The following is a 102,564-nucleotide window of genomic DNA, read 5'->3' on the forward strand; positions in this document are numbered from 1 at the left end:
CATAAACAAGAAATAAATAATGCAGGAACTATTTATTACGGAATAGTTCCAGTATAATAGTTTGATGATGATACAAAGCTAGGTGGCAGTATGCTCTGTGCAGACGACGTCAAAGGATAGAGGCTTGGTGACTGGGTGAGGACATGGCAGATGGAATATAATGTGGAAAACTGTGAGGCATCCACACTGGTGGGGAAGATAATCCAGTGCAATCATTTTACCTGATGAAAGACTGAAGTGTTTTAAAGAGCATGGGTGTCCTAGTGAACCTATCAGTGAAAGTTAATGTAAAGGTACAGCAAGTATTTAAAAGTTGGGCATTATTACAAGAGGACTCGGGTACTAAGAATTGAGATGTTTTTCTGGAGTTACAGAGTGCCTGGTGAGATTATGACTGAAATATTACACAGTGAGGAACTGTGCTGCAGCAGTTTTCCTACTGCCTGACGGTTCCAGGCATCCCTGTGGGCTTGTACTGGATGCTTCTGGTCTCGCCACGTAAGGAAGGACATAATAGCAATGGGGTGCAGTGATTGGCAAGATTGTCCTATGAGGAGAGATTAAATAGACTGGTCCTGAATTCCATGGCGTCCTGAATAACAAGTAATACCATCGAAACACAGTTTAAAGTTCTTATGAGATTTGACAGGATAGGTGTGGGAATGATGTTTCCCCTGGATAGATTGTCCAGAATGAAGTCACAGGATCTTTGGAATTCGGTGACTCTTTGACTGTTGCTTCTGCTGTTTACTCCCCTCCACCAGCCCTCGACAAAACTTAAAATATGCTTGTTTCCTCACTTTTTTTCCATTTCTGAAGTTGTCATCCTGAAGCATTTGTATTTGATCCTCCACAGTATTCAGAGTGGGAATTTAAACTGGAGGTGGCAGAGTTTTTTTTTTAACGAGGTCGAGTTGCGAGCTCGACATCAACTCAGCACGGATGGAGAGCGCGCTCGGAGCAGTCTGTCACTGGATCGAACTTGGGAACCTCCATTCTCGAGCCCGGCGCTGATCTCACTGTGTCACCAGCCAACCATTGCCTCTGCTTCTCTCTGGAGCAATGCTGCCCGACCTGCTGAGTGTCCTTGATTCTGTGATTGAGTACATTTGGGGTGAAGTCTGTTAGCTTTTTGAATGAGATAATCAGTTTGGTCTTATTGTCATGTGCACAAGTCCAATGAAAAATTTGCTTGAATCAGAATCACAGGGATCAGACTACATAAACTTCAACTAAAATATGAGGGGTATTGTGTTGGTGCAGTGAGGTAATAGATCACCTATGGTCTGTACAGGCAAGAAGGCCCGAATAGTATATCTCCAACTTAAAAGAAAATTAAAAACCACTAAGAAAAGAGAAAAACGCAAACAACAGGAATTCTGCAGATAACAACAGGAATTCTGCAGATGCTGGAAATTCAAGCAACACACAAAGAAGTTGCTGGTGAACGCAGCAGGCCAGGCAGCATCTCTATGAAGAGATCCCTTGTCCATTCGTCCCCCCATCCCTCCCCATTGATCTCCCTCCCGGCACTTATCCGTGTAAGTGGAACAAGTGCTACACATGCCCTTACACTTCCTCCCTTACCACCATTCAGGGCCCCAAACAGTCCTTCCAGGTGAGGCAACACTTCACCTGTGAGTCGGCTGGGGTGATATACTGCGTCCGGTGCTCCCGATGTGGCCTTTTATATATTGGTGAGACCCGACGCAGACTGGGAGACCGCTTTGCTGAACATCTACGTTCTGTCTGCCAGAGAAAGCAGAATCTCCTAGTGGCCACACATTTTAATTCCACATCGCATTCCCATTCTGACATGTCTATCCACGGCCTCCTCTACTGTAAAGATGAAGCCACACTCAGGTTGGAGAAACAACACCTTATATTCTGTCTGGGTAGCCTCCAACCTGATTGGATGAACATTGACTTCTCTAACTTCTGCTAATGCCCCACTTCCCCCTCATACCCCATCTGTTACTTATTTTTATACACACATTCTTTCTCTCACTCTCCTTTTTCTCCCTCTGTCCCTCTGAATATACCCCTTGCCCATCCTCTGGGTCCCCCCCCCACCTCCTTGTCTTTCTTCCCGGACCTCCTGTCCCATGATCCTCTCGTATCCCTTTTGCCTATCACCTGTCCAGCTCTTGGCTCCATCCCTCCCCCTCCTGTCTTCTCCTTTCGTTTTGGATCTCCCCCTCCCCCTCCAACTTTCAAATCCCTTACTCACTCTTCCTTCAGTTAGTCCTGACAAAGGGTCTCGGCCTGAAACGTTGACTGCACCTCTTCCTAGAGATGCTGGCTGGCCTGCTGCGTTCACCAGCAACTTTTATGGGAATTCTGCAGATGCTGGAAATTCAAGCAACCCACATCAAAGTTGCTGGTGAACGCAGCAGGCCAGGCAGCATCTCTAGGAAGAGGTACAGTCGACGTTTCAGGCCAAGACCCTTCGTCAGAACTGTTAAGATCTTGAATAATACACCTAAAATGGTGGAGAAACTCAGCAGGTCAGGTAGCATCTATGGAGAGGAATGAACAGTCAATGTTTTGGGCCCAGACTGGAAAGGAAGCAGAAGTCAGAAACAATTTTCCAATTTCCAGCACGTTTTCTTCACTTAAAAACCTCAGATGTTGGAAATCGGATTTTTTTCCCTCTTTTCCAGTTCTGAAAGGGCGTCCAGCAGAAACATTCATCCTATTTCTCTCACAACAATTGTTCAACTTGCTGGGTGTACCTTCCAGTATTTTACCCCTATCTGTCTGTCTGTATCTTGTTTTACGGCGGTTGGCATCCAGCTTAATGGTGCATTACCGCCACCCTCTGCTCCAGAATGTGCACTAGACATACATTCTAAATCCCTTCACCCAATCTCTCACACACACACACTTCACCCTCCCATCTTTGACCAACCTAGTATCCTATTCCTGTTTATTCGTCATATTCTATAAAAAAACCCTGTACCCCTTAAAAACGCTAAAAGTACCCGGACTTGTGCTCTCTCACCCATGCCCAGCAACCCTTTTAATGTGAATTCCTGCATCCCCAACTCCCTTAATTTATTTCTCATCATCTCTCTCTGTATCCCATACTTCCTGCAACAGTATTTTACCCCTCTCCAGCGTCCACCTTATATATAGGAGGGTAAGGGTAAGGGGGTGGGTTCAGTTTCTGTTACTACCCAGGGTGGGATTTACAATTACTCTTACTGTGTTTGGGCTTGGGTAGCACGTTTATAGCGAGCCGCCGGCAATATTTTGTTAACCCGCCGCTGTTGGTTCGCAGAATCACTGAGCAAGCCGAGAACTTCAGTCTTCCGCGGTAAACAGTAGGGAGAGGGCGGCCCTCGCGGTGCAGAGCCGACAGAAGCTCTGCCCTCGGGGGCGGAGCGGCTCCGCTCGGCACAGCCAGCTCCATACAAGGTGAGGCCGAGTGCTGACGCGAGCTGGCCGCACAATAAAATACCCCCACCCTAGCACAGCCCTGCCCGCCGTGCGGATCGAGTCCATCTGAAACAGAGGCGAGCCGCAGCCGGCATCGTCCCCGCTCAGGATGTCCCAACTCCGGATCAGTCTGCGCGGCCCGGCGCCCTGGGGCTTCAGGCTGGTCGGGGGCAAGGACTTCGAGCAGCCGCTCACCATCTCCAGGGTAAATATTCAGAGGGTAGCCGCGGCGATCGCAGCTCGTCCGGTCCAGCGGGGATGGGGAGGAGGGTTGGATAAGGGGCAGGGAGGTGAGAGAGGAGAGGAGACTGGGGCAGGGAGGACGGGACAAGAAGGGAGAAGGGCATGGGACAGTTTCCGCAACATCTTCGGGTGAGATGGAGAAGGGTGAGTGGACCCTGAGAGCTTAGGGAGGGTTTGCTCCTAGAGGGTGTTCCTCTATCTCCCTTAAGGTGGGGCATCTCTTTTCTTTTGGTCGATTCCCAACTCTCCTGGACTGAGAACTCTGAGGGTGAGGAAAGGTCCTGGAGCTGCTGGTAAGGTGGTGGTAGAGGATCATGGGGGTTGACAGGGGGATGTGGAGCATGCACTGGGAAAAGGGTCTATACTCCAAACTTTAATTGTGGGTGAGTGGATGGAGAAGTTCGTTAATTGTTGAGAATTAGAATGTTGCTGTGAGGGTGACACCCATTGCTTGCAGTCGGTTACTTCCTTCATTTGCTGTGGGGAAGGGGATAATGGTACTCTCACTGAAAGGTTCTGTCCCAGCACTAAATGGGCCCTTTTACACACTGGGTTAACTCGGTGGTGTGGGGTGAGTAGTTTGTGGTTGAGGATTGATACTGGATGTAAATGATGCTTGGAGTGGGTAGTGGAGTCTGTACGCTGGGCTATATGGTAGTTGGAGTTATTTATCAGCTCAGATGCACTGTTAACTGATTCTAATGTGGGTTTGAAATAGAGCTCATAGCTGCTATTGTCTGATACACTGGACCTGGGTTTGTACTGGTAGGTACAGGCTCACCTTTGAGTATAAATGACTGAGTAAACAGGTTACTTTATCCCTCATTGTAAGTGCTGAGTTTTGGTGCTATGTGTGATTTTTTTTCAGTGATCACTTTTCCCCCCATGGGTGTTGAACTGACAGCTCCCGAGATGGTAATGAAGTTAAAAAGAACACACCTTCATAAAAGAACCAGATGTACACTCAGTGGCCACTTTATTAGGTACATCTGTACACCTGCTGGTTCATGTAAATATCTAACCAGCTAATCATGTGGTAGCAACCCAATGCATTAAAAGCATACAGACATGGTCAATTGGTCCAGACCAAACATCAGAATGGGGAGGGAATGTGATCCTAAGTGACTCTGACTGTGGAATGATTGCTGGTGCCAGGCGGGGTGGTTCAAGTATCTCAGAAACAGCTGAACACTTGAATTTTCACACATAACAGTCTCTAGAGGTTGCGGGGAATGGTGCAAAAAACAGTGAGTGACAATTCTGTGGGTGAGAGGTCTGAGGTGAATCGCCAGACTGGTTCAAGCTGACAGGAAGGTGACAGTAACTCAAATAGTCACAACAGCGGCGTGCAAAACACCTCTGAATGTATGACACATGGAACCTTGAAATAGATGGGCTAAGCAGCAGAAAACCATGAACATGCGCTCAGATGCCATGTTATTAGATGCAGGAGGTACCTGATAAAGTGGCTGCTGAGGTAATATCCAGGTGGAAAGTGATTACATTTCATTGCAGAAAGACTGAGCAGTGTGGCTAATTGTAAGTGGGACTGAGTAGGGGGCTCCCATTAGGAGAGGATAAAGGCCCAATGGATTGACTACTCGGGCTGTGGTTCTTGGACAAACTGAACTCTCTGATGATGCGCTCTGCTTCTGAGGAGGGTATTGAAACCAGGTGCTTCTCAGCAATAGGAGGAAGGATGCCTGATGTGACTAAGCATTAGGTCATAAGACTAGCTTGGGGATTTTTTGCGTGCCTGTTCCTGACCTCATCTTGGATGTGCAAAGATCCAAAATGTTCAGACTGGCTGGATCAGGAAAGCAGAATGTGTGAATTTAACTCATATTTGTATAACACTTCTCACAATCATACAGCAGCCAAAATGCTTTGCAGCCAATGTAAGCTCTTGAAATCATGATCATAATGTAATGATTATAATTATTTTGAAAGCTGGGCTGGCTGCAACAATAAAGTTAGGATAACTTTCTAGTTTCTTCAGGAATAGTAGAGCATTTGACTTAACTGCATAAATTTGTCATACAGTTGTTACAATACAAAATGAGGTTACTTGACCCATTCAACATATGATGGCTTTGTGTACAACAATTCAGTGTGTTTCATTCACTGACTGTGCCCCATGGCCCTGTGAACTCTCTCCAGTACTGCCCCAGTTTCTTTCGGGGTCTTCAGTATCCTGCATGGTAGAGAGCACAAGCTCATTACCACTCACCCTGTAGGAAAAGTTCTTCCTTGCATTCTCTCTTATAAAACTATATAGTGCCATCATCAACTTTCTCTCGTTACTTCAACAAAATAGTCATTGGTGGCAGCGGGGAGGGGTGGTTAGTTAAACTGATCTCCGTTTTACAAATACCTGCTGGATCTCCTTAATTAAGTCATTTAGACCTGGTTACTACTTAGGAACAATAATAGAATTATTCTGCATGGAAACATACCCTTTAGTCCAACTCGATCATGCCAAGCAAGGTGCCTACCTGTGCTAGCACCATCTGCCTGCATTTGGCCCATATCTCTAAGCCTTTCCTATCCCTGAACCGGTCCAAGATTCTTTTCAACTTTTAATTGTGCCTGTCTCTACCACCACCTTTGGCAGCTTCATCTATATACTCACTATTCCCTGTCTGCAAAATATTGCCCCTGAGATTCCCTTTAAACCTTTCCCCTCTCACCTTTAATAAATGCCCTCTAGTTTTAGATTCCCTTATCCTGGGAGTGGGGGAAGGAGATGACGGTGACCATCCATCTTCTCTAGTCTTCCCAGTGTTTTATAAACCACTACAAGGTCACCCCTCAGCCTCATTGTTCCAGGCTAAACAGTTCCAGTTGTCTGTCTTCCTGTTATAATTCTGGACCTCCAGCCTTGGCAATGTCCATTTGAATTTTTTCTGCACCATCTCTAGCATAATCGTGTGCTTCCAGATCTGCATGCAACTTACTAGGTGTATTCTCTTCAACATCAAGGCATCTTACGCCTTCTACTTATTGCCCTGACTAATGAAGGCAAGTATGCAATGTCTTCTTCACTACCTTGTCTTAACTGTGTCATGACTTTCACAACATGTACTTGTAATTACTAGGTCTCCCTAACCTACAACACTCATCAGGGTCCTGCTATTTGCTATGTATGCCGTGTCCTGGATTATTCACCCAGAATGCATCAGATGCCAAAGGGACTGGCCTGTAGTTACTTAGGAATGTCCTGCCATCTTTGCTAAAACAATGGTATCGCATTCACCACCTCCCAACATAATAAGGCATCTTCCCTGTGCCTAGTAAAGATTGGAAAGTCCTTCAATTGTCTTCACTCCTACTTCTCTTAAATCTGGGATGTAAGCCACCCAGATCTGGGATTTATCCAGTATACTTATCGCCAGTCTTCTTTGTACCTCCTACCTGTCCAATTTCATTCTAATTATTAGATCTACCATTTCTGCTTCTATTATTTTGTCAGAATCCTTTTCCTTAGTGAATACTGAGACAAAGTACTTGTTGATTGTTTTAGCTTTGCTTGACTTCTGAGCATCTGTCATGTCAGCTTCTAGTCCTTTGCAGGGCCTATCCTGCTTAATACTACCCTCGTACTGTTAACACGCTAATGGATTGTTGGCTTCTCTTTTATATTAACTACCATTCTTTGCTTAAAGTTCCTGCCGTAAGATTGTTCTTTCTCTGTGAACAAAGCAGCAGAGATATCCACACCTGCGAATGCAAACATAACCCACCCCCATGATAGTATAAACTGCAGCCACTGATTTATTGCAGGGTGAACTTGCTCTTAGCCCTGACCTCATCAGTTTCCTCCCTGAAGCTTTCTTTCTAGCCACTCCTTGAAATCAGTCTGTGTGACTAAATTTTGATCATCTATCCTAAAAGTTCGTTATAAACTCTGTCTAGTATTGAATAAGTAGTAATACAACTCTCAGTGTGAGGAGGCCATTCAGCCCTCATTATGCCTTTGTGGCTATTCATCCAGTCCCACCTCTTTTACCTGTATCCATCCCACCTTCCCTTGGCTCTAAGCCTGCTCACTTATGGCCGCTGGTTGATGTTGGACTCTGGCCCTTTAAAGCCGCAAGTTTAAAATTCTGATCCTTGAGTTGAAATCCCCCTGTGGTTTCCTCTTGCCTGTCTCTGTAAACTCCCCCAGCACTACCACTCTCTCTAATCCAGTCCCAGTTTCTTGGAAAGCTAGTTTTTATCATTCCGTCTTTGGCAATTAGACCCCAGGCTCTGTAATACTTAACCTAAATCCCACTTTTTATATAAAAAAAATCTTGTAATAAGATTGAAAACTAGATTCAGCAAAAGTGATCACAGCACTGAATCTCTTAACCATGTATGTGTAAATGCATTGAGTTGCTGTCACATGGCTGATTAGATATTAGATATTTGCATTAACGAGCAGGTATACAGGTGTACCTAAAAGTAAAGTGGCCACTGTGTGCATTTCACTTCAAGATGTTGACCTATTTAAATTTCTTACATCTGTCAGTAATTTATTTTGCTTAATTCCATCCTACTTTTTCAGTTTTCTCTTACTTTTCTGTCTTGCTTTAACTTTAACTCATTTTCTCATTCCAATGATCAGCTTTTCCTTTTATCAATTTTGGTAGTGTTTCCTTCTCACTACATCTCCTGTTTGTTGGATTGAAAGGAAAAACGTTTGTTGATGCTGGGCATTTGGGCAAATTCCAGCTTTCAACTAATTGTTTTTTCTTGTGGGACATCATTATGCTTTTATAATTGGCTCCAACAAGAGAAATCCTTGGTATGATACAGGATGTGGTTTCAGTGTTTGGAATGTTGAGTCTTTGGAGCTTTTTTTAGTTTACAGTGTCTCAAGGTAATGCTTGACATTGTGTAGGTTTGTGGATGCAGAACATTCTTCTACACCATAAGAGGCCTTCATCCCATTGCACTCATTCTGGTCAAAAATGTTACCCACCCTCCCTACACTGTGTCTATAGCCCAGTAGTTCATGACTTTTTGAGTAGGCATGCAAGTGCTTGTTCAATACGCTGAGGTTTCCGCCAGACCCTACCACCCTCTGCGTAAAAATCTACCTCTTCACCTTAACTTAACTTTTTTTATTTACCACTTTTAATCTGTGGTTCCTGATTTTTCTCCTCTCGATTGAGGTCTATCCAATTTTATACACCTCTATTAAATCTCTCCGTGTCCTTTCCTGTTCCACATAAAACAACCCCAGCCAAGATAATATTTACTTAGAGTTACCTCATAACTTTGCAGTCTCACCGATATCCATCTTGGTGTGCTGTCCCTGCAGTGACATATATCTTGTAATGTGATTCTGACGAATGGTCATACAGTCACCATAGATATACAGCAAGGCAACATGCCTTTCAGCCCAGTTCACATATGTCTTGCTGAAGCCCACACATGTCACATCTACAGTACTACCTGGTCCTCATCAGTTTTATTAGTTACCACCTCAAACTACTGAAGCTTGACATTATCCAAAACATTATCCTTGACGTTTGCACCTTGCCCTTAAATTCTCCTGGCTTTCATTCCTCAGGCCTCTCTGCAATATGTACACAGGTGCTGTAGCTGCACTTCAATTTCAACATTCTCTAACAGTTTTAATATTTTCTTCCTGTTTAGTTATGTAGTCAGGAATTCTCTTGCCCTTGTCATGGAAGTGAGTCTCTGTCTGTGCATGAGGAATGGTCAAACATGTTCATGCTTTGTTTTGACTTTGTTTTTATCAGTCTTGCTTCACTCGTTATCTCCCCGAAACACTCCTTTTCCTGTTGAAATTACTTGTCCATTCTTAGACTTGTCTGCTCAGGGTCTAATTATGTGAGTGAGCCAGAATGTTTTTCTTTGCAATACTGAGTTAAAGGCACGAGACAGCACTGCATGTGTATGGAAGGCAAGGTAAAGGGAGAAGTGACGACAAAGGTAGGTTGAATTCAGAATCAGGTTTATTATCACTCACATATATTGTGAAATTTGTTTTTTTGGTAGAGGTACAGTGCAAGATATGAAATTATTGTTACAATAAAAATATAATATAAATAGTGCTAAAGAGGAATAGCAAGGTAGCGGTCATGGGTTCATGTCCATTTCTATTGGCAGAGAGGAAGAGGCTGTTCCTAAAACGTTGAGTATGTACCACCCCTTTGATGGTCGTAGTGAGAAGAGAACATGTTGGAGGTAGTGAGGGTCCTTAATGATGGATGCTGCCTTCTTGAGGCACTGCCTTTTGAAGATGTCCTTGATGGTGGGGAAGTCTACAACCCTTGGAAACCTCTTTTGATCCTATGCATTAGAGGTCTTGATGCAACTAGTCAGAATGATCTCCACCATACATCCATAGTGTGTCGGCTCGCCCACGCGTCAAGCGAACCAGCTCCAAGCAGTCGCGGGCGAGTCCGCAGCCAGCAGCAACCGAGGGGGCAGGGCAGACCTCGGCCCGGAAGCCAACGCCACTTCTGCCCCGCAAAGAGCGGGGGATGCTGGGAGCGGACACTTAAGCGCGCGCAGATAGAAACAGTAAACAGTTCAACCAGACCCTGCTTGACTCAGTGTGTTGCTTTCACTCGTTGCGTATCAGCGCGACCATGATAGAAATTTTCTAGAGTCGTTGATGACAGACCCAATCTCCTCAAACTTCTGTTGAAATATAGCCACTGGTGTGCCTTCTCCTGATTGCATCAATATGTTGGGTCCAAGATAGATCCTCTGAGATGCTGATGCCCAGAAACTGCTCACGCTTTCCACTGCTGACCCTTCAATGAGGACTGCTGTGTGTTCTGTCTCTGACTTCCTGAAGTCCACAGTCAATTCTTGGTCTTGCCGATGTGGAGTGCAAGGGTGTTGTTGCGACACAACTGAACCAGCAAATCTGTTTTACTTCTCATCATCATCATCTGAGATTCTACTAACATCAGTTGTGTTGTCGATGACCTTATAGATGGCATTCGAGCTGTGACTAGCCACAAAGTTATGTGTAGAGAGCGTAGAGCAGTGGGCTAAGCATACATCCTTGAGGTGCATCTGTGTTAGTTCTCAGTGCAGAGGATATGTTATTACTGATCCACACTGACTGGTCTCCTGAGGAAGTGAGGGCTCCAGCTGTAGAGGGAGGTACAGAGGTCGATGTGTTGAAGCTTGCTGATTTGTACTGAGGGGACGCAGAGCTGTAATCAATAAACAGCAGTCTGACATGGGTATTGCAGTTGTCCAGGTGGTCTGTGTGGAACAAAAGACTTGCATTTATTTCACAAACAAGAGAAAATCTGCAGATGCTGGAAATCCAAGCAACACACACAAAAATGCTAGAGGAACTCAGCAGACCAGGCAACATCTATGGGGAAAAAAAGTACAGTCGATATTTCGGACTGAAACCCTTCAGCAGGACTTGCGTTTATTTGATGCCTTCCATAACTGATGCTGGATGCTTTAGTTAATTTATAAACTACTCACTTCCATAAATGGCAGCAGACAAGTGCTTTGATGAACTATTCCAGGTACTGTTTGAAGGAGAAATATTGGCTAAAGAAATGCTCTTCTCTGAACAGACTCAAGATAATTTTAAACATCTTATAGGGTCTGTGCTTCAGTGACTTGTCCAACACTTGGTGCTTCTAGAAGTGCAGCTCCCACTCAGTACCGCAGTAGAGTGCGCAGACTATTGTATTGGGAGGGCCATCTTTGTTTTTGACCAACCAGTGTTGCAGCTCTGTGTGAGTAACATTAGTTCATGGAGGCAATTAGGTCAGTACAATGCTCTGATATCTCCTGTACATAAATAAGGGTCCCATTAGAGCACTAAACACATGCTGACCAGAGCGAAGTGTGATGTTTTGGTGTTAGTTAAAGGCTCCATCTTACAAGTGGGTTGTTGCCAGAGAGCCCAAATTAACTTTTCCCATCCAGGTAGGTATTGGATAAATTCCCAGAAAGCCAAGTACTGCAGATGGTGGAATTTTGAAATAAAATGTGGGTCCAGCAGCATCTGTGCAAATTTGAGAAACCGAGTTGACATATCAATATAACGAAGCGAGTTGTGATAGAATATCACTGACCTGGCACATTGACTCTTTTCCTGTCTCTATAGATGCTGCCTGACTTGCTGAGTATTTCTGGTGTTTCCTGCTTTTACGTTCTCATCTCATTGCCTGCCCTCCCTCTCAGAACCTTCTCCCTGACAGTGACCTGAGCTTTCCAGGTGGGATCTGTTCCTGCCTGTGTGTTGCCCTGGGACATGTGCACAGGAAGATGGAACTGTCTCTTCAGGGCAATGTATTTTCACGGTCAAGAGTTGCCAGAGACTACATTACAGATTTGTAATTGCTGATCGTTCTGAAAATCCACAAGCTGCTGACTCAAGGATGGGAGTGTGATGATAAAGCCACAAGTGTTTGGAAGAAAGTGAATGTTGAGTTAGTCAGAATTTGGCAGAAAGTGGAATGATATAGAAAGCCTCAAGTTCTAACTGTGGTCGCATTCCAACATGTTTGAACAGACAATGTGCCCATCCTGCCTCTGCCTCTGGTAGTAATGCTGCATTATCCAGGATATAAACTGTGTCTTCACGTGTCCCTATGTGGCAGCGACACTGGGATTTGTTGCTCTCCTAACTCATCAGTTGGTCTCTCGTTACCCATAGTTTGGTGTCCTTGTCATTTGAATCTGAACTTACAGTTACAACTAAGGATCAAATCTGAAAGGGAACAAAAGCCTGTAGAGGGAAGATATGCATTGTGGGCAGGCATTTCCCAGAGGGAGATGAAATCATAGGCTGACGCAATTGTCTAATCCTTTGAATTCCCTTCAGGGTAATAACTTGCTTTTATAAAAGAGCCTTGTTGTGCTATTTCAGCCCCCTGTGGGTGTAATCCACTGTTATTTCTGTTATCTTCCATTGTTATTTCTGAAAGATGTATGACCCCCTGAACACTAACTTATTCCTATTTTTGTGCTGCTTATTTATTTTCGTAACTTGTAGTAAATTCTTACATCTTGCATTGTAATACTGCCACCAAACAACAAATTTCACGACATCTGTCAGTGATCAGCTTCCAGGGTAATTAGGTCTTTACTCAGCCTTTGATAGAATCATAAAATCACGGATAGATACCACATGGGAATGGGCTACCTCATCCCATTTTATTTTTCCCACATTCCCCTCTGTTCCACTTTATATTCTACCATTAGTCCTATGCTGGAAAGAAGCCATTTTGTTCATTTGTTATGTGGTGTGTCATATTACGTAGGCGATCATAGCCTTTCCAAGACCATGATTGTTCTGAGCAAATTTTTGTGCAGGAGCAGTTTGCCGTTGCCTTCGTCTGGGCAGTGTCTTTACAAGACAGGTGACCTCGCCATTATCAATACTCTTAAGAGATTGTCTGCCAGGCGTCAGTTTTGCATAACCAGGACTTGTGATATCACCACTTGCTCCCATGGCTTCACATGACCCTGATCGAGAGGCTAAGCAGGTGCTACACCTTGCTTGAGGGTGACCTGCAGGCTAATGGGGGGGAAGGACCACTTTAGACCTCCTTTGGTAGAGACGTATCTTTAACCCGCTATCCCAGAAGCTATTTACAATGACCAATTAACTTACCAACCTGTGCATCTTCAGGATGTGGAAGAAAACTGCAGGACCCAGAGAAAACTTGCATTGTCACATGCAAACTCCACATGGACGGTGACTGGAGTCAGCTTTGAACGTAGGTCATTGGAGCTGCAACTTCACTGTGCCACACTGGCATCCCACCAAATCCTCCATTCTGGAGACTGACCCATCAAACTCCCTCTACAGATTTTTCAGAGGTATGGTAAAATGAACTTGGAATTTCTAGGCCACGGTAGGCTGGGATCCAATATGGGTCAATAGGGTGCAGGATGTTGGGGTAATGTGACTTCCTGTGAGATGTGAAGTAGACAGTGCAGTTTTATTTATTTTTTAAAAAAGGCATTGATGCTGGTCAAGTGCAATCAAGTACTCCAAAGGCAGGGTTAGTCACACTGTGATGCCACGTTGTTACCACAGGGCAGATGAAGATTACGTTACACTCCTTCCCGTGTTATCACGCTAATAAACCTTAACCATGTCTCTTAGAGACATTTGCTTTTACATCTACCTGTCCATTCTAGCCACTATCTAACCCGTGGTCTTTTGAGATAGAAAATTGTATTTTGTATTTAATTTCTTCTCATCATTCTGTTTGTGAAGTACTCAGTGTTCCAGAATGAACAAATTGTGTCTCAATTAGTCTGAACCTCTGAGGAATGTCCCATTTTTGGAGATCGTGACTATACATTTGATATGTTTGAGGCCTTTGATGTAAGGAGCAAGCTGAAATTAAACTAGTGAATTTATTTTTTCTGTCAAAGGGTTATGGGACTCAGATGAAATCTGAACTCTAATGACTATGTTCAAACGAGAATTGAGGATTTTGAAATTGTTTGAAGCTGCCTGGGGAAAGTCTGTAGATGAAAAGGAAGGATGAACTGAAGCTAAAATGATGTAATGGGAAAATGCCCGGGAGGAGCTTTCTCCCCAGGGACTAACTAGGTCAGCTATACTCTTTCTAGTGAGTCCTTGTGTGTGAGTTCAAAATATTTCTTTATTTAAAGTTGCCAGTAATTGCAGTTTCTAACCTGTTTGCTGATTTGGAGCAGAGAAAGTGAAGATGAAGAGAAGCACAAGGAGAAGCTTGGCTTAGGTGATCTTTTTGTGGGCAAAGACTGAAACTCTAATGCAGGTTCAATGATGAAGCAGTTCAGAGTACATTAAAAGAATTGTACTCAACTGGACTTACTGCTGCTTAACTCTTCAAGTGTGGGAATTCAGGGCATGTGAGGATATGTCAGCGGTGGGAGAAGAGCTATAACTTGTCTCAACTTGCTTATTGAAGACTCAGTGCAATGTGTGCAAGAAAGTGCAAGAAGTTGGTCTTGGCATTTCCCGAGTATCAATGTTGCTGGATAATGCAGTAGGCAGATGTATATACTTGTTATAGAGCTGAGATGCTCTTCTCTCCGCCCTGGGGGAGCAGATGAAAAGCAGCATTCTCAGTTCTTTTGAGCATCTGGGGACAACTTGAGTTATAGAGTCAGGTTGCATAGATGAGAACATCATTCCCTGGACTCCAGAATCAAGGGATATCTTACAAAGGTGTGCAGATAGGTGAATGCATAAAGGCTCCCCCCCCCCCCCCACCCCAGGTTGGGTGAAACTAGAACTAGAGGTAATAGGTTGAGGGTGAAAGGTGAAATATTTGAGGGGAACCTGTGAAGAAACTTCACAGAATGGGTGGTGTGGAACGAATTGTCCATGGAGGTGGTAGTTGTGTGTTCAATTGTAACACTTCAGGGAAGTTTGGATAGGTACATGGATGAAAGGGTTATGGAGGGCTGTCATCCATCTGCTGGTAGTTGGGAATAGGTCGATAATCAGGTCGGCATGGACTAAATGTGTCAACGGGCCAGTTACTGTGCTGTAGTACTCTATGACTATGAGAAATACAACTCTGTCTCTGCAGTGGGATTTTTGTTAGCACAGCATTGTCCTAGTGCCGAACTCTACTAAATGATGTCAACAGTACAACACTTTACATATCTGCAGCACTCGCTGGTCCAAATACCAATTCTTTTTTTACTGATGGACAGCAGCTATTGAGACTCAATCCTTTGCAAATGTGCTGTTTAAGCTAGATGGACTCTTTACTGACAACAGCCCTGCTCCTTCCTTAAACATTGCTCACACTAAATAGAGAGTTTTCCTTGCATCTTTAATTACCTTTATATACTCAAAATTGACCTGGAAGGATGGGCCTACACCTGACGACACTTCTACTGACTGAGCGGGAGATAAACCACTAGAGATCACAGAAATTGTGGGACCCAGCTGGGACTAGGCAAAGGAGTACATCACCTCCAGCTTACATGAACAAAAAGCTAAAAAGCATCTGTGAGAGGCAATGTCCACACAGACACAGCTTTTTAAGACGCCTCATTGAGTGACCTCAAGTACAGGATTTCATGTGTACTTGGAATATTTATTGGCAGAGAATGGGGTGATGAACTTTCTTTGCTTCGTAGTCTCAGATCATTTCAGGGTGCTGCTGACCTCTGCCACATTTCAGTTTTCTGCTCACTGCTGTGTTAAGGAGGTCCCACAAGCTCCAACGTCACTGAGAGGAGATTTCATCTACATCATTTCGTAGGGGTCACTCTGGGGATTCAATTTGGCTGCATTGCCCCTGCAATGCAGACACTCAGATGACACTTTGCAGGGACTTCCTGCCAGGAATGTGACAGTAGCTCTGCCCATGGCAGGGGTTTTAGCACTGTAGGTGCCTTGCTTCTCACGCACCTTTGTGCTTTGTGAATGTTCTGTACACCATAGTCCCGAAGCTGCTGAATTCTCAATAATTGCACATGACACTATTCACATTGTGAGCAGGTGTATCTGCTGTGCATGCTTTAGAAAGTCCACCATTCGAGCTTGGGAGAAGACATCTGAAGGATAAGTTCTAGGAGTTTCTGAGATGATTAAGTGGAGGGGAGGAGTCCACATAATTAGCACCTTATCTGCTGAGAAAAAGCCTTTGGGAAGTGAAGAATTAGCAAAGCATAGCACCATTTCCTTTGCAGAATGAGCAACATGCTTAATTGTTTGGTCGGGTAAAACAGACTTGGATTTTTTTTTTCCCTCCCAGAAACTGTTGAATGGTGAAATTAGAGAAGTTTAGGAGCTTTCTGTGTGTATGGGGTGGGATGTTGAGTGGTGTTTCTCCTCTGTAATGTTTTCTGTTGTATAATAGACTGACATGGGTTTTAGAAAAAACAGAAATATTCCCATGGAGAGCCACAGCCTCCGGAGAGCTGTTGATCAGCACCATGGAGGGTACATCTCCTTTATGATGGGTATAATCTGCATCAGACAGGTTAACCAAGGTTAAGGGCAATGTCTTGGTTGTTGTACTATCAGGACACTAGACCCACCCCAAGCTCCTTTCAGCAGGTCGGACATGGTGTCTCCCTCAAATGGTGTTTGAGTTGTGGTGGAGGGATACAGTATAACCAAGCAGATGGCATACGCAATACCCTATATCCAATTTGTATCACCAACATTAGCTGGTAATTGGGTGGTTGCTGCTGAATTGCCATTCAGTAATGTGTAACATGAGGCAGAAGATGACTGTGGTGTGCCTTGTATAATGTATGGCTCGGGTGAGGTGATGATCGTGTAGTTAGAGAATGCAGAATTTTGAAAATAAAACAGCATAGTGGAAAATGCTGTATATAGACCATAGAAATCTACAGCACATTACAGGCCCTTCAGCCCACAATGTTGTGCCGACCATGTAACCTACCCTGGAAACTGCCTAGAATAAGTTCAGATGGAAAATATGGAGAGAAAACTGTCATTGATCTGGAATAGTAACTTTCTCCACAGGTGCTGCCTGGGCTGAGTATATACCCTCGCCACCCCCCGCCATCTTTCCAGCCCTGATGAAGGGTGACGGCCTGAAATGTCAACTTTTCATTTTCCTTCATGAATACTGCCTAAATTGATGAGTTCTTCCAGTATTTTGTGGGTGTTGCTCAAGATTTCCAGTGCCTGCAGTCTCTCTTGTGTCTATATCCAGCATTTTCTGCTTTTACTTGGGCTGAGAAACAGGTTTCTGAGTAAAGTTCCCAACTGTATTGGGTTTTCTAAATAAAATTAACAAATAAAAGAAATGTAAAGTACAGACTGACAGCAGGTGTGTGTTGTTTTAAAGTGGTTTTGATGAATCCCCAAGTGGTGTATGTGTGTGTGTGGTGGGGCAGAGTGGGTGGGATTGCTTTTAAAAACTGGGGGGGGGTGTGGGGGATAAACACTTTTGCGGTTTTAAGGTGTGGGACAAATCTGGTAGAAGAGCAGCTCCCAGTCCACCGTCAAATTGAAGTACATACCAATAACAATGCAGTTCAACTCTGTGAATTTGTGTCCTGTCATGGTTAAAGGTATTGTAGGTCCTGGCAATGCATTTGAATCTTGGAAGCAGTTTTGAAAACTGGAGTTATGGTCAGAATATTTCAGGCAGAAATAAAGTCTGCCCCACGTGCTTTAAACATTTCAAAGGTCAATGTGCATCAGTGATTTCCTGTTTGGGCTGTGTTTGATGTTATAAAAAGGTAAAGCCAAGTCATTTTGTTTTGTTTATTGTTGCCTGTGAGGGGGAATTAGGATTATGTTTCATAGAACTGGCCAAAAGCAAGCAATCATAGTATCAAAGTACTCAGTCTGTTAGCCATGTCACATCTGCACCAGATCGGAGGAATTTGCTCATTTAGGTCACTTCCTTACCCATCCTTTACAGTCCAGCCAGTTGCTCTTCTTCTGCTACACCAACACTGAAAGTTTCTCTAAAGAGTAGCATACTTTCTTTTGCTGCTAACTTAACCAACAATATTTATTAGTGAGTATATTGTCATTGTTTACTCACCCAATGAAATACAAAAGTAGATTGTGAAGCAGTGACATGTGAGAACATATCCTTGGGAAAAGTTGAACGCAATAGGAAAGGCTGTGGGGTGTTGAGGAATGTTAGTAAATAACAAAATTCTGGCCGTAATCTTTCAGACATATGGAACTTGGCCAGGAGCTGGTGTTGCCAATGTAACATATGTTCAAGAAGATAACTTGAGTAATGCATTGCCTTCAGTAAAGCTCTCTCTGCCCAAGGTTGCTCATACATAAGTTTCCCTGATTTTCCATACATGAGGGGTATCATCCTGGCTGACCACTACCTTATCTTTTAGATCTTCTCCATCTCTTTGCAGTTGGTCTGATTGTTTAACACCTAGCAATGGTGAAGCTGCAGTTACCTTTTATCTAACAGTTGGGAGAGACTAAAGCTAGAGAATCAATATAGCAGAGACAGACCATTCTACCCATTGACACCTTTCTGGCTGCTTGTCAAGGATTCTGTTCATTTTTGTTTCCAGTCCTCTTGCCCCTCAGTTCTTTAAATTATCTTCCTTTATGTTCTTACCTAACTCCCTTTTTAAAGCCACCATTTCTCTTGCCCACCCTCCATGACTTTGTCACATAGAATGGTTTTTAATAATTTCATTTCCTTCTTGCTCACTTATTCCCTACCCCTCAAACCATCATTCCCACTCCCTTGTCTTAGAGTACTACAGCACAGAAACGACCTGTTGGCACACCTAGTCGGTGCTGAGCTGCCTATTCCAATTCTCCTGCACCTGGACCCTGGACCCTCCATGCCCTTCCCATCTATGTACATATCCAAACTTCTCTTAAGTGTTGAAATCAAACCCGTATTCACCTCCACTGGCAGCTCATTACACATTCTCATCACCCTCTGAATGAAGAATTTCTTCTGTTCCCCTTAAACATTTTACCTTTCACCCTTAACCCATGACCTCTATTTCTAATCTCACCCAACCTCAGTGGAAAAAATCCTTACATATACCCTACTTATACCCTTCATAATTTTGTATACCTCTTATCAAATTTCCCTCCATTTTCCAAACTTCATGGAATAAAGACCTCACTTATTCAACCTTTCCCTATAACTTAGGTCCTCAACACCTGGCAATATCCTTATAAATTTTTTCTATACTCTCTCAATCTTATTGACATCTTTCCTGTAGGTAAGTAACTAGAACTGTACACAATATTCCAAATTAAGCCTTACCAATTTTAGCATAACATCCCAATTACTGTACAAAGTACTTTGATTTATGAAGTCCAGTGTTCCAAGAGCTCTTTTTACTACCCCATCTACCTGAGATGCCACTTTCGAGGAATTATGGATCTCTATTTCCAGGTCCCTCTGACTACCTCAGTGTCCTCAATGCCCTACTGTTCAGTGTGTGAGCCATATCCTGGTTTGTTCCCTCTAAGTGCAATATCTTACACTTGTTTGCATTAAACTGCATTTGCCATTTTGCAGCCAATTTTTCCAGCTGGTCCAGATCACACTGCAAGCTTTGATAGCATTCCTCGCTGTCCACTACACCCTCAATCTTGGTGTCATCTGCAAATTTGTTGATCCGGTTTACCATATTATCATCCAGATTATTGATATAGATGACAAACAATGGGCCCAGCACCAACGCCTGCAGCACACCACTAGTCACAGGCCTCCATCTACTTCCACTCTGATTTTTCTCACAAAGCCTATGTCGAATATAATTTACTGCCTCATCTGAGTGCCAAGTGACTAAGCCTTTTTGACGAAACTCCCACTGGGATCCTGTCAAAGGTCTTGCTGAAGTCCACGTAGACAACAGACTCTGCCTTTCCATCATCAACTTGCATGGTAACCTCCTCGAAAAACTGTGACAGAGATTTGACACGATCTACCTTGCACAAAGCCATGTTGACTGTCCCTAATCAGTCTCTGTCTAACCAAATACTTGTATGTCCAGTCCCTTAGAATACCTTTCAATAACTTACCCACTACTGATATCAGACACCCTGTCCTATAATTTCCCAGCTTGTTCTTAAGCCTTTTTAAACAACAGAACAACATCAGCTACTCACCAATCCTCTGGAACCTTGTCTTCTGCTGGAGCCCTCGCAACTTCTGTGCCAGCCTCTCACAAGCTCTGAGGGAATACCTTTATAGACCCCGTGGATTTATCCACACTAATTTGCCTCAAGACAGCAAACACTTCCTCTTCTATAATTAATATACAGTTCATGGACCTCTCACTGTCATTCCACTGTGGCACCTTGTACATTTTCCACCTTCCTTCACTCCATCTCTAGGATTTTCTTCTGAAACCTCTTCATGGTTTTTATATTCCTTCTCTCCTTTAAAGAATCCACCCTCCCCATCTTTTTGGAGAAGAGATGTGCCGTGTGTATTGAAAACTGAAGAGTGAGGGGACTGGAGGAGCCTTTACCTCAATTTAACGAGTCGTTAACAATTCAGTGATCACCAATTTAGTACCCGTGCACTAAAGAACAAGGGCTAGAGGGAGGGGATGTAAGTAGCAAAATATATCCTTTGTGGAACATTGACTTCCTAACCAGGCTTAGTTGTGAATCAACTGCCAGGATATCTTGTAAATGGCAAACACATATTTGAAAGAAGAAAGTTTAAAAGAGGAGAGAGAGCAGAGGACAGAAGTGCCGGACCTTATATGGGCCTCTGAATTTTTTAGAGCAACCACTGTCTTAATCTTGCAAAAAAACTTGTGTTTTTTTTTTTTTAGTGCTTTTCAGAGCAGTTATCTTAGTTGTACTGTTAGGACATATCTGATCAGATTGTTTTCATCTTGTTCCAGTAAGTGCTTAACACTGTTTGAGAAATCTTTTATGTGATCATCTCTTGATACAGGCCACATCGACAGTGCCAGTCCTTTGGAACTTGGCTCTGTATCGTTGTCATGTGAGCTTGGTTCTTTTACGTGGCAAGGCTGTGATCAGAAGTAGTGGGGCCTGCTGGTGTGAGACTCTCAACTGCTCCTCACTGAGTATTCCTCCAGATTCCAGTTTGGTTGCATTAAGGAACATTTCTGGGATCATTAATAAAGCCAACATTAAGGTGGTGCCCTTAAGGTGGTCACATCTCCTTGAATGTTGCACCTTGTAGTGAATACACTCAAAATTCAAAGTACATTTATTATCAAGGTATGTACACAGTATACAACCTTGAGGTTCTTCTTTTTGCAGGCAGCCACAAAACAAAGAAACCCTCTAGAACCTATTTAAAAAAAAAAGACGGTTAAACACTGAATGTGCAGAGAGAAAAAAACAAATAGTACAAACATAAAAGCAAGCAAACAGTGTTCATGACTAAAGTCCGTAAAAGAGAGTCCATACACAGACACCCTCACAGCCTCACTTCAGCACAGAGACAAGTGAATGTTGTGGAGCAGCAAGCTGAACTGTCCCATTCTTCACCTCAGGTCCCAACACCCTGACCTTTTTAATCTGGCCTGGCACTTAAATTGTTGTCCAAACATCAGGTTTGGTCACATTGGTATGCTCTGGGGCCTGGATGCCACCACCTTGATTTGGCCTGTACCCAATCTTTCCAATTTGGCCCAACACTTAGATCATCGTCCAAACATCGGGTTCTGACACTTCGATCCGCTCTGAAGCCTGGGCACCACCACCTTGATTCAGTTTGTTCCTGACCTTTCCAATTCAGCCCACTGCTTAAATTGATTGAAGCGGCTTTTTCCTCGCTTTTGGCAATGGGCCCGTTGCTTTGCTCCTGCCCTATCGAATCAAGTCCAAAGTGAAGTTACAAGTGATGGTTTGTGGTGATCGTTTACCAGAAAAAGTGTGATTAACAAACTATTTAGTTGTTTCCTTTGCATCGTTGGCCAGCAGCAAGTATTTGCTGAGCTTCACCAGCACCGCCTTAAACTCCCACAGTGCTGTGGGTAGGGTTTTTGTGATTATATTAGTTATGTTTTTGCTTCAAGTCATGGACCCAAGGCATTCCACAAAGAAGCAAGCAGGGTCTTAGAGTAAACACCAGCTAAATTTAGCCAGAATGTACATTAACTTTATCGATTGTCAAATTAATCATTTACTTTCATTTCACAAAGAAGAGAAAATTTGCAGATGCTGGAAGTCCAAGCAACACACACAAAATGCTGGAGCTCAGCAGCCCAGGCAGCATCTGTGGAAAAGGGTACTTTCATTTATTCATTTATCTCATCAAATAAAACGATTAAAGTTCTCCACTTCTGGGCCATTGTGGGTTAATGCATCCATTGATATAAGAAATAATTTAAATTATTTTGTGTACACTGGATTCGGGGATGGAAGTGAGGTGATGAAACTATCTCTCTCCATGTCGTTGAGAATGAGGTGGTCCTTCTGACTCCAACAATGAATCCAGCTGTTGTGGTTAGAATTGGGTCTGTGTCTGATTTTCCTGTAATGAAGTGCTTCCTGTAATGATGGGAGGAAACGTTCTTGCTCGACGGTTGTGCATTGTATGCCAGAAGTTTAATTGTGACTAACATGACAGAGTCGAAGCACTCCGTTAATGCCATGGATGCTACCTTAGCTAACAGTGGCCTTTCTGGCACCACTTTCAACAAAGATTACTGATCCATGTGTGAATTGTGTTCTAGTTCCTCCAGTGGGATCTTCTGTGTTGTGCTGAACACAGACCCACTTGGTGATGGACTCACTCGGCTCTGTCTTGCCCCAAGCAGCATTCAAATTTGAGTGTTTCAGAGCTGGATGAGTTGACTGGATTCCATTGCAGAACGTTGGTGGCCAAGTTGTTAAATCTCCATAATTCAAGATCAAGTTTTACGTCTGCCAAGTGTCTTGTGTTCTTGCCCGGAGTCCAAGTGCACATTCCTCGTAAATCCAAAATATGCCGCACAGATCGCTTGAAAGAAGTTTATCTCCCACTTTTACTGTGTAGCTCTGCACATGAAGTTAGGAGCTGGAGTTGTAGTTGCACTCTAGGGTTCTCAGATGTATCAGTTTAGCAATTTGTTTCAGGCCATGGGCATTTTGATGTTGCACAACCACTCTTCCATATTCCAACCGGTTTACTTCAAACAAACTTCTGAGGGTCATAGCCTTGAAACATCCTCTCATCTCAAACAAATGCTACTCCCTCTTCTGTTGCTACATCTTTGTGTCTATAGCCTTACAGAATACAGTGTCACATTTTTAAAGCTTAGCTGGCTGGAGAGTCAAAAGCTTGTGTAAATATCCAAACTGTTGTCAAAGCAGGCTTTAAAAAATCGTGACAATTAAACTGAGCTGTAAATCTGCAGCAGATTCTGCTTGCACCTGATTTACAAAGAATCTGTGTGCATTTGAGGCAATGTTGGCGTACAGGAACTAATACAAAGATCGTTGGGTGGGATTGAGTCCTCATTCCATTCTGTATCCCAGCATTCCACAGCACCATCCTTGGCACTTGTGGACATTGCCTTCCTGAGTATCTCAGCCTTTCTAACAGGAACTTTGTGTCTGGAAGTAGCCCATGTTGGGGCCAAACAAATGTATAATTGTTCTTTGAGCAAAAATTTGGAAATTCTTTTGCATAGAGTAGCATTTCAGTGCACTGTGTTGTGAATTTATTTATTTATTTATTTATTTGAGCTAGAGTGTGGAATAGGCCCTTCAAGCCATGTTGCCCAGCAACCAATGTTCCCTCTAAGGTGTGTGCATATGCTCATGCGCAAAGCAATTTAACTGCTCACAAAAGGTTGTCTCCCTCTACCTCGATGGCATGTTAAGTATATTTCACAACTTTACACAATCACATTTCCTTTTCTGGTTTCTGATGTGGACGGTGTGACAATGTAGTGTTTGCAATGATTTGCTTACAGATTTGAAAATTGGTTTATTCATACTGTTTTAATTGAAAATATTGATTCACTGTGTCGAATTATAAAGAAGCAAAGGGTGTCAATTGCAAAAGAACTGCTAGTTCACTTAAAGTGAAATGGCTTCATGAACCAGCAGAAGCTGCTACACTGAAAGCTCATGAGGTCAGGAACGTGCAACCATGAGAAATATTTATGTACAGTAGAGAAACTGGTATTACCTGCATGTGCTGTCATGATGCAGAAGTTGCAGAGAATTTGCAAATGGGACGAAGTGGACTGATATTTGGAGACTTTTGAAAGCGTCATTTAGCAAGCAAATCACATATAGGTGGTGTGCAAAAGCTTCAGCGAGAAATCTTTCATCACCCACTACAGGCTTGCTACGTATGTTTTGTGAGTGCAGATGAATGAGAGCGAAACAATCAAACTCAGAGGAGATTAAAATTCTTATTGTCAGTGTTTTGCTCGCTGTTAAAATGAATAACTCCATATATAAAATTCAGTCTGCACTTGTTGTCATTGGGCAAAAAAAATTGCACAGCAGAAGATTTTTGTGCACACTGGTCTTTACAAATTAGAGGGAACATTGCCAGCAACCTCTGATTTAACCCTTGTCTAGCATGGGACAATTTACAATGACCAATTAACTTACAGTACATCTTTGGACTGTGGGAGGAAACCGAAGCACCTGGAGGAAACCCACATGGTCACAGGGAGAGCGTACAAACTCCTTACAGGCAGCGGCAGGAATTAAACCCAGATCACCTGAATTGTAAAACGTTGTGCTCACCACTACACTACCTTGCCACTCCACAATATTTTGTTTTCAAAAATTTTGTGTTTGAAAAATCTGATTGTTAAACACTCTTCTGGATTTCCCTGTAACTCTAGTTTTGATGTATCTTTCTTGAAATTGTACAGTCTTCATGTGAGCCTCCGTCACAGAAATGATGCTTTGCGCACACAAACCTCGGCGCTGAAATTTTACTGGGTCAAAACTGGAGACGAGTGCTGAAACTCGTATTCTCTTACCTTCACTGCTAATGGCTTCAGGTCTCCTGTCTTCTTGATTGGTAATATGTAAAACTGACATCTCCTGTGATCACCTTTGCTGCTGACTTTTGCAGCCTGTCCATCAGCCGTCTGCTGTCTTTATCCCCACCCCCCACTCTAAAACAAATATTAGTATGAGATTAAGGAGCGACCTTGGTGGGAGTTTGATAGGATTGTATAGAACGTAAGTGAAGAAACAGCTAGTCCATGTTAAATGTGTGTATTCTTCTTGGGACTCCTCAAATCCTGAAAGCAATCTGTCTGGATGCATAATGGCCTGGCATGGCAACTGCTCTGCATGTGACTGCAAGAAACTGCAGGCAGTTGTGGACACAGCTCAGTATATCAGAGAAACCTGTCTGCTCTCAGTGGTCTTTGTCTATGCCTCAGTAAAAGAACCAGCATAATCAAAGGCCCCACCTACCCTGAACTTCTGTCCTTCTCCACTCCCATCAGGCAGAAGATACAAAAGCCTGAAAGCACATACCACCAGGCTTGGACATCTTCTATCCCACTATTATCAGAGTTTTGAATGGACCTCTTTTATGATCATTTGGATTCTTGGCTTCACAGTCGAACTGATCATGATCTTGTACCTTACTGTTCACCCACATGGCATTTTCTGGGAGCTTTTATACTTTCTATTGCATTATTATTGCTTTACTTTGTTCTAGCCCCATGCACTGTATATTAATTTGATCTGTATGAACACTATGCACGATGAGCTTTTCGCTGCATTCTGGTACCTGTGACAATAATAAACCAAGCCAATATAGTCTATCATCACAGCCCTTTGTGTGCCCCCCCCCACCCCATCTCCAGTACTCATTCTCCTACCTCTGTCTCTGAACTTAACCTCACCTGGCTTCATTGGCCCATAATCCTTTACCCCTCCTCATTTGACCAATCAATAGCTCCTCATTATGCAGGCCATCTTCTTTCTCCACTCTCAAACGTTGAGGCTTCCTTTAGACCACACAGATGCTGCTCAACCTGCTGGGTTCTTGAAGCATATTTTTTTTTTTTGCTCCAGGTCCCAGCGCCTGCAGTCTCTTGTGCCCCACTCCTAAACATTTCCAGGCTCTCTTAAATGCATCTACTCTGTATTGTTAACTTTTGAGCCATCCCAGTCAGAACCATTTCCATCTTTCCACTTGCACCTTGGGTAAAGAGGTTACTGTTAAAACCCTTGGGGTGAGTTCCTGTAATTGATGGCATCTGGTGTTGCTCTTCCCCATCAATGGAAACTCTTTCTACATCCAATCCAGCAACCTAAGTCATCCCTTTACCACCTCTTCTCAAGGAGTTACTGTCTGTTCATCTTTTCCTGATTTGTACAGCCTTGTTTTTCAAGTATCTTCTTTATGAATCCTCTCTGCATCCCCATCAGGTCCTCTATGTCCCTTTTATAATCTGGTGACCTGAACCATATGCATTTTTTGAGTGCAGCATACAACGTTCACTGCAGATTTAATGGATCTTTCTGTACTTGTCAAACTCTATCCCATTAAGCTTGCTCGGCTCTGGTTATGACATTGCTGAGCTGAGGTCCAGTTGCTAGTGATTGAGAGCCCATCTTTCTGAAACTCCACCTTGGCTTGCACCTTTCCAATAATTTGACCTACGTTTTTTATCTTGATTTCATCCATCCAATATACAAGGTCTTCAGCTTTGTGCATGACACGAAATTCAAACCAGGTGACCTCACAGAAACTTGGCACTCCCCATTCCCTTACCAGTACTGTGCTATAGCTGTTAAGTATTTACTTTTTAAAGTATATTATGATTTCTAGCTGCATGTTTCCCAACTGCCTGCGAGATGTAAAACCACATCCCACAGTTGGGTCAATTTAAAAACCATGTTGTTAGCCAAACTGCTTTGCTTAGTCCCCTGGAATTACTTGTTTTGGAATGATTGCTTGTCTTTGTGCAAAAACAGCACATAAACTGTTTAATCAAATGCTGCTGTTTGTGTTCTGACATTGAGCACATCGGCATATCCTCCTACAGTATTCCTTTCTCCCTCATTCAGGCAGGATTCTGTTCATAACCTAAACTGTTGATAAGTCAAAAGTGAACCCAGCCCATCATGGGTAAAGTCCTCCCCACCATCGAGCACATCGCCACGAAATGCTATCGCAGGAAAGCAGCATCCATCATCAGGGACACTCACCACCCAGGGCATGCTCTCTTCTCGCTGCTGCCATCTGGAAGAAGGTACAGGAGCCTCAGGACTCACACCACCAGGTTCAGGAATAGTTATTACCCTTCAACCATCAGGCTCTTGAATCAAAAGGGATAACTTCACTCAGCTTCCCTTGCTCCATCATTGAAGTGTTCCCACAGTCAATGGACTCACTTTCCAGGACTGTTCATCTCATGTTCTCAATACTTATTCTTTTTTTGTTTATTATTTGTACAGTTTGTAGTCTTTTGTATGCTAGTTGAATGCACGAGTTGGCGCGGTCTTTCACTGATTCTGTTAGGGTTATTATTTTATGAATTTATTTAGTATGCTTGCAAGATAATGAATGTTAGTGTTGTATATGGTGACATAGAAGTACTTTGAGAATAAACTTACTGTGAACTTTGAATAGCAATGGTGTGTGGGAGAGGATCACAGAAACAGTGGTGATGGGAGAACTAGCAGGCGCTGGAAGAACAGCTACCAGCTGACCTCAGTGAGTGAATCAGCTCAGCTCTGCACGCCTATTTGACCCAGCCCCTGACTCTTTCAGATCAGTGGTGCGGAGTGGGGGGGGGGAGTGAGAGAAGGCATGTAGAAATGTCTCATTCCCAACTGGGAGCAGATGCCTGTAACCCCCCCCCCCCAATCCAGCTGGTTCCTGCAATATGTTGAACATTCATAAACAGGTGAAGACCTGTATCCATGACATCAGCCAGAGCAAGGAATTGATGGCAGACTTGAGGAAGGGGGAGCTGGGAGAACACACACCAGTTCTCATTGAGGGGTCTGAGGTGGAAGGATAAGCAGCTTCAAGTTACTGGGCATCAACATCTCAGAGGATCTGTCCTGGGTCCGACAAATTGATGCAATCATGAAGAAGACACACCAGCAGCTATACTTTGTTAGGAATTTGAAGAAGTTGGGTATGCCACCAAAGACGTTTGCGATGTTTTATAGATGTACAGTGGAGAGCATTCTGAGAGGTTGCATCACAGCCTAGTATAGAGGCTCCGGTGCAAAGGATCACAAGAGGCTGCAGAGGGTTATACAGTCAGCCAGTTCCATCATGGGCACAACTGGCCCTAGCATTGAGGACATCTTCAAGAGGCAGCGTCCATCGTTAAGGATACTCACTGTCCGGGATAGCACTTTGTTTGTTATTACCGTTAGGGAAGAGGTACAGGAGCATGAAGACCTACACTCAATTATTCAGAAACAGCTTTATCCCCTCTGTCATTAGATTTCTGAGCAATGCATGAGTACTACATCGTTATTGCTTTTTCTTTGGAATACTTCTTTAATAATTTATAGTTATTTTATGTCTTTGCACTGTACTGCTGTCACAAAACAACAAATTTCACTTTGTATAAGATAGTGGTAATAAATCTGATTCTAAAACAATTTAATGACATCCTAATGTTCTTTTATTATCTTTTTAAACCAGTACATTCTGATCTTAATGGTTGTAACGTGGATGTGCCCTAGTACATCAGTGCAGACTATTCAAGATTAAGACACATCCGAGAGTGCTTCAGATGTGTGATATCCACAAGTTTTGATAGACCTCATGAATTATAGACAGGTTTTAAGGGCCATGTAGAGTGGAAGGCAAATATGGTGAAACAGCAGTTATGGATGTTTTATGGAGGTGGAAAGCATTGATGGGCCAAGTGGCCTAATTCTGCTCCTATGTTTTATGGTTTATGGTCTATGGTCTAAGAATGATTACTGTAAAGTCTAAGTTAGAATGGTACACTGACTTGGTAGGCACTGCTGCTTCACCACTCCAGTGACCAGTGTGCAATCCTGACCTCGTATGCTGTTGAAGTTGTTATGTACCCCGTAACTGGGTTGCCAAACCAGCAGAAATGGACCACTTAGTTGGAGTCTGGATTACTGGAACTAAGAAAGTTTTATTAAAGAAATAAGTAACACAGTACTCTAATAGTAAGGATATAAATGCAACAGGTTAGCAATGATAAAACACACATGTACACAGAACTAGGATAATAGGAATCAATCAAGCTCTATCACAGTCTAGGGGTAAAATGATCAGTCTCAAGTGACGCAGAGTTCAGTTCAATTTAGTTCAGTTCGCAGTAATCGCTGTTGTGCCATTGGAGAGAGAGAGAGCGAATGATGATATTCAAATCGGATTCAAACAGACCTTTGATATTCCTCGCAGTTAGCTTTCGGGCGAGCCCTTTGTAATGTCTTCAGAGGTCACCGACTGTGACCCCTCTGTTCCTGATACGATCGTCCTTCTGCGGTGAACCCGGCACCCAGGCAAGGGCGGACACACACACCAGGTTCCCGCTGATCGTACCTTTCCACCCTGTGCGTCTATGGTCGGTCCTGCGACCAGACCTCCAAAACTTCCACCCACTTGTGCGGGGGGGGGGGGGGGGGTGGGGGAGGGTGCACAACGCACTTCCAGGGTCTCGTTAACTGGTGATCTCGTGGTGTCTGTCTTGCCTTAGTGAACCTGTTCCTTTTATCCCCCTGCTGGGGTATCGCCTGTCCATCAAACTTCAAACAGTTCAGATTCAAAGCAACCGGTCTGACAATACTCGGAGCTATGTCTCTTTTCGTTAATCTCTCTCGTCTCTCTCTTATTAGCATTTTGAATGTTTCCCCCATTTGTCTCTCTCTTATCTCTCTTATCGGCATCAATCTTCTGATAACTTTGTCGTTTGGTCACAAAGTAAAGTTTGCACATTCTCCCTGTGACTGTATGGGCTTCGTTTGGGTGCTTTGGTTTTCTCCTGCATCCTAAAGATGTGGAAGTTGATAGGGTTGATGCCTCAATTGTGTAGGTGAGAGGTAGAATTTGAGGGGACTTGGAAAGAATAAAATGGGGTTAGTGTAATTTGGTGTTTGGTAGTCAACACAGATGGGCCCATGGGTCTATTTATCTGGTGTGTGACTCCGTGAAGGATGTAAATGAAGCTTTCATAGCTAAAGAGCTTTTGGGGGGGGCAGGAGGGGCATAGTTTAATGAGGGATCTGGGGGTTCCTGTCCATAGATCTTAAAAGTTGCCACACAAGTTGATGGGATGTTTAAGACAGTGTTTGGTGTGTTGGCCTTCATTATTATGGGGATTGAGTTCAAGAACTGTGAGGTAACGTTGTAGCTTTATAAAGTGGGGGGGGGGAATGTTCCCCCTTTATAAAATTTGGGTTGGACCATGCTTGGAATATTGTGTTCGGTTCCAGTTGCCTCATGTGGAGAGGTGGAGGCTTTAGAGAGGGTGCAAAAAGGAGATTTACCAGACATACTGCCTGGATTAGAGAGCATATCTTATGACGAAAAGTTGAGCAAGAGAGAACTTTCCTCTTTGGAGTAAAGGAGGTTGAGAGGATAGAGATGTATAGGGTGATGAGGCGTAGTTCAAGTATCTTTTCCCCGGAGTGGAAATGGATAATACAAAAGGGGGTAATTTTATGGTGATTGGAAGAAAGCATAGAAACATAGATACTACACAATACAGGTCCTTCAGCCACAATGCTGTTCCAATCATGTGGGGTTACCCATAGCCCTCTACTTTTCTAAGCTCCATGTATCTATCCAGGAGTCTCTTAAAAGACCCTATTGTATCTGCCTCCACCACTGTTGCCGGCAGCCCCTTCCATGCACTCACCACTCTCTGCTTTTAAAAAAAAAACTTGCCCCTGACATCTCTGTAGCTACTTCCAAGCACCTTAAAACTGTGCCCTCTCGTGTTAATAGGGGGGATGTCAGAGATAATTTTTTTTACACAGAGTGGTGAGTACATGGAATTCACTGGCGCGGGTGATGGTAGAGACAGATACATTAGGGACATTTAAGAGACTTTTAGATAGGCATATGGATGAAAGAGAAATGGAGGGTAATTGGCTATGTAGGAGGGAACGGTTAAATTGGTTTTGAAGTAGGTCAAAAGGTGGGCACAACATGGTGGGCCAAAGGGCCTGTACTGTTCTGTACTATTCTGGGTGAGTGAACAGTAGAACTCGATACTGTTGTTTTCCACAGATGCACAACCCTTTTACACTCAGTGATACAGAGGAGACTATTTAGCCCACTGTGGCCATGCCAAGCTTCCAGGGTAACCGTGTCAGTCTCATTTACCCTCTTATTTGCCTTTATTCCTGAAATGATTTTTCTCTCACTTATCAATCGACTCCCCTTTGATTCTTTTGCCAATTACCTTTCTGGTAATCTTTAACCCACTGGCATATTGTTGGGAATAAAGCAGAATCCATTGGCTCACAGAGAGAGAGCATGGGAATGTTTGGGACCACACTCAACTCTATGCAGTTGTTTCATAGGAATAGAAGCTGAACTGGAAAAAAGTTATGGGAGTTCTTAGACCATGTGGCATTAGTGGAACTACATGATTAATGTTTTCACTGGATGACAGAAAAGCTTTCTTTTGTATGAAGCATATCGACTTGAAACATTAAATCTGTTCATCTCTCCACAGATGCTGCCCGAACTGCCCTTTGCTTTATTTTGGATATACAGAATTTGCAGTATTTTGCTTTTTATTTTGATGGAGGGATGTTTGGTATGAACCTCCTCCTGTGATCATAAACCCCACTAGAATTGTTTGTGGTTTAGTTTTAGTCAGTCAGCAGAGGAAGCTTGGAGGCTGTTATTATGGATAGGTGTTACAGGTATGGAGGATAGTGTCCTCTGCCTTTTTGAGTACCTAGTTGGTGGAAATTTTCCCAGAACTGTGTATTAGAAAACTCAGATGGTAGACAAGGGAGTGTTTTGTGAGCGGAATTGGTGTAATGTCAACCTACCCATGGTATCTTGCTCTGCACGAGGAAGTTGATGACACAGTGTGTAGGTGACGGGTGCAAATATAGATCTTTGAGAGACCCCATTGAAATGTTGCAGGAGTGAAGGCATGAGTTATTGGAGGTCATGTCAGCAACTTGCCAGTTGTTGGAGGTTGTTGACACTGGATAGATGAGTATAGGATTGGATGAGAGCAGATGCATATGGCTGGCCAGTGGAGTAGATGGTGTGATCAATCATGTCATGGCAAGAATGTAATGCTGAGGTTTTATAAGGTGTTCATTAGACTACATTTTGAATATTGTGAGCAGTTTTGTGCCCCATATTGAAGGAAGAATGATCCAGTATTGGGCAGGGTCCAGAGGAGGTTTACACGAACAATCTCTGGAATGAAATATCAATGTATGAGGAGTGTTTGATGGCTCCCAACCTGTATTTACTAATGTTTAGAAGGATGAGAGGAGAATTTCAATAAAACCTACTGATCTTGAAAAGCCTGGATAGAGTGGATGTGGAGAGCATGTTTCCAAATGTGGAGAGCATGTTTCCAGTAGTGGAGAAGTTCTTGATTAGTAAGGGTGTCAAAGGTTTCTGGGAGAAGGTGGGAAAATGGGGTTGAAAGGAATAATAAATCAGCCATGATGAAATGGATGAGAAGACTCAATGGGCTGAATGGCCTAATTTTGCTCCTATGACTTGTGATCTAAGATGCTCCAAGTAACGTCAACACATGGGAGTTGAAATGTGCTGTTTTTAGCCACTGTTGGGCACTATTCTGTGGGGCATTTGATTACTGGCCAGAACTGGATCCATTGCTGTGTCAACAATGGCAGAATTTTACCCTGACAAGCAGCCCCATTCAAGGAGCTGCCTGGGTTTCTGCTGCCCTTTTGCTTTATCTACTATTTCAATTGGAAGAGAAAATGGAGTTAATTCAGCAAACATTTGAGGAAAATATGTAGTGAGGGTTTGTGAAGAATTTCATCGAGAGAATGAGCTTGTATCTTTTGATTGCTAAATAACTTCGCCTTGGATCTCCTCTAGCAGAAGGCTTGTCATGATTGATAAGTAAATTTGATTATTTTCCCAACTTTACGCACAAAATTTGAAGTTTACATACTTAACTCTATGCTAATACTTGGCTGTTGGAATTATGTCCTCTTTGGTGAAGTGTTGAATTAGCAGCCATTGATGATTCTCCATTTGTACCACCTTCTTAACTCCTGAGTTGTCATTGTAAATATCTGCTGTATAATGACACTACCTGTGTGAATGGCCATGCTGTGTTCTAGCATTCTGCCCTTAGGGGATAGGTCAGCAAATGCAGAATTGGGAGAGTCCTTTTCTCAAATGAAATTACGAACAGAATGTGGGCCACACATATAAATGCCATCGAGAACAGTACACACTTACTTCATCACCCCTCCCCCACCCAGACTTTATATTTTGGTAATTAAAATCTCAACTTTCTGTTGTCAGATAACTCCAGGGAGTAAAGCGGAGGCTGCCAAGCTGTGTGTTGGGGATGTAATCTTGGACATTGATGGAGAAAAAACTGATGGAATGACCCACTTGGATGCTCAGAACAAGATCAAAGGATATGGAGATGAGCTGACGTTCCTGATTTCCAGGTAAAACAGCATTGTATGAATAAAATACTAAGCACAAGAGATGCTGCTGATGCTGGAATTGCAGAGCAACACACACAAAATGGTGGAGAGACTAAACAGGTCAGGCAGCATCTATGGAAACAAATAGACAGTTGACGTTTTGGGCTGAGACCCTTCATCAAGACTGGAAAGGAAGGGGTAAGAAGCCAGAATAGGAAGGTGAGGAGAGGGGAAGGATTACAAGCTAGCAGGTGATAGGTGAAGTCAGCTGTCTGCGGGAAGGGGAAATGAGGTAAGAAGCTCGGAGCTGATAGGTGGAAAAAGTAAAGGGCTGGAGAAGATGGGATCTGATTGGAGAGGAGAGTGGACCATGTGAGAAAGGGAAGTAGAAGGGTTACCAAGCAGAGGTGATAGGCAAGTGAGGAAAAGAGAATAGTTAAGAGGGGAGCCAGAATGGGGAATGTAAGCAGAGGGAAGGAGGAGGGGAAAAATATTGGAAGGTAGAAAAATTGAAGTTCGTACCATCAGGTTGGAGGCTACCCAGTTGGAATATGAGACATTGCTCCTCCAGTCTGGGAGTGGGCTCATTGTGACAGTAGAGGAGGCTGTAGACTGACAGGTCGGATTAGGAATGGGGATTGAAATTAAAATGGTTGATCACCGGGAAATCCTGATTCTTGCAGGTAGAGTGAGGTTCTCAACAAAGTGATTTCCCACTGTTTAAGTCAGGACTCACCAATATAGAGGAGGCTACATTGGGAGCATCAGACACAGGAGACAACCCCAACAAATTAACAAGTGAAGTGTGCCTCACCTGGAAGGACTGTTTTGAGCCTGAATGAGGGTGAGGGAGGAGGTGAATATGAAGGTGTATCACTTTGGCCACTTTCAGGGATAAGTCCTGGGAGGGATAAATGGACAAGTGAAATAGAGGGCAGCAGTCTGCAGAAAACAGGGTGGTGGGGAGGTAAAGATATGTTTGATAGGATCCCTTTGGAGATGGTGGAAGTTGTGGAGAATGTTCTGGTGGATATGGAAGCTCATGGGATGGTACGTGAAGTCAAGAGGAAATCTATCCCAGTTAAGGTGCCAGAAAGATGGGTGAAGGCAGCATCAATGGTAGAGGAAAGGAAATCCCTTTCTTTGAAGAAGATGGACATCTCTGATATCCTGGAAAGGAAAACCTCATCCAGGGAACAGATGCAGCAGAGACAAAGGAACTGAGAAAAGAGAATGGCATTTTTACAGGAGACAGGGTAGAAAGAAGTAGTCAAGACAGCTGTGAGAGTTGATAGGTTTATGGAAGGTATTTGTAGGCCGTTTGTCTCCAGAGATGGAGACCGAGAGATCAAGAAAAGGAATAGAGGTGTCAGAAATAGACCAAGTTATTTAAGGGCAGGGTGGAAGTTGGGGGTAAAGCTGATGCCATTGACGAACTTAGCAGCACTAAAGCTGTTGTCGATGTAGCGCCAAAAAAGTTGGGCTGCATTACTAGGGAGGGGTTGGAAGATGGACTGTTGTGTTTAATAAAATACTTCTCACTTTTCTCTTCTGAATGGTGAGTAATCCCAGGGTCTGACAATGGCAACTTTACAAATGGACTAAAGCATTTCTTAGCCACCAAGTGTGCCTTGGTTGTAGGTCACATCCCCCTATTGGTGTGATCAAGTCCCACTCCAGAGACATGACCACTTAAGCTAGGGTGTTACTCCTTGTACAGAACTGACAAATTGCCTACCTTCAGTTATGTGAAGATTTGCATGATGTAAAGGAATGTTGTGACCAATATTTACTCTTTAAATAATATCCTAAAGAATATGTTAGCTGGTTATTTACTTAATTGCCTCTTGTATTGGCTTCCTTTGTTGCCACTTCAACTTAAGAAAACGCCTGTGATGTCTTTTGGTGAACAAAGGCCCAAGTCCATTTTAATTAAACAATGCATGATTTTTTGTTTCCTTTAGTCTGTAATTAAACTATGTGGGTGTAGAAAGATCCCAGATTATTGAAACTGGCACTTGGCCTGTTTGGCTTCTTCATAATTGGGGGCACGATGTAGTAATGTAGCTACCAATGACTAAGTTGGATTGGTTTCTGTAACCAGGTACTCCGAGCCTATTAGCTCAGCAGTAGAAGTGTTCAAAGTACATTTAGTATCAAAGTATGTATGAAGTATACAGCCCTGAAGTTTGTCTTCCCACAGAAAACAAAGATGAACCATGGAAACAACCCGTTCAAAGAAAAACATCAGGACCTCCCTTGACCCTCTCCCCCCACCCCCCATGCGCAGAACAAAAATGTGAAAATGGCAAAAAAGAAATAAGAGAGAAAATCCAGAATATAAAACACAAAATCAAAAGGCATACAGTATTTCAGTATAGTTCAGCACAGTTTTAAACCAGCATATGCATTTCTACAAGATGGAGCTTCCTACAGGAAATTTTCCATTAGTTTTGCCGTTGTAGTCCCAACATTGATCGCACATAAAAATTTCACTCACAAGACTTGGCGTGTTTCTGTGGTAAGATTGCGTGACTGTCAGTATAGCACAGGGGAAAAAAATGCCTGAGCTCCAGTGCCCTGCGATGGAGACAAAGTAAAAATGAGAGATGCTCAGACAAACAATTTTCATCCTGTAATCAATAACAGAGGAGAAGGAGATTCTTGGGAAGGAAAGGGATGGGGAAGCTGTGTGACAAAGGAGAGAGAACATCAGAGGAATTGGCAAAAATAACACTAAAACTCTGATGTATAATGATTGTGATTGAATATTCTTCACAGAAATAGTAGAAACATGCAGTCCAGATGAAGATGAATGTGACCTGAAACATAGACTGTCCATCTCACCCCATAGGTGCTCCCTGACCTGCTGAGCGTCTCCTGCTCTTGGCGTGTTGAAACATTGAGCAGGTCAGGAAATGTCCTATCCATCCCTCCCCACCCTCTGTATAACTTCAGCATAACCTGTTTTCTCTCTTAGTCCTTCCACACATGCTGTCTGGTCTCCCATCATTTTCTGTTTTTGTTTCATACTTCCAGCATCTGGATTTCTTTGATTTTCATAAATAACCATTTTTCACATTGTTTTCGATGGTGAATCCTGTTTGTTGTCTGTGAATCTGCTTTGTGTTTAGGTGTGTGGGTGAATTGGAACCCAGTTTAAATCTTTTCATGTCTCGCCGACAAGGAACCACAGTAACTGCAGACAGGGAACAGTAGACTGAATCTTTTTTCTTTCCAGTCTTTGGGAGTGTGTCATAACTTCAGTATATTGGGTTCAATGTTCTCACAGGATGGAGAATGAGATTGTATTTCTGCTGCAGATTGAGAACCTGGGATGTGTGGGGCTTCCCCTTGGCGGAGCTGAATGATGATGAGCTGGGATTATTTGCTGTTTCTCTACTCGCTGTGTGGGCTGCGAGCAGCTTGGGCAGCAGTAACATGAGTACCTTCAAAAAGCAGCAGATCGGAATCTGGGAATTATTTTCACGCATCAAGATGGAATTTTTATTTGCTCTTAATTTCTTACAAGTGCTGCAGACAATTAGTCTTCAGGGCACAGACTGCAGGTTTTTTTTTTAGGTGCCAACATTTCCCGCCCTTCCCTTTTAATAATAGTGTTCAGAGGCTTCAGATTTCGGTTGGTTTCAAAACATTGTTTTCTTGTCTAGAGTATGGCAGGTCATTTATGATCACTTATTGCTTTATTTTAATAGCAACTCTTCCAGTTTCCACACATCTCCCATGTGGCCACCATTAACCGCAAACTTCCCCACTAATACTTCATTACAGCTGCGTTTTCCACAGGGAGTCCATCATCTCCACCTCACGGTTCCCAGTTACTCTGTCTGTCTCGATTGCTCTTTTCTCCACCAGAGCCTCTCGTCAGGATTTTCTGTTACATTATATTTGTCAAGAGTGTTCTGCCTTGACTGCCATTTCTCATACCTTCTTTATTTCAGCTCCTTTCTCCTTATAATTGTCAGCTCACTTTCTGTTTCAATCAGAGGGTCATGGTTTCGATTTCTAATGGAAGTTCATCACCCATTTATCTGTGCTGATGAACCTGTACAGTAGTGAGTAAATGCGTCACTGACACAAGCTCTGATTGTTGAACTGTCTTGATCTGCCCTTTCTGGGTGCAAAACCCATGGTCCTTGCACCTTACTGTCTTGCTTTCTCTGTCAATGTGACACTATATGCTGCATTCTGTTATTGTTTCCCCTTGTATTATCTCAAGGTACTTTGTTTTGAAATGATCTGTATGGATGGCTTGCAAGACTAAGTTTCTCTCCATATCTCAGTATGTGACAATAATAAACCAATACCAATTTGTATCATGTCGAACAATAATAGCATAAGCCATGTGTCTTAAATTCTGGTCGTCGTTGTGTTGATTGTTTATGAGACTGTGAATTTAGTTTCTAGTGGATTGGAAATGTGGTAAGATTCCTCAAGACAGAGGAGGAAGATAACTGGGGAGTAACAGGATGGTTAGCTTCCCATTAGGGGGAAAAATTGCTGGAATGTTTTATTAAGGAAAGGCTAGAGACTGAGAGCTTAAGACAACATTGGTTCTGCCTAATTATGTTATGAAAGGGAATACAGAAAACTACTAGAGTTCTTTAGGGAACACACAGAATTCTGGAGGAGCTCAGCAGGCCAGGCAGCATCTATGGAAAAAAGTCCAGTCAACGTTTCGGGCAGAGACCCTTCCGCAGGGCTAAGTCCGAGCTGCTGCCTGGCCTGCCGAGTTCCTCCAGCATTTTGCGTGTATTGCTCGGATTTCCAGCACCTGAAGATTTTCTCTTGTTTGAGAGTTCTTTAAGGGCTGTAATTGGCATAGAAGACAAAGGGAACCCAGTGCATATAGTATATTTGGACTTCATGAGGTATTCTGGTAAAGTGACATATAACTGCACAAAATAGGGGATATAGGTTTGAAGGTACCTGGTATAGGAAATCAGTTCACAGACCTAAAGTGAATAGTTGAAATAAATAGCTAGAACAGGAACCACTGGTGAGGAAGGATGAATTTTGACATTATCTACCATACTTGGAAGAATAGAAGGATACAACATTACAGTGTTATCCTTTGTTACAGAGAAGCTGTGTTTATAGAAAGCCTTTGCCAATATTTGCCAAGAGTTCATGTTACAGAAAAATCCCAATACCAAAGTTTGTTGTTTCTTTTACACTTTGTTCTCCTAAGTATTCCAGAAGAGCAGATTTTTATTCCATATCTCAAATTTCTTTGGTAGTGGATTCCATAAGGTCGTATTTCCATTATGTGAACTGCTGAAATGTTGGGGTTATCTGTACTTAGATGTTGTGAAGATAATGAATGAGAATTAACATATCTTAGAGGGTAGAAGCGACACTCAGCTGAGTTCCTTCAGCGTGTTGTGACTGTTGCTTTGACCCCAGCACCTGCAGAGTATTTTGTGTCTTAGAGGGTAGATTCCTCCCTGGAGAAGTCTATAATTGAGAGGCATAGCTTCAAGTTGGGTGGTCTGTTCAAGCTGGAGATGTGGAGGAATTTCTTCCAAAGTTTGTAATTAGTTCTCATTCTCTGCTCCAGAGAGCTGGGGGTGAATTGAGAAGCAGGGAGGCTGGGGGGTGGGGGGCAAAGGGGTGGTGGATCACTTCATCTGCCCTCCCCTACCCACCCACCTTCTCCCTAACCTGGTTTCACATATCATTTTCCAGCTTGTACTCCTTTGCCTCTCGCCACCTTCTTATTCTGGCCTCTTCCCCTTTCCTTTCAAACCTTGATGAAGGATCTCAGCCTGAGACGTCAACTCTTTATTCCTCTCCATAGATGCTGTCTGACGTGCTGTGTTCCTCCAGCATTTTGTGTGTTGCTCTGAATTTCCAGCATCCACAGAATTTCTCGTGTTTATGATTTATCCTAAAGTGCAACACTTGAACAGATTTTCCTGGTCATTATCACTTCACAGTGTGCTCTGCCCAAGTGGCCTGTCTTGGTTCCCTATGCAAACAGTGACTGCACAAAGTGCTTCTTTGGCTGTATTGGGCTTTGGGAAATAGTGAGACTGTGATAGTGGCAACAGAAACATAGGTCAGTTTCCTTTACTGCCCTTTCTGCATATTGAATGAAGTTGACCCAGAGGTGGCCATTGATGCCAAATCAACCTAAAGTCACCTAGACTAGCCCCTGCCTCATGTACGCGTCTGCAGCAGCAGTGATCTGGGCTCTTTCATTGAGACATAGTCACACAGCACAGAACTGTTCATCTTGTCCCATCATTGCCGTGTCTTAGTGTTTGATCCACTGTGTTCTATATGTTAGTTATTTAAGTGATGGCCCAGAGGCTTAAATATCATGAGAGTCCCTGCCACCACCATCACACTCTCAGCAGTGTGTTCCAAATCGTAACCACCTTCTGGGTGGAAAAAAATCTTTTCTTTTAATTCCCTCTGAATCTCTTGTTTCTCATCATCCTGAGGCCCTCTGTTGGTCAGGGTCAACCATGGATGTTGTAGAGTGGGAGCTAGCTGTCTACGTGACATGCAAGCCAGGGCAGTGCAAGATGGAAAGCAAGCTGTTGCCCATGCATAGTTCAGCACCAGCGGCGTCACAGGAGTTGCCAGTCGGCATTGAACTCAATATAGGTTGGCCTTAGGGAGTCCAGCTCTGGATTTTTCCTCAGGCTTTACTCCTGAAGCCTTCCCCCATGAGTGCATATAGCTGCAAGGCAGCATAGGTGCCTTGTGACTCATCATGGGTACCTTGTAAATGGAGAAATTTTGTTTTTTACTATCTGCTATGTCTCTCATATTTTTTTGCTTATCTCCTGAGAGCTCTCCTCTGCTCACAGGAAGACAAGCCCAGGCTATCCAGTAAAGCAAGAAGAACATGCTGGAAAAGCTCAGCAGGTCCAACAGTATCAGTGAAAAGTGAAATGGTTAATGTTTTAAGTCTGAGGCTTTTTGTAAAATCTGAGAATTATCTGGAGTATTGATGCTGCCCTTTGTCTAGTTGCTTGTGGCAATCAAAATTTAAATATCAGCGTGAGGTTCTTGCAGATGCTGGATATCTTCAGCACACACAAAATGCTGGCAGAACTCTGCAAGTTAGGCAGCATCTATGCAGAATAAACGGTTGACATTTCAGGCCAAGACCCTTCATCAGGTCTGGAATGGAAGGAGCAAAAGTCAGAAAGAAGCTGCTAATTTCAAGCATTTGTGTTCTGATGAAGGGTCTCAGCCTGAAATGTTGACTGTTTATTCCCTGCATAGATGCTGCCTGACTTACACAATGCTGGCAGAACTCTGTGTGTGTGTGTGTGTGTGTGTGTGTGTGTGTGTGTGTGTGTGTGTGTGTGTGTGTGGCTCAAGCTTTAAATATCTCTCTCATGGCCATGGTAATTTCTTCCCTTGCCTCCCACATCAGCCTGGGCTATATCTCATAGGCCCTAGGAACTTGCTCAACTTCAAGTTCCTTTTCACTCTTATCAGGCAGAATTTTACGATCCATAATGAAATCTCCAACTCCAACGTCTTTCACTTTGGTGAATAGAGGTGAAAAGCTTGCCCACATATTCTTGTGTCTATACATGCATAGTCCTTTCTGCCCACAATGGGACCCACAATACTTCACTGTATTCTTTCTTTTTATTTATTTAATCAAACCATTTATATACTCTGATATCCAAGGATCCCCAAATTTGTTGTCCACTTCATTTCTCTGCTGTCTTTGTGCCTTTCCATAATTACTTTAAAACTCACCAAGTTATGAATACTATTTCCAAAGTATTCTCCCATTGAAACTTTGTCCACTTGCCCAACTTCACAACACAGAATGACCCCCTTCCTTTGTAGGACTGTCTGTGTACTGACACAAACATTTTTCCTGAGTCCATTTTAAAATCTCACTCCTTCTGATTCTGAGTGTTGCCCAATAAATATTGGGTAAATTGAAATCCCCTATGACTGCAGTATCATTCCTCTTGACTGTGAGGAAAATGGAGGGGTGTGGACATTCTGTAGGCACAAGGGATTAGTTTAGTTGGCCGTTTGATTACTAATTTACTTGTTTCGGCACAACATTGTGGGCCAAAGAACCCATTCCTGTGCTGTACTGATTTATATTCTATCTCTCTGTAACTTGCCTACACATCTACTGCTCTACCTCCTGCAGAATGGACTTTCTCCATACATGGTCACCAGGCTCACTGGAAGGTTCATCTGCCACGTTGAGCTGCTGTTCTCTCCGCCTCCCTGGTGGTAAGAGTAAATAAGTGATGACATTTGAGGAAACTGAAAGCCATAAAGTAACAGAATGCAGGTGTTGGGTCAAAGCTGTGCTGGTGTTTGGTAGCACTCTTCCCATTCCACACACAGCCACTTATCCAGTTCTCTTCTGCAAGTTGCTATTGAATCTGTTTCCTCTGGCTGTATACTTGGATAACACTAACTAATGCATAAAGATTAATTTTTTTTTCTTCTGGCTCATTCCCAATCACTTTGAACCAGAGCCTGATTATCGATTACTCTACCTCTCCTAACAGTTTCTATTTGCTCAGTGTACCAGATGTTTAAACCTCCATTGTCTGAAGTGAACAGTGGAAGTCATGGCAGGCTCTTCATTTACCTGTAATCCCTCATTCTCTTCCACATCTTCTGTACCCTCAAAGGAAACATTTGGTATTTAGATCTCCTCCATTTCCTCCTGGGTTCTTTGGAGAAGAATGATGCAAACACGAGAAAATTTGCAGTTGCTGAAAATCCAAGGCAATACACACAAAATGCTGGAGGAACTCAGCATACCCAGCAGCATCTATGGAAAGGAATAAGCAGATGACATTTTGGGCTGAGACTCTTCATCAGGACTAATTGATTAGAAAGATTAATTCCTGGGAATCCCAGATTATTCAGGACCAGTTGCATTCTGGCAATCTGTGTCCTGAGTGAGTCTGTGACAAACTATCAACACATCTTCATATTTTCCAACGTAACCTCTAATTCCTAACCTCCTCCTGTGCTGCCTTCTCTCCCTGGCTCTGTGTACATTCCTGCTGGTGCTGGGTGAGAGGTGTGTCAGAGGCCTTGTTAAACAAGGCTTGCATTTCTGGCAATGGACTGAGTGAGTGAGCTCACCTAAGGGAGTTACTGGTTTTCTGAAGTCACCACTTTTACCAGGATTTGTCAGCCATGGCCCCCTTTAAACCCAGAGAAATAATAAGTTCCAAGTAATGTTTCCATCCCACTCCTGGACAAACCTGGAGGGCTGATTCCCAAATAAAGAAGGAACTGCTAGAAATCGTCACTGGAGAGAAGTCCATTGAGCTGCAAGGGAAACTTCAAAACTGGAGTTACTGAGTTGATGGAGCAATTGATTTACTGTAGTCAATTGCTCCCATAAGTTATGTATTTGGCAGACTAGTAAAATGTGAACTGGTTGAAACCATACCTTTTTTGTCCATCTTTCCCTGTGTTCCATTGTAATGGCATATCACTGGGTGGTTCTGATCATGATGAATGGGACTGTTGATCCTATAACTCATGGGCAATGAATGTTTGTACATATTTCCCCACTTCTTTTCCACTCATTAACTTCTCAATGACCAGAATGTAGCAGGAATGCAGTGACTACATGTTCCTTTTTTTTCCTTAGTTTTTTCACACCGACTCTGTGTCTTTGATTTGATTCCAAATCACTGTTTTCTCCTTTGTCCTTGCACTCACTGGTCAAGGAAAATGACTTTGGATCTAATGTTCATGACTTACGAATGTTGATGTTACTATCATTGTTGAATAATCAATTCTTGATCTCATCAGTTTTTGCTGCTGGTACACTTATAAAAGCATTAAGGCATGACCAAGGGCTTCAGTTGTTGCTCATCCAGTTCTGTGGGGACATGAGGGAGGGTAGACGAGAATGGTTCAAGCTGACAGGAAGGCAATAGTAACTCCTATAACCACAAGTTACATCAATGGTGTACAGAAAAGCATCTCTGAATGCACAACACATCAAACCTTGAAGTGGATGGGCTGTAGCAGTAGAAGATCACAAATGTACACTCGGTGGCCATTTTAGGTAGGTACAGGAGGTAATAAAGTGGCTACTGAGTGTATATTGCAATACGAATGGTGATGAATGCCCTGTGCCCAGTTTTTCAGCCCCAGGGGAGAGATATCCCTTGCACTCTTTCATTATTGTGTCTGTAATCCAAATGGCATGCAAAAAATCTCATGCCAAATTATGCCCAAGTCTGACAGGAGGCACGGTGCTCTGTCTCCTATTGTTGGTGATCATTCTAGGCAAAGTGGCGTTGTGAGTGGTTCTGCAACAGGCTAACAATAGAGCAGACCATATACAGACATGAAGCTGCATGGCCTCAGGCTGTCTTATTGATCCATTATTCCTAGCTTGTTCCAATTAAGTGATCTTCCTCCAACTCCACCCCGCCCCCCCCACCCCCGGCTCTCAATGCATGGATGCAGTGTGTTCATCTGCACAAACTGACTACACGAATTTTTGTAATGTTTTTAATTAAACCCCTGGAGATTTGGTAGTTTCAAATCTCCACCAGTTATTTTGCCATCTGAGAATGCATTTAAATAGAGCTGGGTCAAGAAGTCATTACTAATTCCTTACACTGAAGACAAATGCAGTCTTCCTTGAGTCAGGCTGTTGCTTTTCATAAGTTTAAAACTACCAAATCAGAATTTGCTTGAAATATGGCAAAGCCCAGGGCTGGTAACAAGTGTTCGCTGACCAACGTTATCCCCAAATCAAATTTTGAGCATTCAGCAAACCCGCTGAGGTCTTTGCACTCCTTCAATTTCCACCTGACTTCCTGAGTGATGCATGAACTCTCCTCCGTTTGTAAAAATTACCTCTTTAACAAAGTTTGCTATGCAAATAAAACCCACAAAACTCTATGAGGAAGATAGTGCACTAGGCAGCATCTGTAGAGGAACGTGGATGGTTAATTTACCCGGTCGAGACCTTTCATCTATGAAATTTTGTTTAACAATACTTCTATAAACCATGTTCGGAAAATTTACTGTGCTAAAGACGTGTTTATAAATATAACACATTCAAAATACATTTATCATCTAAGTATGTACAAGCTGAGATTCGTCACCTTACAGGCAGTCACAAAACAAAGAAACCCAATAGAACCCTTTAAAAAGAAGACTGTCAAACACACAAGTGCAAAAAAAAGAACAAATCGTGCAAACAATAAAAAGTAAGCAAGTAACATACAGAAATAAAGTTCACAGCCACGCAGCCAGTCACCATTGCAACTGGTCCAGGAGCCTGTCATTGCAGGCCACAGCCTCAGCTCAGCCCAGAGACAAGTAAACCTCGCCGAGCAGTGAGCTGAAGACCGGCCCATCCCTCACCTTTGGCCCTGATACTCTGACCATTTCAGACTGGCCCAGCACTTAAATTGGCCAAACATCGGTTCATTCCTCATTCTCAGACCTGGGCCCTGCCACCTCGATTTGGCCCATACCCAACTTTTCCAATCTGGCCTGGTGCTTAAAATCAGTCAAACATAGGCCTGTTCCACACTCTTGGGCCTGTGCCCGGCAGCTTTGACTCTGCCTCACCTCACCTTGGATCTGCCACTTTCAGTCCACTCTAGCAATAGCCAAACATTGGCTCTTTCCGTGTTCTTGGACCTGACCCGGGCCGTGCCACCTCGATTTGTCCCAAACGGGCCACGCCACAATCAACCTGCACCTTCGAGACTTCAGTTCACCCTCTAAAATACCAGGTCATACAGGCAGTTCAAAAGCTCAGCTCCAAAAGGAAAGTTACAGGCTACTCATTGCAATGATCATTGTCCAGAAAAAGTGTGATTAATAAAGTCATTAGTAGTTCTGTTTGCCGAGAGTAAAGCATCGCTGTGTTTCACCAGCACCTTTAATCTGCTGTCATCCTTAGACAGACTGAAGGTTTCCTATTGTCTGCTCTGGGGCAGTTTGCTAGGGACTTGTTTGGCTACTTTTGCAGGAAAATGTGCTGATAGTTTTACATCTGACTCCACCCAACTCACACCGCATCATTGCATCTCTTGCGATATGTAATCTGACCATGGATGGATAAGCTGTGTTGAGCAGTGTGAAGGAAAGAAGCTGCTGCTTGGCCATTTGAACTGCCCCAACAGACTGTCAAAGCTGCTCAACTGGTTTATTTGTTTGAGGTAGTACAGGCAGTGTTTGACTCGAGGTAAATTTGGGTACCATGATCAGGGAGTGTTCACTGTTCCAGTAGGCTGGGTGTTTAAACAGTGTCTGGGATAGCATGCAAATAGCCAGGTTTCCCTGTTAGTGACTGTAGCATAATAGACATCTGTTAGTCTCGTGAAACCATGGATTTCTGCCTTGGAAGGTTTCCAGGGCGCAGGCCTGGGCAAGGTTGTATGGAAGACCGGCAGTTGCCCATGCTGCAAGTCTCCCCTCTCCACTGTGGGCCAATACTGCATGGCACCGGTGTCGTCGCAGAGCAATGTGTGGTTAAGTGCCTTGCTCAAGGACACAACACACTGCCTCAGCTGAGGCTCGAACTAGCGACCTTCAGATCACTAGACTGACGCCTTAACCACTTGGCCACACACCAGTGACCGTAGCATAGGGTTTATGGGAAGAAAGAGACCATCAGTCCTGGTTTGATGTCTCTTTTCTTCTACACACTCCTGCCCCCATAATATTCTCCTACACGTTTGTTAGTCACTATCCAATATGTACTTGGTGAAAAGTTATTTGAACTAAGTATGGACTTACAACCAGTAGATTCAGGAAGAGGTGAAAACAGATTGGCTTTGTGCTATCTTTAGCTTTGTGTTAGTTCCTCTTTGTATCAGAAGGTAGTGGGTTCAAGTCCTATACCAGAGCATGTAATCCAGTTCTAATTCAGTGCTGACGGAATGCCACATTTCCATATACACTACCTCTCAGATGACACATTTCAAATGAAACTTCATTTGCTTTCCCAACTGAAGTGTGAAATAGTGCCGCAAGATCTTTCCAAAGAACAAACAATTCTCCTGGGGATGATCCTCTCCCCTTATCGGGGCCCAAGAAGTGCCAGTGGGATTGTTATCATTCGCTGCATCTGAGAGGAGGAAAAAGAGCGGGTTAATCAGTGAGTCCAATGACATCAATGTCAAACACTGAACAGAATTGGTAATGGGCACAACTGAGTCAGTTGTGTTTATTACCAACTTACAGTTTGTTGCCATGCGGGAGTTGCATTAGAATCCTAGTTCAAACCTTATGAAGATGTCTTCTGGGTTGAATTCGCCTGTAAAGATGACCTGTGGAAGACACACAATTTGCTCAGAAAACTGGGTACTGCTGAATATGAGCATTATTTCATCATGCCTAGAAACCCACTTGACCTATTGTCCAACAGTTAACAAGCATTTTTGGAGCACCATCATCTCTCTTCTCTCATCTACCATTGCCTAAAACTGATCGAAGACTATGCCGATGACTTTGTCACATAATCTGGTATTGTCAATCACACCTGTGAAAAGTTCATGCTGGGTAATATGACCGAAATACAGCTCAAATGTCTGATTTACATTTGTGGACTTCAGGCACCTGGCAATGCAGACATTCACAAACATCTCCTGGCCAGACCAGAGCAAGACCCTGATATGACTCAAGAATGTCAGTGGTTGATCAAGCTGAAACATGATTTCAACCTGGTCGAACAGAACCGTATCATGCAGTTTCCAGTGGCCCAGACATTCGGCAGATCTCCAAGCGTGTTGGAACTGTGCTGCATGGCATTACATAAGGAACTGCTAAAACAAGAAACACATTTGCAGCAAATGCCAATGGCATGGTCACAAAGAAGGCTTTTGTTGTCCTTCACTATCTTCCAGGGCAGATAAGCATGAGGGCAAGATGTTTTAAAGCCATCAAAATCTACAAGGAGTTTAAAGTTTACACAGCCTTACCAATTTTAAATTGCCAGCAACAAGCTGGTGTGATCAAAGCAGTCAACTACTCACATTGGTCAGCTCCAGTACTCATCAACAAGTAAACCAATGGTACAGTGAGGTTGTGTGTAGACTTCTCAACTAGTCTCAATGCGGCTCTGGAGGCACACCATTATCCATTACCAGTACCTGCAGTCTCCTCATAAAATTGAATGGTGGTCGCTACTTTACGAAGTAGAACGGCCAAGCAGAAGTAATGGAAAAGTCACAGGAGCTTTTCACCATAACAACACATAAGGGGTTGTTTTCCTTCCTCCGTCTGTCTTCAGGGTAAAGGCAGTTCCTTCAATTTTTCAGTAGCTTATGAACACCATGCTGAGTGGTATTGATGGTGTTGTCATTTACCTCGACCACATCATTGTGATGGGCACGGATCGGACACAACTATGCCAATGCCTGGACCATGTTTTGAACAAACTGCAAGACTGCAGACTATGACTTCATGCAAAAAATGCAGCCTCCTGATGTCTTCAGTCAAGTATCTGGGACTCATCATAGATAAGCATGGTAATCACACAGATCCCTAAAACATTGCTGCTGTCTTAGAGATGTCTACGCCATTAGATGTCAGCACCTTGTGTTCATTTTTGGGTAACATCGGTCATGATTCAGCATTCTTCTGAGCCACGCACCGGCTGAGGGAGGCACTCAATGCCATGCTCAACAAGGGTGCCATGTGGAAATGGTCTGAACAATGCCAAGGGCATTTTGATCAGGTGGAAAGTATGCTGTCATCTAACTTACTGGAGTTGTCAATTGATGTTGCATGGAATGTGTCCAGCCATGGAGTAGGTGTTGTCATATCCCATATCTTCCTTGATAGTTCCAAAAAAGTGGTCATATATGCAACCATTTCATTGACCACAGCAGAAAGGAATTATGGACAAATTGAGAAAAAAGCCTTGGGAATCATCTTTACCATGAAGAAATTCCACAAGATGGTTTATGGCAGACAGTTCACTCTCCTTACTGATCACAAGCCACTGTTATCCATCTTCAGGTCTAAGAAAGGCATCCCGGTGTATACAGCTAACCATTTACAAAGTTGGGCTACAATGTTAGTTGCCTACGATTTTAAAATCAAGTACTCATCAACCCAGGAACCTGATCAGGCAGAAGCTCTCTCCAGACTTGTGAATCAACAGGTTACTGAAAACAAGATGCATTTGTGGCTGTGATTTATTGTGAAGTCTACTGGCTTGTATCAGATGCTGCTGAAGGTCTTTTGGTCCACTGCAGAGCAGGAGCAGCTGCAGATCCTTTTCTGCAGGGTATGTCCAGATACCTTGTTAATTGATGCAAGTATTGACTACTTTGATCTAGTCAATGGGTGTAGCTACGTGGTCCAGGTTGACTGCTATTCTAAATGGCTATAAGTACTACCTACGAAGTCAGCTGCAACAAAGGCTGTCAATCAACAGCTGCTGATCTTCGGCTGCTTTAAGATCCCAGTAACACTTCTTTCTGACAATAGCACTCAATTCAGTGCAGAGCAGGTTGTTGAATTCTGCCAGAGCAATGGCATTATCCACACCTGCTCACCTCCATATCATCCACTGTCCAATGACCAAGCGGAGAAAGCAGAAAGTTTTGTTGATGCCTTCAAATGGTGGCTTCTGAAATCTAGAGTGGAACAAGCATTGGGCAATTCTGTCAACACACTTCTGTTAACATAATGACACCGTATCCAGACCTCGAGGGAAGTCTCCAGCTGAAGCACTTTTGGGAAGAAAATACTGCCACAGTGTTGAACATCTGAGACAACAGATGGTCAGGTACACAGACTTTGGTCAAAGGGTGAAGTCACTCAAGCTCAGAGGGCTAGAAATATTGCAATGGACAAGACCCCTGGGTTCCAGGTCAGATTATCAAACAAATGGGGAAAGTGTTCTATGAAGTTATTGTAGACAGACATTACTGGTCGACACGTCAACCAGTTACGGTCTTTACCCTGACTGAACCAGCATCAGCACAGCCACATTCAACATCACAACAAGAAAAGGACAGGCTGCAATCACTAAGGAGTGATCACTAGCACAAGCTGATTGTTCCAATTTAAGTCAACCCTTGGCTCAAATCCTGCAGGAAATTGTCTTCAAGAGGGAGGTGTTACAGTAAGCTGGAACAACCAATGCCTGTTTGTCAACTGACAACCAATCCCAGACTGACTTTCACTGATTGGTTGAAGTTCCTAACAATGTTTCGAATGTTTTTGGGTAAAACATTTAAATAGTCGACTTCGGGATGCGATGTTGTATTTTATAGAATAAATGTTTATTTCATGTTCCAGCTTTGTTCTATCTCCTAGCTTCGGGTCTTATCAGTATCTACTGTATAGGTGAGCAAACGCAACAGTGACAATATTAAACCAATGCCAATAGCTAAAAACTTATTAATCTGCATCTTGAATAAACCCAGAAAATGTATTTCTGTATTCGTGTTATTTAGATCATTCCAAAGATTCCTCATTCTCTGGCTGAAAAAGAAATTCTTCTCAATTCAGTACTGAATGGCTCACTATTTTGAGACTGACCTCTGATTCCAGATACCTAACCGTGGGAAACATCCCTACATCCATCCATTCAAGCACTATTTTTAAAAATAATGCTTCAGTGAGGTCATCTATTAATCTACACTTGACACAAGAAAATCTGCAGATACTAGAAATCCAAAGCAGTGTACACAAAATGCTGGAGGAACTTAGCAGGCCAGGCAGCATCTATGGAAAAGAGTAAACAGTCAACGTTTTGGTCTCTGCCTGAAACATTAATTGTTTACTTTTTTCCATAGACGCTTCCTGGCCTGCTGAGTTCCTCCAGCATTTTGTGTTGCTTCTACACTAGAGTACAGGCCCAATCTGATGAATCTCTTCTCATCTGACAAACCCACAGGTCCAGGAATCAGTCTGGTGACCTGTTGACATACTTTATATCATGATATATCTTGGGATACAAACTTGTTCAGCAAGTTGCAAATCCCCTCATCAGGGATGGAACAAGATATCGCTTGCAGCGTGAGGAAAAGATGAATACCTGATTCATTGTTGCCTGAATGTACTATGGTGCAGCTAGTCAAACTGCTGCCTTATGGCTCCAGTGATCTAAATTTCATCCTAACATCAGGTGCCTTCTATGTGGAGTTTGGACGTTCTCCTTATGACTGTATGTGTCAGAAAATATAGAAGAGACTTGACCCAATATCAGAGCAGCAGAGATGATTTAGCAGTAAACGATACTTTACTAACAAACTGCAAAATAACAAGTAGCGAGTGGCCACAAAACAAGAGAGAACAGATACTTAACACAACAAGGTAACTGAAGGCTAGGAGCAACTGGTTGAGGCTGGCTGGTTCGATGATGAACAAAGGGCTGTGGATGAGAGCTGGGTTTAAATAGGCTGCAGGTGCTGAGTTGGAAATGAGTGGCAGGTAGCACCTGTTAGCTGGGTGGAGACTGGGAGGTGCCTGCCTATGCAGGCCTGATAGCTTCGGTGTTCCCCACTTGCTAAAGATATGAGTTGGTGGGTTAATTGGCCAGCATAGACTTCATCCACTGTGTTGGTAGCTGCTAGAATATGGCAGTAGTTTCTGGCACTCTGGGAAGAATAAAATAGTTAATTGAGGGTTAGTGTAGGTGATTGATATGGATTCAGTAGGCTGAAGGGCCTGTTTCTGCACTTTATGACAGAGTGTTAACTTGGGTTGAGAACCCTCTACTTTTCTGGTAGCAGTAACATAGTATAAAGTGAATAATTTACTCACTCATCTATTTTTAAACTGCAAGTTTGGAGAGCAAATGCAGCTCAGTTTGATGTTTATAACATGACCGCTTTCCTGCCAACGCTTGGCTTTAGAATCTGAGAGTCGGGGTTAACTTTATAGTAACTTCTTTTCCCACGGAACAGCCTTGATTGTGGTCCTAGTAGAATTTGTATAATTACTATCCAAAAATACAGAACCTGCTGGCTCGAAGAGCACTTCCTCCTGTGACTAAGGCTGAGGATTGTGTCCAGCCTAGATCACAGACCTTCCCTCCTCTCCTGTCATTTCCCTTTGCAGTAAATCGGTTCTGCTTACAGTTTTACACTTGTAGTCTAGTCACAGACCAGATGACTGAAGTGGAGAAAGTTTCTTGTGTTCGTGTTTTGTGATTTCCTCCAACTCTAAGTTCAAAGAAACAATAATGTTTAATTGTAGGAGATTAAATGCATCCAGATTCCAGATACAATATCCCTGCAGATGTCTGAGACACAAATGTATAGCTAGGGTACCAAAGATTTTTGCACAGTACTGTTGTAGCTTTGTCTATTGCACTCTAAAGCAATTTTCATGACATATGTGAATGATGAAAAACCTGATTCTGATATGGGTCCCTACTGTGGACTGAGTGTGGGAAGGCGGCGGAGAGAAGGGAATCATGGTTGGGAAAAGGGGAAAGAAGTGGGAAGCATCAGAGAGACATTCTGTAAGGATCAATAAGCCAACTGTTTAGAATCAAAAACACAAACACAAGGAAATCTGCAGATGCTGGAAATTCAAGCAACACACAAAATGCTGGTGGAACCTGACGAAGGGTCTCGGCCCGAAACGTCGACTGTACCTCTTCCTATAGATGCTGCCTGGCCTGCTGTGTTCCACCAGCATTTTGTGTGTGTTGTTTAGAATCGAATGACCGTGCCTAGTGTCTCAGGGCTGGGTGTGTCTGCACCTGGACTACTGTCTCACCTCAGCACTCCTCTGCTACCCGTCCCACCCCCACTCCTGCAACACTCCTTCCTTGCCATTCCCAACATCTTTTGCCCCCGCTAGATTTACAAACCCTCTCTCCCCCCTGCATTGACGAATACAACATTGTGCAGGCACCCTACCTATAAATATGTGCCTAAAACTTTTGCACAGAATTGTATATGAATGTAAAGTATTATACAGTATTTTTTATTGCTTTCTACTTTGCTTCTTTGTGTCCACTTCCTCTTTTGTGTGTCATAGACAAGAAGGTTTCCCTGTAACCAGTCAGTGTTTGGTGTCCTATGGTAACGCGTTTAATTATTGATAGTTGTCAGATAACTTGGTTGCTTTTCTTTGCAGAATGTTGTGGGAACTTTTGTACTCTCGTTGTTGCTGTCAAATTTCTGGAGTGTTTCTGCACTTTAAGAGGCCAATATCATGATTAATCTAACATTCATATTTCATGAATTTATTTAACCTAGAAATTTGTAACAAAGATCACTTGATCCTTGTCCCAAAGGTTCAACTGCAAGCCAAGTCTCATGGCTGAATATGGTGGAATTTCCTTTGTTTTATTAACCGTGACCCAGCTGCAGGTCTTTGTGAGTGTCTCTCAGAGCTCTAGAGAGATGTACATTTAATGTATGCTCCTGCTGGCAAGGGCCTTACATTTTCAATTATGTTAATTTATGTCATTTAATGAACTTGGTCAGATAACTTACTGCTAATGTCTGCTGCTGCCTTGTCTGAGGCTTCATAGATAGCTGATACAAGTGATGAGCTCGGTTTAATATACACAGAGATGTAACTGAGAGTGTACGGATTGAATCTGGATGAGAAAGGAACAGTGGGGATAAATGAATTCTGCTTTCTTTGAAGTGCAAGCATACTGTTGGGAATTGTTGGTATGTTAAGGAGATGAAGCTATTTAGATAACTATAAATGAGGAGGTCCCACAGGCAAAGTGGGATGGGTTTGGCCTCTTAAAGGCTGCACCCTTGAGCACAAGATTGCTCTAATCAATCTTTGATGATTCCTGGTGTTTGGCACTGGAGCATTTCAAAAATGACATGGGGATAAACCAATTGACCTGAGGGTCAGCAGTTTAACACCGATAGTGGAAATGTCCATTGAAGGAAAGTAGTTGTTCTTGAACTGGGTGACATGGGACTTCAGGCTTCTGTACCTCCTGCCTGATGATATTCATGAGAAGTTGGCATGGTTGAGATGGTGGGGAATTTTAGTGATAGATGTTGCCTACTTGAGGCAGTGCCTTCTGCAGATACCACAGATGACAGGGTGAGATCTGCTTGTGAGGTACTGGGCAGAGTCCGCTACTTTCTGTAGCTTCTAATGTTCCTGTGCATTGGAAGTGCAGGACTGAACCATAGTGCAGCCAGTCAGGATACTTTCAGCAGTGCATCTACAGAGTGTTCAATTATAAGCTGAACCCTCCATGATCTCCTAAGCAAATAAGTACATTGGCAACACACACAAAATGCTGGAGGAGCTCAGCAAGCCAGGCAGCATCTATGGAAAAAAAGTACAGTCGACGTTTTGGGCCGAGACCCTTTGGCAGGACTGGTAACATCAGAGGACTGATTTCAGGACTGAATGCATTGGCACACATTTCTTGTGATTGCATCTTTGTACTGGGCCAGGACAGGTCATTCGACATGTTAACGCCCAGGAATCTAAAGCCGCTGGCTGACTTTCTCCCCTGCGGATTCTCCAGGATAGACTGGCACAGGTTTGCCCTCCTTTCCCTTCCTGAAATGAAAACAGCTCTTCAGTTTTGCTGACATTGAGCAGGAAGTTGTTGTGGTGGTATCACTCAGCCAGGTGTTCTCTCTCACTCCGGTATGCTGACTCACCACAACCTGCGAAATGTCCAACAGCAGTGGTGTCGGTGGCGAATTTGTATATGACGTTGGAGCTCTACCTAGCCTTACAGTCACGTGTGTATAGAGTAGAGCAGGGAGAAATGCACACAGCCTTGAGATTTGTCAGAAATATAGGGCATATTACTGCTGTTGTGAAAGATGTGTTTTACTTAAAACAATCCAATTCAAGAATTGTGAGAGTAAATTGTATCTGGTAAATTCAATACAGCTGAGGTGGATTGTGTTGTTGTCATGGGGTGGTGACTAATGAAGCCCTCACTGTCAAGACCATCTCTATGAATTTGTCTTTCTGGACCTCCCTGCCATTCCTGCACCTTCACTGCTCAATGCACAGAGCTGCTTCCCTCTTTGCCGCATATAAGCCAGTGGTAACTCCTGATGAAGGGTCTTGATGAAGGCCAGCTCTAATGAAGGGTCTCGGCCTGAAACGTCGACTGTTTGCTCTTTTCCATAGATGCTGCCTGGCCTGCTGAGTTCCTCCAGCATTTTATGTTGTATCACTTTGATTGCTAGCATCTGCAGATCTTCTCTTGTCAGTGTTTGCAGTTTTTGTATTGTTTCATGTAGCACCATAGTCCTGAAAAACATTCTCGTTTTTACTGTGTACTGTACCAGCAGTCATGGTCGAAATGACAATAAAAAGAGACGACTTGAGACTCAGTTCATTTCAAAAAATGGACACCAAATAAATCCTTGTTAGGTACCAACTCAAAGGTAAATTCCTATTGGAAGATCATTTAACTAAGTCTTTCAGTCCTTTGGACTATAAATGTAAATCTAACTAATGCATAACCTGGTGGACAGATATGCTTCATTCTCTTTGAATATTCTTTTGGAGTTCAGTCTTAAGATCTGAGTTTCATGTTATAGCAATTTCTAACAGTGACAATTCATCCTTAATTTGGTAAAAAGAAAATCCCACGTTGCTGTGTTATTCAAACCCTTGGTCAAAGGGTCATGTTTAGCATTCTTTTGGAAGGGAGTTCTTTAGCTTGGAGCTGTGTGAATTTGAATAGTGAATTAAAGTCAATTAATATTCGCACACCTTCTTTTCCCTTTTTAAAGGTCTGAGTCGAAAATTTGGTCACCTCTGACTAACGAGAATGGAAAGTCGCATCCGTATCGGATGAACTTGGCAGCTGATCATCAGGTAAAAGCCACTGACCTCCAGCCCATGATCCCTGACCGCTGAGTCTAGTGTCTTTAACCTTCCCAGGATGCCTAAGCCTTTTCATTTCCCTAAAGTAATAAGTAATTTGTGTGCAATGTTTTCCTCTTCAAGTCATGATTGAGCCTTGCTTAAAAACACACACACACTATTTTTTTTGCATAAAACTGAAAATTGTATACTTTGAATGTTCAGCAAATATTTCCTATTATATTCCAGCCAGATTTCTGTAACAGTGTGTGACTGAGGTATAGAACCACCAGATCCCTGCTGTGGTCTGTGTTGTTTGCTGATTGCTGTAAACCTTGTTAGACTGGGCATGGGCAATAGGGTACCAGGCCAGACCTGCTGGCAATGCATGTAACCCGGAATGGACCCACTGCAAAACCAGTATATTGACAACAGGTGACAAGAGAATTGGGGTTGATTGTGACTTATGGTATTTGTCAGCCTCACCTTTATTCTGGCTATAATCAAGACTGACTATTTCTGCCTCTCCCTCAGTCTCTCTATTGCTCAAAGCTTTCTTGTCAACTATCTCCATTTCTTGAATGTCCTTCCATCGGTGGTCACTTCTAACTGGTGCAAAACACATTCTATTCCCCTCAGTACCAGATGGGCCACCCTATCCCCTGTAAACCAACATTATTCCCAGACCTATATTCAGCTCCCTCTTTCTCCAACTCATGAAAAGTCTTTGTCTCGTGAATGAATTATCCCACAGAATTAAGGAACAAATTCTTTATCTGATCAATGTGAATATGGAAGGGAAAATCTCTGCAAGTGAGTCTCTCTAATTGCCCAAATACACTTTATTTTTTTCTTACACAACTGAGGCAAGAGAAATGTCTGATATGTTTAATTTGACACCCACTTCATTCTGTAATATATCTCAAAGTTCAAAGTAAATTCATTATTAAAGTACATATATGTCACCATATACAATCCTGTATTTTCTTGCTGGCATACTCAGTAAAATAATAGAATAATAACCATAACAGAATCAGTGAAAGACACACCAACATGGGGATTCAACCGGTGTGCAAAAGCCCTCTTTCAGTTAGTTGATGCGGCCAAATCTACTTCTTTACAACATTTCAAAGGCTTTGGAACCATAGATTACCTAGGGTGCACTTCAACAAAATTAGTCATTGTTTTTGATCTTTGTTCATTTGGTACTTTAAACCACATTCTGGAATTGTCCTACTGAGAGACACACTTTGAAATATGGAGTCATACAGCACATACTAGGCCTGCATTTATGCCCATCAACAGTGGCCATGTTTCTCCACAGTTGGGTCTTATCTTTTCATGCCCTACCTATTTAACTGTCTGTCTAAATGCCTCTTGTATCTTCTAATTGCATTAGTTCATTTTGGTTGCATGTACAATAAAAGTTTGTCTTATATAATGTTCGTACAGATCAAATCACTACACAGTGCATTGAGGTAGAACAAAGTAAATCAGTAACAATGCTGAAGAAAGTGTAACAGCTACAGAGCAAGTACAGTATAGGTAAACAATTAAGTGCAAGATCATAATGTAAGGTCAAGAGTCCACGTTGCCATAGAAGAGATCCGTTCAAGAATCTGATAAAGTGGGTAGTCGCTGTCCTTGAGTGTTCTGATACAGTGCTTTCTACTGTGGCTCAATAAAAACTGAGCTCAATAATAATTGAATCTGATTACACCACAACTGGCAGATATGAACTGCTCTCTGTGTAAAAAGTCTTTAACTCCTGGATCCCCTTTGAAGCTGCTCCCCCTCACATAAAGTTGTGCTCTCATGATTGTAATACCCCTACCAAAGGAAAAAGAGTTTGACCCTATCTCATCTATACTTCCTACATACATCGATCATATCACGCTCCAGCCTCCTCCACACCACTGCATGTCCAATTTCTGTGACATTTGGTAGTGTTTTGAAGCTCCCCAAATTTCTACCCCTCTGCATTTAAAATGTTACCTATTATATTTACATATTTCATAATGAGTGATTTTCCCAAGATGTTTTGAATGTCATTAATAATAAAAAAATGATGTTCAATGATATGTAAAATGGTATCAGCAAATACTGTGTTATGTTTTCAATAAGGTGCCTTCTATGTTGTTGATGGTGGAACACTGTCCTGTCAGTTTATTTCAGTTACTTAGATGGGGTTGGAAGAGTTGTATAATGAAATTGAAGGGAAATGGAAAATCAATACATTTTCTTCAGCTGGACCATAGCAAAGTTAATGTAGATGGCAAACAATCCTTTTTTTGAAGTGTTTTGTTCTGCCCTCTAAATCATTCTGCATTAAGGAGAGGGAGAGAAAGAGAGAGGGAAAAAGAAAGAATATCAATGAATGTATGTGTTGGAGTTCCAGGGATTTTAGCTGGAAATAGAAGATAAACGATTGTAAGATGAATATACAAATAGTGTGAGGGAGCAGACTCTGATTATTGGCACAATGGAGAGTAACTTGCAGAACAATAGGAAAAGTGCCGGGAAAATAAAGTGATAGGGGTCCCTACACTGACCATTGCGGAACACCACTAGTCACCGGCAGCCAGCCAGAGAAGGCCCCCTTTATTCCCTCTCTTTGCCTCCTGCCAATCAGCCAATCTTCTATCCAGCTAGTATCTTTCCTGTAATATCATTGGCTTTTGTCAAGCAGCTTTACTTCTGGCACCTTATCAAAGACCTTTTTGAAAATCCTATTAAACAACACTAACTCTCCTTTGTCTAATCTGCCTGTTATTTCCTCAAAGAGTCCCAACAGATTTGACAGGCAAGATTTCCCCTTGCCAAACCATGCTGACTTTCACCTATTTTATCATGCACCTCCGAATACCCCAAAACCTTATCCTTAATAACGGACCCAGCATTTTCCCATTATGGGCTAACTGGCCTATAATTTCCTTTCTTCTGCCTCCCTCCCTTCTTGAAGAGTGGAGTGATATTTGCAATTTTCCAGTTCTCTGGAATCATTCCGGAGTCTAGTGATTCCTGAAAGATCATTACTTATGCCGCCACAATCGCTTTTACTACCTCTTTCCCAACCCTTGGGTGTGGTCCATTTGGTCCAGGTCATATTACAATGAATACAATTGGCCTCTTATGATTTACATTCACTGTAGAAACAATTTAGTAGATTTCCTTACTTTGAGGTACTTGTTTCCTTCTTGAACAATACATTGATGAAATGCTTGTGAGGCTGTTTCACAGGGCCCAACCCTTTGTGCCCAATAATGCCAGACCCTCGACTATGGTCCTTTGCAACAGAGCCTTTTCAGTACTTTCCCTGGGTGCTTCAGATTAATTTTGCTTCCAAAGAACGTATAGGTTACTAGGTTAATTTGTTACTGCAAATAACCAGCAAGAGTAGAGGGTGGTTGGATGATTAGGAGGGGTGGGGAAGATTTGTTGGGAGAGGGAGAGTACTTACAGGGAAAGAAAGTGAGGGGTGTTGTATTGTTAGTAGATTGAGTAAATTGAATTATCCGGAAATATATGCCAGAACAACTCCCCAAGCAACTGCTTGTGAGGGTGATTTGCCTCATGTGCATTTCTGAGGTAACTGATGATTCATATGCAGGCAACAGACCTGGTGCAGCTTGGTGGTTGGAATGTTTCCTTCTCCTTCCACACTTGTCCTTGGCCTCCTGGTGGAGAGGCTTGGGGCTTCGTACTTTCCTGAATGCTCTTCCACCAGTCTGAGTGCTGTAAGCCTAATAACTAGATAAGTATGTGACATTTGAAGCTTTGAGGTTTCTGGGAATATTTTCTTTGTTTGGGAATCACCTGCTGGAATGGCGTTTAGAGTAGAGTTCCAGCTTTGGAGCCTGGTATCAATTACTGGCTGATGTGGCCTGTGTTGGGAACTCTAGTCTCGGAGAGAACCTGGTAGTGTCTTACCCATCCTGCTACAGGAATTAGAGAATTTTGCAGCAATTTATTGGTGATAGCTCTAAAGTGCATTGAGGTTTTTGCTGTAGGTTGGCACATGGCGAGCATAGGGCCAACATACAGCCATCATATTTATACTGACCACCAAGTACCGAACTATTCTGATTCCATTTACCAGTACTTAGGTTGTTGTCTATCATGCCTTGGAGATTGAAATGCTCACCCAGATTCTTCTTAAATCTTGTAGGGGTGCCTAACTCTACCTCATTCTCAGACAATGTGTTCCAAATTCCATCAATCTAGGGGAAAGATATTTTCCTTAGAGGCCCTCTAAACCTTTACCCCTTGGGTAAATGAGTAAAGCTTTCCTTGCGGGTCTTTATTCCTTCACTATTAATTGTCCTAAAGCACAGTAACATTAGGAAAACCGATCCATACTCTACTCAAGCCTCCACGCACCCTCCTCACTTGAGTATTTATTCCTTTCTTCAATCACACTTGCTTAATTTCCCCTCATGCATCTGTTTTGTGCAGTTCAGTTTGCTCCTGATAAGAGAAAATTTTGCAGATTCATCCACTCGTGGGTCGAGATGGGTTTTTTCTTCCCTCCTCAATGCTTTCATTGCTAACTACTTTGCTTTTCACAATGTTTTGGTCTGCCGACAATGGCAGAATCAAAATCAAGTTTATTATCACTGACTTAAATTGAGAAATTGGTTGTTTTGTGGCAGGCAAAAAAAATTACTATGTTACAATAAATAAAGAGGAATAGTGAAGTAGAGTTTTTCGGTTCATGGACCATTCAGAAATCTGATAGCAGAGGGAAAGAAGGGAGGGAGGGAACGTCAACTCAAACCATGAGAGGCCTGCGTCGGGCATTTTCATGCCTTACAAGGCACAGAATGGAAGCCTGTGTGGGCCGCCACTCCTCACACAGAATAGAGCAATGTGTGGTTAAGTGCCTTGCTCAAGGGCACAAACACGCTGCCACGGCTGAGGCTTGAACTAGCAACCTTGAGGTAACTAGACAAATGCCTTAACCACTTGGCCACATGCCCAACACACACAACTGTTCCTAAAATATTCAGTGTGGGTCTTCAAACTTCTGTACTTCCTCCCTGATGGTAGTAATGAGAAGAGTCTTATCCTGAATGGTGAGGGAGCTTAATAATAGATGCTATCTTCTTGGTGCACCGGGTTTTGAAGATGTTCTCAGTGGTGCGGAGGATTGTGCTCTTGATGGAACTGGCTGAGTCTATAACCCACAGCAACCTCTTTTGATTCTGGGCATTGGAGCCTCCAAACCAGATGGTGTGACATACAGTCAGAATGTTCTCCATTGTATATCTGTAGAAACGTGACAGCCTTTGGTGAATACCAAATATCTGCAAATTTGTGATGAAGTACAGCTGCTGGCATGTCCTCTTGATTGCATCAATGTGTTGGCCCAGGTTAGTTCCTCTGAGATGTTGACACCCAGGAACTTGAAGCTGCTCACCCTCTCCACTCCTGAACCTTCTCTGAGGACTGGTATGTGTTCTACTAAGCTCCCCTTCCTGAAAGCCACAATCCGTTCCTTGATCTCACTGATGTTGAATATGAGATTGTTTTTGTGACACCACTCAACTAGTTGATCTGTCTCACTCCTGTATGCCTTCTCGTTGACATCTGAGATTCTTCTGACACAGTGGTGACCTCTTCACTGTCTTCACCCTATCATCTCTATCATGATCTTTAAGTCAACTGTCATTAAACTGGAGCTGGGAGCCCCAGCATGCTGAGTCTTTGCAGACTGAAGTTTTGGGTATCCTGCACTCTTTTTTTTTTTTTTAGTTCTCCTTCTAAGATGCGGATCAGAACAGCTCACATCACTGCACGTCCACTCTAACTGCAGTTCTACTAAAGTTCTCAGCTTTTAGGACCACCTGCCCTCCTGTCCAGTGGTGAAGCCCAGTACTCCATCTAGTTTCTTCTGGGTCATCTGGTTCACTGCCACATCCCAAAGTTGTGTTAGGAGACTAGAGGGATAGGCATCTCTTAGTGAATAGCTTACAGAGAAATAAATGGGGCAAGTGGAATTGCTCTGTATGGGCTAAATCGCCTATGTTGTAAGGAAATATGAGGAATAAATACTGCAAGCATCTGTCTATCCCTCCAACTGCAAAACAACAAATTTCACAAAATACGTCGGTGATAATAAACCTACGTCTAATTCTGCTTAACCCCTTCTCCACACTTTCTAAAATCATTCACACGTCCATCCAATTGTATTTTAGTACAGACACTGTAGTTGGTAATTCTAAACCAATTATAGCAACTGCACTCCCCTGTTTATAATTTATAGCGTGTCTGTCAAAGTGTCTATACATTTGAAAGCATGCAAAAGAGATTCACCAGATGTTGCTTGAAAGGAGGACTTATAAGGAGAGGTTGGATAAACTGTAACATAGGAGGCTTAGGGGTGATTTTAGAGGTTTATAAAATTATGAGGGCATAAATAAGGGAGATGGTCAGAATATTTTTCCTCGGGCAGGAGAATCTAACACTAGAGGGTACAGGTTTCAGGTGATTGGAGAGAAATTTCAAGATCTGAGGGGCAAGTTTTTCACACAGAGGATTGGTTGGTAATTTGGAACGAGCTGCCAGGGGAAAGTGGTGGATACAATATTTAAAAGGCATTTAGATAGGAAAATGAGGACATATGGGATTAGTGTGAATAGGCACCATGGTTGTCATGGATGAAATGAGCCGAAGGGCCTTTCTCTGTGCTGTACAACTCTATGATGGGCCTGAAATATAAAGAAGTGGTGATGATTCCTCTGTATGGTGAGGTTCAACACTACCTGGAGTAGTTAGGTTTGGCTAGTGGACCACAGAGAGAAAAGTGCTGATATATGAAAACAATACCAGCATTTAAAGGGCAAAATCACAGGTTGGATTAACTTTCCTTGGAGTTTTTTTTTTGAGCGAAAAGGAGGATGAGATGATGAAAATTTTCTGGTTGGATAGATCCAGGGAAGCCAAGTGTATTGGTCAGAGAAAAGACTCCAGAGAAAAGTGTGTCCTGACCTTACAACTCAACCCAGGGCCAGGCATCTTTCACATAAAGGACGGCAGTCAAGTCAGGCTTTGAAACTGGTGAGAAAACTATTAGGTGAGGTGTGGGGTCTTTGTTGAGTAGAATGGAGTAGAAGAGATGAATAGCCCACCAGAGACTGGCCAGTCCCTGGAAGCACCAGAGCTTGCTCTTTAAATTCACACTGTGCTAAGCTGCTGCTCAAGAATAAGACTTCATTATAGCCACCATCTTTTGACAATCAGACAGCTTTTTGTATTTTTTTTCAAAAAGCCAATAGCTTTTGTCTTCCGGCAAGGAAGATGAGGTCATGATGAAGGCTTGTGCAATACAATAATGAACGTGAATTTTGTAATGTTCTGTCACGTCCTCAAAACTCTGAATGATTGCCAGCTATAGAGTATCTTGGATCAGATACAGGCAGGAGCAACCAAGCATTAACCCACAGTTTGGTGTTCTCTTTGCTTTGTTGCACTAACTTTGGGAATTGATCTGATAGTTTGCTGTTACAGTGTTAGAGCAGCAGTGAAAAGGTCTCCCCGGGGGTTATGTGTTTACATGTCTCCATGGGTAGGGTCTCAATTTTACCCCATCCACAGAGTGACACACTGGCAGTGAGGCACTCCACAGCATCCCACTGTTTCCAGGCCCTGAGTGTTGCTAGTCAAGGTTAATGGACAATCAGACAGCTCCTGGATGAATCCGTACTTAAGGCATTCCTGTGCCTGAGCCCAGGAGGCAGGATATAATGGGGATAAAGCTGGTCCCAAGGGTTAGCGAATTTGACATGGGGTTGTGGTATGTTTCGGCTGTTCCAACAGGCACTGTGTGCCTTTGTGTTGAAGTATCACTTCCTGCTTCATCACTCATTTGTCCAAGTGCCCATACTTTGTCTTCGTGTTGCATGTGATGTCTCTTTTCCTGTTCATACTTGTAGTGAGGAGCACAGTAGGGGATCAGGTGTGCGTGCACGTGTGCTTCTACCTGCCGTAGATGTGGGAAGGAATCCAATTTGGATGGGTGCGTTAAGCATGAATAATGTCCACATACATATGCATTTTGAATATATTTGCTGATTAATTGGGGAGGGGAATGCATGGAAATTTGTGACTGCACTCCATCGCCCCTCTGCCAGCATATAACTACGTGCCTGTTTGTGCACTTGTGTGTGTGATTTTAAAGTTCAGTTTCTAATGTTTAAGGAAACACTACTGAGTTTCCTTGCCAGACTTGGTTGTTTACCATTTGTTTTGAAATGGTTTCCTTGGAACTATGACGAGGTTGTACATAGGTGTGACCTGGAGCCGTGCTTAAAGGCATATGCAATACTGATATTGTCAGTTTAAGAAATGTGATAAGAGATTTTATTAGGAGCAGCTACAAGGGCTTGGTGCTGTATGTTTGTGTCATTACCTTTGTTACTGCTGCGTTAGCAGAGGTTTGCAGATAAGGAGGGTGAGGGATGTCCTGACAGAAGTGTATAGGATTATGAGAGGCATAGATGGGGTCGATAGTCAAAATCTTTCTCACATGGTATTTGTAGCAAAAGCAAGAGGGAGAGAGGAGGTATTTTAGAGAGGACCTCAGAGGTAAGTGTTTTTTTTTACAGAGTGCTTGATATCTAGAATGTGCTGTCAGATTAGGTAATGGAGTTATGGAATTTGATAGAATCAATATATTTATGAAGCATTGAGATAAGCACAAATAGGCGAGGCATAGAATGGTACAAATCTAATCAGGATCAGATTTATTTTCACTGAATTATAATATGAAAATTGTTCTTTTGTGGTGGTAGCACAGTACAAAGAGATAAAAATGAATATAAATTACAAAATAAATAAATCAGGGGCTCTCTCCCAATCTTCTCTTGATAATAACACTGTCCTCAATAATAATGGGCCATGAAGACACCTTGCAAAGGATGGAGACCTTCTTTTATCCAAGAACCACCTCTCTGCAAAGGCAGCTATCGACAAAATTAATATAGAGCATTAAAGCACGGCACAGATCCTTCAACCCCTGATGTGCCTACATTTTAACCTAGTTTAAATTCAATCTAGCTCTTCCTTCCTATATAGCCCTCTAACTTTAATATCATCCATGTGCCAAAGAGTTTCTTAAAAGTGCCTCTATCACTACCCTTGGCAGCATGTTCCATGCACTTACCACTGTCTGTGTTTTTTTAAAAACAAGCTAACTTCTGACATCCCCTTGTACTTTCCTCCAATCACCTTAAAATTAAGCTGCCTTTTATTAGCAGTTTCTGCACTGGGAAAACGTCTGGCTATCAACTTGATTTGCATCTCTTTATTATCTTGTGCACCTCTATCAAGTCTCTTCTCATCCTCCTTCGCTCTGAAGAGAAAAGCTCTAGCTCACTTAACCTATCCTCATAAGACACACTCTCTAATCCAAGCAGCATCCTGGCAAATCTCCTCCACACCCTCCACGTCCTTTCTAAATGAAGTGACCAGAACTAAACACAATATTGCAAGTGAGGTCTTGCCAGAGTCTTATAGAGCTGCAACATTACCCCATAGCTCTGACTAATGTCTGCCACCACACTTCTTAACAACCCTATGAACTTGCATGGCAACATTGAGGGATCTATGGATGTGGACCCCAAGCTTCCTCTGTTCCTCAACACCGCTAAGAATCCTCCCATTAATCCTGTACTCTCCCTTCAAATTTGATCTTCCAAAGTGAATCACTTCACACTCTTCTGTGTTGAACTCCATCTGCCACTTCTCAGCCCAGCTCTGAATCCTGCCGAGTCCCATTGTAACCCACGACAGTATTCTACATTATCCACAACTCCACCAACACTTGTGTCATCCACAAACTTAATAACCCACCCTTCCACATCCTCGTCCAAGTCATTTATAAAGCTCACAAGAAGCGGCGGTCCCAGAATAGATCCCTGCGGAACACCACTGGTCACTGACCTCCAGGTAGAATACACTCCATTACAATTTCCATCCATACATTTGAAGTTGGGCTCGCCTGTGATAAATGGAGAAGATAATAGCATCTGTTAATCATAAGTTGGAACAATTTTATTCATACTGGAAAAAATGGTTTAACTACATAACACCTCATAGGCCTGATTTTGTTCTCACAAGTCAATGAATATGTTATAAAAAAAAATCACTCCCTACTCTGTACATAGTTTTCTTCTTTCGATTGTTCTTTCTTTCCTCTCCTTTCTATAAGAGTATACCTCACATAAATATTATGTGGAGATTTGTGACAAATATGGTTATATGATATATATGTACAGTATCTGAAATACATCTTATGAAAATGTTTGATAATGAAATTCAATAAAAAAAATTACAAAGGAAAAAAGAATGCACTCCATTACAACCACCCTTTGGCTTCTTTGGGCAAGCTAGTTCTGAATCCACAGAGCCAAGCTTCCCTGGATCCCATGCCTCCTGGCTTTCTGAGTGAGGGAACGTAACCAAATGCCTTACTAAGATCCATATGCACCACATCCACTGCTCTACCTTCATCAATGTACTTTGTCACATCTTCAGGGAATTCAGTCAGGCTTGCGAGGCAAGACCTGCCCCTCACAAAGCCATGCTGAGCGGACAATGCTTCTCCAAATGCTTGTAAATCCTGTCTCTAAGAATCCTCTCCAGTACTTTGCACATCACTGAGGTAAGATTCATTGGTTTATAATTCCCAGGGTTAATTCTACTTCCTTTCTTGAACAAAGGAGTTATATTTGCCACCCCCCCACCCTCAAACATCTGGTACTACCTCTGTCACAAAGGTCATCACCAAGGGTGCAGCAATCTCTTCCTTCACTTCCTGTAGTAACCTGGGTTATATCCCATCCAGCCCCAGGACTTATCTATCCCAGTCAAATTCTAAACAAATTAAAGCCGCTGATGTGCCTCCATAATTGAATCAATGATAATGATAATTCCTCTGAGACGTTAGTGCCCAGAAACTTGAAGCTGCTTACGATTTTCACCACAGAGCCCTAAATGAGGACTGGTGTTTGTTCTCCTGAATTCCCTTTCTTGAAGTCCACAGTAAGTTCCTTGGATTTGCTGACATTGAGCGTGCTGTTGTTGTAACGACACTAGTCAACCAGCCAACCTATCTCATCCTTGTAGGCCTCATCACCATCAGAGATTCTGCCAGCAATAGTTGTGTCATCGGCAAATTTATAAATGGCGTTTGGGCTATGCGTAGCCACACAGTCCCAACACCAGAATCCCAAACAGGGATTCTATTCCAGTTAGGTGCCAGAGGTGCTCAAAATTCAGAAAAATTGTAAAAGCCCCACTGCTTCATGCGGATTTCCAACTTGCGTCCATTCACTGATGGTATACTGGAGCCCAGTATAAATCTTGGACTCAACAATCTACCTCTTGAACCACCCACCGTCTGCCAGCCCAAAACTTGCTGTTCCATCTACACCTCCCACTTTTGTTTATCAGCCGTCTCAGGACTCACAGAAATTCAGTGGGATGTGTGTGTGTGCAAGGTGCAGCACTGAGTGAGAGGCTTCCAGCCCCAGCCTCAGCTTGTTAACTAACAAAATACAGTTTTCCATGTATTCTGGCTGCTGGGCGCCACCTGGTGGTTCCTATTGAGTTGTGCAGGTGGAACTGGGTCCAAACAGTCCAGCAAAAACTCTGTTGTGGCAAAGCAACACCAGCTCTTCAGAAGCTACTTAGAGGTGACTTAGAATTTGTCCACTTTAAGTCCAACTTCAGATTCTAATCTGCAATAATTACTGCTTCTGAATTGTGGTTTGCGGGCAAGCTACACGTTCGCTTGCTGACGTCTCAGCAGCTAACCACTTTACTAATGTTGCAGAGACAGATAGGAAAATTAGTTATGATAAGGGTGTCATAGGCCAAAGAATGATATAGAGGGGTTCAGTGAGTGGGTTTGTACCTGGTAGTGGGACATGCAAAAATGTCCATTTTGGCAGAAAAAAACAATTCCTTAGTGAGAGACTGCAGAGCTGTAAGGTGCGGAGAGATCTAGATAATCCAGTGCATGATTTGGAAAAGGCCAATATGCAGGAACAGTGAGAAATTTGGATCATGTACAAAATCAGCATTAGGGAATAGAAGGAAGTATATGCCAGGTGTAGAAAATTGTGATTGAACAAGTCCTTTGAGTTTTATAGGGGATGTAGAGGAAAACTTGGGGAAGAAATTTGGAGGACAAAAAGTGGCTCTGAAGATCAAAGAGAATCTCAAGACCTTTTTAAGTATATTAGAAATAAGAGGGTAGCCAAGGAAAGAGCACGTTGCCATGGAGACCAAAGATATCATCTTTACGTGGAGCTAGGGGATAAGATGCTGAGAGATCGTGATGCTGAGGGCCAGAGCTCCCTGTTTAAGGTAAGGAGTCACCCATTTAAGACAGTTGAGCTTGTGGAACACTCTTCCTCAAACAGTGGTAAAACCTGAGGTTGAATATTTTCAAAGCAGAGGTAGATAGCAAGGAGGTAAATAAGGTCGGTGCTGCATCTGAACAGTCCTGATCTGATTAAATAATGGTTCAGGCTTGAGGAGCCAAGCGGCCAACTCCTGCTCTGAATTTGTGTGTCGGTATGATGTGAAAGCATGATGATGGCAGTCTGTCACACGACGCTACCCCCTGTCACAGAAACAGGCTGGTATCCTGAAGGGCATTGACAGTAGCAGACAGTAGTAGACAGTAGACAGTAACAATGTAGAAGGCTGGAGGATCAGGAGTTGGAAGAAGATTAAGAGATATTTCTTGGCATGTAGCTGTTCTATTTTTGCCTCTCCGTGGCACACAAGTTACAGAAATTGGTTTCCAAATCTTAATAGTGTGTAAGAAAGCAATAAGAAAAAATGTTTGTTCCATTATCCCTTTAAATACAAGACTAGTAATTCTGATTCAGTTTGTGTGTGTGTTTTATTCCCACAAATACATAACCTCTGGTGATCCAACAAATACTTGGGACATCCCCCTTAACTCTTGTTCTTCTTTGATCCTGATCCCTTATCATCCATCTCATTCTGATATTCAAATTTTTTTTCATACACAGTTAACAGAGTCATGAGTATGTGACCGTTATTCTGAGGTTTGTTAGTCTTCCTCCTTGTGTCCATGGTACTGAGCCTGTCCTACTATAGGCCTCAAATCCCATTGTGCTCTCTGCTCTGACTTCATCACCCCTGAAGCCTTTCCTCCATGTTTAATTTCCTATCCCATCCATGGTCACACTGTGGCCCTAACACCTCCCGTGAACTTTACATTCATTGCCTCAATTGCTGACAAGTCCTGGCTCCAATAACCACCTTGTATCCCTTATCACCATGTCCCACTGCTCTCTCCCAGCCTCAGCTCCATCTGTCTCTTTCTTTGGGAAATGCTTCCCAAGCCAAATGTAAAATACAAAGTCTACTTTGAGTTGCCTCTGTTCTCCATGAAAACTTTTGCAGCTGTTGACCTGTTTATTTGCTCAACTGGTTTCCTTTAAGTTTAATGGCTTTGCCCCAGAAATTCCTCTGGTCTCTCCCCTTCTGTTGCTGATCCCTGATTTATTCTCTGTCTTCACACCCTGCCTAAAACGTTCTTGCTTTGGATATATTCAAACATACAAATATGGTGATGGTACATCTTCACCTCGTATCATCCACAGTCCCCTCTAATAAATCTGCTCATCAATCCAGGATTATCCTCACAAGTACAGGTGACTGTTGCCCTCATCCTCACCCAATTTCCTCCCACTATCATTACTGACTTTTCTTACAACCAACCTTCCCCTTTTGCTCCATTTCCCAGTCATAAACATTTTCCCCAACTGCCAATATCCCCTTGATCTCCATTCAAGATTTGCATGGTGCTCATGGATGACTTTACCCCTATAGGCAAGGCCTTTATTTAGTTGACATTGGTGTGAATCCCTTCTCCTTTGGTATCATTCTCTGCATTTCCTAGCTCTTAAAACACACTTTCCGTAAGTTTTTTTCCTCACATTCTCTCCCATTTACAAATGTACGTTGTGCCTTCACCACACTCATTTTTCCATCCAGTCACATCAACCTATCCACACCATTTCACCTACCTTAGCCATTTGCCAGCTGCCTCTGAGATCACAGGTACTGTCTCCTCTCTTTCAAATTCACCACCATCACTTCCCTCTGTATATGATCCAGCAGTGAATCCCTGTCCTTGCAGTCCTCACTTCTACCTCCTGTTCCCTTCCGGAGATTTGTCCAGCAGGTGTCTGAGTCTCTGCAGATACAGCATTGGCCATATCCCTTCGATCTCAAGTGTTCCCTTTCCTCCTGGAGCCTCTAAACCATTGCCTGGGTCGGTGGATCCTCTCCTCATTGTGTCAGCATTTACCTGAAGTATCTTCAGCCATACCTTCTGCCCCACATCCTCCTGGTTTCTTCCATGAGCTACATGCTTCAGCAGATTTTCCCCGTTGACCCCCACAGCCAGGGAAATACGTCTGTCACTCTTCACTTTATACTGCTGGTCTCTCGGTCCGCTGTCCACAGGATGAGTTGGCATTTGCGGCTGGTGAATCTGTTGTCACCTGCTTTGTCTCCTGTCCTCCACCTTCAGTAAGTCTCAGCTGACCTGCTGATCACGTCCAATCTTACTCCAGGTCACGCTTCTTGCTTGCTCCTGGCCGAGATCCGTTCACTCCGTTTCCTTCCATGTTGGATTTCTGATCCTCCTCATGTCGCCCTTGTGATGGTTTTATCATTTCTGCACTTACCTTCAGCCATTTATACCCAGAGTGCTGTAGTCTCTGCCTCTCCCCAACTCTAAGACTCCCCACCTTGCTGACCATGGTTTTGATCTTCCTGTCTTTGCTTTTGTGTTTTCCTTGCTCTTTTGTGATATTATTGTGTTTTAGCCACTATGCACGTGGGATTTGCTGTAAACAGTAAGTCACTGTAGCTGTCACAAACCTGTTCTTTGCTGTGTATAGTGAGTTTATTGTTGGTTTACAGATCACAGACCTGCTTTAGCACTTACCTGGAATGAAGAGTACTGTATGAACATCTGTATTAGGGATGTGTAATCACTGTTGGTACTCTGTTAATGACAGTAAACAAGGCAACAAGGCAGCTGTTCGCCCTTCTACCCCACTAACCTTCCAGCTTCCATCTGTGGCTGGTGTTGGTGAGGAGATCCGGGCATTGTTCCAGAACTCTAAGCTAACCCTTCCACTGGGGAAACTGGCAGGAGTGAATCCTAGGCTGGCTTCCCAACCCTCCAGGTTAAGCCACTGAAGCAGAGGAGGGAGTGTCAAGCAAGATGTAAAAGCCATCCTTTCCACATAATTTATGTTGAAATTTGTCCCTTTCTGGCACTGAGGGAGGTTATTGTGTTGGTGAGCAGCTCTTTGGAAGAGCTAGCCAAGCAGATCCATGTTTCTTTCCTGGTGATCCCTGGCAAATTCCATTTTATTTGCTCTCTGGGTAATGGAGCAATACAGCGTGGATGCAGGTCCTTTGACTCAACCAGTTCATCCCGACCGTGGTACCCACTGAGCTCGTCCCAATTTCCTGCTTTTGGTCCATATCCCTCTAAGGCAGGTATTCCCAACCTGGACCCCTGGCTTAATGGTATTGATCCATAGCCTGGTTCCCTGCCACTCCATGTACCCATTCAAGTGCTGTTTAAATGATAACCATTCTACTTTCATCAGCAAATTCTCTGTCAGCCTTTACCCTCCACTCTCTGCCAGGAAAGGTTGCTCCTCACCTTTGCCTGCTCACCCTAATCTTTAAAGCAGCATTGTGGAGTAGTGGTCATCACAATGATTTACAGTACAGACGATCTCGGTTCAATTCCCAGCACTGCCTGTAAGGGGTTTGTTTGTATGTTCTTCCCGTGACCTCCTGCTCCGGTTTCCTCCTACAGTCCAAAAACTTACCAGCTGGTAGGTCATTGTAAATTGTCCCATGATTAGGCTAGGATTAAATCGGGGGATTGCTGGATGGCATGGCTCGAAGGGCTGGAAAGAATTATTCCACACTGTATTTCAACAAATAGATAAATCTAATATTGGACTCCCCTACTTTGGGGAATAAACTGCTAACATCCACTTGCAATGTAATGTTCCAATCCCTGTACTCATTGTTACGATAGATGAAGGCCAGCATATTAAACATTGTTTTCTACATTCTGTCTACCTGTGACACCGCTTTCAACAAACTATGCACTTGTAGTCCACACCATAAGTAATTTTGCTACTATTGTGAAAAGTGGAAGCCCCAGAGATTGTTAACAGTGTATGCACATCCCTAATGTTGTGGGTTTTGTAGTGCATGTTACTTGGCTGTCACCTCACGCATGCATGTAGCCATATATCTTTGTCCTTTTGACCTTGCATGCAGGAGGTTAAACACATAGGAAGTGCTCATAACCGGAGTGCCAAGCCATTCTGTGCCACAGCCACGTCCAACTCATCTCCCAAAGTCATAACCTCACAGTACAACAGCCCATCTGGCCTCTATTCTGCAGCCAAAGTGGAGGAAGTCAACAGTGCCCTCGACTCCAGGGTAGCTTCCAGCAGTGCTGAGCCAAGCAAGATGTAAGTACCACATACGCTGGTGTTTCCCCGTGGGAACCATGCCAAAATCAAACCTCGGCTTTGCATTCAGTTGATTGCTTACATGCTCTCTCTGCCCTTGTAATTGTGCATTTCTAGTTTCTCAGGGACCTGTTATTGAAAAGAATCAAGAGTCAATCTGAATTTTGTATGAGATAACTATGTGTAGTTTTTAGCCCAGATTGACCAGGATCTCAAGGAAGCCTGTCCAACAGGGCGGTGAGAAGAGAAGGGCTTACGATCAGTGGACTTGCTGGGTCATTTTGTAACACAAAATATTTCATCCTCTGTCTGATTCACTCGTAATTTAAAAAAAAACTCTCTGAGCTTTCTCTTTGCAGGTTCTGTTGGAGCCAGGTTTCCTGCACAAGCACGACTTGTGGCCGAAGTTGGACTTGCTTAACCTTAATTGATGTGCCAACTTTATGAAGGATGAACAAGCTGTAACTTCACTGTCTGTGTTTGTGCTTCCTTCTTCAGAGACCAGCTCAGTTTCAGCGCGCATTCAGTCTAGTAAATCCATCCATTAGACGCACGTCCAGTGGCAGCAGGTGCACATTGTTGTTTTACCTCAGCTCAGTAAATATGACGAGGTGTCACAGTCCTGAAGCTAATGAGAAAGCATAATTTCAGGGCAAGTTTATAGTTTGCATTACCAGTGCAGAGCCCTGCTCACTGGGAAAGTGTGAGTGTATTATCTAGGTTAGCCAGAACTTCCCTCCTGGGTTGTCTCCATCCAGGCAATGCAGATCCCAGATTTCAGCAACATAGGCAAACTTTAGATCCATCTTTCTTTAGATAGTTGGATCTATAGAAGCCTCATAAATCTTGTGTGTCCTAATCTTCATTTACAGATTTAATAAGAATCTTATTATTTAATATTCTTATTAATAAGAATCTTATCATTTAATATACTATTATTAAATTTAATAATTGAATAAGAATGCACGATTGCATATCAGACACATAAAATTATCACTTGATGCTGTTAGGAGTTTCCTTAACTGTCTTTGAAGACTTAGGCTGCATTATCTTGCTTCTTAAATACATTGTTGTCACTGGGATTTCTGTTCTGGTGGATCTAGATTAGACATAACCAAACACAGGGATGTCATAGAGGTGGCTACGTGTGACATTGTTCCATCTGGGAGCAGGGGAGATGGGGATGTTGGTCGGTGCAAGTCATGAACTGTATCACACTTGGGTACAGCCTTACTGGGCACAGGTCTGTTTACTACAGAACATTGGGATACATTATTGGTGGAGATAATTGTCTCCCAATATAACACTGGGATATAGAACACTGGTTGATGTGTAGCTTTGTATACAATATGAATGGAGACAAGTCTTTTGGGGTACAGTGCTAGTTGAGATAGGTCAGTTACTTGGTATCACTAGAGTACAGTGCTGGTTGGGACAGACCCGTTCACAATTATAACACTGGTAGGTCCAGTTTTTTTTAGAATGGAATTGAGATATGGTGATGGGGCTTACCTATCACTATTCCAAAGGGGTACAAAGCTAGTGGGTACAGATTTATCACTGTAGCCATGGTGAGGTAGTGGCGTGTGGAGTATAACACCAGGGTATATTATTGATAATGGGTGAAATTTAAGGATTTGGCTTAACAACAATGTAAGCAAATACAGTGAGTTCCGGTTAATGGGGTCAACGGTTAATCGGGGTACAGCTCTTAAAGAACAAAATCCAGTGGAGAAAATAACCAGGATTCCTTCTGTTTATTTGGGATACCATGTCGCTTAATTAAGGACCTCCATCGCCCAGGACATGCCCTCTTCTCATTGCTACCACCAAGGAGAAGATACAGGAGGAGCCTGAAGACACACTCTCAGCATTTCAGGAACAGCTTCTTCCCCTCTGCCATCATAATGGACAGAAAACCCACGAACACTACCTCAGTATTTTTCCCTCTCTTTTTGCACTACGTATTTAATACACTTACTGTAATTTATAGTTTTTATTACTATGTATTGCAATGTACTGCTGCCACACAACAAATTTCACGACGTGTGTGCCAGTGATGTTAACCTAATTCGGATTAATTGGGACGGAAGACTGCTGCCGAAGTTTCTAACTGGCGTCAGTCATGTGCACTAGTGTGGCTGTTAAACACTACTCTGTGCTTAGTGTGAACAGGTTTTAAATAGCATCAGTTATGTGTACTTGTGTTCAAAAAAAAGTAGTGATTTTTGTCACTGATAGTTGGCAAGAAATAAGCAGTAAGACAATTTAGAATCATTTTACTCACTACAGTTTCAAGCATTCAGGCTTGGAGAAGCTATAAACAGCCAGGAGTGAAATTAAATGATTTCACTACCTTAACAAGTTGGGAACTATGAAGAACTTGAAGGTATCAACAATCATTTTGAATGTTACAATGAAAGTGAAGATTTGGAAGATGCAATCATCAAAAGCATGGTATGAAGGCAGTCCACTATCTGCACTGATTTTATTCAGTTTTACAATCAATCAAAAGAACATGGCAGCATAGATTGGATGAACTCCTGCATTGATAACTATTTAACTATAGTTTTATAGTGCTATGATAGTATTGTTAGTCTTCTAATTTGTTCTGTGCTTCATTTAAATACCTAATTAGTTACTCAGTTAAATGGTAGTTTGTCTGTTTTATACGTTTTAACTAGTTCCATGAAACTTCGGCTAATTGGGGCAGCCGCTTAATAAAGCCAAAATGTACTGGTCCCGATGTGTCCCAATTAACCGGAATCCACTGTAAATGGATTGCTTATTGTCATTGCATTAGCTCCCGGAAAACTAGAAAAATCTCTTGGTTACCAGCTAGGCTGCGGTTGGATAAGGGTTGGGAAATGGAGCCCAATAATAAGGTACTATTAGATATTATACTGTAGACGTATAGAAGCCCAATAGAGGGACATTCTCTCTGTCCACCAATATACCTGATGATAACAGTGTTTACTGTGTATTGTGAAGTAAACGTTGCTGACACTTGAATCCTTACTAAAGTCTCTGACAGTGTCTTTCTTTCCCCATCATCATGCCATTGCTTGCTTTTCTAAAATCATTCCTGTCCTCTCTTTCCTAATTCTTAAAATTAATCCTGCGCTCTAGCCCACTTTCTCCTACTGGGTTCTTTCGAGCTCCCCTTGCCTCTGTATATGCTCCATCTTCCTCTTGCTCGCCATCAGCTTTCCGCAGGAGGCACAGCACCTCCTCCATCCCGAGCCAACTCCGGGTCGGACCCGAGGAGCTGAAGGAAGCTGCCCAGTACTGTCCAGCAGGTCCGGTGGAGGTGGAAGTGCCAGGGCTTCGAGTGGTTCACACTCAGTTTAATTCTCCTCTGCAACTTTATTCTCAGCAAAACATTATGGACAGTTTGCAGGGACAGATCTCAACCCTAAGCCCCACTGCTGGCAGGTAACAAGCCCTTTTTTACTGTGCTGTGTGTTTCATGGGTGCGGGGTTCTGGTTTTGCTGCACACTTGCACGTCACTTTGGGCTGATTTCCTGCACGCATTTTGGTCTGGGCTGCTTGGACTCGGCTGGTTCTATTTGCCGTTGAAGGCTTGACTGGCAGCTTTATGTCAATATTTTTATAAAGTCCCCGACCTATCACTCCACCCCTTCCCCATCACCCTCACCTAGGATAATAAAATACCATGGCCTGTTGGGTTTTGTGCTTCACGTGTCCCTTCTCCCGCCTCTGTTCAAAAACCCTGCCGGTTTATCATTCCATTTCTTTTCCTCTCCAATTTTCGCCCATTTTCCTTTCATTCAATACTATTCACCCCCTCTCACTTCCACAGTAGAGAGGGGTTCCCAACCTGGGATCCACAGACCCCTTGCTAAAAAGTATTGGTCCATGGCATAGAAATGGTTGGGAACCCTTGGTATACAATGAAGTTCTTCAATCTCCTGACTGTGCACCAACTAGCAACACTCATTTATACATATCCTATGTTAATCCATTTTCTTTTACTCTCCTCTGGAACCAATCCACAACTCTTTTCCAACACAGTTAGTGACTGAAACCTCCCTGTCGACATTCCCAGTGTTTCTGGAGATCACAGCACTAAGGAAATTAAAACTGAAAATGGAGTACAGACTGGAAAATGGGGATAGATTTTTTTAAAATCAGAATGTCAAGCTAAGCTCACTGAGATCAGGTTACTCCGATGTGTCACCGACCAGCAAAGTACAGGTTCAACATCCAGCAAGCTCATTTTAATATCTTGTGTGGGACAGTCCCATCGATATCTCAACTTCCCTTTAGACAATGCTAACATCATCAGACCCTTCAGGGGTCTGTGTGTGAGTGTATTTATTTTATCAATGGGCAATAAAAAGATATGAGGAGCAAACATGCTGAAGGGAAGCACTGGTGATGTTGTCTGAGCATCAGGTCTTGGCACTGGGTAAAAGCATGGCTTCCGGTAACAATAGGCTCTACAAAGCAGCATGTCTACTGTCCCTAGGATCTTATTGGACATAGAACTTTTTCGAAAACCTCTAATGATGGCAGAGAAATGGCTGGTTGTGCACTCTATTTAGAAATGTCATATTCTTGGATTGGAGGTCCAAACCATTTCAGGTCAAGGCAAAGGAAGAGGGGGACAAATGGAGTTAAACTGGGTCGCCTACCACTGACTGCTGTTGCTGAAGGCAATTACTGGGGTACCCACTGTTGGGCCTTTTCTCCTGCACAACATATTCTTTGATCGAAGATGTGCCATCAACTGTAGGAGAAGGGGAGTGAGGGGCAGTGAAAGAAGGTTGAACCTGGATGGAAGAAAATGCGATGCTCCTAATCTCATTGAGTCAGACAGAAAGAAAGAGAGAGGAACCAGGCCATCTGCCACCAATTCCTTCAGTACACCACTCTACAGATTTCCTGTCAGAAAGAAACACCCATCAACACTGCCCTCTGCCTCTAATACTAAGCCAGTTGTGGATCCATTTCACCCATATACTGCAGATCGCTTTTGCCTTAATCTTCAGGACCAGCTGACCATGCAGTACATTATCAATACCGTATGCTTCATACATATACTATCTACCACCTTGCATACCTACTTGAAGAAAAATAAACAGATTTGTGAATCTCATCTATAAACTAGGGTGATTTGCAGCGGCCAGTTACTCTTCGAGCCTTCACATCTTGGAATGTGGAGAGAAATCAGATCAGCCAAGGGAATCCTTGGCCACAAAATATATACACGTTTCCCACAGCTGTCACCCAAGGTCAAGATTGAACCTGGATCTTTGGTGCTGTGAGGTATGCTAAACTATGCCACTTTGCACCCAGAATTATCGATTACATTACAACAACAAGTTTCTGTTTAATAGCGTTCCAATGCATTTTAGTGGCATTTGGCATTTGGCCCTTGCCAGTCTTCTTGGGCCTCCTCATCACTCTTTGTCATCTTATTGCTCCTTTGTTGCTCAGGTGTTTAATTATCTTCTTACAATCCTCTCATTTGTGCATTTCAGCTGCTTCCTGCAGCCAGCCGATATCTGCTGGTTACTGTACTCAGATTGCATTGAACTACATTGACATTGCCCCAAATTTTGAAAAAGATGTTTTTTAAAAAAACAATCATTTAGAATGACCAGCCCTTTTAGAGGCAGAGTTTGAACCATGTAGATCCTCACAACTGCAGGTAAAAGAGGCATTTCAGCCCAATTCTATAGCTGGATAAGAAGTCTTGTAGCAGGATGGCATCCATCTGAAAAAGCATAATGCAAATGGAGGCAATCTGAAACAAAACAGAAAATATTGGAAGTACTCAGCAGGTTAGGCTGTGGAGAAAGAAACAGAATTAATATTTCAGATTGATAACTTTCCCTCAGAGAAATCTAACTCTGCCTCCTGCAGAATTTTTTTCCGTCTGTTCTTTATCTTGGCCATGATTCCTCCAAAGAACTGTCAGATTGGGCTGCATAGACAGATGGCTGTTCACCCTCTATGTTTGAGTCAGCCCTTTTAAAAACCTGACCCTAGCTCCCAATCTTTTTCATTAGTCCCACACGCACTTCCCTTCTAGTGAATGTTCATTTTAGCTGCCACCAACTTTTCTCCCAATGGATCCCAATCATAGGGACTCTGTATTAAAACTTTAATGATCCCTCTATTCCTTTGGCAATTATCTTAAATATGTGCTTATTGTCAAATGTCATCTATGAACTCCAATGTATTGGAACATTAGGTATTGTGAACTGGCTATTGCTTTCAGTAATAAAACACTGATCTACGTACTGAAAGTCTTGTAATTTACACATCTTCAAGTCATCCCAAAGCACCAAGGCTTGAAAATGCTGCTTAAGATTGTTTGCAAATCTTTGTCTGAACCTCTCTCTCTGCCTGCTCACACAATCAACTTCAGCAACCAAGGCTGAACTTCAGCTGACTGCAGCAGGTTAGCGCTCACGGGTTTTAAGAAAAGTTGCTGTTTTACTGAACACTGCGCATAGCAGGTAAATTATGTTAAAGCACAAAGCTAGGCGGCTGTAGAGGAGCTCGCTTACTGGTAGCACGGGGAGAGCTTAGTCTGCAAAGATTTCTGACATACCTGACCCTTTGGGGTGCAGTGAGGTGGGGATGGAGTAATTAACAACTTGGGCTAGACTCCTGAATACACAGAGCTCTTTTTCCCAGCATAAATTTGGGATATACCCCAGGTTACTGAGAGAGGCAAGCGATGAGAATGCTGGGGCCTTGACCAAGATCTTCATGTTGCCTTTATCAGCAAGGTCCCAGAGAACATTGACAGGATGCAGAGCTGAGCTGAGCTGAGAAGTGGCAGATGGAGTTCAGCATGGAAAAGTGTGAATTGTTTCATTTTGGAAGGTTGAATTTGAAGGCAGGACACAGGGTTAATGGCAGGATTCTTAACAGTGGGAGAAACAGAGAGATCTTGGGGTCGATATCCATAGATCCCTCGAAGTTGCTACATAAGTTGATAGTGTTGTTACGAAGGTGTATAGTGTGTTGGCCTTCATTAGTTGGGGGATTAAATTCAGGAGCTGTGAAGTAATGTTAAAGCTCTATAAAGCTCTGGTTAGACCACACTTGAAATATTGTTTTCAGTTCTGTTTCCCTCATTATTGAAAGGATGTGGAAGATTTAGAGATAATGTAGAGGAAGTTTACCAGGAGACTGCCTTGGATTAGAGAGTATGTTTTATGGCGATATATCTTTTGTGATAAGATTATGAAAGGCATAGACAGAGGAGACAGACAATATCTTTTTCCAAGGGTGGAAATGTGTAATACCAGAGGGCATGCATTTAAGGTGAAAGAGGTAATTTCAAAGGAGATGTGAGGGGCAAGTTTTTTACACAGAGAGTGGTGGGTGCCTGAGATGGTGGTGGAGGGAAAAACATCAGAGACTTTCAAAAGACATTTAGATAGACACATGAATGTGGGGGAAATGGAAGGATGTGGACATTGTGTCAGCAGAAGAGATTAGTTTAGATAGCAATTTGATTAGTGATTTAATTGGTTTGGTGCAACATTGTGGGCCCAAGGGCCTGATCTTGTGCTGTCCTGTTCTACCAGGATAGGTTGACCACGATAGTACTTTTCTCTTTTGAGTGAAGGAGGATGAGAAGTGACTTGATAGAGCTTTACAAGATAAGAGGCATAGATCAAGTTGATAGAAACTTTTTTCCCAGGGCAGAAATGGCTGATGCGAGCTAGTATAATTTTAAGGAGCTTGGAGGAAAGTGTACAGGGAATGTCAGATGTAAGTTTTTTTTTACACAGAAAGTGGAGTATGTGGAACATACTGCTAGGGATAGTAGTAGAGGCAGAGATAGCACGTGGACACCCAATGACTTTTTCCCAGGGTGGAAATGACTAATACCAGGGAGAATAATTTTAAGATGATCGGAGTAAATCATGGCGAGGATTTCAGAGGTAAGTTTTTATACAGAGGGTGGTGGCTGCATGGAACAGTGGTCAGTGGTGGTGGTAGAAGCAGATATGTTTAAGAATCTCTTCGATAGGTACATGGATAATAGAAATAGAGGGCTATGTAGGAGGGAAGGGTTAGATTGATCTTAGTTATGAGCTTTGCGCAGCATTGTGGGCCAAAGGGCCTATACAGTTCTGTGGTGTTCGGTGTTTTAAATGTGAGGTTTTGCACTTTGGGTGACTGAAAGGGTACAGTAAACTGCTAATGGCAAGACTCTTAACAGCATTGATGTGCAGAGAGATCTTAGATTCCAATTCCATAGCTCCCTGAGTAGCTGCTCAGGTCTGATATGGAGGTAAAGAAGATACAGTACATGACAGGCTCACTTTTCTTAGTGGAGGAAACATTGAGTTCAACACTTGGGAAGTTATGTTCAGTTTTATTAAACGTCGGTTAAGCCATGTCTGGAGTAGTGCATTTCGTTCTGGTCACTCCATTATAGGAAGGATGCACAGACTTTAGAGAGGGCGCAAAAGAGAGGATGCTGCCTGGATTAGCAAGCATGTGCAAAGACAAACTTTTTTCTCTATTTTTCTCCACAACGGCAGAAGCTGAGGGAAAATCTAATAGTTTATAAGGTTATGAGAGGCATGGCTATAGACAGTTCATGTTATTTTACCCAGGGTTGAAGTGTCTAATAATAGAGATATTTAAAGTGAGAAGGGGTAAGTTCAAAGTGGAGTGGTGGGTTGCTGGATTGTACTGTCAGGTGTTAGTAGAGGTGAATATGATAGCTGTTTAAGAGGCTCTCAGATGGGCACATAAATGTTAAGAAAATGAAAGGATATGAACAAAACGTAGGAAGAAGGATCAGTTTAATTAGGCATTCATTACTAGTTTGATTAGTTTGGCACATCATGGGCCAAAGGGGTTTTTGGCTCTGTGTACTGTTCTGTGTGCAGTGAACGTCCTGCAGCATGAGGGATGTGCAATTCAAGGAACTCTGAAACCCAGAAAGGCGCAATCTCCAGTAAAGCTGCAGCAGCAGATGGGCCTTGATATTCATTGGGGCTCTGGACAGTCAGGGCATTTGACTGCTCATCCCAAAAGAAAGGCAATGAATTCCCAGCCAGTGGGTATACGAGGAATGGTAAGAAGGAAGATTGGCTGGAAAGGTTCCATCTTGTTACATCCCACTGAATAAGCTTGTAAGCTTGGTTCACTTTGGCCATTCCATAAGCATGTAGAAATACTGTAACTTGTGGTGGAAGGGTGGTGTCAATGACCTCCTTGGTATCCATAACCAAGGGCAAATGTGTGTGAAGCAGGTAATTATCATGATGACGACATGCAACTAGAGATGGACATAAGGGATTAGAACAGTAGGGTCTGCTAGTTACAATCTAGATAAGAGGGATCCAGTGTAATGTTTCCAAATTCACTGATAATATAAATTTTGGTGAAAAAGGAAGTAACTTGTGGAGGGCACACTGTTTGCGTAGGGATGTTAATGGGGTAAGTGAGCGGTCAAAAAGGTGTCATATGGAGCATAATGTGGATCAAGACTGGGTTATGTGTCCTGCAAGAATGGAAAAAGCAGAATATTGTTTAATTGATGCTAAACTGTTCAGTGTTGGTGTTCTGGAAGTTTGGGTAAACTTGTGTGACAAAATGAAGTGGAATATTGGTTTCTATTGGAAGGAGGGTTAGTGTACAGTTGGAAAATCTTATTACATCTGTACAGGTGTTTCATGTGACTACGGTAGAAGCACAGGGCAAAGCTTGCTGCCTTTTATGAGTATATGAGGATTTGGTCTAGAATTGGAGGAAAAATTCCAGAAAAGTCAAGTTCTAGACTACCTCCTCTAAGAAAAGCATCCTCATAACAGTTATCCTGTGGAGATCCCTCAGAAATGAGGGCACCTCTCATTCTAAACTTCAGAGTTGTTGTTTCTTTTTGTCTTGTCTGCCCCTTTAAGAGAGAGATGATGAGAGGAATTTATTTGAAGAGGGCTTTGAATTCTTGGAATTTTTGTACCTCAGAGAGCTGTGGGTGTTTAACTATGTGGGTGCTGGCTCATACACCACTGAGTAAGGCATTGTTCCATCACACACTCCCAGGGCAGTGGCAGAATGAGTTAGGCATAGAATAAAGCACCCATTCACTGTTCATATTTATCAACTACAAATATTTTTGTAATGCTAGTCCCAGTCACTTAGTTCCAGTGTGATCTCCACATGTGATTAGAGGAAGAAAATCCAATCATTCGCTTGGGAACTTATTGAAGGTTGATGAAAGTTGGACAATTTAAGTGCTTGTTTGCAATCACCTTTCACTGATGGCTTTATGTTGCATGATTTTGGCATTGGGACCTGACGAAAGACCTTCAACACGTTGTCCATAATATCAACTGGGTGACTTGACATTCTGTGTTTCTCTTATGTGTATGTTCTCCATTCCAGTTTGGAGCCAATGAAACTGCCATGTAAGCCCGTGGTGGACACAGAGTCTGAAGTTTACAAAATGCTACAGGAAAACCAGGAAACAGAGGAGCCGCCTCGGCAGTCAGCCTCGTTCCGTGTACTACAGGAGATCCTGGAAAGCGAGGCCAATGGTAGGATCATGAGGCCCCACCACAATCCCCAGGCCTTCCTACCCCTGCTATTGTATTTTCTGGAGTTTAGAGCTAAGAATGCACTCATTGAAATATATAATATTCTGAATCAGACTAATCCTTTCCCCTGGTGGAAGTGTCTGGAGCCGAGAATTGCTACTTCAAAATAAAGGTTGGCCGGTCTAGGCAGAGGAGGGAAAATTACCTCTGCCTCAGGGTGTTGAATATTTGGAATTCTCTTCCTTGGAAGGCTATGATGATTGAGTTACTGGGTGATGCATGTTAATGGAAACGTACAGTAAAGTGTTTCGTTTTCATCAACCACCAGTGGAGTCTGAATGTATGCTGACGGCAACCCACAAGTGTAGCCATTCTTCCAGCGCCAGCATAGCATTCCCACAACTTAATAACCCCTACTAATCCATGTTTCTTTGGAATGTGGGAGGAAACTGGAGCACCCAGAGGAAACCCACACAGATATGGGTGGGGGGGGGGTAGAGGACGAATGTTCAAACTCCTTACAGACAGTGGAGGGTTTTGAACCACAATCGCTGGTGCTGTACAGCATTACATTAGCTGTTACACTGCATGCAGGACAATATACCCCAATGACTTGGCATCCACAGCTGTATGGTGTAATGAATCCCACAGATTCACCAACCTCTGGCTAAAGAAATTCACCCTCATTTTTGTTCTGAAGGAATTCTTGAAAATTATTTACTAATGTCTCCACAATCTCTTCAACGGTCTCTTTCAGAGCTCTGGGGTATAGTTCATTTAGTCCAGGTGATTTATCTACCTTCAGATCTTTCAGCTTGCAAAGCACCTTCTCCTTAGTAATAGCATCTATATAGAAACAGGCAGGTTAGACAAAGGAAATTAATAGATGTTGTTTATTTGTATTTTCAGAAGACTTTTGACAAGATTCCACATGAGCCACATACTAGCATGGGCAGAAGATTAGCTGACTGGCAGAGGCAAAGAGTGGGAATAAAGAGGCTTTATTCCCACTGGTCAATGATTTCCTTTCTTTTGCCTTCCTCCCTTCTGAATGGGTGGAGTGATATCTGCACATTTCCAGTCCTCTGGAGCACTCCTCAATCTCTTCAGCTCTTTCAGAACATTAGGTTGTAATCCATCTGGTCCAGGTGACTTATCTGCCTTCAGGCATTTCACCTTCCCAAGCACCTTTCTCCTTAATAGGAACTACAGTCAAAGTAGATAACCACAATGAACTGCACCTGCCATGCATTTCCCATTTTGTCCAAGTCATCTCGGATCTTCTGCATCCTCCCAGATCACACTCCCCACCCATCCCACACCTTTGTGCCAACTGCAGTCTTGGAGATTGCCCTCATCCCTGTAGTCCCTGCAGTCCCCACAGTACAATTGGTTTAGGAGTTCCAGAACAAATATGATTACATTTCCAATTAAATGTGGTGGAAGGGCTGCGATATGGTGATGTGACATGAACACTCAGTGCCCACCTTATTAGGTACACCTGTACACCTGCTTATTAATGCAAATATCTAATCGGCCAATCACGCTGCAACAACTTAGTGCATAAAAGCATGCAGACATGGTCAAGAGGATCAGTTGTTGTTAAGACCAAACTTCAGAATGGGGATGAAATGTGATCTAAGTGACTTTGACTGTGGAATGAATGTTGGTGCTTGGTGGGGTGATTTGAATATCTCAGAAACTGCTGATCTCCTGGGATTTTCACACACAGCAGTTTCTAGCACTTACAGAATATGGTGTGAAAAGACCAAAAACATCCAGTGAGCAGCTCTGTGAGCTGAAACACCTTATTAATGATCGGAGTCCGAGGAGAAGGGCCAGACTGGTTCAAGTTGGCAGGAAAGTGACAGTAACTCAAATATCCACACGTTACAACACTGGTGTGCAGAAGTGCATCTATGAATGCACAGCACAGCGAACCTTGAAGCGGATGGACTACAACAGCAGAGGAATGAAAACATACACAATCACCACTGTATTTGGTACAGGAGGTACCTTGGCTTGGATCAAGTGATGATGTTCACAGGTCTTTTCATTGCGGTTGATGACTGCGGCAGTAATACAGTTCAGACATAGCAAACAACTTATTAAAAAATGAAGGATTGCAAAAGAGGAATAGTGAGGTAGTGTTCATGAGTCCATGGACCATTTAGAAATTTGACAGTAGAGGGAAAGAAACTGCTTCTAAGATGTTGTGTGTGTGTCTTCAGGCTCCGGTACCTCTTTTCTGATGGTAGTTATAAGAAGAGGGTATGTCCCAGGTGGTGACATCCTCAGTCATGGATGTCACCTTAAGGTGCCTCCTTTTGAAGATGTCCTCAACGGTGGGGAGATTTGTGCTTGTGATGGAGTTGGCTGTGTCTAGAACCCCCTGAAACCTCGTATGACCCTGGGCATTGGCACCGTCCGTACCAAGCGGTGATACAACCAGTCAGAATTCTCCCCACAGTACACTTGTAGAAACTTGCTGGAGTCTTTGGTGACGTATGAAATCTCCTCAACTCCTAATGAAGTATAACCATTGGCATGCCTTTTGTCATGATTGAGCCCAGGATCGATCATCTGAGATGTTGATGCCCAGGAACTTGAAACTGTTCACCCTTTCCACTGCTGACCCATCAATGAGGATTCGTGTGTGTTCTCCCAGCTTCCCGTTCTTGAAGTATTAATCAGTTCTTTGATCTTGCTGATGTTGAGTGCAGGTTTGTTGTTGCGACACCACTCAACTAGCCGATCTATTTCACTCTTGTGCTGCTCCTCGTCATCATCTGTGTCAAAAATAGTAGTGACATTGGCCAGTTTATAGATGGTGTTCAATCTTTGCCAGCCATACAGTCATGTGTGGAAGGACTAGAGCAATGAGTTTACCATGCATCCTTGAGGTGTGTCGGTGAGGAGGAGTTGTTGTTCCCAATCTATTCTTAATATGGTCTCCCATGTTACTGTTAAAAATATTGTTGGTACTTGCAGGTTATGACGGGGTTCTACTCCTGAGCACTGCCCATAACCTGGACCGTTTGTAAGTTGGAAGTGAACAACAGTATGTGGGAGAGCATCACGGAGCCAGCAGTGGAGGGCAAGTAGGCACAAGAACAGTGGCTAACTCAGTGAGTGGGTGAGTGAGTCTGCTCAGCACTGCCAGCTCTGCCCAGTTTAACCCAGCTCCTGATTTTTGTGGTTTATGCAGCGAGGGGGGGGGGTAAGAGAAAGTTTACAGAAATGCCCCATTCCCACCCCAGCAGAAGGTGCCTGCAAATCTGCAGCAGCCAGCAGGCCCACCCCCATCCATCCCTCCAATTTCCCAAACACTCATTCATATGTACGGTAGGTCAGAGGTTGGCAACCTAGGGTGAATGCATGAAGATAAAATAATTCTGTTTATTTTAACCCTGGCCTTGTCTGACTTTTTCAGGACAGACTGAGAAACCGTCTGGGTTCCGAAAAGTAAAGGCTCCTGCGACCAAGGTTGGCTCGACGGTGGGAAGTGCACAGAAGCTGCCTGTGTGTGAGATCTGTGACACCGGGATAGTGTGAGTATGGTACCCGTCATCTAACCACATTGCACAGTCTGGCCTGGTGGGGAAGTGGGGCTGGCCTGAGGTGCAACCAATAGGAAGGGACTGGTAGTTGCAGGGGCCCAGCTGATTGAGGAGATGTCCAAAGGTAGGAAGGAGGAGACACCAGGGAGAAAGGAGGAGATTGGGGGGCAGGATTTAAGGAGGGTTGGGAGCAGCTGGGGGAAGGCAATGTCCATTAGAGAGATGACCCAGATGTAAGAGCTGCTAGGCAGTGGTGGGAAGAGCTTACAGTAGACATCCTGTATCTGTGCCCCGTGCAAGATCTTGCCAGGAGAGGAGAAGTGGATGCGGTGAGGGGTGGTGAAGGGCTGGAGGGAGATGGGGAAACATTATGGTTCTCTAATGATCAGAACAATAGTTGGGATGCTTGGCACTGGTGGTGTAGTCCATGAGTAAATCTTTGCAGAGTACGGGGAGCAGAGCCTTGCTATCATTGAACGGGAGCATTTATGCCCATTTCTGTGTAATAACTCAGCCTCTGTAGTACTTGCTCAGAACTTCACTGAGCACCTTGTGCAGGTACCTGGGTCAGAGCCTGATCTGGGGACTGAGCCCCGCTGTCATTCTATACCAGGTTTTATATCTTTTATCAGATGGGGAGAGAAACATGGAATAGCCCTTTGGCAGCAAATCCTTAGCTCGTTAATTGGGCAGGTTCTGCCTGGTCTTTTCATTGTGTCATTGTTCAGTCCGTGAAGGTGCTGTTGCAAAATGCCGTGCATCCTCGCTGGCGTGCTTTTTGTGGCAATGTTCCCCTGAGTCATTCGGACTAGAAGTGCCAGAATTTGGATCGGTGATCTCAGTTAGGGTGCAAAGGGAAATCCTTCTGGGTTCTTGGTCCTGGGCCTTGCGCATTAACCTATCCTGACGGGCTTTAGATACACCCATGCAAATACTGTGAGGTTTGGATTTTCCTGTGCTGTGATGCCCATTGTCGTTGAATATCCTTTCTACAATCAAATTCCATTCAGGAATCCTGCTGATCCCTTTCCCTTACCTGGGGCACGTGCACCCAGCACAATTGGCCACTGGGAGTGGAAAGCTCCCACACACACGTCTCTCCCTGGCTGACATTTCAGGTCAATGAGCTTTGACGAAACTGAGGCAGCACGTTACTGGCTGGTTTGTACTATCTGTTTTAGGAAATAGTAAGGACTGCCTGACTGTGGAATCTGTTTGGAACTGTTGCAGGGGAATGATTGTGAAAGTGCGCGACCAGTTCCGCCATCCAGAATGCTACGTCTGCTCAGACTGCGGAACAAACCTGAAGCAGAAGGGACACTTCTTTGTGGGGGATGCCATCTACTGCGAGCAGCACGCCAGGGAGCGATCCACGCCTCCTGAGGGTTATGATGTCGTTACCGTCTTCCCAAAGTCATAACATTTCCCTGTGGACATAAACCTGTGGAATAACCAGCTAAGTTTGCATGCCTACCTATGTACATGAACTACTTTTCACACACTTTTAAAAAAAAAAGGTAATGGATTTCTGTAATCACTTAGTACAAAGGCTTCTGTAATGCAATGAGGTGCAATTAAACTACAGATGTTTAACTTTGATTTTTGCCTTTATTATCCAAATGGTTCCTCTTATCTTCTTTTCCTTTCTTCCATCTTGAAAGGCATTGACCTGGTAAATGCACAGGTCCACTGAACACTGCTGTCCCCTCAGGAGTAGTTACGTAGGTCTCCAGTCCTCCTGATCCCTCACTCACTCCAGGCAGGGGTGCAGTTCCACAGCTGCTCCGGATCTTCCGTTCTTTGAGCGAGAGCCTGAACAGAATGTTGGAAGTCTGCTAAGCTGCAGGTGATGGTGTTGGTTTATGTATTTTGGGGAGGTGGGGGGGGTGGAATAACAATGAGCTGCCCCTGCAGCCTCATTCGATTTCCTGTTCTCAGCCCCGGCCAAGACCTGTGAGCACAGTAAGAGATGGGGACTGATAGGTGGATGCCTGGATTCATCCTGACTCAGTTACTCAGTTTGCTGGTATTCACTGGGAAGCACAATGGTCTTTCCAGTAGTGAAAACATCCAATGACGCTTCACAGTAGTGTAACCTAGATAAATCTAATACCGTATCTTACAACAGGCAAAACATTGAACATGGGTAGGCTTAAAGAACATTTTAAAACTCTTCCTGTCGCCTCCTCCATCTCCAAATCCAGGTTGCAGCGAGTGGCCCACTCAGTGATGCTTTGGCTCTATAAGGCACTGGTGAGGCCTCACCTTGAGTATTGTGAATAGTCTTGGGCCCCTCATCTTAGAAAAGATGTGCTGGCATTGGAGAGGGTCCAGAGGAAGTTCACAAGGATGTCTCCAGGAATGAAAGGGTTATCATACGAGGAATGTTTGATGGCTCTGGGTCTGTACTCGCTGGAATTCAGAAGGATGAGGGGGGATCTCATTGAAACCTTTTGAATGTTGAGAGGCCTAGAAAGTGTAGATGTGGAAAGGATGTTTCCCATAGTGGGAGAATCAAGGACAAGAGGGCACAGCCTCAGGATAGAGGGGCGCCCTTTCAAAACAGAGATGTGGAGAAATTTCTTTAGCTAAAGGGTGGTGAATTTGTGGAATTTGTTGCCACATACAGTTGTGGAGGCCAGGTCGTTGGGTGTATTTAAGGCAGAGATTGATAGGTTCCTGACTGGACATGGCATCAAAGGTTACGGGGAGAAGGCTGGGAACTGGGGTTGAGGAGGAGATACAGAAAAGGATCAGCCATGATTGAATGGCGGAGCAGACTTGATAGGACAGACGGCCTAATCCTGCTCCTATGGCTTATGGTCTCATGGTCTTACACTGTACCATATCCTCTCCAGACCAGGTGCAAGTAACTTGTAAAAGCAACCTTGCATAGAGTCAGTGCTAGAGCCTGCCATAAATATTAACCAAAAATTGTGCTTGCCATTGTCTGTAAAAAGTTTGTACGTTCTCTTTATGACCTTGTGGGTTTCCTCTGGGTGCTTCAGTTTCCTCTCACATTCCAAAGGATTATGGGTTAATAGGTTAATTGGTCACATGGGTGGAACTGGCACGGAAAGGCCTGTAACCGAGCTGTACCTCTAAATGAAATAAAATTGTGTAAATACTCAGCATGTCAGGCAGCTTCTGTGGAGAGAGAAATAGAGTTAGCATTTTGGGTTGCAGGTCCTCTTCGATAACTTGAAAGTAAATAGGATTAGAGATTCATTACAGCTGAGTTCATGCTAACCAACAATCACATCTAAACACTAACCCCACAATAAATCAATTTTTATTCTCCATACATTCCTATCACCTGCCATCTCACGGGTATTTAAAGTGGACAATTAAGCTACAAACTGTTTCCCTCGCCGTGGATTTTGCCTGATCTTCTGAGTATTTCCAACATTTTCTGTCCTTATTTCAGATTTCCAGCAGCAGTGGCTTTTTGACTTCATTACTTGTTGTGCTTTGTTTTCTGATTGTATATTCGTGTGCTCAAGAAGTTATTAAACATCAGCAATCTAAAAATAAACAATTGCTGATACTGGAGGTTCGATAAGAACAGTGTTTCTGGTGCCAAGAACTACCTCCCCCCCTCCACCTTCGAACAACAGCAATGGGGACACCCACCACAGAGGCTACTGTGAGCACGTTTCATTAACGTCAGCACCCAGCCCCTATAATTTTGGCTTTCACACTCAATATATTTGTGTTTAATGTTGGAGACATGAGCGACTGCAGACGCTAGAACTTGAAGCAAAAATAAACAGTCGGAGAAGCTCAGTGGGTTGAGCAACATCTGTAATGGAGAAAGGAATTGTCAAGACTTTGGTTTGAGACGTTATGAGGACTGTGATGCAAAATTCTGTTGAGTTCCTCCAGCAATTTATTTATTTGCATTACTTCAGTTGAACTGTTGGTTTTTGTGCTCAGACTTCACACTAACAGCCAAAGAAATACTTCATGCTTATTTGATTACACTCTTCTAATCACGGTTCTTCCACTGGAGAATATAGTTCCACTGGTTCACACAGCAGGTCTGTTTCAATAAGCTAGAATTTGCTTGCCAAATATGACTGATGACTGTGTGCTGCCAATGGAGCCCTCCTCTGGCTTGACAGACGTTGTTTTGGTATTTCATCCCGTCTCATCTAATCTAAATCAGGGCATAGTTATTTCACATTTAATCCAAGTCTTTGCAGAAAAATAACAAACAATCTGGATCTCATTGTTCTTCATAATGAGTCCAGAGTGTGGACAGAAGGAAAGGTCCTTTGCACAGAATACTTTAACAAGTTAATGTGAAATAGTATCATTAGGCAAGGGTATTTTGAAAGAAATAACTGCTGCTTTGAACTGAGCAACAGCACACTGAATGATGGGATGTATTGAAGGAGGGAGACTATCTGGGTGTGCCAGCAAGGAGAAACCTCTAGTCATCCCTGTGGTCCCATGGGACCTTCCAAATATATGCAAGAGCTCAGTTGTGGCATCAAATGAACATCTCACCTGAAAAACAGTACTTCTGGCAGTTTGCCAGCCCACAGCAAAACCTAGAATATTCATAGTGTGGAATCTGGATCTGCTAACTTCATTTCTAATTAGACCTTTGTATAAAGGCTCTCCCTCAGTGCTTTTGGGGAAGGAGTTCCAGGACTTGGATGGACCCACAGCAAAGGACCAACAATACATTTTTGTGTCTGGACTCTGTGCGACTTTAGAGGACTTGCTGTTTTCAGTGTTCCCCTGCACCTGCTGCTCTGCACTAGAAGTTGGAAGTTTGGGAGAGGCTGTCCGAGTATCAGAGGCAAGCAAAAGGAGTGATTATGTGGACGGTGCACACTGCAGATGCTATGCACCAGTGGTTGTGGGCAGTGAATATTTAAGGTGGTGGAAGAGGTGCGAAACAGATAGTCTGCTTTATCGTGGATGGTACTGAGCTTTCTGAGAGTTGATGGTCCTGCACTCTCCAAGTGCAGTGGAAGGTATTTCATCACATTCTTGGCATGGGCTTTGCAGAGTGGAAAAGTGCTGGGTTGTTAGAAACTGAATTACTTGCCAGAGGACACCCAGCCCTTTGATAAATTTTCTTTTAGCCATTGTCTATCTGGTTGATCCAGTAAGCATTTTGGCTTATGGGATTGCACCGAGGATAATTGATGGTGTTTGACTAAGTGATGGCCATGCTATTGAATTTCAAAGGTAGGTGGTTACATTCACCCTTGTTAGAGATGGTTTTTGGTGGATGCTTTTGCAGCACAAGTCTTCCTTGTTATTTACTTGTACTACAAACTAAGCAATGGCTTATTTTCACATTGGCACATAAAAAGCAGAAGCAGGCATTTAGACCATTGATCATTTATCTCTGTGCTACTTTCCTGCACTAACACATATCTTCTAATATCTAAAAATCTCTTGAAGATAGTTAGTGACTGAGGTTCTGCAGACCTCTTTGATAGAAAATTTCAAAATTTCACTGAACTTGGTAAAGGCATTCTTTCTCATCTCTGTCCTGAATAGCCTATCCTTAATTGGAAGACTTTGATCCCTTGTTCTTAGCATCCTAGACAAGAGAAACTTCATACTTGTCAAGGAAACATTTACCTCGTCAAATCACACAAATTATACATTTCATTGAAGTCACTTCTCATTTTCCAAAACTCAAGAATACCAGAGGTTCCTAATAAAGTGGTCACTGAATGTATGCTTGTGATTTTCCACTGTTGTAAACATAAAATACTCTGCAGATGCTGGGGTCAAAGCAACACTCACAACATGCTTGAGGAACTCAGCAGGTCGGGCAGCATCTGTGGAAAAGATCAGTCAACGTTTTGGGCCGGAACACTTTGTCAGGACTGAAAAGGGAAGGGGCAGAGGCCCTATAAAGAAGGTGGGGGCAGGGTGGGAAGGAGAAGGCTGGAAGGTTCCAGGTGAAAAACCAGTAAGGGGAAAGATAAAGGGGTGGGGGAGGGGAAGCAGGGAGGGGATAGGCAGGAAAGGTGAAGAAGGAATAGGGGAAAACACAATGGGTAGTAGAAGGAGGCAGAACCATGAGGGAGGTGATAGGCAGCTGAGGGAGGGGGCAGAGTGAAATAGGGATAGGGGAAGGGAGGGGGAGGGAATTACCGGAAGTTGGAGAATTCTATGTTCAGACCAAGGGGCTGCAGACTACCTAGATGGTATATGAGGTGTTGCTCCTCCAACCTGAGTTTAGCCTCATCATGGCAGTAGAGGAGGCCGTGTATGGATATATCCGAATGGGAATGGGAAGCAGAGTTGAAGTGGGTGGCAACCGGGATATCCTGTCTGTTGTAGCGGACAGAGCAGAGGTGCTCGACGAAGCGGTCCCCCAATCTACATTGGGTTTCACCGATGTAGAGGAGGCCACACTGGGAGCACTGGATGCAACAGATGACCCCAACAGACTCACAAGTGAAGTGTTGCCTCACCTGGAAGGACTGTTTGGGGCCCTGAATGGTGGCAAGAGAGGAGGTGTAGGGACAGGTGTAGCACTTACGCTTACAGGGATAAGTGCCGGGTGGGAGATCCGTGGGGAGGGATGTGTGGATAAGGGAGTCGCGGAGGGACCGATCCCTGCGGAGAGTGGAGAGGGGTGGAGAGGGAAAGATGTGCTTAGTGGTGGGGTCCTGTTGAACGTGGCGGAAGTTGCGGAGGATAGTGTGCTGGATCCGGAGGCTGGTGGGGTGGTAGGTGAGGACACGGGAAACTCTGTCTCTGTTGCGGTGGCGGGAGGAGGGGGTGATGGCCAAAGTGCGGGAAATGGAGGAGATGTGGGTGAGGGCATCATTGATGACTGTAGAAGGGAAACCATGATCCTTAAAGAAAGAAGACATTTGAGGTATCCTGGAATGGAAAGCCTCATCCTCGGAGCAGATGCGGCAGAGACGGAGGAACTGGGAATAGGGAATGGCATTTTTGCATGTGGCAGGGTGGGAAGAGGTATAGCCGAGGTAGTTATGAGAGTCAGTGGGCTTGTAGAAGATGTCAGTGGACAGCCTGTCTCCAGAGATGGAGACCGAGAGATCGAGAAAGGGGAGAGAAGTGTCCAAAATAGACTAAGTGAATTTGAGGGCTGGGTGGAAGTTTGAAGTAAAGTCGATGAAATTGACGAGCTCAGCATGGGTGCAGGAAGCAGTACCAATGTAGTCGTCAATGTAGTGAAGGAAAAGTTGGGGAGCAGTACCAGAATAGGTTTGGAGCACGGACTGTTCCACATAACCAACGAAGAGGCAAGCATAGCTGGGGCCCATGCGAGTGCCCATAGCTACACCCTTGGTCTGAAGGGTCCTTCTACTACCCATTGCGTTTCCCCCATTCCTTCTTCACCTTTCCTGCCTATCACTTCCCTGCTTCCCCTCCCCCACCCCTTTATCTCTCCCCTTACTGCTTTTTCACCTGGAACCTACCAGCCTTCTCCTTCCCACCCTCCCCCCACCTTCTTTATAGGGCCTCTGCCCCTTCCCTCTTCAGTCCTGATGAAGGGTTCCAGCCCGAAACGTTGACTGATCGTTTCCACGGATGCTGCCCGACCCGCTGAGTTCCTCCAGCGTGTTGTGAGTGTTGCTTTCCACTGTTCTAGTCTATCCACTTCAAGGTTCAATGTGTTGTGTGTTCAAAGATGCTCTTCTGCACACCACTGTTATAAACCATAGTTATTTGAGTTACTGTCATCTTCTATTCAGCTTGAGCCAGTCTGGCATTCTCCTCTGACGGCTATCAAAGTCAGCATAGTATTCTTAAGGGAAAATATTGCCTGAGCAACCTGTTGGAATTCTTTGAGGAGATTACAAGTAGGATATTTGAAGGGGATACGGTAGATGTATATTCGGACTTTCAAAAGGCCTTTGAGAAAGTGCCACACATGCGGCTGCTTACCAAGTTAAGAGCCCATGGTATTACAGGAAAGTTACTGGCATGGTTAGAGCATTGGCTGATTGGTAGGAGTCAGCAAGTGGGAATAAAAGGATCCTTTTGTGGTTGGCTGCCAGTGACTAGTGGTGTTTTGCAGGTGTCTGTGTTGGGACTGCTTTTTATGTTATATATCAATGGTTTAGATGATGGAGATAGCTTTGTTGCTAAGTTTGCAGATGATATGAAGATTGGTAGGGTTGAGGAAACAGGTAGGCTGCAGAAGGACTTAGACAGATTAGGAAACTAGACAAGAAAGTGGCAAATGAAATACAATGTTGGAAAATGCATAGTCATGCACTTTGGTAGTAGAAATAAATGTGTGGACATTTTCTAAATGGGGAGAAAATCCAAAAAATCTACGATGCAAAGGAACTTGGGCGTCCTTAGCAGAACACCCAAAAAGTTAACTTGCAGGTAGAGTTGATGGTGAGGAAGGCAAATGCAATGTTAACATTCATTTCAAGAGGTCTAGAATACAAGAGAAAGGATGTGATGCTGAGTCTTTATAAGGCACTGGTGAGGCCTCACCTTGAATTTTGGGCTCCTCATCTAAGAAAAGTTGTGCTGGTATTGGAGAGGATTCAGAGGAAATTCACAAGGCTGATCCTGTTATCAAAAAAGGAATGCTTGATATCTCTGGGTCTATACTTATTGGAATTTAGAAGGGTGAGGGTGGATCTCATTGCAAACTTTCGAATGTTGAAAGGCTTAGACAGAGTAGATGTGGACATGACATTTCCCATAGTGGGGGAGTCTAGGACAAGAGGGCACAGCCTCAGGATAGAGGGGTGTCCATTTCAAACAGAGATGTGGAGAAATTTCTTTAGCCGGATGGTGGTAAATTTGTGGAATTTCTTACCACAGGCAGCAGTGGAGACCAGGTTGTTGGGTGTATTTAAGACAGCTTGATAGGTTCTTGATTGAACATGGGATCAAAAATTATGAGGAGAAGGCTGGGAAGTGGGGCTGAGGAGGGGGAAAAAGGATCAGCCATGATTGATTGGTGGAGCAGACTTGATGAGCCAAATGGCCTAATTCTGCTCCTATGTCTTATGGTCTTATGTTCTATCATTAACAAGGCATTTTCACCCACAGAACTACTGCTCTCTGGATGTTTTTTGTTTTTTGGACCATTCTCTGTAAACTCTAGAGACTATTGCAAGTGAAAAATCCCAGATCAGCATATCCTGAGATACTGAAACCAGCTCATCTGGCACCAACAATCATTCCATGATGAAAGTCACTTCTTCCCCTTTCTGATGTTTGATCTGAACTGCACCTGAACCTCTTGACAATGTCTGCACGTTTTTATGTGTTAAGTTGCTGCTACATGATTGGCTGATAGGATATTTGCATTAATGAACTGGTGTACCCAATAAAGTGGCCACAGAGTATATAAGCCCAGCCTATGATACCTTCGGAAAAAGAATCTTTCCTGCCCCCTCTCCTTCCTTATACTTCCTTGGAGAGAGAGAGGGATGAGACCCGTACATGTGCAGTCACACCAGAGCTCTTTATAACTGGATTAAGACAGCCCTACTATTGTACCCAAGTCCTCTAACAAAAAAAAGTTGAATTTACCATTCACTTTTTAGTTGTTTGCTGTACCTCTACCTCAGCTTTCAGCCATCCATGTAACAAGTCCCCTTGATTTCCTTCAGCCTTTCACTATTGAAAAAAAATTCTGCCTTTTTATTTTTATACCACCACTATGGATGGCCACATTACTGTACATCCCACCTAACATGTCCTTGCCCACTCATGCTGCCTCTCAGTAATTCTCTGCAGCCGCTCTGCAATGTTCTCACAGCCCACAATGTCATCCAGATGTCTCGTTATTTGTAAATAAAAGGAAGTCATTTTGCCAATCAAATCTCTGCTGGCTCTTGCCATGTTTCCTTCAGTCTCATTCCCCCACTTACCTTCCAGTGGCTTATTCTCTCTCTCATACCATCCAACTTACTCTGATTTTCCTGTTTACCTGATTTTCCTGCCACTTGCCAACACTGGAGTCAATTAACCTGCTAACTTAGCTATCAGCAATAAATGTGTATAAACTACACTAAGCCTTTCGTCTAGATCATTGATAGAGATTGTGATCAATGGGAGCACCAGCACTGATTCCAGTAACACCCCAACAGTCCCAGATTCTTGTCCTTTTTGTTTTCTGTTCAAAGACCAACCCCGAATACTGTGTGCACAAATATTATTTCACAATATCCAGCAGAGCATCTTATCAAAGGTGTTTAGAAAGTTCAAAGATATAGCATCAATTTGTTCAACTTTATTTGTTTTCCTTTATTTACAACCTTAAAAAAAATTAGCAGATTTATCAGGCATAATTTTCCTTTCATAAATCCCCATTCACTGCTGAGCTCCAGTTTTAAGTGTACCATTGCCATCTTCAGTCTTCTGAAATCAGACTGACCTCCCCGTGTTTGTCTCTCCCTTCTTTCTTAAATGGTGTTGTCACATTTGCTATTCTCCAGTCCCTGGGAAGCGTTCTGGAATCAGACAGCACCCAGAGGAAACCCAGTAGTTCGACTTGTTGCCCCTCTGTCTCATTCACAAGAGTTTGACAGGCTTGAAGATTTCTTGAAGGCTGGACAGAAACATAAAAGGATGTGGGACATGTAACAATAGACTAGTTATGGAGGGAATAGTTGTCAGTAGTTCTGCTTTAGTCCTGACATGGGGAATGTTTGGAGTTGTGACTCACTGGCTTAGAAATGAGATCACATAATACCCATCTTTTGAATGCTGATTCTTTCCCAGAGTGAAACATGATAGAGACATTTCCGGCTCATTTGACCAGGCTTTTCCCAGAGGGATCTGTGCATATGTGGGTGATGTTGTTGACATCCAGCAACGCTGGAGACTGTGTACAACTGTTTTCTGCGTTGCTATGTGACGTCCAGTCACATTATTCCAAAATATGACTTTCAATGCTTACTCACAGATGAAGTTCTCTGACTTAAAGGGATACCCACTCCCAGTTGAAACATTTGCGGTTCACTCCACAGCACTGTCATTGTGAGATCTGCTCGACCTCATTTCCAAAGCTTCCATTGCAGATCTTGGAAAATATTGACAAAAATTGATGTTTTCATATTGCCTCCACATCTGGCGATGAAGTTCTTCTGGAATTGCAGCATGTGTGAGCAAGACCATAGACATACACCAGGACCATAAGAGAGGAGCAGAGGAAGGCTTGGTCCTGAATACATTATTCATCCTTTGCCTTCAGGGTTGCATTGACTGAGACAAGTAGCACCCATGCAAGAAAGCCATCACAAAGATCTATGATCTTTGTGTTTTTAACTACAGGTTCATACCCAAACCTTTCTGAAGATTCGTTGGCGTAAATGGGTGCTTAATGGTCACCAGCGTAACTCAAGTGGGCTGAAGGGCCTTTTTTTATATCTTACCTCTCTATTAACTCTCCATGACTACCTTAAAGCCAAGGTCACTCTATCCTCTGCCTTTTAACCAAAAGTTGGCTTCACAGGGGAGATACTGGATAGGTACTTGAATAAATGGAGAGTATGAAGTACATGCAGGCAGAAGGAATGATGTGTCCTAAGCTTAATTACTCCACAGCACCATGGGCTGAAGGGCCTATTCCTGTTCTTGTTCTATGTTTTATGCTCTATGTTCTATGTTCTGCAACTGCAGCCATACTGCAGGCAAAAGCATTTTCTTCTCTGTTTAAATCTGGACTCTGATATTGGTTGAAGGGATTTAACTTATTTTTAGTTCCTTAGTACTGCCACCTTCAGTTTAACAAATACTTCGGCTCAAAATACAAATCCACCAAACAGTGGCAGCAATTTGAGTTGCTGGAGCATGAGTTGGTCACTCAGTGCGTTTCATTGTGTTGTGAAATTGTGATAACCTGTACACAGTAATTTAAATTAGTAACCTGGCCAGTAACCACAACTAAAAAAAAACACCAGTCTCAGTTCGCAAATGGCCTTGGCTGAGGTGACTTTTGTGGAACAAGGTTTAGAATTCGCTGAGTGCAATGAAAACTTTGCCTTCATTACGAGCCTCTGCTACCTTGAAGAGGCTAAACGTCAAAAGAAAGTTGCTTTGGAACTGCTGAGGCATGCAGAAACATCCTAATTAATGTCTGAGCTTCTTTTGTTGCCTGTTTGGAGCCACATCACTAGCACATTAAGTGGGGCGTTTACTTGTTGTCTTTACCGATTATGCACAAAGATACTGAGAGCCTCTCCTGCTGGCATTTATCTGTTAGCTGAGCTTCATTCTACCATGGTTTGGTGAGCACATTAGTTGATATGAATTAAACTCTAATGAACTGACACCCTGTTCTTAAATGCTCGCAGCAAGTGGTGACAAACAAGCTCAGCATGTCCTGAGGTTAGAGAGAGACAGAGACATCATATTCAGTTAGTCTAGTTTTACACTGTTGAGCATGTCAGTTTGGAGCCTGTGGCCTAGAGCAATCAGGAAGAAACAAAAGTCCCGGCTTCATCATGTGAGAAGACGAATCTGCCTGTGACACATCACTGAAAGCCATTCCGCCACTAATTTTGAAGCTGAAGAGAGAAGCCAAATGCTCATCAGGGGAACTTTCTAATCCTTTCAGGGCCTGCAATTCCACAGCAACAGCTTCCCACTGGAAGCAAATAAAGAATGGGTAGATAACTGCATTGTAAACAAACCAAAGTTTTCACATATGATTGCTCTCATAATAACACATTGCACAGCCTCCAAAATTGAAAGCAAACTATGCTATTAATATACATTGGTGGGACCCCCTCATTAGGCATCCCAGAGCCTATCTCAATAAATTTAACAAATTTGAACAATTAACGACTATTGTTAAATAACAATTAACCAATTAGTGTTCTACAAACCTCAGCCCCCCAATGCTCTCTGGCTCCTCGCACAGGCATGAAGAGCTCATTACTGTACCCCTCTCCCTATGGCCGGCATCTGATGGGGCAGGGAGACCTGGGGAACTCGAGATCCTGGGTCTGCTGGCGAAAGACACGGTAACTCAAGACAGACCTGGTAAACTTAAGACAGGTCTGGGGAACTCGAGACTGGCCTGGGGAACCTGAGACTGGCCGGGGAACCAGAGAATGGGAGAGCATTGCACAAATCTAGGAAGCGTAGAATAAGACTCGGGAACATTGGACAAATCTTGGAAATATTGAATAACCTTGGGAGCATAGAATAAAACTCGAATAAGTCTTAGAACATAGACTAGAGAAACTCGGAATGTGGACTTGAGAAACTCAGCATGTAGACAAGTGACACTCGGAACCTAAACTTAGACATGGATTTGAGAATAGATAGCATCTTCACCTCAAGCTGACTGATGTTAAAACAATGCTGCTCAACTCCACTGGGTCTATTATATCGTGAGTTATTTCTGTCATAGTATACACTGGCAATGAATTAACCCAAGTGCTGAGAAAAAACAGACACTCATGTAAAAACGTGACCAGAATTTATGCATAGTAATTCCAATAGAACTTTGGTGGCTCAGCTGAGTGCCATTGCGAGGTGAAACATGTTCTAAACTGGGACCCTGCCATAAGCACTAAGGAGTTGTTGTTTAAATAATACAGGTACATGGAATCCCCATGCCTATCAAAATAAACTTAACAAGATTAACCAATTAACAACTTTCATTAAACAACAATTAACCAATTGACGTACTCCACAAACCTTAGAGCCCACGCACTCGAGCTTCCCTCAGACTCGAAAAGTTCATTACATTAGGGTATGTATAGCCCTGACAGAGATCACCAATTTAGTTGTTAACAGGATGAGATTATGCAGCTAGACCTTGAAAATGACAATTAATCTTGATCATTGTTTAAACTAACTTAAAAGGGCGATGGGAACTGAAGTGATAGGGCTGAAGATGGGGCAGTTCCTATGCAAGTAGATGCAATGTGTAGTAAGATTGTGGGAAAGGACCAGGCAGATGATAGGGCAAAATTGCAGACAGTAGGATGAGTTGAAGTTTAACAATGGAAAATTTGAAAAGGGTTATGAATACGGGACTGAAGCTGTTATATTTGAATGCATGTGTAGTGTGGAATAAGGTAGATGATCTTGCAGTGCATTTAGAATTTTCAGTAATGATGTTCTGGGCATCACTGAGTCACGGCTGAAAGAAGATCATAGTTGAGAGCTTGACATTCGAGGATACTGTGTATTGAAAGGACAGACAGGTGGGCAGAGGGGCTGGAGAGGCTCTGTTGGTAAACATGAAATCAAATCCTTTGAAATAGGTGACATAGAATTGGAAGATATAGAATCCTTATGGGTAGAACAAAGAAACTACAAGGGTAAAAAGACCCTGATGGGAGTTATATACAGGCCTCTGAACAGTAGACAGAACGTGGGGTACAAATTACAATGGGAGATAGAAAAGGCTTGTAAAAAGGGCAAAGTTACTAGCACATATAGAAGATTGGCTGACCGTCAGGGGGCAAAAAGTAGGAATAAAAGGGACCTTTTCTGGTTGGCTGCCGGCGACTAGTGATATTCCACAGGGGTTGGTGTTGCTTCTTTTCATGTCAATGATTTGGATGACAGAGCTGATGGCTTCTCGGCCAAGTTTGCAGATGATACGAAGATAGGCGGAGGGCAGGTTGTGTTGAGGAAGCAGGGAATCTGCAGAAGGACTTAGGCAATTTGGTAGAATTGGCAAATAAGTGGCAGATGGAATATGGTATAGGGAAGTGTATGGTCATGTACTTTAGTAGAAGGAACAAAAGCATAGAAGATTTTCTAAAAGGGGAGAAAATTCAAAAATCAGAGGTGTAAAAGGACTTGAGAATTCTAGTGCGGGATTCCTTAAATGTTAACTTGCAGATTGAATTGTGTTAAGGAAGGCAAATGCAATGTTAACATTTCATTTTGAGAGGGCTAGAACATAAAAGCAAGAATGCTATGCTGAGGCTTTATAGGGCATTGGTCAGACTGCACTTAGAATATCGTAAAGAGTTTTGGCCCGTTATCTAAGAAAAAATGAGCTGGCATTGGAGAGGGTCCAAAGGAGGCTTATGAGAATGATCCTAGGAACTAAAGTGTTTATGTATGAGTAGTGCTTGATGGTTCTGGGCCTGTACTCACTGGAGTTTAGAAGAATGAGGGGAAGCTCACTGAAACCTTTCAAATATTTAAAGGCCTAGACTGAGTGGATGTGGAAAGGATGTTTCCTATAGTGAGGGAGTCTAGGACCAGAAGCTGTTACCTCAGAGTAGAGGGACATCAATTTAGAATAGAGATAAGCAGGAATTTCATTAGCTAAAGAGTAGTGAACCTGTGGAATTCATTGTTGTGGAGGCCAAGTCATTGGGTATATTTAAAGTGGAAGTTGATAGGTTTTTGATTAGTCAGGGCATTGAAGATTACAGGGAAGAGGGACGGGAATCGGGTTGAGAGGGATAATATATCAGCCATGATGGAATAGTCAGGAGATTCAATGGGCTGAATGGCCTAATTCTGATCCCATGTCTTATGGTATTCTGGCCTTGTTAGTTATCTCTCAGCCAAGATCACTGGCATATATATCTGGTTATAATTATGTTGTTCTTTCTGGGATTTTATTGTGCTTATGCTAGCAGCCTGAGTTCTACAATATACAACAATCACACTTCAAAAGTAAAGCACTTTAGGATATCCAGAGGTCATGAAATGCACCATTTAAAGACAAAATGCTTTTAAAATCCTTTTATGTGGAGCGCATTATCCTGCTAGCATCACATTAACCTTTGCCATACTTCCCACATTCAATACTCTATGATGGGAGTTCTGATATAAAATCTGCCCAGAAGGTCCCAATGGACCATCAGGCCCATATCATAAAGGTAGATGACCATACACTGTTAAGGAAATAAAGAAAGATTTTGAACTACGTAGCACCACCAGGGTTGCTGGACATTCAAAGGATCCTTATATTCCATGAAGTGCAGTGATTATTCATAGCAAGGTCTGACAAACAGAAATGAAATATCTCACTGGAAGATCTATTTATTTGTTTTGAGAGAGAGGTAATTTTTTTCCAGGGAACAGATAGTTCCTTATTCTACAGGGTAGAAATATTTTCCTTATCACATACGGTACAGGAAAGAACAGTTTTATAGACTTTGCTTTATTAGAAATGTATATTTAAAATTATTTCTTCTTTCTTAGTATGTTTCAATATCTTGAATTGCTTTGAATTATAGCCGTTAATGTTATCGACAAATGCAACAGACAGTTAATTCACAGCAAGCACTCACAGCAATAATGATGGGTCAGAGGGCACTGTTGAGTTGTTCAGCCACAGGCAATGTAATAGCATATTTTAGAAGGATTATGACCAGTTAATCCATTGGCTAAGGAGTAAAATGGAGATGCAAGAGATTGCAGATACTGAAACATGGAGCAACACACAAGGCACTGGAGGAACTCAGTAGGTCAGGCAGCATTTGTGAAAGGAAATGGACAGCTGACATTTCAGATTGAGGCCCTTCATCTGGACTCAGGCTAA

At 43.1% G+C, this 102,564-nt stretch overlaps 1 protein-coding gene across 3 annotated transcripts; it reads left to right on the plus strand.

The window, feature by feature from the left end:
- Positions 1-3,362: 3,362 nt before the first annotated feature.
- Positions 3,363-87,704, plus strand: pdlim1 (PDZ and LIM domain 1 (elfin)). 3 transcript variants are annotated; one of them, XM_072282446.1, is made up of 8 exons: positions 3,363-3,646; positions 33,543-33,694; positions 55,360-55,444; positions 72,496-72,566; positions 75,127-75,432; positions 82,394-82,545; positions 85,979-86,096; positions 87,336-87,704. In XM_072282446.1, the coding sequence occupies exons 1-8, from the start codon at positions 3,551-3,553 to the stop codon at positions 87,523-87,525; spliced, it is 1,170 nt and encodes a 389-aa protein (XP_072138547.1). In that variant the 5' UTR covers positions 3,363-3,550; the 3' UTR covers positions 87,526-87,704. The 3 variants fall into 3 exon arrangements, with proteins under 3 accessions (XP_072138547.1, XP_072138550.1, XP_072138548.1); XM_072282449.1 differs by lacking the exon at positions 75,127-75,432 and having other exon boundaries at positions 3,374-3,646; XM_072282447.1 differs by lacking the exons at positions 72,496-72,566; positions 75,127-75,432 and adding an exon at positions 71,801-71,997 and having other exon boundaries at positions 3,383-3,646.
- Positions 87,705-102,564: the final 14,860 nt, after the last annotated feature.

This window comes from Mobula birostris, chromosome 18, assembly GCF_030028105.1.
Source record: "Mobula birostris isolate sMobBir1 chromosome 18, sMobBir1.hap1, whole genome shotgun sequence".
In the NCBI taxonomy this organism is placed as follows: domain Eukaryota; kingdom Metazoa; phylum Chordata; class Chondrichthyes; order Myliobatiformes; family Myliobatidae; genus Mobula; species Mobula birostris.

Excerpts from the sequence above, each read along its gene's own strand:
- pdlim1 (XM_072282446.1), top strand. The coding sequence starts at position 3,551 with ATGTCCCAACTCCGGATCAGTCTGCGCGGCCCGGCGCCCTGGGGCTTC. Across the intron at positions 55,445-72,495 it reads ACTTGGCAGCTGATCATCAG|AGACCAGCTCAGTTTCAGCG; the intron begins GTAAAAGCCACT and ends TTCCTTCTTCAG. Across the intron at positions 72,567-75,126 it reads CGCACGTCCAGTGGCAGCAG|CCCACTTTCTCCTACTGGGT; the intron begins GTGCACATTGTT and ends CCTGCGCTCTAG.